This window comes from Phodopus roborovskii, unplaced genomic scaffold (genome assembly GCF_943737965.1).
Source record: "Phodopus roborovskii unplaced genomic scaffold, PHOROB, whole genome shotgun sequence".
Lineage (NCBI taxonomy): Eukaryota > Metazoa > Chordata > Mammalia > Rodentia > Cricetidae > Phodopus > Phodopus roborovskii.
The window spans coordinates 22,992,117-23,136,295 of record NW_026126541.1 but is presented as its reverse complement, the minus strand read 5'-3'; the positions used below and the strand labels follow the sequence as shown (position 1 = coordinate 23,136,295).

At 39.6% G+C, this 144,179-nt stretch overlaps 1 protein-coding gene across 3 annotated transcripts; it reads right to left on the bottom strand.

Moving 5' to 3' along the window:
* Positions 1-30,544: 30,544 nt before the first annotated feature.
* Positions 30,545-124,576, bottom strand: Htr7 (5-hydroxytryptamine receptor 7). Of its 3 annotated transcripts, XM_051199596.1 has the most exons (4): positions 123,691-124,573; positions 39,371-40,126; positions 34,489-34,585; positions 30,545-30,707 (listed from the first exon to the last, which is right to left on the bottom strand). In XM_051199596.1, the coding sequence occupies exons 1-4, from the start codon at positions 124,236-124,238 to the stop codon at positions 30,696-30,698; spliced, it is 1,413 nt and encodes a 470-aa protein (XP_051055553.1). In that variant the 5' UTR covers positions 124,239-124,573; the 3' UTR covers positions 30,545-30,695. The 3 variants fall into 3 exon arrangements, with proteins under 3 accessions (XP_051055553.1, XP_051055555.1, XP_051055554.1); XM_051199598.1 differs by lacking the exon at positions 34,489-34,585 and having other exon boundaries at positions 30,566-30,707; positions 39,366-40,126; positions 123,691-124,575; XM_051199597.1 differs by lacking the exon at positions 30,545-30,707 and having other exon boundaries at positions 39,366-40,126; positions 123,691-124,576.
* Between the last annotated feature and the right edge of the window lie 19,603 nt (positions 124,577-144,179).

Below are 144,179 nucleotides of genomic sequence, written 5' to 3'. Positions count from 1 at the left end.
ATGAGTTTGCACTCCCACCAGCAGTGGAGGAGTGTTCCTCTTTCTACACATCCTCTCCAACATAAGTCATCACTGGTGTTTCTAATTTTAGCCATTCTGGCAGGGGTAAGATGGTATCTCAAAGTTGTTTTGATTTGCATTTCCCTGATAGCTAAGGATGTGGAGCATTTTCTTAAGTGTCTTTCAGCCTTTTTGATTTCCTCCATTGAGAATTCTTTCTTCAGTTCTGTACCCCATTTTTTAATAGGGTTATTTGGTGTTTTGTTGACTAGTTTCTTGAGTTCTTTGTATATGAAAAGGATATCTTTTAAAACCACAAAACTCATCACATAAATGGTAAAACCTGAGCACAGCCAAAGGGAAAGAATTGCTCTTGTCCACAGCTACTGAACAGGGTGAGGAAACAAAGACTTTCCAGGAAGGTGCTTTTGTCAATCCATGTCAAATTATAAATGCGATTTTTTTGTTTTTAGAATCAGTTATTAATAAACCCCATTAAGTCCAACAATCTCATGTATATAGAAATTCTCTACAAAAATGCAGTTACACAGTAGGGAAGAAATATATGCAAATATAACCCACTGTTTTACTCATAAAATTGAAAAGACAAAACAAAATGTCCATCACTAAGTGGTTAGCTAAATAAGTGAGGTGGTGTGATAATAGATAGATGATAGATAGATAGATAGATAGATAGATAGATAGATAGATAGATAGGATAGATGGACAGACAGACAGATATCTGTATGAGCACTGAGCCAGTGTAGGAAAATCTCAGCTAAATCATTGTGTGTACTATATCTATAGATGCCTATGTGTACTAAAATATCTAGGAGTTTATTTCTGGCTGGTGAAATTTCAGTAATTTTATTGTCTTCTTAGTCATTTCGTTTTGTTTTGCCCTGTTTGGGGCCATTGTGGCTCTTAGTTAACTCTTGTCATTTTTAACTACAAGCTATTAAGTTTTTTCAGAGTACAGTCTTGCCAGCCTGCTCTCTAACTCGTTCGTTCTCTTTGTCTCTCCCACTGCAATTGCGGCGCCACATTTCATCAATCCTAAGCCGGATGTGTTTGTTTTCTTCATATCTATATAAGCACAGATCTTAAAATTGGCGGCACTTCCCCATGGCTGCTGCCCAGGAGGCCACTACGTACATGTCGACATGCTTATGGTTATCCATACTGTGTCACCTCAGTGAATTATATGTGTTTGGGGGACATTTCTGAACTCGAACTGGCATTTAAAATGCCTTTGGTTACTCTTGGTACATAACGAATCATCTCAAACCGCCGTGGCTTAAAATGATAGCAACCATTTCTTCTCTGTTTCTATGGGCCACAATGGAATTCCGATAAGGCAGTCTCCTAAGAGCCCATTTCCTTGCCCCACAGAGGCTGACACTAGAACAAACAAGAAGTTGGAGGGAACAGGAGAGGCTGGAAACCAGTTTCATTGTCCACGTGGTCTCGGTGCTTTTCCATATGATTCTCTGGGAGTCCATCCAGCCTGGTTCCTTCAGAGCATGGAGGTTGTTGCACTGTTTCCTCAGAATGTTACCATGGAAGCTCAGGGCTCTGACACATTTTACAGCAAGCCTGCCGCCAGCTGCGTCATCTTCTCAAATCTGCCTTCGGAAGCCGTGCAGCACCCTCCTGCTGCCTTCTTTTGCTTACAGGCAAACCTGAAGCACCTTGAGGTTTGGGGTAAGAAATCAAGCTTCCTGTCTTAATGAGGAGTATTGTTCTAGAAGCTGTGTTCTAGTCATTTTTTGCTAGCAGGAGTGTAGGAGAATCTGCTACAAAGTGTTTGATAAAAGATTATACCATCATTTAGCACTGAAATACAAAGTCATTTTTTAACCCAATAAAGTACTATCTGGTGAGAAAAATAATTGAATTCTTATCTGTTTAACAATGTTCTTTCAATTCATTCAAAATAAAAATTCTAAGTGATAAAAGAGCATTGCCTCTGGTTTCATCGGCACAATGTTGTTCCTTCTTAGTGACTATATGGGAGGTGTCTTCACTTGCCATTCCATACCCACTTCTCCTTGAGAGCCTGACCTCCACTGTGTAGGCAATCTCGGGTGCACTCTGGCTGCAGGATGAGTTGGGCTGGTGAGCAGAACTGGCAGGAGATGGAAGCAAGAAGAAGAGGAGTTCAGAGCATTAACTCCCCTCCTTGCTCTGTGTGAGTGTGCATGGCTCAGGCAACAGACAACCCTCCTCCTCCCAGGTATCTGTAACATGACTCTCCCTGAGTTCTCCTAAGGTCAGATGTTGATGGCTGCTCTAAGGTGCCCAGACCCTGGTCCCTGCATGTTTCTCTGTGGGTCTGTTCTACATTTATAAACAAACCACTGCTGTATAAGAGGCCACTTGACACTGGGGAGCAGGGAGCTATTGTAATATTTTCTATTTGTACTTGTGCTATAAACACAGCTTCAATGATCTTAGCTCAACACCACACTTGGTTTGAAGTCTCTTAGCCCAGATCTATCCTCATTATGCAGCAAAACTAGGCAGAGGGGGAAACCATTTACCACACATCAATGAGGACCTATAAAGGAAGATGATTCGGATGCATAGAGTCAGCTGAGGTGGTGACAACTGGAGTGAAACACGAATAGAAATGATTTCACCTGGGAAGGGTAGAATAAAAATAACCAGGACTTCTGCCTTCCACAGATCAGTGTCAAAAGCTAAAGGAGATCTCCTGGATATTGGGAAACGTGGGTTTCACACAACTTTATACTTACAGATGTAAATTACTTCCTTAACACATTTGTGACATTAGCCTCATTGTGCATCTTAATTTGGAGAGAAACCCAGAATATCCCAGTCATCTTACAGTCTTTTTTTTTCTTTTGTCTATTTTTTTCACTTATATTACATACCAGCCAGTTTCCCCTTCCTCCTGTCTTCCTTTTCTCTCTCCCCACCTCCCATCTACCCCTACCCCCAATCCACTCTTTTTAGAAAGGGCCAGGCCACCCATGGGAGTCAAAAACATGTCACCTTGAGACAGAACCAAGCTCTTCCCCCTTCCAGCTAAGACTCCTAGAATACTAGAGAGGGTGCCTGAATTGGCCTTCTCCTGTAATCACATTGGTGACTACCCTAATTGCCAACAGATCGCATTCATCCAGTAACTGATGGAAACAGATGCAGAGATCCCCAGCCAAATACTGGTCCCAGCTTCAGGGTCAAGATAATGCTGGGAAAACCCACAGAGACAGATGACCTGAGCTCATGGGAGCTCATGGACTCTGGACTCCCAGCTATGGAGTCTGCATACGGACTGACTTACCTAGGCCATCTGCATGTAGCTTGATCTGTTTTGGGAACCCCTGGAAATGAGATCAGGACCTATCCCTAGTGTATAAGCTGACTTTTTTGGAACCTACTCCTCAGCCAGTAATGCCTTGCCTAGTCATCTTGCTGTTAACAGTTGTAACAACTGCAACACAGCTAGCAAGACCAGAAGTTTATGGAGTTGAAAACCAAGCACAGTCTGTGCAAGCAGCAATGAATGGAAAGAAACTTTTCTTATTTTCTAAAAAAGGATTGATTTTTTTTCTTCTCTTTTTGCAAATAGCTGGAAAAGAACATGCAGATTGTGATTGGTTGTGTGAAAGAGCATTACAGAAGTTGAGTTGTCTGTTTAGAATCAAAGCATCATTTGAGGGACGACTGACAAGTTAATACCAATAAAAATCAATTATATTTGTTCCAGTGACCCTGCTTATTGGTATGTGTCCAGGAAAACCACAGACTGAAAATGATCCCTGCAACATGCACCCCTCATTCTGGGAGAGTGTTTCAGCCCTCACCAGGATCCTTCCTTTCTTCTGCTGCAAATCATAAGAAATTCCTTTAAGTGGATTCCGTGACTTGGAACAACTGTTGCTTATCTGGTTTCACATAAATATCCCCACTGCTGAAGATGTTCACCTTCTTTTATTATGAGCTTCTCTGCCATGGTGATTAGTAAAGGTACCAGATATAACATTCCAAGCAGATCTAGAGAACCCTAACAAGGGCCAGTGAAATGACTTCATGGGTAAAGGTGCTTTTTATACAAACATAACAACCTCAGTTGGATCCCTTGGAGGACAGAATCAATTCCTGATAACTGTTCTATGACCTCTACATATATGCATCTATATCTTATACACAGGTGCACCCATACACATACATGGACACACACAAACACACATACACCCGTTTTAATAATAACAATCAATAAAAGCTGTGGTAAAAGAAAATAAGAAACCCTATTTCAGCAACAACTTGGGCAAATTTCCCAGGAATTCCAATTTCCCACCTGTGCAATGTGTTATAATGCACTCTGTGTCATAATTAGAAAGTAGAGAAGTGGGAGGTGTTATACAGCATTGTTGATGAAGCAAAGTGTACACTCATAATTATGAACTTTGAAATATTAGAAACAGGAAGCCTGGGAGAGCCTTTCAAATGTTCCTTCCAATACAGGTCTCTTTAAGGCAGAATTTTCTTAGCAGCTACTCTCAGAAACCCACCTTGAGCTAACTTAAACAAACAGATGTGAAATTTACTGGAAGACAGCTGAGGGAAGCAGCCTGCAAGCTCCATGGTCGTTGTAGAGATTGGAATTCTTTCAATTCATGAATCCGCTCTCTACAAGCAGCAACAATTTCAACTTCTGCAAAAATCACCATGGAAGCTTCTCATTTCATGGTATTTATTATTCAGACATGTTAAAGAGAAACTCATTAACATCAAATTAGCAATATCAGATTGACTAATTTTGAAGACAAAAGATTTGGTGAAGGCATTAATGCATTGCTCATTGGAATATAATTGATCTATTAGGCGAGATTTTTCTAAAGCTAAATATGCGTGTTAGTTTATGGTACAGCAATCCTGCTTCTAGGAACACTTCCCCAAGAATTGATGGGTTGTGTTCACAAAAAGTCATACATAAGGAGTCAGGTGCACAAATGGAAATGATCTATTAGATGGGCTATGGTTTATCTGTGCATTGGAATACACACAATTTTGAGAAAGTCAGCCTAGTGATAGATCCCACAGCATGAGTAAATCTCAAACAGATGCTAAGTGGAAGAACCCAGATGTTAATAAAAGCCAAATGACACAATTCCACTTATGTGGGATTTTAAAGTAGGCAAACCTAACCTATGTAAATAGGGATAAGAATGTTGGTAACTTTGGTGGGAGAAAGTTATTAAGTGGTGAAAATATGACAGATCTATTGGGGTGCCAGAAGTGTTCAATAAGGGAGGGGCTGTTATCTGAGCATGCTCACATGTAAAGCTTTGGGCTTTCTGTAAGAATACAAATTGTACTCCACTAAAAAAAAATCAAAATAAAAGATACCTGAAGCAATTAATTTTTAAATATAATAAGACTGTCTTCTGACCAAGCATGTGACACTCAGAAGCATATCTGTACAAGCAGGAGAAAGGACTTCCCAAAAACATAACATTAGTGTATCTACAATATATGACTATGTATACAAGAGATGTATTTTTTATTTTATTTTATTTATTTTTTTATGCTTGGTAACCAATGTTGCATTTTATTTCCAGTGGAAATCCTAATGGGACAATTAAAAATGATCTTCAGGGACAAACTCCCATGAGTTAGCTACAAATTCATTAAATTCCCCTTTTCCTGATCTTATGGAACAATGACTTGAAAAGTAAATACTTCAGTCCTGACTCCCTTGTTATAGTCATAGAGTCATGATTGCACTGGATGTCATATGACTCCACACATATGAGGGTTAACCCAATGAATAATTGCAACAAAAATAACTGCTAAAATTTATATACCTTATCATAAGATGTTACTGCTAAAGGTCATAAAACAGATAAGTCAGAAAATGCTAATTAATTTTATGAAGTAAAACTGTAACAATAATTCTTAACAACGCAACAAAATGTAACTTTTAGCTTCTGAACACATGCATGGTGTCTCCTTTAAAGTATTTTGTAACTTAAACTTTTTGTTGTTGTTTTGTTTGGGGGACTTTCATTTTTTTTCTTTTTTTCTCTTTCTTGAAAATTTTTCTCATCTATTACATCCTGATTATGATTTCCCCTCCCTCTACTCTTGCCAGTTCTTCCCCACATCCCTTGCTATTCAGATTCAATCCCTTCAGTCTCTCATTAGAAAATAAACAGATTTCTATGGGGTAATAATAATAATAACATGTAAGAAGGTAAAACAGAAACTAACACATTAGAATAGGACAAAACAAACAGAAAGAAAAGAGCCAAAAAAAAAAAAGAAGAAGAAAGAAAACACAAAATAAACATATGTTGACATAGAGATCCTCTGGTTTTCTCACTCAGAAATCCAATAAAAACACTAAACATGAGCAATAATACATATGCAAATGACCTTTAGGATGTATACATCTTAATTATATGTGATTTTATGTATAATTATTTTATTCTTGATTTTTAAAATTTAAAAATTTCTACCATCCAAAAAGTAAAAAGCAGGGCCAGATAGTTTTAGCATAGAATTCTACCAGACTTTCAAAGAAAAGTTAATGCCAATACTCCTCAAATAATCCCACAAAATAGAAACAGAAAGAGCATTGCCCAATTTGTTTTATGAGGCCACATGATTATTTCATTAGGTGGATAAAAAGCCTTTGACAAAATTGAATATCCTTTCATGATAAAAGTCATGGATGCATTAGGGATACAATAGACATACCTCAACATAATAAAGGCAGTTTACAGCAATCCCACAACCAAAATCAAATTAAATGGTGAGAATCAATCCAATTCTACTAAATTCAGGAACAACACAAGGTTTGCCACTCTCTCCATACCAATTCAATGCAGAACTTGGAGTCTTAGCTAGAGCAGTAAGACAATTGAAGGAGATCAAGAATACAAATTGGAAAAGAAGAAGTCAAAGTATCTTCATTGACAGATGACATGATACTATACATAAGTGACACTAGAAATTCTATCTTGCACAAAAACTCAATATTCAAGGGACCAAAGACCTCAACATAAAAACAGATATACTGAACCTGATACAAGAGAAAGTCCGGAATAATCTTGAACTCACTGGCACAGCAGAAGACTTGCAGAACAGAACACTTTTAGCACAGGCATTAAGATAAATAATACATATAATCTCATGATACTGAAAAGCTTCTACATAGCAAAGGACCCATCATTTAGACAAAGCAAGAGCCTACAGAATGGGAAAAGATTTTTACCAACTACACATCCAATAAAAGACTAATATACAAAATATATAGAAAACTGAAGAAACTAGATATAAAGAAAACAAACAACCTAATTTAAAATGGAGTATAAACCTAAACTATAGGAAGTAAAAATTTGTATAGCCACTATGTAAACCACTTTGATTTTTCCTCAGTAAGATAGGATTCAATCTACCTCAAGATTCAACTATACCACTCTTGGACATATACCCAAATTATGCTTAATCCTGTCATAAAGACACCTGATCAACCATATTCATTGCTTCTCTGTTCAGAAGAGCCAGAAATAAGAAACAATCTATATGTACCTCAGTAAATGAACAGATAAAGGAAATGTGCTATGTTTACACAATGGAATATTACTCAACCATTAAAAGGTGAATTCACTACATTTATAGGTATATAGATTGAACTAGAACAAAATCTTCCAGAGTGAGGTATCCCAGATCCAGAAAAACATGTATGAATGTGCTTATATATGGATATTAGCTCCTATGTCAACAATAAGCAGGATACAATATATAGAACCACAGATGTTAGGTAGAGAGTAATGAACTAGGAGGTACACATAGATCTCCCTTAAAAGGGGAAGTAGATGGAGAGCTATGGATGTACAGAGAGGGTATCAGGAACTGGAGGATCAATTGGCAATGGAGAGGTAAAAGAGGATGAGGGAGGTAATGCAGGAGGGATAGGTAAAATTAAAGATCATTTGAGAGTAGTATGGGAAACCAACACAAGTGAAAATTTCCTAAAATATATACATATAAAGAAAGTCAAAATAGAATCACCACATAATGATATACAGCCACAACTGGACATCTCTTGTCATCAAATGAAGTTTCCAGACTGGGTTACACCATATGAGTTGTTGGCCAAAGGGATTCCATTGTAACCCTCAAACAACCCATACTATTGGCAACAATATGGGTGACCCTTCACAAACATACAGTAAGACCCCCATTGCTGAAGACAACACCAACACAACTCACTGAACATGGAGAAGTCAAGCTGCTATCTTCCTAGAGGTGTCACCCCATACCCTAGAGTTTTTGGTTCAAAAAGGTAAAGTACACCTCTAAATCAACAGGATTGACACACATAGTGATTTACAGAGACTGAGGCATCGTGCACAGGGCCTGCATGGGTCTGCACTAGTGGGATCCTAGACGTGAAGGGAGAAGTGGACATGTGTCCCCATCCTAACCCAGAAGCTATTTCTAAATGATAACCACTTGCAAATGAAAAATCTGGAGAAATAATCTATTCTTAGGGGTAGCTTACATACCCAGTAGTAGATGGCCAACAGAAAACAAACCAAACAGCATCTTTGGAGAATTTGTATCTCATAATCTTATGTCAGGGTTTTTTTGGTTTTGTTTTTTAATTTTGTATTTAAATTTGAAACAAGTTTGTTTAACATGCCAATCCCAGCTCCCCCATCCTCCAGTCCTCCCCTGTTCCCCCCACCAATCCCCATCCCATCCCCTTTCTGTTCCACAGTGAGCAGACTTCAATGGCAAGTCTTCAAAATTTATCATATCATCTGGAGCAGGGGCTAGGCCCTCCCCGATGTGTCTAGGCTGAGAGAGTACCCCTCTATGTGGAATGAGCTCCCCAAGTCCATTCATATACTAGGGATAAATACTGATCCATTACGAGAGACCCCATAGACTTCCCAGTTCTCCCAACTAACACCACGTTCAGGGAACCTGGGCCAGTCCTAAGCTGGTTTCTCAGCTATCAAACCGGGGTTCATGAGATCCCCCTTGTTCAGGTCAGCAGTTTCTGTGGGTTTCTACAGCCTGGTCTTGCCCTCTTTGCTCATCACTACTCCCTCTCTATAACTGAATTCCAGAAGTTGGGCTCAGTATCTACCTGTGGGTGTCGGCTTCTTCTTCAATCAATTACTACATGAAGGCTCTAGGATGGCATCTAAGGTAGGCATCAATCTCATTATCGGCAAAGGGCATTTAAGTAGCTTCTTCACTATTGCTTTGATTCTTAGTTGGGGGTCATCCTTGTAGATCTCTGGTCATTTCTCTAGTACCAGATTTCTCTTAAAACCTATAATGGCTCCCATTATGGCTCTATTATGGTATTGCTATTTTTCCCTGACTCAATCTTCCTGCTTCCTCTTGCCCACCTCTCTCTTCCTCTTTCTCCTAACTCCCTCTCCCCTACCCCTATGCTTCCAAATGTCTTGGGAGGTCTTGTCCCTTTCCCCTTCTCCAGGGGACTATGTATATCTCTCTTAGGGCCTTCCTTGTTTCCTAGCTTTTCTGGTGTTATGGAATGTAGGCTAGTAGTCCTTTGTTCTATGTCTAAAAGCCATATATGGGTGAGTACATATGTTTGTCTTTTTTGTGACTGAGTTACCTCACTCAGGATGGTGGCTGCTAGTTCCATCCATTTGCCTGTGAATTTCAAGATTCCATTGTTTTTCCCTGCTCCATTGTATAAATGTACCACATTTTCTCCATGCTTTCTTCAGTTGAGGGGCATTTAGGTTGCTTCCAGGTTCTGGCTATTACAAATAATGCTACTATGGATATAATTGAACAGATGCCCTTGTTGTATGAATGTGCATCTTTCTGGATCTTGAGGTAGATTGATTCCCATTTTCCTGAAGAACTGCCATACTGATTTCCAATGTGGCTGTACCAGCAGTGGAGGAGTATACCCCTTTCTCTACATCCTCTCCAGCACAAACTGCCTTTGGATATTTTTTATTTTAGCCATTTAACTTTATCATATTTATATCTTTCCTTATAGCCTAGATTAAAATTCCATTAAATTTTTGTGTTTTATTAAATTTAGCTTACAAAATAGAATGTACTTCATTTTTCCATTTCCATACACATTCATCATCACACTTTGAATTTTCCCTGTACTGACCTCCTCACTGCTATCTCTCCATGTTCTGGTCTCTTTAATACAAACAGTATCTCTTCTGCTTCTGTGTACTGTATTTTTCATTCCCCTCTCTTACTCCTCTTCCTACTTCCTACTGTAGATCTCCTCTTCCCATATCATCCAACTTTTACATCCATGGCCTACACAGACCTATGTAATATTTCTAAGACTGATTTGTTTGACTTAATAATGACCAACACTTTCCTGCAAATGTCACAATTTTATTCCTCATGGATGTATAAAATGCCATTGTGTGCACCACACTTTACTTATTCATTCATATATTGATGGATACTTTAGGCTGTTTCTATATCATGGCTATTGTAGTAAACACAGATGTGTAACTGTCTCAATGGAATGACAGTTCACAGCACTTGAGGTTATGCTATTTTTGTTAATATGGTTCCATAATATAATTTAATATCAGGTATTGCAATGCCTCCAAAATTATTCTCTCTCCTTCGAAGCTATTCGATGGTTTTGTGTATTTTAAATAATTTACTTATGTGAAAAATGTCTGAAATTTTGATGGGCATTGCATTTAACTTTTCAGATTTTGAGAGAATGTTACCATTTTTACTGTATTGAGTCTTTTACCCTATGAGCATGAAATGTCATTCTATCATCTGATTTGTCTGCTTTAATTTCTTTCTTTGATATTATCTATTTTATTAGTAAATTTTAAATTTTATTAATAAAATTCTTTCACAATTTTATACATGTACTTTACATATTCTTCTCTCTCTCCTGATCACTTTCTCCTATTTCCCTATTTCCCTTCCACCCCTACCATTCTTTTATCCTCTCTACAAATTCCTTTCTCCTATTACTAGTTTTGGTGTTTAGTGTCCCATAGAATTTAATTAGGGATGCCTGTGTGATTCTGAGACTAACCAACCATGGAGCCTGGTTGGCTCGCCAGTGGAATAGTCTTTACAGCAGCTGTCTTTCACCTTGATAACTCCTAGATGAAGCGTGTATTTGCTTTTTATGAAGCTATTGTGAATGAATTTGTTTTCTTTTTCCCCCCTAGGGAAATTCATTATCAACAATCAAGAAAGATACAGGTTTTTGTGCAGACATTTTATCCTGCTACTTTTCTGAAAGTTTTATCATATATAAAGATTTTTCTGGTGAAGTTTTTTTAAGTATAAAATAATTTCATCTGAAAAATAGGAATATTTAAATTTTTTTCCAATTTGATTCTTTATTTTTTCCCTGATGAGGTTGCACCAAGTAAGACTAAATGTAATCAGAATGAGAATTGATACCCTTTTCTCCTTCCTGATTTTAGAGGACATGCCTTCAAGTTTGTCTCATAGGGTATATAATTGTCCATAGGTTTACCCTTTACGGACTTTACTATGTGGAGATATGTTCCATCTAATCATAGTTTCTTAAGGGAATTTATCATGAATGGTTATTATTGGAATACATTGCTGGCTGGTTACAGGTCAAAGTCAGCCACAGCCTAGTAGCTTTCTTTCTAAGTTTGGCAACATGGAAACTCCCTCTCTCTCCAGCGAAGTGCCCTGCTCTCTACCTGCCCTTATCTGAAGAATATCCCTGGGCCTGAAGGACTGACCTGATATAAAAGCTACCTCTAAACCAGATGTCTGATTCACCTTTAGCTTGACCCTTGGCACAGATCCCTGCTAAGAAGACTTGTGCTAGGAGTCTGCTATAGGACCCTACTGCCACATGCTAACCACATGATGTAAATTAGGATTTGTACCCAGGTTCCCCAGTCCTATATATTCCTTATGCTCTGAGATAACATTGAGCTGATTCACCAAAATCTGTTTCCAAAAGACCTCCCTCCATCTATACTGATGGCTATGTGCAAAGCTTTCTGTCACCCCTTCTGCCCTTTTCCCCTCTGAATCGATGGCCCATAGACAGAAAGGGAAAGAGGACTCCCACAGGATAATTGTCTTTGCCAAAGCCTTCTCTGCATCATGATAATCACATGATGTATTAATTGTACTTGGGTGCTGTGTTTCATGTTCTGATTTGCATAGGGTAAAGCACTTTCATCCCCAAAATGAAACCAACATGGTTGTATGGTACAATTCTGAACTCATTATATATGAATCTTGAATTCCATTTGCAAGCATTTGTTTCTTTTTCTTTAATTTGGGGGTCTCTTTATGCTGCTATAATCTGATAAAATTAAGAAGTTATTTTGTGAAGATGTTTGTTGTAACATAACATACGGTCTAATTTGATGTCAAGGGCTTCTGTGAAGAATATGTATTTTATATCTGTTGGTTAGAATATTCTGAAGATATATCTAGGGAACCCACTTGATCTATGATACAACTGAAAAATATTGTTCAGGGTTTGTCAGTTTAGGTGGACTATGTAAAGATGAGAATTGTGTAGCCAAGTCACCATTATCATCAAGACCTGTTTGACAATTTGTGGTAATTATTTATTAGTTTTATAAAATTGGTACCCCTCATGATTCAGTACATGGACAATTATCATATATTTTTTGTTTATTTTTTTGAGACAGGGTTTCTCTGTGTAATCATCCTGCCCTCTTGAGCCCATATAGTATTAAATAACTGTCCTCTTTATTAATACATAGTGGCCTTCTTTATCTCTTCAGACTAATTTTGATTTGCCGTGTACCTGATCTAGTATCAGAACAGCTATGCTATCTTTTGTCAGTTACTGTTTGCTTGATAAACTTTCCTCCTCATTCTATGGAGACAACACACCCCTCATCATATTAATGGTGAGATGAGTCTATTAACATTTAAGGTTATAATCTGGAGAAGTTATGCATTCTGTAATTTTATTGCTTTTTATTTTCTGGCTAGTCGAGGGTTGTTTGGGTTTTTTTTTCCTATTACTCATAGAGGTTTTATGATTTTCTATATTCTGAGTGATGGATTCTTAACTACTTCTTTGTTTTCCAAGTCCTCATGATTGATTCTGTCTTGCGCTCTCATAGTTGTGAGTGCCTTTCTTCTTCCTCTGTTTACAGCGTTCATTTACATCTCTACACTCATGGCTTTATTGTCATGTGCTGGCCTGTGTTTGTTCTGAAATGCCTTTATTTCTCCGTCGGTGATGGCTACAGATAACGATGATGGATACAGCAATCTCGCCTGGCAGGTTTTTACTTACAGATTTGTACTTTGTTGTTCTGTGCTCTCCTGATGAGAAATCTGATGTTTGCCTTTTGTAGGCCAACTGAAGTTTTTAACTTATAGCTTCTGTAACTCTTTCTTTGCTTTATATGTTTGGCAATTTGACCATTATAAGTTCTCCAGTCACGACTATCCAGGCTTCTAAAGTATATCTTACACTTGGGTGTCTGATTCTTTATCTGACTTTCGGGAATTTTCTGCTATAATTTCATTGAATAGACTCTCTATGGCTTCAACTCTTATCTTGGTTCCTTCTTCTTCTCTCTGAATTCTGAGGTTTATTTTCCCTCTTGGTTGCATCCCCAAAGTTCTTCTCAATTTCTTTTCTTTATTGATATAATAAATGTCTGCCTCATCTTCCATCACTACCAATCTTCCTCTTATGTATTAACGATTCACTGTGGGTTGATGGATATATATATAGATATAGATATAGATATAGATATAGATATAGATATAGATATAGATATAGATATAGATATAGATATCCATCTACTCCATCTACTTCTGCATTTCTTTTCTGTCCTTGTACATAATTTCAACTGATTTGCTGAATTTTTCCTACAGTTCTCATTTTCTCTTCTATGTCATTTACCTTTTCATCCACTCTGTTAATTTTTTTCATCTGGGTGCTGTGCAGATTGTCTTAATTCACTCATCTGCTGCTTGAGTCTTCTGTGTGTCCTTGAGTCCTCTGTCTACTGCTTGAGGCCTCTGTGTGATCACCAATCCTTGCTAGAAGTAAGATTCAGAAATCCCTTTCCAGCATCTCAATCATTTTGCTTTCAGCTATTTGGGAATTGGAAACTTCTGGAGGCACTGTGGTGGCTTGACTTACTATACTTTATGTTCCTTACCTGTGCATTCTGTTTTCCTTTGTATTGTGCTTTTTGTGGTTTATTTTACACAATTTTTTTCTGGTGAAGTGTCGTCACTTAATCTGACAAACCCCAATACAAGAAGAGTGAAAAAAGATGACAACATACAGACAGTGTGCTTGACAATAGGCTGTTTTACGCCAGTGCAACACAAGTATGAGTTTCACTGCCACTGTCAAGATTCAGAGATGGAGAAGCTAGCACACAACGGCAAAAGAGAAACATGAATGACACCAGCTAAGTGAAGCATGCCCTTGTCCTTTCCCTCTTATCTTTCTCCTTTTTCTCTAACCCTCATCCACACTCCACTTTTCCAACCAGAAAAATAACTGGAGTGGGATGTGTAAAGCAAACAACACCACCCTTTCTTCAGAAGGTCTCTGATTTACAGCCTTCTGTTAGGACTTCACTGGGAGGAGAGAACGGTTTGGAAATGGGAAGTTTTTACCTGGGGGATTGTGATGATTCATCTAAATACTCAATTTGGTTGGATTTAGAATCACATAGTAACTCACCTTTATATATGTATTTCTATGAGAGTTCCCATAAAGGTTTCAGTGGGGGGGGGGGAAGCCCACTCTGAATGTGCTGTCATCATCATCATCTCATGGGATGTGGTGCTAGACTCAATATGGAAGAAAAGGCAAGCTGAATACAAGCATCTATTTCTCTGCTTTCAGGGTACACAATGAGATCAAACATTTCATGCTCCTATGGCCACACCTTTTCTGCCAGGATGGACTATACCTTCTCAAATTGTCAGCCAAAAGGAAAATTCTCTTCTAATTTGTCTCTTATCAAGTATATTCACAACATTGAGAATGGTAACTCATACAAAGACCTTTGACATTCTCATGATTTAAAACAAATCAGTCCGTCACAGAACAGAAATCCTCTTATCTCTGAAAGCAACTGGAATATTTGTATCTAGTTTGAGATCCAGGGACCAGAAAGGGAGACTGAATGATCAGAGTGAAAAGGACAGGAGTAAAAAATGGGATGTTTTCTGCTATGTTACACAATGTTCAATGCATTCTACAAGCCAGTCCTTCCTCAAAACGATCATCTCCCTGGTCAAGTCACTCAGAAATCTTGAGTAATTCTTCAAGAGGGTATCTTTCTAAAGGACTTCAGACTTAAAAGAAGTAAATATAATTGAATAATCAATATAACCCCAGGTTCTTAAGAGGTAGTAAGCTGATTTTATTTTACGTTTTTATTTTTTGGTGTTGACTTGCTCATATCTTGTCATGTAGATATATGTAGTTCTCATTCCTGTAGTCAGAAGTCTCTGGATGATCCCATGCCTTACAGAGAAAGTCAGCAGTTAGCCATGGCAATCAACCGTGTATAGGAAGACTTAGTCAAAGAAAATTACTTCAGTTGAGAACTAGACTGAGAATTAGAAGAAACAGCAAAGGAAATGAAAAATAGTTCCCAAAGAAGCTGCAAGTATGAACATGGTCTAAAAATTAAGGTCCTACAGTACAAACACACATCATTGTTGATCAACAGAAACCTTCACAAAACAGTGAGCAGACAATTTTCAGAAGAACAAATAAAAGTGGATAGCAAATGCACAAAGCATTCAACCTCCACAGCCACCAGGGAAGTATAAGCTTCAACTCTTCAGAAGAGCAAAATCATAAAAGCTGACAGTAGAAAGTATTTGAGAAAAATAAGAGAACACGCTTATACACTGTTGAAGAGTCACTTAGAATTGGCAAAGTCTACTTAAGGACATCCATCTCCATCCATTTCGGCATGCTATGAAACTGTTAGGCATCTAAGTTTTCTTGCACATCTTGTCCATAAAATAATTTGGAGAACTAAGAAGCTACTTATAATATTTTAAGCAAGTTATAAATGGAAACACTTGAAAACATATAATTTTGAATTGTTATAAGAACAATCGAGTCTCAGTATTCTTAGAGGACTGCTTCCAGGAACACATAGGGATATCAAAATCTGCAAATACTCAAGTTTTCTGTCTCAATGGCCTAGTGTTTGCATATAGCCTGGACACAGCTTCCCACACACTTTAAATAAAGTCTAGATCACTTGTTATAGCTAGCACAATGCAAGCGCCATGCAAATCCACACCATAGTGCCTTGTTCAGGAGGCAATGATGAGAGAATAGGCCTTATTCTCTCAACATTCACACACACACACACACACACACATACACACACACACACAAAGTCTGTATTTCTAAATGGTACCTGCTCAGTCCATATCAAGTTACTTATACATGTTTCAGGGCTATTTACCACTTATTTTTTAAAAACACACAACCATCTCTTCAGTGTTCCACTTTATGCATTTATATTTGAATGTCTTTTATTATTACTCTATTACATTTCTGTTATAAAAATATGCATGTACTAAAATTTATAAAATTTTGTTTTCTTGTAACTAAAATTAAGATTAATTTTCCTATTGAAAATGTTATAATTAATTTTTAAGCAACAAATAAAATTTCACCAATCCTGTAATATTAATTACTCCTAAATTACTATTTATTAAAGCTGAATGCATTACAAACTGTAATGAGTAATTATTAAATATATAATTTTATCAGAAATTAATTTTTTAGTAAAAATAATAGCCAGCTGGTGTTTTCATTCAGTTTATAGACTCAGTGATAATTATTGTTTATTTCTGAAATGAAACAGAGTTCACTGCAAATTAACAGCAGATAAAGGGAACGTAGCTAGTATGCAAGCCTTACCTATATGGTAGTACCCATAGGGTATTTTTAAGTAGCAAAATCTATCATTCACACCTGTTTGTATAAATAAAACAGGTAAATGGTGATCATAAACAAAGGAACACAAAAAGGGTTAGTGAATAACCACAAACACACCTGAGTCCAAATAATATATATATATATATATATGAATTTATAATATTCAATAATCTTTTCTCAATATAACATAAATGTTTCCTCTACAAACCTGAATAAATATTCAAGAAAATATAAAACATAAGCTTATTTTCAGTATATATTTCTTTTACTGAATGGCTTAATGTTGATCTGTAGGAAATATATATATGTGTGTGTGTGTGTGTGTGTGTGTGTGTGTGTGTGTGTGTGTGGACATCTCCTTTTGTTTCACTATTTAAACCTGAAAATAACACAAGAAAGGCAAGACAAGAACCCAGTGAATAAGAGTAGGCTTCTATTTTACCATGTAATATGTTGGTTCTAAAGTGGCATTTTCCATCATGCTTTCTTACAAACCTTCACTATTCTTTGATGAGCAAAGACCCAGACCGTCATGAGTTTCTTGCTTGGATGGAATATGATATCAGTGCACTCTGAAGCCCCTTCATATTTCTTAGATGCTTCTCTCTCACAGTTCTCAAGGGGGTTGTATTCTTTGGCAAATGGGAGACAAAATAGGTGAAATTACTAAACAAAACTACTTCAATCTACAAAATATTTGAATTTAAATCATTCATGGGTCAACGTGCCACTTCTAATTCCATTAGGATCAACAGACTTAATGACTCTGTGTGTGTATGTGTCTGTGTGTGTATGTGTCTGTGTGTGTGTGTGTGTGTGCGTGTGTGTGTGTGTGAGAGTGTGTACACATGTGTGCACACACACATACTGGGGACAGAGAGTAAAAACTAAATTCAATTTTCACTAAAAACACAATACATTTGTGTTACTTATTTTTGTTTTTGAAATGAAGCCTTGGTATGTAGCCCAGCTGGCCTCAAATTTGAAATACCCCAAATGTATCCCTTCAAGTTCTGGAAACACAACACTGAACAATTTTGCCTAGTAACAAATACTGTTTAACTATCAGTATAGAAGATGGTGAGGAAGTGGAGAGGTAGTGTAGGAATCTCTCTGAACTAAACACTCCAACACTAATGAGAGTGGAAGAGAGGAGAGATGCCATCAGTGAACTGAAGCCTGGATAGCTACTGAAAGGCTTTTGTCTCTTATCCAGTTTTCATCATCATTTTATAGTCTAAAACCACAGGATGGAGTGAGAAGACATGCAAATAGAACTTCCCAAAAGCTTATGTGGCTGTTAGGGTTTTGCTTTTCAAAGGCATATGATATGACAGTTGACAGGTGTAAGCTTTTGTGGTCAGGTTGCTAAGGGCAACGACCTATTGTTTTAGCAATTTCTCCAGGTCATTCTGTACCAGGTAGCAAAATGAAGTCATGCTTGGCAATGAGCAGTACAAGCAGTGCTTTAAGTAAATCATTAAATAAGCCAATAAATCAATGTCTAATAATTGGTCTTTTCTACCATATTCTACATTGAAGATACATGTGATTCTCAGGAAATCAGTCTTAGAATTTGGAAGCTGTTTTGATTACTTTAAATCTTCCACATTCAAACTCTTCATGTTTGGGTGTGTATGTGCACATGCGTAGTAGGTAAGTGTTCATGAGTGCATGTTTATGTAAATAATGCAGGGGGAGTTAATTGCATGTACTCTAATTTGAAGATCAGAGACCTTCCCAGCAGGTCTTCACAAAGTGGGTGAGTATGTTGATTTCTTCAGCCTTTGGGGCAGCCACGTCATAGGATGAGTGATATGAGGGAGATATGAAAAATCATTGTCAAGTCCTTTATGGAAGTAACTCTCACTTATATTAATATACATAAAGAGGGATATCCATAAATGCTTACAACAGTATTCTTTAGGTTACAAAAAAAATGGCAGTAAATGAAATATCCATGAGAGCAAAGGCAAAATTGCAATGTATTCAATTATGCAAATATTATAGTGGGATTAAAATGGATGAACATAACCTCTCTCTCCCAATATAAAGAGATCTCAGAAACCAAGCTATGAAATAAAAGCATATTTGGGCTAATGAGATGGCTCAGCCTACAAGATGTGCTGGGGTAACCATGGGAATGGCCAACCAATGACTGGTCCACCTAGAGGGAACCTAGAGGGAACCCACACATGGCACTGCCTAGGTGGCCAGAAACAAAAGGCTGGACAGTCCAGAGGCCCAGGATAGAACCAAACACAACTACCAAAAAAATTCAACTGAGTGATTTCTAATGATATTCTGCTATGCTCATAGACAGGAGCCTAACCTAATCCTCATCAGAGAGGCTTCATCCAGAAACTGATGTGGGCAGAGATCCAGAGTAATACATTAGGCACAGCTCAGGAATCTCATGGAAGAAGACAAGGAGAGATTATAGAAGCCAGAGGGGTCAAGGACACTACAAGAACATGGCACAGAGACTCAATTAAGCAGGGCTCATAGTGGCTCACAGATACTGAAGCAGCAAACACAAACCTTTTTTGTGTCTGAACTAGGTCTTCTACAAATACACATTGTTATGTAGCTTAGTGTTCTTACTGAACTCCTAACAGTGAGAGTGGGGATTGTCTCTGACTCTTTTGCCTGCTCTTGGAATCCTTTTCCTCTTATTCAATTGCCTCATCAGCCATGATATAAGGGTATGTTCCTAGGCTTACTATAATTTGCTGTTCTGTGTTTGATTGATATCCCTGGGAGGCCTGCTCTTTTCTGAAGGGAAATGAAGGAAGAGTGGATCTCAGGAAGAGAAGAAGTAAGGAGAAGGGACTGTGATGAATGGAGGAAGAAGAAACTGTGGTTGATATGTAATGTATGCAAGAAGAAGAAATAAATAAAAATAAAAAGGAAACATGGTAAGGCCTGTTGTGGAAAATATAAGTAATTCAAGCAACTCAATATAAACAATTAACACACCCTAAGAGAGAGAGAGAGAGAGAGAGAGAGAGAGAGAGAGGGAGATCATGCGATCATGCTGCTCTGGCTCCCCTTCCAGAGGACTTGAATTTGATTCCCAGCACCCTCATGGTGACTCACAACCACCTGTAACTCCAGTAATCTGACACCCATTTCTGGCCTTTACAGGTACCTGGAACACATATGGTGCCCAGACATACATTCAGGTGAAATACCCACCACACACATCAAATTACAAAGAAGAAAGGAAAAAGCATGTTGCAGAAGGATGCACACAATATAATATGCTTGTGTAAATTTTTAAGACACAAATATTTTATGGCAAAATCCTTTAAGTGCAAAGTACAAAAAATGTTCAGGAACATACCTGCTCCTAAGAAAAGAAAGAAGGAAAATGAGATTGAAGAGGAGAATAAGTGCACAGGGAGCATACAAGTGTCAGTGCATGAGGCTCTATACTCAGATTTTAACGTGTACACTCATGTACTCCTGTATCCACTCAGCATCCCTGTGAGGACTGTGAGGGCCGCTCAGTGTTATCTCCCTCTTACAAGTGAAGCAACTGAAGCTCAAAGGGAAGAGGCAACTTTCCCAAGCACTCATCTCTAACAAAGTAGAAAAAGGTCCTCAATTTTCAGCCTTCTTTTATTAAAAAGAAAGACATTATTGAAGCCAAATGATGCCACAATAAATGAGTGGGTTTTATTACAGTATATCTTCTTCCATTTTTTCAAAATGTCAAATTTAAAAGCTCTGCTTCACTTTTTTCAAAAGTTAAATTTTGTCTAATAACACCATTCTAAAATTCTGGTTGTTATCTCCTTTAAGAAAACCTGTTTATCCCCACTTATCTTCATCAACAATAGATAATTTACGTATAAATTTCCCATGATGAAATAGAAATAAAAGCATATCTCTATTTCTATTTAGCAATTTTTCTTAAAACTCAGGGCCCCAATAGAACTCACATTTTTTAAATGGTTACATCCAAAAAAAAAAAAAAAATCTGTGCTTTAAATGATTCAAATGGATAAATGGGAATTAGGCCAAATTTTGCTTAAACTGATTCAGTTAAGTAAATCTATTATTTTTGCCAATATTTAAAAGCTTGCCCCAAATTAATTTTTAGAAGCCAAGAGAGTGAGCAGTGTGAAGAGGAATATCTGATTAACACCTAGAAATAGTCTCAGGAGTTAATTTTACCTCAAATTCCAAAATGCAGTCAAACATTTCAAACAAAACCATTCACGAGGAAGCTGATGGAATAGTGAGATGGCTTTGAGCTTTCCTCACTAGAACTGCTGTCTTGGGCCAGCAGCACAGCCCAAGCTGCCTCACAGACTCACTGAACTCCAAAAAGATCAGGAGCCAAGGGCAGCTGGCCAAATCGCCCTGACAAATCTCCGCCATTACCTAATTATTCTCATTCATTTTTGTTCTAATAAGCTGGGGAGTTCCCTCAGTTCTCTGCACTAATAATACCAGAAAAGGGACCTGGCTGTAATCATGTGGATGGTTTGGATGAGAATACACTCTGAGCTGGCCAATCTGTGGGTAAACAACTGTAAGGTTTACAGATCCCGAGTCAACAGCCTGCTGTCATGCTATCAGAAACTTCCATCAAAGGTTTTCAGTTTCCAGTATTGATCTTGGAAATGGTTTTAGCACACTATAACTATGTGCTTTGTAAGAAGAAGGGATTGCCTAAAAGTGAAAAAAGGGGGCACAGGACAGGTCAGTTTTGATGAGGAGAATAGAGAAAGTTTATAGTGATACATTATTTATGATTTATTAAAGCTTGACTGAAGGTTCAGAAAAGCAAAGTCAGCCTCAAGCTATAGATATCAGGCAGTGGTGATACACATCTTTAATCCCAGCAGCCAGAAGCACAGAGGTGGTGGTACACGCCTTTAATCCTAGGACTCAGGATTAAGAGATATACAGATCTCTGTGAGTCCGGGGCCACCCAGAGCTATACAAGAATGAATCAGTCTAAAAGAGAATTATAGCTCACACCTTTAAACCCAGCACTAGATGGGTATAAAAGACAGGGACAAGTATTCAGTAGGAGGCATTCATTCTCCAGCCAACAGAGGCAGGAGTTTGGGATTTACTGAAGAGCTCATGGGTAGATCAGCCCTTTCAGCCTGAGCTTGAGGTGAAAGCTAGTGGCCGCCTGCTTTGCTTCCCTGATCTTCAGCTTGAACACCAATATCTGTCTCTGGGTCTTTTATTTATTTGTGTTACAAAAGTTAACACATTTTAGCAGCTGTATTTAAGGTTCTTCAAAGGAACAGAGCCAACAGGGCAGCAGATCTATGGAGAAGAATGGGAAGCAAGAGGAAAGTTAGTTGAGAGATTTAATATGAAGAATTTACCCATGTGATACAGAGATTGGGAAGTCCAGTAATCTGTCTGCAACATGCAGAGCCAGGCAAGTAAGTGTTATAGTTCAATAGGAATCTAAAGGTCTGTAGCAGAGATAAAGAATATCCTAGTTTACAAAGTCAGGAAGACGGTAAATTCCTTTTTCTTTCCTTCTTTGGTTAGTTAGTTCCTTCAGTGACTTGGCTGAAGCCCACTTCTGATGGAGGATGTCCTTCTGTATATATGTTTCTCTTATTGGTTGATGATTAAAAAAAATAAACACTGACTATCCAATAGCCAGGCAGAAAGCACAGGTGAGGCTACAAGGCCAGGATAAGGCTGGGGAGAGGAAGGCAGAAAGGAGATGCCCTGTAGCAGAGGAAGAAGTAACAGGTCTGAACCCTTCTCCAGTAAGATAAGACAACATAGAAATCCTTAGGTTAATAGAAATAGGCTAACAATTAAGAAAGAGCTAGCCAATAAGAAGCCTGCGCCATGGGTCAACAGTTTCTAGTTAATAAAAGTCTTTATGTGTTTATTTGGGGATAAATGACTGCAGAACCAGGCTGAAAAGAAACTCCAGCTACACACTCATATAGTGTACCACTCACATACTAGCCTTAAAAAGACCCACACAAATACACTCCAAAACAATGTTCAGCCAAACATCAGGATACTCTATGTCCAGACTGTCTAGACTGACACTTCAAATTAAGTATCACACAGGCTGCAATAGAAATTTAACTAAGAGATAATATTGGGGCACCAGATGCCTGAAAACAGATATCGAAGACTGGGATGAAGAAGCAACAATGATAATCTTTGCTCCTTTAGAGTGAGCAATGATTTAAAACTGAACTAAGGAGTACAGAAGCGCTTCACATGGGGATAGGTTTTTGGAGGCTCAAAAGAAAATTCTGTCAGAGTTCACCTGCAAATTTTCACACTCACAAAATCAGTGTGACTATTCATCTGGTTGGATTAAAAGAAACCTAGATCTGTGACTCTGCTTCTTCTTTGGAATCATTGGTTGCACTGGCCCACGGGGATGAAGGGAGCAAAAGTGGGAAGCAGGATTCAGTGGCTTTGGATACGATGGAACAGTCCTCTGGGAGGTAGACTTCAATGAGTCAGCTCAGCTTTATTCCAGAGTATGAAGAATATATAGAATTGGTGAACCTGGAAACAAACCCTAATTTGCATTAAGTGGCACGATCCTATCATACGGCTCCTAGCACAAGTCTTAGTTATCATGTGTGCAGTAAGGGAGGCTTCTAACAGGAATCTCTGCAAAGGGTCAAGCTAAAGATAAATCAGACATCTGGCTTAGAGACAGCTTCAGATAAGGTCAGTCCTCCAGGCCCAGGGACATTCTCCAGATAAGAGCAGGTAGCGTGCAGGAAGTTTCACTGGAAAAGGAGGGAGCCTCCATGTCTTCAAGCTTTTGGAAAAAGCTTCCAGGCCATGATAGACAGCAACCTCTAAGCAGCCATCAAGACCTTCCAATAGTGACCAATAAAGCAGAGATAAATTTTCAGGAATAGCTGCCATGAATGTAGATTTTACCACTAGGTAAAATATCCAATAGGCTAGAGGTTAAGATGGAAAAAAAGGGAATAAGGACGATGGCTGGTAATTAATTACACAGACATTGGCTGTCTTTCTGTCTGTCTCTGCCTCTCTCTTTCTGTCTCTATCTCTCTCTGACTTGTGCTCTTCCAACTGGTAGCCATAAGGAAAGCATTTATTCCTTCTTAGGTTCTTTTTACCATGCTTAGCATCACCGTGGGCTTTAAATTGTGTCACAAGTAGGCCACAAATATACCACGGTCTGTGCAACCTTGAGGCAAATACATTTTTCCTCCTATTGAGTTGTTTCTCTCAGATATTTATCACAACAATGGAAGTCTAGCAAACAGTTGGTAACCAAAAGCACTTTGTGACATGAGAAAGAAGATAAAATGAAAAGAATCTGCCAGTTGAGAGATCAGTGTTCCTAATACAAGCTAGTGACCTTGCATTCCCTTGGTCTTAGTTCCCTCATCCCTAATACACAGACAACAATAACTTCTTAGAACTCTTTTGAGGATTATTATAATAACTGATCAGCAATAGACACTTAACCCAAAGCTGCTATTAATCATTGTCAGAGAATATACAATATACATAAAACTGAAAGTACACACCTTACACAATGTCATCATTACACATTCCATGGCTAATATTCATCATGTATTTCACAAGGAACTAATCATTTCAGTGACAGGCATTGGTCAGTTGCTTTGCTATGGAAACAGAGATGTAATGCATTCATCTTTTAACTAACTCCATAACTAATACCAATATTAAGTATCTGATGCATGCAATCTCAATAATGTGGGAATTTGCCATCTCTTCCTGTTGTGAATTTGTTTAAGGAAATTGTTGCCCTAACATTCAAATATAGCCCATCACGTTAACTAAAGCTTCCATTCCCTATGTGATTCCCTTCTCTAATGTCAAATCACTTGTTATTCACCTTTCTGACCCAAAACACAGCACATCCCACATTTGCTGGCCACATAAGAGTTATCAGCCCACACTGGAGATACCTTTCTAATAATATGACCTTGTAACATCAAAATCTCCTGGTGATACACAAAATGTACTCTGTCTTCGCTTTGGGAGTAATTTAGATAATGTATTCATTCTTAAAATTAAATACTTTTCAGTGCTTTCCAGACAGCATTGTGGATTCAACTTAACTGTGGGTGAGCAAAAAAATAAAAATGAAACTGAAATAATATTAACAACAACTCAGGGAGATTACAGTTGTTGACAGGCTGACTTAATGATGTTTCCAACATGGTTGGATTATGCAGTTTCTCTGCCCATACTGCTGAGGACCTTTCCTGTTAGGATGGTCTCATCCCAGAATGCTTTGCAAACTTAGTGTTCTGTGCAAGCTATGACTACACTGCAGTAATTTCTACACAGGGGAACCTGCTCAGCTGTTCCAATCCAATCACTGCTCACTTTCAGTGAAAACATTATGGTCAATTTTTGTGATTCTTTTCTTTCCCTATATAAAATGTTTGTTCTGATCAAATCTTCTGAAATGTGTTTTTGTCCATTGAAACTAATTTTTAAAATCATATGCTTATATTGTACTTTTTAGTTCAATTTTCTTAGAATTCAGTTTTATTCTTCAACTCAAAAACTACATAATACTTCATGAAAGACAGTTTGTCAAAGTAATGGTATATGTGATTCTCCTTTAAACAAATTCAGACAAAGCATGGCTCCTGAAGAGCAATCTTTCCCCTACAACAGATTGCTGGTAGAATCAGACCAATCAGCAGAGTCTTCAGCTACGTGACTCTCTGTGGCTCTAGTAATATCTAATTTTCCTACAGGTGTATTACTAACCTTGGTGGATAATCCTAACCACACAGATCTATAGCTCATTTCCTCTCCTACTGTGAAACCGTGTGGGTTTGTGGAATAAAGAATATTTTAATAATAGCCTAATAAAGATATGATTAAGAAGGATAATTGTGCACCAAAAGTATTCCACAATATACACCGAAGATATTCCCTTACCACCTGCTATTTCCCTCCATAGTGCAGGTTTGATGCCTTTTATAGCATAACTTTGACTTCCAGACCCACTTCTGACACCTGCCAAACTCTAGCTCCTTCCAGTTTCCACCAGATATACCACACATTACATTTATATTTTTATAGATGATCACAACAATCTGTTAGCTGATGCTACACAGCCTATTTTAAAAATTGTAACCCTACTGGTACTTTATCCAAGTTTCCACATGCTATTTGTGAATTGATTCTTTTTAAAGATTTCATTATTTTTATTTTGTGTGTGTGTGTGTTTGTGTGTGTGTGTTCTTGTCTGTCTGTATGTATGTACACCATATTCATGCAGTTCCCTAAGAACTAGAAGAGGGCAACAAATCCCCTAGAACGATAGTTTTAAAATGTTCTACAAGCTGTCGTGAGTGTTATGGGAACAGAACCTGGGTCCTCCCCAAGAGCAGTGAGCTCTTTCAGACACTGAGCTATCTTGCAAGCCCTAGAAATTGTTTTAAGGGATGGATGTTCAGTGAAAGTACCATGCTTTTCTAGTACCACAAGAAAGAAAAAGTGAAAAAAATAAGGAAAGGAACAAGCAAACAAGCAAACTCTTTTCTCTTTAACACACAGACAATTTCAATTTAAAGAGCCACCAGTTAAATAAGTTCCAGTCTGTGGGAACTAGACACCCTGAGCTGGCTCTCAAAGGCTGAATATTTACACATAATATTGAACAGGGAATTTGTCACTTTAAGCTTGAAGAAAGTAACAACATCATGATATGCATTGCTGGGGTGTTTTCAAAATGTGCTGACCCACTGGAAGTTTTCAAATGGCTTCTATGTATACTGTTAAAGACCATCTGGCTAGCTGTAGATAAACAAGCTTCAACATATGCCATAGCACATACACAGCTCTGCTCCACCAGTGCAGAAAATTGAGAAAAGGTCACTCTCTTGACATGAGTAAGTCATGAAAAACAAGGGGTACTGGGCAGTGGAGGCCTGCCCTGAGATGCACACAGGAGACTTGACAGCATCTCCTTCCCTGCTCCTCAGTGGGTGGAAAGGCCACAGCACTGAAAATATCATCACTTCTTCTTATAAAAATATTAAGGCATCGCCCTACATGTGGAGTGGGGAGATGGGATGGGAGGGTGAAGGGGGTATGGAAGGGTTGAAGAGAGGGAGGGAGGGAAGGAGGGAGAGGATGCTGGAATCTATACGTAAAATAAGAAAAATGAATAAATAAATGGTTTAAAAATATTTAAAAGTGTCAAATCAACTCTAGTCTTCCCCATCTTTCTTTCCCTCTTCCTCCCCCCTCCTTCTCTTCTCCCTTCCCAGTAAGAAACATACATTACGTGCCTACCACATATATGTTCCCACCATGTTGCTCAATAAAGGGGGCATATTGGTTGTCTTAGTCAGTGTTCTGTTGCTGTGCAAAGACGCCGTGACCACAGCAACTCATAAAGAAAAACATTTCATTGAGACTGACTTACAGTTCAGATGTTTAGTACATTATCATCACGGTGGGGAACACTGCAGCACACAGGCAGAGAGGGTCCTGGAGAAGGACCTAGGAGGCAGGAGCAGCCAGCATAGGCAGAGAGACACTGAGCCTGTTTTGAGCATTTGAAACCTCAGTGGCACACTACCTCCAACAAGACCACACTTCCTCCAACAAGGACACACCTCCTAATAGTGCCACACCCTAGGAGCTTATGGGGGCCGTTTTCATTCAGACCACACATGGTTGATGAAGACACATGACAAATGAACAATGGAAAGTAAGAAGAATGTCCTGGGCAGAGGGGGAGAACATGCATAAATAAAGTTCCTGAGATGGAAAAATCATCAGCTTTTTAAAATAATTCAAGACTTGCAAACATTTCCATCCATTCCATTGAGAACTTGATTAATAATTAAAATGCTGAAAGGAAAATTTCTTCTATCTCCAGGAGGAGATTCAAACAATGATTATATTTGCACAAAATATCTGGAAAAAAATGATACAAATTCCTAACTCAGATTGGTGAACTCATGACCACAGACTAATGAAACTGTATGAAAATATGATTATCAAATACATACACAGGCATCTCATGGACAAGACACCATGTAAGTGTTTAATCCACCACTTATGTCTGAGCCAGCTTCCAATAAGCCCAGGAGGACCTAAGTACCAGGTTTGATATTTACTGAATAAAACAAAACACAGAGGCAACCGTGACTCAATGTCTCTTACAAGTATTTCACTTCCCAAGCATGGCTTCCCGATGCTCAGCCTTGCCAGAAAATGACAGCTGATCCCCCAAAGTGAGAAAAGAGATTAATCCTCACACTCATTCTTGCCGTAATAGCCATAAACTATGTGGAAAATGTTTACATCCATGATTTCTCTCAGTTCTTAGTAAAAACAAAAGATAAGTTACATCATACAGGAAATATTAATTATTAGACATGTTCTCCTTTTCAATTGCTACATGTTCCTTCCACTTGCCTACCATGCATCTAATGTGCAATGCACAGATGGGATCCAGCCCCAACCCCTGCAGCAGCAATGCGACAGAGTTCAACACTCAGGTGTTAAGATCAGGCAGGTTTGAAGAGTGAAGGCAGTGGTAATAAGAAAGTTAAATACAAAGTCTAAATTAATCCCACTAAGTAGTCACAAGGTCCTGCATGAAAGGAAACCATCCCTCTTGGAAACCTATTACAGTGCTGTGTTCTGCACTGATGACCTGATACAAGGCTGATAGGATGCTGATGAGAAATTTCTTCAAAGTAAGGACTGTGCCGTCTTCATCTTTGTCTTCTCAGCACTGCCAGTCCTGACTGTAGCAAGAGCCCAGTATTTACCAAATCAAGAATAAAACCTCTTTGATTTGAAGTTTAAAAGCTACTAAATGGATAAATTTCTACACTGGAAGGTAATTTAGTACAAAGCTGTCAATTAACTATTAGGTTTTGTTGTTGTTGTTGTTGTTATTGTCAGATAGTGTCTCTAGATGTAAACTCAGACTGTCTTCAGACAGTTCTGCCTCTGCTTCCTGTGTGTTAGGATAACAGGTGTGCACCACCACTCCAGCTACCTGTTAGGGTTTTAGCAAGCGCGAGTACAGACTATGTCCTCTACCATCCTTTGTAGAGTAACATGTATGACATCAGACCTTTTATTAAAAACAATTACTTGTGTTTCTTTATTACAGCTACAAATAACCTTTATTTGATGTAATGTAATAAAACATTTTCAAATTTAACAACATGTATCTGACATAGTTGTTATTTAAATTATGAATATAAGTATATACGATCACTCTAGCAAATCTGCGGCTCAGGAATTTGTACACACTTTGTCTGAAAGGACAGTGCCTATTTTCCCTTCACAGGAAAGGGGTCCTTCCCTGTGTCTCATACTAAACAATGTCAGTGACAGCTGGAAGAAGTCCATAATCTATGTTGGAACTCATTTTATCCTGTGAGAGGACAGTCTCCTGAATTGTAGGAAAATAATAATCTTTTTCAGTTCGTTTATCAAATAAAGGTTTGCATTCATTTCCCCCTTGTAGACATGGATGCTCTCTGATCTATACTCTTCCATCATCTTCACCCACACTACAACACAGTACCATTTAAAGGGTACCATTCACACAAGAACTGTTCTGTCTCCTTACCTGTCCTAATGTTATCCATTTTTATTGAGGGCAGGGAGTAAGAGGACAGAATTCATCAGGCACACAATTGATTTAAGATACAGAGAACACAGAGACAAATTCTCTACATGAAACAGAATGGTGTTCTAGAGTATTCACAACAGGGGTCCAGGTGACCTCCAATTCACACAGTCCAGTTGGATGAACATGTTTACACTGTCTCCAGAAGCACCACAACCGTTCATGGATATTCTACTGCCACACTCCTCCCTCAGAACACACAATTATAGACTGGCCCTGTGGGCTCCTTGCACCCTTGTAGAAGATGAGAGTAAACAACATGCCGAGAATCATGTTAATATACAATGCAGTTAGGTGACACTCTTCTCCAGCTACCGTCCTCTGTCGGGAGCCTTCAGGAGTGTGAGTGCAAGAGAAAGCTTTCTTCAGGTTTTCTGCCTCTCTCCATCCTGAGATCTGTTCCTGAGTTACACCACAATGATATGGGATTTAACAGTGGACAGACACTGGTGGGAAGTCACTGGGACCCTGCAGAAAAGCCAAAGTATTTGACAAAAGCTTTGGACAGACACTGCTCTGGGGAATCGCTTGCATTAGCTGATGACAGGTTTCTGTTTTCTAACATGGACATGCAAACACATTCAACACTATGCTTACTGCAGTTTGCTTGCAAAGACACCCTTCTGTCACACCACAGAATTGCACTCTGTCTCGTGAACGACTCCTGAAGAGTTACCACGAAGCCTAGACTGGAAGCATGGGAGTTGTGCGTTAGGATTTTCCCCCTCACATGGATGTGGACTTGTGGAAAGCACCAGAAACTGCTTCCCTCCCTCGAGGAACCCAGCTCTGTTAGTGTGCTTACTGCGGAGATGGCCGACACTGAGAGCTATTTTCATTTAAACACAATATCATTGATCCACAGGGAAAAAAGGGAGAAGTCACCATCTCCCCCAAAATACACTTTATACAACAGATCATCCCCTGCTACATTTCAGCCATGCCAAAGATGACAGAAGCCACGTTCCATTTTGAAGTCTCAGCAATGCTTTTGTTGTTTCCATCTGTTTTGCACTATTTCGTCTCTGGCGTTCCCCTCTGGATCATGTATCGTGACCTTTTTTTCTACAGTGGTCAGAATTTTGTCTATAAAAGAGAGAAAGACAAGAAAATTAGCCAGACCGTAAGTGTGAACTTATCTATTGTGGTGGGTGGATTTTTTTTTTCTTATGGCAGTAGTGATGTCAATCATTGGTGACTTATAAAGGTTCATGAGCATCTCTAATGGGGAAGAAAACATAATGTGCCTCTTTTCATCAATGCCAAAAGTTCTGTAAGTTACCAATCCATAGTCATATATTCGAGAATGAGCCTCAAATAACCCATTTAGAAATCTTTTATAATATAGATGTCTCCAAAAATGGCTTTGCTGTCAAAAGAACTTAAAACCTTTACAAAATAGTAAAACCCCCTCCCTCCTTGAAAATAATGACTGTTAAAAAGAATATTGAGTATGAAAATAGAGGTGTTATATGAAGGTTGTAAAGATTTACGCAAGGGCAAGGTGGGGCGGGGGAGAAAGGAATGTAGGGAGACTAAGCCCAAACTAAAGATGTATTTAAAAGCCATACAGAAAATCTATTTTTTAAGCTAATTTAAATGCAATTTTTAAAATGACTTTGAAGAAATGTACCCTGCAAGGGTGTAGATAGCTGCTCCAAGAAGCTGTAAGCCATTAAATGAAAATCCTAGTGCCAATGTAGGGTACCTGTCTGCAAGGTTTTGGTCAGGAAGCCTGACCAAAGCAAAACAAACTACTGCTATTTCCACAATTGCTTTCCAAAGGCAAGTGATAAGACTGTGCTGAAGACACCACATATTTTGGTTGAAATCAAATAGGAACTGGCCTGAAAAATTCCTCTCTGATGGCTAGCTTTCATACTGCCAGAAGATACTACACAGTCTGCTGGTAGAGAAAAATCATCAACAGTCTTACCTATCTATGAATCCTTCATTCTAAAGTAACTTCCTACCAAAGAAGATGCACCAACTGGTGATATAGTGGCATGATGGTTATAGAGATAACCAATCACCTTCTGGTTGGATTTGCTCAAAAGGAGGGAATTCATTCCTATAAACCTAGTCAGAGACTCATGGCTACTCTCAGTCTGGGCCAGAAAGCTTCCATTTTCAGAGAACAATAATTACAGACTCATTCAAAGTGCTGGGAATAACTGATCACAAAATGCCCATCCCTAAGTGGCACACTTATATCACTCTTTCCGAGCTCAGAAAACAGAAAAGAAGAAGAGAAAGGGTGAACAAAAAAGCAGGAAGATAGGGAAAGGGGATATAAAGCACATTCTCTGAATATGGCGTGGCTACTGCATTCATAAACTAAGACTGGGCCCATCGACATCCCATCAGGAGTTGGGAGGGACTCATGAGGTTTAATGGTTGTTGGGGGAGAAGTTGTATAGCCACTGGAAAGTAGCCCTTTCTAAAGGAAGTAACCCTACCAATGCTCAATAAAGCAACACTAAATGCAGTGTGTCTCACACACAAAAAACAAACATGAAAGTGGTGGATGAGGGCTTGAAAAGAACAATGTATTTAGCCAAAGAGGGTCAAGAAAAAATAAGGGGCAATATGATCAAAGTATAGAGTACTTCCTCTCTCTGACTGTCTGTCTCCCCCCTCTCTCTTACACACAAACACACACACACACACACACACACACACACACATTACTTCCACTGAAAATCATCACACACTTCAAACTTAGAAACATATGACCTAGTAACTAACCTACCCAGAAACCAGAATCCTACTTCTCCCAAGGCCTGTCTTCCAGACTCACGGAACTGCCTTGGACCATAGATAAGCTTAAGCAAACAGCTGAGAAAGTATCCATTCTCCTAGTAGAGAACCACATTCCCAAAATGGCATATTGTCACAGGCCTTGACTTAGCACACACACACCATGTTTAGGAGCTAGTCAAGGCAGTCACAGGCCCAGGGCCATGCTTCAGTTGAGCTGAGCCTCACTGCACCATTTACACTGAATCCATTTATCTGAAATTCCCTTCTCAGCCCAGCCCTTCGTATAAGTGTGGCGATGATGAATGTTCCTGCTGATAGAATCCACTTCTCCATAAAACACAATCTCTGCCTTCAACCCTCAACCCCACACAATAGTGCCTGAGAACAATTGCTGTGTTTCAACCAAGTCCCAGTTTCACGGGCTGGAGTGGAAACGGGAAATAAACTGTGTCCTCAACTAATGAAGCTCCAGAGACAAGTCTAGCCTGGGACCCTTGGTTCTTCCCACCAAGTAGAAGAAACACACCCAGCATCCTCTAACTCAGTTTTGCTTCCTCCAGTTCCTCAACTCTACTGAATTCCTCCAGGCTCCAGTCCAGCATCATGGCCAGAGCTCATCTGTCCTTACCACCCACCTGCTAGCCAGAGGGATGATTTAATGGTTCCAGGTCCCAGATTGCTCAGATACCATTAGCCTCTCTCCTGGTATTAATGCTATCTTCCTAGTACAGTCTCCCATAGGCAGAGACCTCACATCTTCATTAGCTTTATAACACATGCTCCTTCTGCTATTGGCAGTCTCTCCATCCACCATGCCCACTACAGCACTTTATCACTCCTGTCAAGCACCTACCCAGTTCCCTAGGATAACCCAAACCCACTCAACTTCCTGATATCACTGAACACATGTTCCAGGTCCCTTGTCCACCTCCATCCACAGCTGTCACTGGACTGGACTATCCTTTAGCACTGAGCAACCCTTATCATAAACCCCCCTGCATCTCTTCTTATCAAATCCTACCTACTATCTTGATATCAATTTTTTCATGATTTTACCATGTAAATAATCTTCCCAAGAACACCCCCAAGCCTCATTTTTATTGTGTATTTTCCTGTGTTGTTTGATTTTACAATGTGCTACTTGTGTTTATTACCAATGAAAGAAAAACAAAATCAAAAGAAAGTGTTAGAAGATGACAGAGCAAGGACTCTGTGGGTGAGTTTGTAGCATGTGTGAGGCTCCTGACTTTGGTCCTTAGCATTACATAAAACACTATGTAGACCAACACCCTCCCTACTTTGAGATAATTAACATCTGGAAAACTGTAAAGCATAGAGAAAAGACACTATTGTCATAACTAGTTGATTATTTAATAAAGGCTAAGCATTGAACTTGAACTTTGGGCATTTAATGATGAAGGAAATATCCCTGGGAGGGACATGTTATATGAAGAAAACGTCACTGTAAGGTCTATGTCCAGGGAATAGCAAACTCTTGCTTAGCTTCTTTCATCAAGGCAGAGACCCATCACAGACACCCAGGGTTGTAGGGGCCTGGATGTTTTTTCCTGGTTTCCTCTGGGATGTACTTCACTTCATTTCTTTTAAATTACCCCTTTCCACAAAGAAAGCATGCAATAAGGTTGAATTCCAAAGCTGCAGCCTAAATCCTGGAGCAGCAAATTGACAGACTTTATGGAAGAAACCCAAAGTTATTCTGCGGTGAGTCACTGCTAAGAGCCACTGCAATTGACGGGGATTAGAAGAGGTACTTTGAAGAGAAAGACAATATCATCACCAAGGAGAAGAGAAGAGATGGAAAGGAAGAGCTGCTTCAAAACAATTCCATGATATTCTTTTAGAGCAAAGTATTTTAGAAACTGTTTTTCGGTGCTACTCATAAATGTTGCCAAAGAACACAGTCCTTGTGACATGATACTTAAAAACAATTTGTGGCAGTTCAAGTCCATGAGGAGAATCATTAAGTTAAAGTGAAAGAAAAGATCCTTGCTTGTGTCACATTGTTACATTTTGTCATTGCCTTTATTTACAAACTTGTGAAATAGTGAAAAGATTAAAATTGATAGTAGTGAATTAAAATTACCAGTGCAACAGTATTCACAGCCTTTTTCCCTGTATTCACTCCTTTACCCCAAGGAAAATTCTCGAGTGCCTGCTGGACTCCTGAGGCTCTGGTTATGCTGATTAAGGAAATGGGAAGAAATGGGTAAATATGTAGAAGTGACAACATACCATCTAGATTGCTCACACACAGAAAGAAGGAAAGTTAGGTGTAGGAGAAAACATAACGGAGCCAAGAAGACCAAGCAAGAAGCCAAATCACACACACCCAACCAACCAGTCAAGAAGGAAAAGGCAGAAGTTATAGGGAGTTTCCCAGAGTCCTTAGGGTGGCCATCAGATGTGTGAGGGAGCTGGAAAAGCGGGAGTGTTCTAAGATGTCACCTTTGCTCTGAGCTGTGGACTACATGTCTTTTATCACTCTTCTAGAGACCACGGTGACTCTGAGCTGTAGACTGTATGTCTTTTGTGGCTCTTCTACAAACCACAGTGACTGATTACATTATCATTCAGACGTGTCACCCAAGCTAATAATACCAAAAAAACAAGTTAACAAAACATGGACTTAAAAGCAACATATGCCGTGTCAAATCAATTAGCATCTTTCCGGTTAGTGTTTCCTTGAATGTAACTGTGCAGTGTAGACCACACAGGTTCTAACTCGGCTTGAAGATGTCTTTTGTGATCAAGAGTCACTGACCTCAATGGCACCTAAGCCCACAGGACTGTGAATTTCCAGAGGTAAATTGCTACACAATCTTTCTACCCATGTCATGCCTGGAGCTGTATCTCATACACAGAAAGCCATGCAATATTTCTGGTAATACCAGTGAAGGGACTCTACATCAAGCCTCCACCTTCTGAGTCTTCCTACATAGTGTCACTGAACTAGCTACAGAAAAAAATGGACGAATTATTACCATCTACATCAGAGTTTCCAAACCTCTTTCCTTACAGGTTGGGTTTGTCTTTCCTGCTGGAGGCTCTTGCATGCATTGTAGGATAGCTGGCAACTTCCCTGACCTAACGGTTAACATCTAGGCTCACTATAGTAATAACGACCAAAAGTATCTCCAGACGTTGCCAACCATTCCCAGGAGAAGAGGCATTGAGAATCTATTGCCTATCTTAAAGTCCAAATTGGGGCTGGCACAGATCATTAATAACAATTACTATATCATTTCTACTCTGATCTCCAACTGTTTTCTCACTCTGGAAACTTGTCTAGATCTCAACTCTGGCTGGTCTGTCCTTTGCATTAGCTCCTGCATTGGTGGCTCTACAAAAATGTCCCTTTTATCTGGAATGCTACTCTACTCATTGCTAGTTATAAATGCTTTGACTAGTCTTGGAGATTCACCTTTCTGGAAGTCTTCTCTGACAGGATTCGTGTAAGCACTAGCTAATTCATTTTCTTCTCCATTGACTTCTGCCTGTAACTTTCATCATTATGCAACAGAGCTGAGTGTAAGTGTGCTGTGGTGGATTCTGGCCATTATAATGAAATATCATAAAGTGGTAGTTTATGAGAATGTCTCTATTTCTAGAGACTAGAAAGTCCATAACTGACAAACCAGTAAATCTGCATCTGTGAGCCTCTCTGTCTCCTTCATAAGCCAGTCCCTTCTGTTCCCTTTTATAAGGGCCCTCATGACCCAGTCTCTTCTTAGAGTCCTCACTTTTTGATACTGCTGCATTAGAGTCTTATTTCAACATATGAATTTTGGGGGAACACAAACATTCAGATCACAAAAGTATGCTTCTGTACTTCTATATGATCACAAAAGCATGTTTCTGGAATTCAATATATATATGATTTCTACAGAAATACATGAACAACAGTAAAAATGATGTCATATTTTATGTACCCACCATAGTGTGTGCCAGTCATAAAACAAGACAAAAACTGAAAATAAATATTCTCACATTGGTACCGACAGCAAAACTACCTGGTATAGAGTTCAAAAATGGCTGCTATGTGAGTGTACAATATAGTTCTAACAGTAAATACATCCTAAAGTTGATGGATATTTTTAGGCCAACCATCTTAACTGATTTGCATATCTAACATGGTTATAAATTCACACTGAGAGAGATGTAATTAGGCACAGTAATTCTCTCTTAAATCAAGGGACAACAGACTATATTGTCTGTGGGCCAAATCCAGCTGGCCATCTCTTCTGTAAATTAAGTTTTGTTGGTACATACCCATGTCCTCTTGTTTACTTAAGTGGATGACAGTAGCAAAGATGAGTAGTTTCAACAGAACCATATGGTTTTGAAAAGCTTAAAAAAAAACTATTTGGTCCCTCACCATGTAAGTCTGCTGACCATTGTCTGGGACTCACGGGAAACAATACCCAAGCCTCCACACTAGCTAAGGAGCGACAGGCAAGCATCCTTGTGCTTTATTTGAGCAAATTTATTTTTGTAAAGGGTACAGTAGGCATGAAACTAAAAGCACTTCTGAACACAAGCTTCCTGGGCTGAAATCCAACTCTATCAATCTCATCTGAAGGACCATGGGGAGATGACTTGATCTCACCAACCTCTCGTTTTATCATCTTCAAAATGGAAATGGAGAAAACTAGCTCGTCGTAAAGTTTTGAAGTTTCAGTGCTATTAGTCCTGCAGATTTCTCTGAGAAAGAATCTTCAGTCAATGTGAACTATTATTTCTAACAGGGAAACCTGCTTGTGTCAAGTTTTTAAAATTACTACAGGCAAGATTCTTGTACCTGAAATATCTGTGAGTTTATTAGATAGACTAATCAGTAAAATTATCAAGTCCTCGGAGATATCGAATAGAGATACAATTAGGACATCATCTGCACTTTCCTAGGCTGCACACTGGCTACTGAACGGGACCTCCTGTCACCAGCCTTGAACTGTTGTCTGCCCTCCACACCATTTCCAAGACTTTCCTCAAACACATTCCACATTGTGTTACTCCTAAGAAATGAAACCAACACACTGTCCTCTTTCTGGCTGAACAACTCTGGTGCCACACAAAAATAGCCTAACTACTTGTCCTAAGAAATAGCTGCTTCAGAAATACACTAACAAAAAAAAATGGGTTACTCATCAACTCCCTCACTTTCCCCTACTCCCTAATACAAAGCTATTTTATCAAGAAATCCATAGCTGTCATCAGTTCACCTCAACACCATCCAGTCCAAGCTCTAGAACTCTTGTCAATGCCCTGGCTTTATTTCCTGTATTTGAGAAATGACTAGGATTCTGTGCAGATGGGACTCTCCCACCGTACAGCATGCCTAACAAACTTAGCTCCTTTAGAGTAAGGACAGCATCCTAGCTGTCTTCTTAGCAAGCTTCCCAGCTCCAGCATTCAGTAGTTCTACTCAAACTAAACTCATCTGACAAGTAGAATTACATGGAAATTAAGGAAGGGCAAATGCACTGGAATGATTCATTCCACATCTACATTCTCATAAGTCAATTATCCTATATCAATTACTCGGAGCCATGAATTAATCCCCTGAGAACTGGGTAGCAGGATAGCTCCAACCATTGGTATTCTACAACTGTCACGCACTGGCACAGATTATGCACGCAGAAATCTGAAACATACCTCCTTCCCTAAGAATTTCACAGCTGAAGGGTGGGGCAAATACTCATTCAGTGGGGTCATCTAGATTTGAAAGGTCCTGGGGGGGTTGCTTATATTGAGTGTTCTAGAAGCTGATGTCACATGCTAATTTTTTTAAATGCTGCCTTTTGTATTGTGAATGATTTCATATGTACAACAGAGTACACACAATAGAAGTAGAAGTGAACACAATAATGCTAATCCCAGTTCAAGAACCAGAATAGCTATACTCTAACAACTTCCCATTCTAAGACAAGTGCACTCTAGTATTTGGAAGACTTGTGGTCCTAGGACTGAGATTATGTGGGATATAGAGTTAGTTGGGAGAGAAGTGTAGGATATGCCACTTGCCCAGGCAAGCTGACAGAGAAGGTCCCTCCAAGGTAAAGCCCACCTTCTCTGCTCTATTCTTTCCTATTTCCATTCCTCAATGCACAGGAACATCTCCCCCACCAGAACCTTCTTTGATTTCATCCCAAGTTTCTTTTTTCTCTCAATATTCAAATTCCCATTACATAACCATTCCTTTAAAAAAAAAAAAAGTCTTCATTTTACCTCTTCGAGGCCAAATTGGTTAATGTGTGAGTTACGTGTAAAAGTCCCAAGTCCTTATAACTATCAGCCCTTTGTAGTACATTTTCAGATATCAACTCCCATTATTCCCTGAGTGTCAGGAACATCTCCCAGACAATGTCAAAAAACTAGACAACTCTGACAGGAAGCAGTTCTTGGATACTAAGACAGGAGGCACTACTTGACAGCTCAGTGGCTGCTGGTGCCTTGTCCCAGCATGCCGTCTCCTGTATGGATGTAGATCCATACGAGAATAAACAAAAGGGGCATTTCTTCCTCAAAAGAGGCATTACTCTGAGAACTATGAGATCACCAAAAACGTTTCTCCACACAGAAGTATAAAAGCAATTAAAATGCTAATATCATAGGAATTCAGATACAGGGACAGACATCATTTAGCTGTTACTTATGATGAAAGAAATGGAGAATGTCGCCTTCCATGCCTTCAGTCATACGAACTGAAATTCATCAGAAAACCGGTCTCCCCTTCCCTTTCAAATACCTGCCTATCTTGGGTTTTATGGTTGTTTGTTTGTTTGTTTTTTTCTGTTTTTGTTTTTGTTTTTAACCTCAATGTGAGTGAATGAAGTATTCTGAATTCACACCTGATGTCTGGTAGAAAATAAGCTAGCCACTGATTCAGGGTGCTTTCCCCAACATTCAAGAAGCTGCATGAAAAGGGGTGGGGCATAAAAAAGGATGGTAGTGGTAAATGACCTTACAGCACAAACTCGACTCTCTCAGGCCTCTCAGCAAGTTTCAGGGCCTCGTGCATGCCTGCCGCAGAGAGCTTCCGATTGATATTCCTGTATTGGCACTGGAGTAGGCTGCGGTAGGTGGTCCTCAGGTCCCGGTTGAAGAAGGCATATATAAAAGGGTTAATGAGAGAGTTTGCATAGCCCAGCCACAGGCATGTCCTCTCCACCCACAGAGGAATGCAGCTGCAGGCAGTGCCACAGATAAAGGGCCTCGCTGTGGACAAGAGGAAAAACGGCAGCCAGCACACTGTGAAGGCTCCCACGATGATCCCCAAGGTGGTGGCTGCTTTCTGTTCCCTCTTGAAGATGGAGATGTTTTTCCTTTCGTGTTTGAGCAGTCTTGAAAGGTTTGCACACTCTTCCACCTCCTTCTGGAGCTTCACCACACCATTGAGGGAGATGACGCTCTCCGGCTGCACGCGCGGGAAGCCTGGGAACTTGTGTTTGGCCGCACTCTTCCTGGCGGCCTTGTAAATCTGATAGTACATGAACAGCATGACCGACATGGGGATATAAAATGCCACCGCAGTGGAGTAGATCGTGTAGCCAAAATCCTGGCTGATCAAGCACACTTTGTCATCGTTTACATTCTGAGCCCATCCGAAGAGCGGAGGTAAGGTGATGGAGGCCGAGAGAAGCCAGACCGACAGAATCATTTTGGCCATGCACCTCCCATTCTGTCTCACAGGGTACGTGAGGGGTCTCGTGATCCCAAGGTACCTAGCGGAGAGATGGAAAGATAAGAACTGAATATAATCATCACTGGCCACCCAGGATGTGCTACCAGCCAGGCCCTGGTAGCAACCCTCACAACATGGGACCATTATTTCCTTTTTGCAGAAAGGTAAAGGGGGCTCTCTTACCTTACCTGTTTTATTCCAGGCCATGCAGTCAGACAGAGGTATTGCCAAGTTTCAAATGCCCTTTGGTAAAGTTAGCCCGTGCTTTACTTACACCTTGTAGGTTTTGAACACCTATGCAGCCAAGGAGGAAAAGATGAAGTGCCTGTACTCTCCCCATCACCACCATCCAAACCAGGCACGGTTAAGGCATTACTCCCCGTGTGTGGCATCACTCCCCGTGTGCAAACGTTGCGGCACATCTTCACAGCTCGGTAAAAGTCTGTCATGTTGATACTATATGCCCCCTCATCTCCACAGTCTTAATTCTGACCAGCTCTTAATTCCTTCCAATGTCTCCTTTGCAACAGAGCACAGGTATCCCCTTAGGATGACCAATTCACCAGCCATTTGAGGACTCTTAGAATTGGGAAATGAAAGCAGGAATAGGAAGTGATTATTATTTTTATTCCCATAAAATTCTCACAAAACAGCAGCATCAGAGTAACATTCCTTGAAATTAAAAGCAGCTTGCTTTGTGCTTCAGTCCTGAGCTGGTCCAAAAGAAAGGGGCAGTTCTCACGGAAAAAAAAAAAAAAAAAAAGTAGGCTAATGCAGTGTCATCCCTCTGTTTGACTCTGTTTGCTTTTAGAGAGATAATGAATAGGTCTGCATTTCTTTTATCAGGGATTTACAATGCCAAAGGGACAAGGCAGACAGACAAAACATGCACGGTGAGATGTTTGACTAAAGGCTTAATACATGTAAATGTTTGGATTTTTCCTTATATATTTAATAGGTCTTGGAAAAGATTGTCATTCTAGTGAGGTTTTGGTCCTGCTATGCATACAGAAGACCCACTACAAAAGCATGTAAGGAAGGGTTTCCAGCTTACCGACCAACAGCTCTTTTTCTGAAATTTCTAAATTGGTAGTTTTTAAAAAAAATCTGCTAACGCCCCTGATGCTTAAGTTATCCCATAAAAGTCCAAAAGTATGCTCTTTTTGATGAAAATCGGCATTTCTACATCATTTACCAAACAGAGATACAGTAAAAATGAACAAGTCATATTTGCTTACTCACCATGAATATCTAGCTCTTCATTCCTTCCACAAGCATGAGAGTATCTGAAATTGGCTCTAAAGGCCCCAGACACCAAAGTTGTCCAGATCCCTGAAGTGATATCACATAACCTACTTACACACACACACACACACACACACACACACACACACACCTTACTCAAATCATGTCTAGATGAATTATAACACCTAGTCAGATATAAACACTGTAAATAGTTGCCATTGGGAATCCTGGCAAGAAAGCAAGTCGGTGCTCACTCAGGAAAGATACAATTATCATAGGCCTAACCATTCAGCACAAAATCTGTGGTTTTTGTGTAGTCACAATAAGTAAAAAAGGGGATTTTCTGTGCCTTCCAGGGACTCAGGCGTTCATTGCATTGTTTCTTCATTTCACAAGCTCTGCCTTCCCGGTTCATGGTAAGAGTTATCCATAACCATGGGATTATCAACTGAAGTTAGAACTATGTTTTTGCTCCCCAAAAGATTAAAAAAAAAACAAAAGATGTTTTTCCTAAGAAATCAAGAAAAACGAAAGTGTGGCTAAATCAAGCAGGTATTCATCTGAAAGCTTCATGCCTACTGGGTAACTTTCATAGCTTTGGGAGGTATTGTGCACACTAACAAAGGGGATAAATAATCATCAGTCCTGTCCATTGGTAACCTTTAAAGAACCATATTAACGACCAGCCTGGAAAAACACTTGGTGCCATGAATGCCATGGGAGTAACCAACCACCTTCTGATTATATTCAATGTCAGCTCCACAAGTTAAAACCCATACCTGGCACAATTATTAGTGCTAGAACTTGTGGCTAGTCAGGCCTTAGCAGAGAGTCTACCATTATTACTCTGATAAATGGCATAGTATTAAAGTGGCTGCTAATGATTTATTCTTATACCCATAGATTAGTGCATCTCTCAGCCCTCATTAAAGAAACTTCTTTCTGCAGAAGGTGATGACTGACACAGAGACTCACCACCAGTCGGGGTTCACAGAACAAAGAATGAATACCCAGCTATAAATGGGACATCTGTTTCATATGCTTTCCTCCCAGTAATCAGGGATCATTACAAAAGAGGAGGCAGAAAGATATGAAAAGCCATTGGTGTTCTTCTGGAATTGGAAGGATGTTGCACATATGAGTTCACAACAATTGTGATAGCATGCACAAGATCTGTGCAAACTCTGGCCAGGCAAATTCTCACTAAGGAGTTAGGGAGGTGTTCACATAGCCCTACTCCTAGCTAAAGAACTATGGACACTTGATAGCTGCTGAGAGAGGGAGTGTCGGTTTTCTAAACACCTCTACCTAGTAGATCAACCATAACCCAGAGGAAGGCCACATATACAAGAATATTTAGGCAGCACAATTTAGACTCCATGGGTTAAAAATAAAAAGGGAACACAATGTTGACTGGGTAGGAAAGGGGTAGAACTGGAAGGAGCTGGGTAAGATGGTGAGTATGACAAAATGCATTGTATGAAGTTCTTAAACAACTAATTTAAAAAGAAAAAAGTAAGTACAGTAGAGGATGGAGCTATTCCCTTCATGAGAGCCAAGAAGAACAAGGGGGAAGTGACAGGAGACTAGGTACAACCTTCAAAAGCATGGTCCCCATGATCTAGTTCCTCCAACTAGGTCCCACCTCCTGAAGTCTCAAGACCTTCTTGAAACAGTGCCACCTTCTGGGGAATAAGCACATGACACATGAGCCTGTGGGGGACATTTCATATTCAAATTGTAACAACGCCTATCTGAAATTGAACTTTAAGTGAACCTCCAGTGTGTATAGTCCCCTCTCTTCTTTGATAGTCAACCAAGGACGACAAACACACCATGTCATAATTGACTATTTCGTTGCTTCTTAAGGGCACATCCTGTCTGTTTAACACTTTAGAACTGTGGTCATCAAACAGCTCCTGGGTAGTTTTATGGGAAAGGGGTATTTTTTTTAAATCTATTTCATATATTCCTATTCCCATTGTTCTTTTGTATAGTTATATACACATGTACTTACCTTTTTGATAGCCTCTGTAGAAAATGCTTCTGTTTCTAGATTATTTCTGCATTTAGATTACAAAAACTATTTAATAATTGTAAAGAAAAATCAAGATCTGTAATAAAATACTGTACTCTTGGAGAAAAAACTAGAGGAATAAATGCAGAGAAGAGAGGAGAAAGGAAAAGGACCAAGAAGAAAGAATCAGGCAGAAAGGAAAATATAAATGAAGAGGAAATATGAAATAGGATTTATTAGTTTTATATAGAATTGTCTCAGCAGCAAGCTACAGATACAAATAACTGGGAAAAGTTTAAATAAAGGTGACCCAAAAAGTCACCTTGGCACTGATAAGAGCCTCATGATTAAACTGATCTTGCCTTAAATCTGAATGCAGTTGTACTGTCTTTGACTTAACCAGCCAGTACAATCTCTAGTTCAAGAACTAGAGAACTGAGGGTAGTTCACATGGTTCCCCAGGTGACCACCAGGTGGCACTGAGAGACCACCTTACACCTATGTATGGGGAGAGGGGTATGAGTTGGTGGATAAATCAGGTAAATTCCAAGGAGGTAATAGAATTGTTCAAGGCAACAAGTTATATTTTATTTGGATGGCTGCAAAACAAAAAATTAACAGTCCTTGAATTCATAAATTCTTAATCATCTACTTAGAGGCAATTCAAGTGAACCTCTGTTTTCTCCACATGTCCCTTGCCACCAGAACATGGGACTGTGCTTCAAGCTCAATTGAAAATTCAGCCTTTCTCCTGTCTCCACAAATAACACAGAACTCATACATATTTGTCATCAGAGATTAACCAGTGGTGTACTAAATGATATCTTGGAACACTAGACAATCTCATCAGAGAACCTGTCCATACATGTTAGCACACCTAACTAACACAGTTCAGGAGTGGCAGCCAGACCATAGTCTGTTCTTGTATACTGTTATAGAATAGTATTTTTGTACACTGTGAAAGTGTGGCACTCAGATTAGTATGATAAAAAGCTGAATGACCAATGCTAGGTAGGATTTTCAGGGCAGAGAGGATGCTGGGAAGGGGAGATGCCAGAGGACACAGAGCAAGCATCATGGCTATTACAACATAAAGGCAATCAACTCATGTAAACAAATGTAGCCTTAAAAATATGGGTTAAGTTATAAGACCTAGTTAGAAACAAGCCTAAGCCGGGCATTGGTGGCTCTCACCTTTAATCCCAGCACTCAGGAGGCAGAGGCAGGAGAGTCTCTGTGAATTTGAGGCCAGCCTGGTCAACAGAGCTAGTTCCAGGACAGGCTCCAAAACAATACAGAGAAAGCCTGACTCGAAAAACTAAAGTGTCTGCATATAAGATAAATAAGCAAAAGCCAATAGCTTTTGTTTGGATAATTTAAATATAAATGTTATGAAAGAGATTAAGTTCTTCAACAACCAAAGACTTTAAGTATTACTAAAAAGCTTTAGAAATGGTCAAGACCTACATGAAGAAATTTTAAATGTTATTGAAATGCATAAAATAACACTTAAATCCATGAAGAAACATACTACTTTTTGTCTTTAATAAGAGTATCTAGTACAATGAAAGTGCCAATTTTCCTTTAATACTTATAATCCGTATAAAAATCATCCAGCCCCAGTTTGAATAACATTCCAGGATTTCTATTAAGTTGGCCAAATGTCTTCACAGCTTGAGTTGGTGTGTAAAAATGGACACACAGCCTGGAAAGGAATAGCAAAGCAATACCTAGCTCATGGAAGCCAGGGTAAAAGTCACAGCAGTAATTGTTCTTACGCAAAGGGAGCACATGTGAGGTGCTAGGCTGTGGATAGATGGTGGAATCCTTGTTTAGCATGTGCAAGGCCCTGAATTTTATCCCCAACACCACAGAAACTAAGAACTACAACACGCAGATCCCATGAGTCACTACCTTCTTGGATTTTTGTGGCTAAGAGGAGGCGTGATGTGTCTGATAAGTTGGTTCAGCAATATGGGGGGGGGGGTGTAATATGAGCCATTTTAAATCAGTAATAAAAGGTCAAATAGACATACATTCTGTCAACTTACTAGCAATCAAGGTTAAAACAATTGCTTCTTCTCTTTCACCTAATTAAATATAGACCTCAAATGGATCAAATATTATATCAAAAAATTAAACTTTAAGTCTATAATGGAGAATGATAGAGTACTCTTACCTACAGGACAAAATATTGGACTATAAAGAATACATTTATAACTTTTTATCTTTTATTTTAAATGACTGGTGAGATGACAAAGAAATTAAGAGTACTTGTTGCTCTTACAGAGGACCCAAATTTGGTTCTTAGCACTCATGGCAGGTGGCTCACAACCACATGTAACTCATCTCCAGGGAATGTCATGCCCTCTTCTGGCATTCATGGGCACCTGCATGTACATGTACAATACACACATCAGAACACAGACATATCACACAAATACAAATAAATAAAGATAACCCTTGAAAAACTAACACATGGTATTTATTTAAATTTTAAAATCACTACAGGAACAATTAAAATCAAATAACAAACATCTCCCAGCAGCTCCAGCACTTGCTACAGACCCAGGGCACAGATGAATCCTGAACCAGAGTTAGTGAAACTCTCAGACCTCACTAGAGGAATTTCTTTGTGCAGTGCACAACAGTTAACACAGAATTGGTCAAGGTGCAGAAATAAGTGACTGTAGAATTACAGTCACAAGTGGGACATCTATATCACACCCTCCCCAAAGCTAAGAGACCACAATAAAAGAGAAGGTTGGTAGGTTGTAAGAGCCAGAAGTAAGGACAAATCAGAACAAACTAGTGTATTCTTGACATGTCAGAGCCACCATTTGTGAGGTCACAGAAGCTCTTGTTCCCCGAATAAGACCTGAACAAGATTAAGCCAATTAACATTCAAGCATGGAGTAGGAAGAGGTTTGTGACTATCCATAACTAAAGAGCTTCTCGGCAGCTGATAGCTTCTGGGGAAGGGAGAGCCAGTTTCCTTTAAGGTTCTGGTATGTTGACCATTTTCTAGTGGATGCTCCTACACTCGGAAGAATATGAACAGCACAGATTAGAAATGATGGGTTATTAAATACTTTTAAGTAGGCAGGAAGTTTGAGGATAGGGAGATGGGAATTGTCTTGGTTAGGGTTTCAGAGACACCATGACCATGACCATGACAACTCTTATAAAGAAAATATTTAATTAAAGTGGCTCCCTTACAGTTTCAGAGGTTCAGGTTATTATCATCATGGTGGGGAATATGGCAGTGTACAAGCAGACATGTGCTGGAGAGCTAGCTGAGTCTTACATCTTGTAGGCAACAGGAAGTCCTACTGACACACTCAGCAGTATCCTGAGCATAGGAAACTCAAAGCCCACTCCAACAGTGACACACTTCCTCCAAGGTCACACCTCCTCCAACAAAGCCACACCTACTAATAGTGCCACTCCCTATGAGACTATTGGGGGCCAATTACTTTCAAACTACCACAGGGATCAATATGGGAGGAGTTAAGTAGAGAAGTTGAGGGTGAATAAAATCAAAATACAGTATGAAATTCTCACAGAAATAAAAAGTTTTTAAAAATAAATAAATAAATAACAATTTTGTAAATAAATAAATAATATTTTAAAAATAAATTAATTAATTAAAAAACAGTTTTATAAATAAATAAATAATAGTCAAAATTTGGGATTCAAATGTTCAAATGGAGATATCTCACTATTCTTAGAACTCATACTGGTTAACAAAAAGATAATCACTCCAATAAAATTATTGAAGTAACTGACTAAAGAAGAAAATATCAGTGACCAATAAACACAAATATATAATGCTTTGTTAGTAATCAAAGAGAAGCAACTTTTGACATATGGCATACACTCTGACCATTCCCAAGGTGTAAGATAAAATGTATCTGGAAAAGCAGGGAAGCAGGAACTCTGTTACTCTGCTACAAGGAGGCCTAATGTGGAAGGGTAAAGAACACTTTGTCAGCTGACATGCGACATCATATACCCTTTGGCTCACAGACCAGACTGAGAATTTGTCTTGAGATAGTTGGGCAAAACCAAAATGGCTAACTTACAAATATGTTAACAAAAAGACAGAGAGGGGAATGGTGCCATTTAACACTTTGACAAGAGATTAGATAAATCACAGTGTGTCCCATACACCAGAATGTGCTGTCACCATTTATCCAAAGGCATTGGGAAAATCTGTGTTGAATGATGGGAGCACAAAAGAATGCATAGAAAACAGCATCCAGTCCTCAGAGATAAGCAACAGGTCATTATATTATGCCTTGGCTTTTCATGTACACTTAAGGATATGTTCATTTTCATGCATGTATGATAATATGTCCACACTAATGCACAGCAAAATGTCGATAGCAAATTTTATCTGAGGTACACAAATTTTAATGGTTTTTAAACTTTTCTTTACAGTGTTCACCCTTGAAGATTTCTTTAAGTGAGCATATAAACATGCTGTTTTCCACTTTAAGAACAAAATAAAATATTTAAAAGGATTCTAACATTCCTAAATTAGCTGAAGGATTCTAACAGAGACAATCGAGCACATAAAATCCTTTAAAAGTGGTTAATTAAATCTTATATTGTTTTATTTGATTAGCATGTCAAAAGTGTTTTGTTACATTCACAGATTTGCACATTGGAACTCACGAGTATTTAAAATCCTATAATTAACTATATAAAGTAATATTGCTATTCAGGGAAGTATTTATTCAAATTATACATTCATTCTCCCCAAACTGTATATAGGATAAATTTTACCTTCAACATGGAGAACGGAAAAAGAAAAAGAAAAAAAAATCATAGATTAATTCTGAATATTCTTTAATTATACACAGTATTTATCATGCTAATGTTTAATTAGAAGCCAAGGTCCTTATGAAGCCTTCAGAAATGAACTTTCAAATACATACAAATGTTAAAATACAGTACGTCTTGGAGACAAAGATGCCAAAGTAATCCATAATTGAGAAATGTAAGCAACTCACATTAGGTGTCTGACTGAAGTAGGAGCCTGGGGAAAAGAGGATTAGGATCTATAATCTGCACAGAGAGGGATTGGAAACAAGCTACCTCTGCCACTTGCCTCCTGTTCTAGCTGTATAGAAATGTAGATAATGGCCCTTAATTAAACAGCTTCTCCTGTGTTTCAATTCTGCAGAAACCATATCAAGGGTAAAAGAAATGGGTGGGATTATTCTAAAGTACAGTGGTTCTTAAGAGTGCTCAGCTGAAAGAAGAAAATTCATACACTCAGAAAGCCTCTTCCACACACTTCCTCCCTCATGGGAAGAGAGCTCCAGCCACCATACAGGTCCCCCAAACTGGTCAACATCAAGAGCAGCTTCTGAACATGGAATTCTAAAACTGCCCTCATCTTCCCTGAGGTTTGGAGGCCCAGGAGCATTTGTGGGTTGGGGCTCACTGTGTGACATCTTCGTCACAGACACTGCTGGATGACTCCATCTGTCACTTTACAGGCACTTTACCTCTATTTCCATTGTGGCCTGAGGAAACCACAGTGAATCCTGCTTCTAGTCACAGCTGCTTCTGTCCAATACTGTCCAATACTGAACTAACTGAGATAATGGTAGCTTTTCTGTCTTACTCAAGTTAGACAGGTTTGGGTATGTAAAGCACGACAAGTTTTTAGAAACCTTTCTGCCATTGTTCATATTGAGAGATAAAATAGGCGCATTTATGTATATAAATTAAAATCAGAATGTGCATATGCACATTCTGCATATGGAATTGAAATAAAATTCTCCAAAAAGTACCTACTATTATAATTACTCTCTCCTCTTTTTTGTTCCATGTTATACTATTTCATACGTTTTAGTGTGTGATTGTGTGTGTGTGTGTATGACTGTGTATATACCTGTGTGTGTGTGTGTGTGTGTGTGTGTGTGTGTGTGTGTGTGTGTGTGACTATGTGTCTGTGCGTGTACATGTGCACAAGTGCATGTGGAAGCCACAGGTTGGTTTCAGGTGTCTCTTTGATGATTCTCCTCCTTATCTTTTTGAGACAGACTTTCTCACTGAACCCGGCATTCACCGAATGGCTAGATGGGTTGGCCAACAAAATTCCCACTGCCTCCTTGCAATCATTCCTGACTTTGTTACATGAGTGCTGGAGATAAGATCCTCATGGCTACACACCAGGTCTTTATCAACTGTGGTATCTCCCCAACGCCTGTTTCAGACATTTTAAATGCTGGTTTCTCTTTCTTCTATTTACCATGCGTGGACTCAAACCCAGAATCTTGTGCATGAGAGAAAGTGCTTCACCAATGAGCTACATACATCCTCAGCTCTTAAATACTGAACTTAATGCTCAACATTGATCTCACACCCAATAACGAAAAGCACAAATTTGGAAAAGTAATAAAATATGGAAAGATGTTTACCATCACACATCAGGAGGGAAATACACATAAAACAACAATAAGGTATCTTGCCCATCAAAAGAATTAAAGATGATGGTGATCATGATTAAAATCCATAATGTTCTATTATGAAGTAGCTACAGTTCCTGGGTGAAAACCAGGAATCCTAACCGCTAGACCATGTGGGAACTGACAGCTACAGTTCCTATACACCAGGGTAGGAGGATCACTTGATGCAATGACTTTGCAAAACTGTTGGTGGTCCTGATCTGATTACATCACATATAAAACACAATATTATACATTCTGTGGTCCAGCAATCCTTCTGGATAAGTAATGACACTTATCAAAAATATCAAATGCACATATAAGGATATTTACAGAAGCACAATCGGCAACAGCCCCAAATGAAGCTGTCGTATTCTACAAGACTGAAGTGAGCACAGTCCCACCAGCACAGCCCCGACAGCGCTGTGGATGCAGCATGCTGGCAGGATGGGAGTCTCTGAGACAATGACCACGAACCATATACAGCTTGCCCATCAAGTTTTGCCTCCCACAAACAATGCTAAGCTAGAACCACCTGAAACAAAAGAAAACTCACACCTTAAAAGCAGGCAAAATCAGTCCAAGGTGACATAAAGTAAGTAGTGATTAACTGTAGCAAAGGGTTTATGAATGGGTAAGAGTTAGAGACAAAGCAGCAGTCCTATGTCTTTATCTATGACTAGCACATACATGTGCTCACTTTTTAAAAATTAAACAGGCTGTTCAGCTATGATGTGTGCAATACTCCCAATGCATGTAAATAATCTAATTTTTAATTAAAAGTGATTTTTTAAAAAATACACTAACCCTACCATGTGACATTAACCTGAATGTAGAACTGTTGTATAAAACCATTATAGAATAATATCCCATTATTCTTTAAAAAGCCATTCCACCCCTGTTTCCAAGTTGCAATTATGATTTAGAGCAATAAACACTCTAAATTTCTTCCTCAAGTACCAATATTGAGTAAGAGAAACGGGCAGAAGAAAGGAAAGAACAAAAAAAAAAAAAAACAAAAAAAACAAAAACAATAACAAAAAAAAAAAAACGGTGACAAATGCAATCAAGTATGGAAATAGAATAACAAAGCCCTCCTGTCTGAGATAATAAACTATTATAGAACAAGAAATAAGAGCCTCTCCTTATGGAGACACTCAGACTAAATTAAAACGAAGCAAATCACTCCACAAACACGTTTAAGACTTATATTTTGCATTAGCTTACTATTGCAGCATAACACATTACTACGGTTAAGCGGTTTAAACACTGCGCAATACCTGGCTGTCCCCTGGGCACGGGTGAGCCGAGTTCCCCACGCAGGGTCTCACCGGGCTCAAGCATGCTGAGTTCACACCCTTGCAGCTATAGCGCTCATGAAATGCACACCCCCAAGGCCACGTGTGAACTCTAGATCTTCCTTGAAAGGAGGCTCATCTGGTTAGATCACGTCCACCAACACGTGATCAAGTGGAAGGAACAGGACCAAGAATGTGGACTCCTGACTGTGAAAACTGGGAGCCAGCTTCAACTTTCACCCCTTATGATAATAGATGCTAAGTTTTCCATTGATGGACATAAACCAAAACCTAATGGCTACCTACTCAATAAAAGACAAGGATTCCAAATGTACTTTATGTAAGGAACGTATTTGTTTGCTGTATTTTTTTCAGTCAATTCTATATTTTTCTTTATGTATATGAAAGCTATCAAAAGATTTTTAAGGTCACTGAAGAAAGTCATGAGAATGAATAGTAGTGTAGATTAGAAGTGACCCCTGAATTATGTTAATCATGGGGTTATTGCTTACACTAAACTAAGTTTTCCCACCTCAAAAATTTTGCCTTTTATTCATCAGAGAAAACAAAATTGGAAAGTCAAAACATCTGCAACAAATAACAAAACAGATGACTAGCAGGAGCTTTGCTTAAAAGCAGAAGAGTTTAGGTAAGGAAACAATTCTGGGTTATGATAGCAAGGTACCCAACCCCACATTATAGACACAGGACTGCTAAAAGAAGGTGAGTGGATAAATTCCTTAAAATTTGGTTAATAGGGCCAGCAAGGTAGCAAGGTGGCTCAGTGGACAAAAGCACTTGCTACACAAGCCTGGTGACTTGAACTTAATCCCCAGAATCCACATGAATGCAGGAGGCTACCCACTCACTCTGCAAAGTTGTCCTCTGACCTCCACTCACACTGTGATAGTCTCATATTCTCTTCCTCTCCCATCTCTCCCTCCATCTCTGCCCTCTCTCTTTCCATATGTGTGTCTAAAAAGTCTAAAAAGTTTAAAGAGTGTCTACAGAGGATCAAACTGGGGCATGAGAAGTTTGCAAACAGAAGAGGTGACAACCAATGAAAAGCAGAAGTCCTAACATACCTCAGCAGAGTTGAGGGCGGCCACCAGCACTTGTCAACTCTCAGGAATGCACAGGGAGATTTGCCAAGTTCCAGTAGGCATACATGTCCTCTGCCTAGTGCTGTACTAGGACATTTAAGGAAAGCGTAAAATAAGGGCTTCACTTGCAGAGAACCTCACTCCCTTCTCCCAGCCCTACTAAAACTTCAGAAAGAACACATAATGAATGAACAGAAATAAATGATATTAAACAACGAAGAGTATCACTAAGCATTAAGCCACTCTATGTGGGAACAAACACTAAGTAAAAATAATCACAACATAAGGAATGAGCAAAATATCCAAAAGAATTCTTACAACAAAGACTTATGTATACGTCACAATACAATTAGGTACAATAATTACAACAATAAAAGGAACCCAGAAAGAGTATGTGTAAGATTCCAGAAGCATCAACTAAAGAAGACTTACTTTGGGACAGAAGTTCTTTTCACTGCAAGGAACCTTATCAAGCACTTGTAATCTCTAAAGCAGAGGCATAAAGATTCTGAAAAACCAGAATGAAATTGAAAAAGAAATTATTGACTCTGGGAAATAAATTGAGGCCAAAACACCACCAGCACAGGTCTAATGATGAGTTATAAAGCAGCCGAGATAGAACAGACAGAGCTAAAGGCAGACCATTTGTGTGAAATAAAGGCTTGAGGCAGTCATGAACAACATGTACAGAAGAATTTATTCAAACCATCAGAGAGAAGATGATAGCTAAGGAGAGAGCACAAAGATAACAAGGGTGAGTCCTTTTCTGACAAAAGAATGGACTTAAGAAAATGCAACAAAAAGTATGTGGGTAAACAAAAGAAAGGTGGACAGATGTATTTTCCAGTGAAAAAGCTGAATCTTAAGATCAAGGGATGCATAATACAGTCGGAAAAAAATATACAAAATAATTATCTATGATACATATCCTAATAAAGTTACTGAATTTTAAGAAATGAGAAGGACCACTAGAGATATTTGATATGGAAAAACAAATAATAAGAAATATGAAAGGTAGAAAACAATAATAATCAAGCTAGCTCTCAGCGGCATCATCTTGTACTAGAAAATGTTAGAAACTTATTTTTAAAAGATCCAAGTGTGTAAAAACAAGAAATAACATTTTGCCTTTATCTAAGACTGAAAACTCACTAAAGACCTCAAGGAATATAATAGCCATAATCTCAATGGAGGAGGAATAAAATTCATCTCCCAAATGCTGACTCAAAACAATTTAAAACCAGAGAGACCATAGCTACCATGGAATCTGCTTAATTACTGAACTAACACATAGGAATTGCATTTGCCAAAAAAAAAATGTAATGTTTACAAAAAAAAGACATTATAAGCCACAAGAATCAGGAGTTGGGGGAGTAACGCAGTGTTCGAACACTCACCTCTTCAACTTTCATGTACAGATTAATTGATTCTGCCTAAATTTCAAAGTATAAAATCTTGCCATCTTTCACCTTTTGTCCCTTCATTTTCATATAAACGTTCACAAGCAAATATTTCTTAAAATTAATACCTTTTATTTAAAGTTCTTATTTTTTTTCTTTAAAAGTGAAGCAAGGACCACTGGTACTGAGCCTATCAGTGTGCGTTCATGGCCAAGCCTCATGACCTGAGTTTTGATCCCCAGGACCCAAATGATGAAAGAAGAAAACCAACTATTGCAAGCACCCATACACAAGCACACATACACAAATAATAATAAAGTTAATCAATAAATTTATTTAAGTTAAAATTAATATAACAGAGTAAACTAATCCAGTTTTAATATTTTAATATGCAATAAATTAATGCAATACAATTGCATTTTATTATTTGTGATAATTAAAGTAATTTAATATTTGTTAAGAATATAATTATATTTTATGATTTTTTTTAAACCATGGACTTTCTGTCTGAAGATGGAGTTTGTGTTCCATCTGGTCCCACAGTCGTTTAGTCCCAAATAAATACACTGAGGCTTATGTTATTTATAAACTGTTCAGCCAATGGCTCAGGGTTCTTACTAGCTAGCTCTCTTTTAATTATTAACCCATTTCTATTAAACTATGTATTGTCATGAGGCTGTGGCATGCCAGTAATGCTCCAGTATGTTACTCCTTCGGTGGCTACATGGAGTCTCCATCTGGAGTCTATCTGTGTTCCTCTTCCCAGCATCCCTAGTCTGGTAGCCCTGCCTATACTTCCTGCCTGACTACTGAACAATCAGCATTTATTCACCAACCAATAAGAGAAACATATTCACAGCATACACAACATACAGAAAGACATCCCCCATCATCTGTCTACCTAAATTGACCAACTAGACAAAAAGTTCACCTTCTACTTGACATAAGCATAAGGAAACATCTAGAATGCTACTCACCAAATGTTAACATTCATTTTTGTCTACCTGAATAAAAAGATTTTAGATGATTTTTTTACTTCCTCTCTTGTACTTTCTATAATTTCTTCAATTTTACAATAAGAGTGTATAACCAAAAAAATTAAATCATCACTCAAATAGTGTAGAGCTATTTTTATTATTATTTTATTTATTGTTAATATATACATATACGTGTGTGTGTGTGTGTGTGTGTGTGTGTGTGTGTGTGTGTGTGTGTGTGTAGGGCTGTATGTGTGAGGATACATATGCGTGCACACAAGCAGATTCATGCCATGGTATTTCGGATGACAACTTTCAGGAGTTAATTGTTTCCTTCCATTCTGTGTTTCAGAGATCAAACTAAGGTCTTCAGGTTTCTTCAGCAAGCTCTGTTACCCTCTTCCTTAGCTTCACTTCCTATTGTGATAAGGTACCTCAACAAGAAACAACTTTAGGGAGAAGGGGTCTATTTGGGTCATAGTACCATAGAATAGTCCATCATGTCAGGACAGTGGGAACCTGAAGTAACTAGTCACATTACATCCACAGACAAGAGCAAAGAGCAATGAATTACTGTATGCATGCCAGTGCTCAGTTCACTTCACCATGCTTCCACAGTTCAGAATCCTCTTCCTAGGGAATGGCGCCATCCATGGTGGGTGGGTTTTCCCATATCAATCAATACAATCAAGATAATCCTCCACAGACACGCCCACAAGTCAACCCAACTAGAGAGTCTTTCATTGAGATCCCCTTGATTAGCAAATCTAGATTACGTCAAGCTGACAATTAAAACTAACCATCACACACTCTGAGCCATCTTGGCAGTCCTTTTTTTATTTTAATATATTTATTTATTGGGATACTTCTACTTTAATGTTATCACATTTTAAAATATAAGTATATATTGTAAAATGATTACCACAGTCCAGTGAGGTCACAGATCTATCACTTCACAGTGTGTGTGTGTGAGAGAGAAAGAGAGAGAGAGAGAGAGAGAGAGAGAGAGAGAGAGAGAGAGACTATAACATTTAACTTGTTCTTTGAGAAAAATTAAATACAGTATTGTGCTCAAAGCCTAATGACAGCCGGGAGTTTTGGACAACTCCCAGTGATTGAGACATATAGGAGAGTGACACCTGAACCAAATAAGATGTTTTAACTAAGAAGAAAAACATGCATGCTGTTGGGAGAATAGATTTTATTCCTCATTAATAGATCATATTAATATATGTATTCCTAACTTTTCCCCTTTTCGCTTGTCTCACTTACAACAACTGCATTTATTCACTTATACATGAAGAGTCTACCATGTTCTTCTGGTAATCAGTGATGACAGAAAGGTAGCAGAAACAAGTCATCATCCATGGCTGTTTCGTTGTATGGCAGGGGTAGCCGACAGAGTACCTGTGGAAATCCTGTAAAGATGTAAGGCAGGGGACTCCTTAGTGCAAAGACCAATCCCAATAGCAAGCATGGCCATGGCCAGCAGCATCAAGAGAGCCCAGTGGCTAATATAGATAAACAGCAAGGAGAAAGGTAAGTCAAGAGTAGAACAGGAGTGATGACTGAATCTTACAGGAGGCTGTCAAGAGGCCTTCAGTTCTATGACAATGAGATGAGAAGCCATTGAAGAGCTGAGCAAGAGTGACTGCCTGACTTACTTAAGTAGGCTCCCTCAGGTTGCTCTGTGGAGAAAAGCCCACCCTAGAAATTGAATCTCTCTCAGCCATTTCTGCTCCTCTCCCTCCTCCTCCTTCTCTTCTTCCTCCTCCTCTTCCTCCCCCTCCTCCTTCTTTTCTTTTTTAATTTAGAACAGTAAAACCCCCTTCATGGACTTTCAGTAGAAGCACTAGCAATCCAAGTATGAGGACTGTTCAAGAGAAATAAAATGTGAGCCACAAATGTGAACCATGTGTGCATTTTACAGATTCTAATTTTAAAAGAAAAATAAATGACAAACAAGTGAGGTCTGGGCAGGTATCTCAGGCAGGAGAGTGCTTGTCATGAGTACCTGAGTTTGGTTCCCAGAACCCACATAAAATAAATAATAAAAATAGACCAGGCACGCTGGCATGCACCTATAGCAAATGAGCTGGCAAGGTAGAAACAAGCAGACTCCTGGGCTCATTGACTAGCCAGCCTAAACTACCTGGTGAGCAGCAGGCTAAAGAGAGGTTCTGTCTCAAAAAGCAAGGTGGGTGGGTCCTGAGGAACTACACCCTGGATATCCTTAAACTACTATGTGCATGCTCACACAAGTGTACATATACATACATATATATGTATATGTATATGTATATGTATATGTATATGTATATGTATATGTATATGTATATGTATATGAGAGTTTGTTTTAATAGCATTTTATTCAACTCAATATATCCTAAACATAACTTGCACATATCATCAATATAAAAATGAGTGGGGTATTTTACTATGTTCGTTGCATGAAAACTTTGAAATCTAGTTTGCATTTTGACAGCTTTCCATCATTCTCACAAACTTCATTTGTACAGCTCTTGATTACTATAGTGGACACAGCTGTTTGAGATGACAGTTTCTAGTTGCTTCTAGTCCTTTCTAATATATTCTTAGTGCTGGTTCATGACTATGGTACTCGCTGCTTCACTTCATTAACTATTTTAATTGTTAAAGGAATAGCTAATTTTAATGGCCAGCAGAGCTCAGATCTCGTGGGTGGAGACTGTTCCATCATTATGTTACTGTTAGTGCCAGGTTAGTGTCCAGTTGTTGAGACTCTGCTGAGGCCATGAAGATCTGAGTGGCCTGGGCTGTCACCCAGGGCCATGGTGTCTTATGGGCCTGGGCTGCTGCTAGGTGCCATGTATGGATTCGTGGCCCTGATGTAGCAGCAGTCTATGTTGATGCCATAACCACAGTCTGTTGATGTCTGTGGCTGCTGTAACCACCAAATGCAGTGAAGATAAGGCTGCACAGAGTTGGTGCTGCCCTCACTGGCTGCTGCACTTGGGTCCTGCTCCTCACCAATTGCACCACTCTGGGAGCTGGCCCTACACCTCCCCAGGGCAACACAGTAGGTTTGTCCCTGTTGGCCGGGAGAGGACACCAGGGTTTCGGGTGAGCCAACCCTGAAGGTGTGGGAGTAGGTAGGAGAGCTAGCCCCATGCTTTGTCACACAATGGCGTGGGCAAGGGAGAGATGCCTGCCTTGCCCCTCATCTCTGACCACCTACTACAGGCAGGAAAAGCTGGTCCCGGGGTCACTAGCCTGGAAAAGCTGATCCTGCCCCTCTCCAGCTGCAGTACTTAGGAGTGAGTGGGCAGTGTACCTATCTAGGACAGCAGAGTAAAACTGACCCTGTTGACTGAAGCCCAGGTGATCCTGTGCAGCAGATGTGCAGGATATCAGGCCTCACCCTTCATCTGCCATATGATGAATGAGCTAGGGAGAAATGGCATCCTTCTCCCCCACCCTTCACCACCTGTGGTGGGTGGGAGAGCTGGCCCTGGGGTCTTGAGAGAGGGAGAATTGGCACTGCCCCACACCGGTAGCAGTAGTCAGGACAGCAGGCCTTGTACCTCACCTGGGCAGCACAATAGAGCTGACCTTGTTGGCGCACGGGGCGGGGGTGGGGAGTGCAGGTGAGTGGGCCCAAGGTGTCATGAGAACAGGACTGACCTCATTCTCCCTCATCTGTCATATGGTGGTATGGGTGAGGAAGAAAACGTCCTACCTCACCTCACCCCTTGCCAGCTGTGACAGGTGAGAAAGCAGGCCCCTGCGGAGATGGAGACACATCCCTTTAATCCCAGCACTCAAAAAGCAGAGGCAGGAGAATCTCTGTGAGTTCCAGGCCAGCCTGATCCACATGGAGAGTTCCAGGACAGCCAGAGCTACATAGAGAGACCCCGTCTTATTATCTATATATGTAGGCTAAATGTGATAGCACAGGCTTTTAGAGACTCAATCAGGATGATCTGGAGTTCAGGACTAGCCTGAGCTTAAAGAACTTGGGGCTGACCTGTGCTATATAGTGAGAACTTGTCTTACAAAATAAATATTTACTAACGTATCAGATGTGAAAATACTGACTAATCAGAATACTTAGAGAATAATAGTCTCATTAACCAAAATCTGAGACTATGCTTTTGTTCCGTAGTATAAAAGTATTTCTAAGCTGTATTATGCATGTTTCCACCTAAATAAGAACATTATCCTGATTATAATAGAATGTGCTTTGATGATTCCAGGAGTTGCACAGTCCCAGCAGTGCCGGTCTCTAATAACCATCCATGAACAGAGGCATAAAGGAAAGCAAATCTAATTAATTAAAAGTCTTGCTTAGCTGAGGTCAGTTAGAAATTTGTGATGACATGGGATATTAAAGCAAGTCTTTTGCAGAGTTCTTGCAGGGCATGCTATTATGGGACTGTTTGAGATGAAAACAGCCTTCCTTAGTGCTAGGAACAGCTGGCAGAGACAGGTTCCATGAATCTACAAGACCATCGGGAACTCAAGACCCTTCTAAGTCTTAAAAAGACCCAAGACTCGTATTAAACAGACATATGTGTGGCCTTAACATAGTTTCTACAAACAAAAAAGAAAAAAGAAAAAAGTCCACAGCCATGTTCCAGATAGGAAGTTAAGCCAAATAGGAAAAAAAGACAACCAAAACTAATTTTAATGAGTTTTCCAACTGTCATTTGTACCCCATTGCTCAGAACTGTGAAGTATTTAAACTGGAGATCATTGCCATCCTTAGTAAAGTCAAGATTCTGCTTTACAAAAAAGGGAAAAGGGATTTGGAAACAGTGTCCAGAAATTGAGTACCAGGCCACATACAACTCAGTTGATAGAAACAAAAGTTGAGTCCTGGGCTCCTGTGTCTTGTGAGAGATGGTGCAAAGTGAGAAATACATAGAACCAGTAAGAGAACACAATTTTTATCAGTGTCACTCCCCACTCAGCACCCGAATCACACATGCTTTCTCATTTCTTCCTCCTCAGCCAATGGGGACGATTCCTGGGTGCCTTTGTAAAGATAAATTTCCAGCAGATCTTTCCTCTTCCATTACCTCCAAAGTTCATTTCTATCAGCTGATCCATCACTCCCAAGAAACGGGACTCTCTTCACCTTGGACATTTCAGCCTAGCAGAATAGACCCTACACAGAGACTCTTGACTACCATACGACCTAGACACTACAGTAAACTGGAGGAAAATTCCCTTTGCTTTGACTGCTCAAATGCAGCTCCTTTAAATGACTAGGGTGTCCTCAGAAACATGCACTGGACACTCATCCTTTGCCTCTTCTTCCCACATACACTTACTGCTTTTCACATCAGGTTTTCCTGTCTCTTTACTATCTAAACATAGCCCTATAACCAGATACCTTTTCTCGTGTGTCTCTCTTCCACCTGCTTCTCCCACCTTAGCCTCCAATCCATTTTTCAGCTTTAATTCTATACCTTCAGACACAACTTCAAAACATTCTCCATCCAGTCTTGAGCACTATATTAGTTATCTTTCTTTTGTTGTGATAAAATAACATAACCAAGGCAACTACTAGCAGGAAGGGTTTATTTCACTCACAGTTCCAGAGGGATAATATTCTGTCATAGAAGGGAAGTATGGCAGCATGCGGACTTGGTACCTGGAGTACCAAGCCGAGAGCTCACTTCTTGAACCTCAAAGAATCTGAAGCTGGAAATGGTTCTGGTCTTCATACACTCAAGGCTCAACTATAGGCATACACTTACTTCAACAAGGCCACACCTCCCAAACCACCCATAGTGCCACCAAGTATCATTTAATAATCATAAGTATCATTTAAATAATCACAAACACCCTGACTTTTGCTATGTTCTCTGTGATCTCTGCACTTGTGTTTAATTGTCACGATGGACTGAAAAGACCAGGCACCCCCTAATTTCTGCACTGTGTGTTAGAATGGAAGAACCAACCACATTGAAGAGAGAGAATGGCTGCCCTGACTCTTGCTGGGAACACTGGGGAGGTACCCAGAGAGAGGAAAGACGTGGAACCTGCTGCTCTATGGTTCTGTTTTCCTATGCAATCCCAGAAGTACTCACTGGGGAAACAGGTATCACTCCCTGACCTTTCAAAAGAATTTTCAAATTTTTCTTCCTTTGCTAGATAAAACGATGGAGGGAATTAGGATAAACAGAAGATAAAGGAATAACATCAGGAATGACAGAATGAAACTCTGTACTTCAAAATCAGCTCAGATGTAACATCTGGAGTGAGGAATACTCAATATTTTGTCTTATAGAGGAAACAGTAATAGACAGACAAGGCCTACCCTGATCTGGTCCCTGTGTTTGCCACAGCCTCACTGCAAGACACTGCTTGCCTCTACCTGTATTTTATCTCCCAAATACTCTATCAGTTCAAAGACACTGTGCTGATCACAAACAATTACCAAACCACTGCGTAATTTTAACACATGACATCTTTCCTCTGAGCCCAGGAGACTCCCTTAGACAGTCCTCTTCTGTGACAGAGCTCTGCCATGTGTCCCTGTGTGAGGGAAAGAGTCCTTTAGAGACTCTACATCCACAGTTAAGGATCTTCCCCTAAAAGATGCCCTGTCATTTCCCCTCATATGCTGTGGAATAACCCATCCACTACAGCCTTTACTGACCAAAGGAGGCAGGGAGGCAGGGATAGGCCTACATTAAAAATTAAGAGGTAATTCATATCATGGTCTCATTTTAGATTGTCATATATGTATTAGTCATACATACTAATGACTTCTGTGGGGTGTGATAGCATGCACCAATCAAGTCAACCTCCTCTTCCAAACCTTTAGCAATCTTTATTCTACTTTCAAGTCAACTTTTACTGTTTTTAACTTCCCCAAAGCAGAGAAAACATTTATCATTCACCTTTCTGTGTTTGGATTATCTCACTCAAAATAATGCCTGCATGATTTAATTACTCATTATGGTTGAAAAATATTTCTTGTGAATATATACATTTTCTTTATCCATTCATCCATCCAGAGGAGCATCTAAGTTGATTCTCTATCTTAGCTATTGTGAATAGTGATGCAATAAACATAGATATGCAGACATCCCTTTGGTTTGCTCTGCCATCCTCTGGACACCACACTGTTGGCTCTGCTTTGCAGAAAAGGCACTGAGAAGCTTTCAGGAGCAATAAAGTATAGGAATATAAGTTTAGAAGTCAGATGAACTGGATTCGGACCTGATTTTTAATTCCTAAGCTATTGGGAATTATTTAATTTCTGTGGGGTTCTGTTGCTCCATTTTAGCATAGGGTCAATAATGGCACTTCTATAACACATTTATATAATAAATTAACTCCTCATTATGTGCTCATGGAACACTGTGTATGCATAAAAGGTGTAAAAAGGAATAATTGCTGCTATAGTTAGGATTTGGAATTGTGCCCCTGAAAACCCATGTGTCAAAGGTATGACCCTCAGCTCTTCATGCTATTGAAGGTGATAGTAAAAGGTGGGACCTACTGGGAAGTTTTAGGTTACTGACAGCAAGTCCTCAAAGATGTGGAACTGTAACCTCTTCCTCTTTCTCTTTCACATCCTGGTTATGAGATATTAACGGTAAAATTACCCAGTATTTCATGTATTTGCTCCTGGAGTGGCTTACTGTTGCCTCTCCTTGCCATCTGCTTCAGTTACTGTGGTGTCACACTTTAGAGCCCTCGCTCAAAACAATCTCCTCTACAGGGCAGTTCTCTTCTACTCCATTAGAATACGGCTCTTTACTGTAATTTGTTGTAGTCTTGTCTGTCCCGAGGAGAAAGGTTACTATTTAATCATTATTTTTATTCTGTGCCTTCAAGCAAGTGTTCTAGAAAATTTAATTCTTGACAGGTAACAAAATTATACAAAGAAAGATTAGGATTAAATATATTCTTGCTAAGACAAGTCGCACTGACTAGATACTGTGAAATAAACGTATTGTAGTCTATAAATTATCTATATTATAAAATACACAATATAAGCACACTGAAGAAGTGGCTCAGCGTCAAGAGCACTTGTTGCTCTTACAGAGGACCCAGGTTAGGTTCCCAGAGTCCACATGGTTCATAACCATCTCTAACTCCAGTTCCAAGAGGTCCAACCCTCTCTTCTGACCTCCATGAGCACCACATGATGCACAAACATACATGTAGTCAAAACACTCATATACAAAAAATAAATCAATCTAAAACATTTTAAGTATATATGTCACTATTTGATCATGATACTAGCCAACCCAATAGGTAACGTTTATTTGTCTTCATTTTATTAAAATTAACCACAAAATTAATCTGAAATGCCTTGCTAATAATTCCTTTGTTGTATGATCATTGCCTATATGTTATTCTTTCTCTGAACCCCAAACTTTTGGAAGTCTGTGACTTGACTCTGGAACAAATAGCCTGAGCATGAATCCCAACACTGCTGAAAGCTAAGAGCAGATTACTCCAACTCTCAGAGCCTCTATCTAGTCTTCACCTATACAACCACAGCACTAGAGCCTTTCTTATGAGACTGTGTCAGAACTTAAATAGCAGCATTGTTTAAATGCTTGGTATAGAGGTTGGCATGGGATTTATAAGCAATGAATGGCAAATACAATAAAGAATTCTATTAATATCAAAAAATTTTAAAGCATGTACCCAACCTCACTACAAAGGGCATCCTACATATAGTAAATGACCTACAACTAAGTCACAATAACTGGAGGATCAGGAAGCCAAGAGGTATTGGGAACAAGGATTAATGAATGTTAACCATGACCATTTTCTTTACTGAGAGATTAACTCATGGACAAGTCTGGTGAGTCTTAATCTAGAACACCAGGTGGCAGCTGCACACATGACTTGGCATTACCAGCACCAGCACTGTATCATTTCTCAGTCCATTCATCAGTATGCACTCTGCCAACCAGTCTAGAAAAAACTCTGGCTCCCACCACTGCACAGACAGCAACTCTGCCTGGAGCATTTCATGGTGCTCTTCCAGCTAAGACCTACCCTTTCAGGATCTCACCTTGAACGCTGTCTCTCTCTAGAGAGACTCTCTGTCCCAATGAGTGGCCTGTTCTTCACTCCATGAACATCTTCTCATTAAGTGTACTGTGTGTTACAGGAATCTACTTATTTATATGGACCTGAAGTAAGGTAAGATCATTAAAGTGGGAGCCATGCTTGCCTTTGCTCAGCATGAAAACCACCTCCTAGTACAATGACTCCCATGACATAAACATCAAACAAATACTAGTTCCATATATTAATTAATACACAGAACTGTAGCAAGACTTCTTTGACCCATAGACATCACTTAGAAGCAATCAGAAGCAAAATATATTTGATCACTCCCACAGATGTAAATATTGAATTTACATAATCAAAAGAGTGACAGAGAAGCCTAGTGCACCCCTGAGTACTAGAAAGTCAGGACCAGAGGGATCATAGCAAATCTGAGACCCTCCTGGTCCACAAAAGGATTTCCAGGCTAGCTAAGACACACATATAGTTACTGTTGTGTTGCTGTAATAAAAACATCATAAGCAAGATATTCATACAGATGGAAAGTTTATTTTGACTTATAGACAATAACAGACCATCATGACAGTGAAATATGACAGCAGGTAGCAGACACGGTGACTGGAATAGCTCAGAATCACATCTCTACCCCAAGCAAGAAATAGAGCAAGTAAATAGGTAATGTTACACAGCTTTTGAAACCTCAGAGTCAGTCCTCAGTAAAATACTTCTCCAGGAAGGCCACACTTTCTAAACTTACACAAACAGTGCCACCAACTGGACACCAAGTATTCAAATATCTGAGCCTATGGGGGACATCTCAGCCAAATCAACATACATAATGAGACCCTGTCTGGAAAAGAAAAAGGTGGCAATTTGACTTCTGTCTTCTCAGAAAAGGAAGTCAATGGAGTTCAGGAACTTTTAAAATCTCAGATGTACCTTCAATTGTTACTATGAAAACCCACCCCCATCTGTTAGTCTGTTGGTCCCATACCTACCCAACAAACACACACACACACACACACACACACACACACACACACACACAAGACCTCCATATAACACATGACTCAGTACCTGAGACTAAACAAGTAAATGAATGTCACCCCTGCACTTCTACCAAGGGCCATGTGACAGCATTGCAGTTAAGTACCAGCAGAACACTCATGAGGACCCTTCTCTAGCCTCCATTTTGTGATCACTTTTCTGTATATCCATGATTCATTTTTATTCTTTACATGGTCCCTTCAAACCATCATGATTTTTCCATTTCTTACTACTCCTCAGACTGCGTCATACATCTAATGAGAAGGACTGGGCCAAGAGTACACCACAAAGCAAGTCTAGCTAGAAAGCAAGTACTGAGCTGCCTGCCAAGTAGCCCAGAACAGGACATATCCACCCCTGGAGCGTGCGTGCTCCCCTAAAATCATGTGAGCATGGGGAGGTGGCCTTTCTGCACAATGCTTTCATACCACTTGGCTTCCATCTTCAACACTGCTCATTCAGGGATGTCTGCAGAGGGGACCTTCTCAACACATAAGCCCAGGATTCTCTGTGGCCCAAACAGTCTATGGACACATAATTTGGAAGAGAGGCAGATGAACACCTGGCTTTCACTTAGCCTAACCAACTCCACATACCCCCAAATCAGAATAACCAGCGGGAGCTTTTAGCATACTGTAGGTTCCAAGACACCTCAAGCAGGCCTCTGTACAGGAGGCTATGTCCACCTTTCCAACAGGTACTTGACTGTTGAGGTGGATCTGTCCATATTTCTCTACGCAGGTCAGTGACTTCAAACAAACAAACAACAACAACAAAAAAAAAAACTTAGATTCTCTTGCAAATTTGAAGGCTATGGGAAGCCAGATGTGTTGCATTAATTAACTTCTCTGTGTATATGTGTCTCAACATTGGAACACAAGAACACAGGGATGGGCTATGAAAGACTTCAACAGATGGAAAAGTGAGGAGAACTGGAAGGGATGAGCAAACTTGACAGAGTTTAACTTCTCCTATGCCTGGTGATTACCTGAACCTTTATTTTTAAACTACAAAGCCTTGAAATTCATGAATAATACAGGAAATCTATAAAACGCCACTTTTCTGGAATAAGCAGGACATTAAAATGCAAATTGCAGTGCCACACACAGCTGTACTCGATGTGACAAATTAAGCCCTTCTTATTCCTAGTCTTGACATTTGCCTCCAAGATGTTTGTTCGATGTACATAAAAAGCACCAGAGGGAGGCACACGAGAGGAGTGGAGATAGCAACCCAAGAGCCAGTCCAGGGAAGACATCCCCATGAAAGGCCTTAGTGGGCACCTACCTACCCAGCTAGCAGAATCCATAGAGAAACGGTGCCCTGCATTACTAAATTTTCTCAGGAAGACTTCTCATGAAAGGGGCAAATATATCTCTTTGGAATGACAAGGACATGTAGGAATCTGGACACAGAGAAAGCTAGAAATTTTCTGGGTACCCAATGATGCCAAACTTGCATAGTTCACAGGCTAAGATGCACAGAGAGGTCCTCTGCCCTCCCTTGATCTCCAAGAGCCCCCTCCTGGCTTATCTTTGTCACCTACAATTTGCAATCCCACAGGGTGTGGTTCATTGGTGTTCACTAAACATTTAATTGGCTGTTTTTACTGAATTGCATTTACCTGGGGCTGGAGCTGCAACGGCAATATTTAGCTGCATCTAGGGGTAGCACCTGACACAGACAAGACCCTATGCAGTGGGTAACAGCACAGCCCAAACCAGGTAGGTGGCACCATGAGATCTTTACCACCACTCTACAGATCTCTGGCTTTCACAACTGCTTCATGTTTACCCAAAGGTGCATTGTTTTTAAATCTGCATACACTATTAGTGGGGTGGTGGTACAAGTGTGCCAGACACATGTGGAAGTCAGATGACAGGACCCTCTCAGGAGTCATTCCTCTCCTTCCACCTTTATGTGGGTTCAGGGATCAAACTCAGGTTGTTAGGAGTCCTATGGCCAGTACTTGTGCCTGCTGAGATATCTCATCTGCCCAAATGAAAGGTTAACATTCCTGGGTAGGCTCTAACCAACAGCCTTTCTGTGGAGGTTAGCATCTGGTTCCTTAATATGTAAATCACATCCTAAACCCCAAACAGATCACCTGCTGAGAGTTTTAAAGCTTTCATGGAGCTCTGTGGGGAAACCCATGAGATTCCCACAGGAAAGATTCTCACATGTGACTCTGTATACTCTGTGGCTGGTTGTTTCGTTTGTTTGCTTGTTTGTTTTACTCTTTGCTGTTAGGGGGCCAGCCAAATAAATACATGGAGACTTACTGTTATTTATAAATGCCCACCCTTAGTTTGGCTTGTTTCCAGCCAGATTTTCTTAAATTATCTCCACCTACCCTTTGCATCTGGGCTTTTATCTTTCTTTAGTCTATGTACCTTTCTTTACTTCTTACTCTTAGTCTGGCTGGTAGGCTGGCCCCTGGTGTCCTCCTCTCTTTCTTTTCCTCAATCTTCCCTTTCTCTTCTTCTCCTTCTATTGATTCTCCCTGTCTGACCCAACTACTTTTCTCCTGCCTGGCTATTGGCCATTCAGCTCTTTATTAGATCAATCAAGTGTTCTGGGCAGGCAAAGTAACACAGCTTCATGGAGTTAAACAAATGTGTCATAAAAGAATGCAACACTGCAACATATCTTTGCATAGCTAAACAAATATCCCACAGCATAAATGAGTGTAGCACATTTTAAACTGACAGTCCACAACAGTATGTGGTAGCACTTAACTTGAAAAGCAAAGTGAGCAAGTCATCTGAAGACCAGGAATCTGACTGAAACCAGATACAAAAACAGAAGGGAAAGTAAAACTTCTTCATCCTTTTTTCTGCTGGGAACCAAACTCTTTTACTAAATGTTTACAGGCTGTGATTCTGACACACTAATGTAAAATTAAACAAAGCCTATATCTGTGCTCCATTCAGAAAAAAAAAAAAAAAAAAAAAAAAACCAGGGATTGCACTTGTTTTTTGTTAAGCTCTTATGGGACCTGAAGGAAGAAAATGGGGGTGGATATGACCAAGATATACTGTATTCCTGTATGAAATTTTCAAAGAACAAAAAATAAGCAATAAGAAGATATTTTATTTTAATCTTCTGATATCTTTTCTCTTTTACATAAAAATAAAGTGGAAAATACGTGAAAATGCCAGATACACATAGGCAGACCAAAGTCGGGGGAACATAAGAGTCTGCTGCTCTTTCATAATATGGAGAGCTTCTACACAACCCTCAAGACCTTGCTCAAGTGTCGCCTCTACTGTGCAGTCCTTGCAGGCTGCACCCCACCAGCAGCCAGGTCCTCCCATTATGGAGCTGTCTACAATAGCACCAAACAGTCAGCACATGTGCTGACTCGCCCTTCTCCTTTCTTGACTCTCCCAGCACATCAGTCTGCTGAGTGATTACTGAGCCAGAGGTAAATAAGTATCTCTGAAATAAATACCATTTTCTCTTTTCTAAACCACGCTTTGCATTGTTCTACAACAAAATGTAGAAAAATCTGCAAGATGCCACAAAGACCCAGCAGTGCTCCAGCCTGTGTTCTCACTCTTTTTCCATGATTTTTCCTCCTATATCCTCTTTAAACATAGTCTTCCCAAGCCACAAAATCAACAGTCATTGAAATGTAAAGCAGAAAGGAAAATAGCCTGGGCTTTGGTTTTAAATGCTATTCTCTTCTCTTTCGCCAGAGATAAAATTGTCAGGAGGGAGGCCACGTGTACATCACTGCATCTGCTTGGAATGGAAGGACAGTGGGAAAGCTCTGGCAAGATCAGATTCTACATCAATCCAAGCCCTGAGACGGGGTCTGTTTCTCCAATTCCTGATGGCAAATGTACTGCTGAAGGTTAAGAGATGATTAAGAATCGTCACATTTCCATGGAGATGAGAATTGAAACAGAAAGATCAGTCTGGCATGATTGCCTAAAACAAGACACGGCTAAACAAAAAATAAATCAGCAGAGATGACACTGTCCTGCTGAATGCATTTTGTTGGTACACTCTAGTGGTTCAAAATTTGGATCTGTGGAGGTTAAGGAGCCAGAAATGGGACTGGAGTTGATGAAATGCTTTTTCACAAGCACTGACAACCAGAGTTCCCTCCCCAGAAGCCACATAAAGAAAAGTTTAAAAGCCAGGCATGATGGCATAGACTTGTAATCCCAGCACAGGGAAGTGGAGAGAGGTGGACTAACGTACAGCCACTGGATGAACTCCAGGTCAGAGAGAGAGAGAGAGAGAGAGAGAGAGAGAGAGAGAACTCTTGCCTCAAAAACAGAAAAGTGAATTTTTTCCCTCTGCCCTTTCAGCCCATCCCCATTCCTTTATGATACCCACCAACCTGGAAAACCACTCTCTACCAGGAACACCGGTGGCCACACTAGGCTGGGCCTCATATCTGTGCCTTGTTCAGCCCTCATCATAGAAGTTTCTAGTAATAGATGGTGATTAACACAGAAATTCGCAACTGGTATTTAAATGAATTCATCAGACCCAAGATAAATGATAAATATGTGTTTTATTGGGGAACAACTTGCAGAGATAAAAGTAAATAACTGCCTTGGCCTTCCTCCTCCAGAAGATGAAGTCTCTGCCCTTCTGATGCCCTCTACAACCCAAGAGAGAACACATTCACTGTTCCTCTACCTTAAAGGGGTCACATCCGCACCTGAAACCATGCCCAAAAGGGTGTGGTCACTACACAAGTTCATTGGCAAGGCAAGATGAGACTACAATTCCCCTTTTAGCCTAAAGAAGGTTTTAAGCCTGATGGAAAAACTATATACAATGATAACAAATGTCAAGTATATTCTAGGAAAAGAAAAGGTAAAAACATACACAAATTAAGACCTACAACCAGCAAGAGCAGCACTGAGCAATAAACACATACTACAAAGGTGCAAAGGGTGAAAGGCTTGGCAGCACTCAGCCCTAACTGGGAAGTCTTCATCACACCCTGCCCAAGAGGCTCAGCCATCTATGCAGAAGAGGCAGAAAGATTTAAGAGCCAGTGGTGCTGGGTGACTTCAAGGAAACAGTGCCTTCCAAACACAGAAGGACCGATGCACATGTGACCTCAGAGAGGCTATGACACTACAACTCTTGGGACAAGCAAGGACTCAAATTTGACAAAATCCCAGAAGGGAGAATGTTTAAGAGGACACGAGGTCCCACCCCTAACCAGGATGCTATTTGCAAGTGACACCTGCTGGCAAAGAGAAAAATCAGTTTTCTCCATTGGTGCATCCCTGTCTGTATCAAGCAGGGCAGACCAATACAGAAAGGAGTTCCATGTTTTGCTTTGTTGTGTTGTGCTGTAGGCTTTCTTTCTTTTTTTTTTTTTTTTTTTTTTTTTTTTGTTTTTGTTTTTGTTTTTTGTTTTGTTTTGTTTTGTTTTTTGTTTTTTGGTTTTGGTTTTGGGTTTTTTTTGTTTGTTTGTTTGTTTTTTGCCTGTTTGTTTTTATTTCTGGCTTGCTTGTTCATTTTGTTTTGTTGTTGTTGTTGCTTCTGTTTTGAGGAAAAGAGAGAGAGAGAATATTAAGTTGGGTGGATAGGTAGTTGGGTAGGATTTGGGAATTGTTGATGGGGTGAAACAAAAATCAAAAAATATTGTCAGGAGAAAGAGAAGGGGAAAAGAGGAGGGGAGAGGAGGACATGAGGGAGCAGGAAGAAAAGAAATACCATAATAGAGGGAGCTAATTTAGGTTTAAAGAGAAATCTGTCACTAGGGAAATGTCCAGAGACCTACAAGAATAGCCCCAACTAACAATCTAAGCAATAGTGGGAAGGCTACCTTAAACGCCCTTCCCTGATTATGAGATACATGACTACCTTATATGCCATCCTAGAGCCCTCACCTAGTACCTGATGGAAACAGAAGCAGATACCCACAGCTAAACACTGAGCCGAACTCCTGGAATCCAGTTACAGAGAGGGAGGAGTGATAAGAAAAGGGGTCAAGACCAGGCTACAGAAACCCAGAGACAGCTGACCTGAACAAGGAGGAGCTCATGGACCCCAGACTGATTGCTGGGAAACTAGCATAAGACCATCCCAGACCCCCTAAATGTGGGTGTCAGCAGGACTGGGCAGTCTATGGAGCCTATGGTAGTGAATCAGTATTTATTCCTAGTACACGAATGGACTTTGGGAGCCCATCCCACATGGATGGATACTCTCTCAGCCTAGACACAAGGGGGAGGACCTAGGCCCTGCTCCAAATGATGTGACAGACTTTGAAGACTCCCCCATGGAAGGCCTCACTCTCCCTGGGGAGCAGAAAGGGGCTGGGATAGGGGGCTGGTGGGGAGCAGGGGAGGAGGCTAGAGAGAGGGAACTGGGATTGACATGTAAAACAAGCTTGTTTCTAATTTAAATAAAAAAAATTAAGCCAGAAACAATTGTTAAATAAAAAAAAAAAAATGTGGGTGCACCTGAGAAAGTTCACTCAAGGTTGTCTTCCGACCACTACACACACACACACACACACACACACACACACACACACACACATTCAAATCCAGGCTCTGATGTATTTGTATGCTGAGCAACCTTGGGCATGGACATAATCCCCAATGCCACCATTATCTTCTCCATAATACAGGAAGGGGAGAATTAAAATCCTAGTTTTGTTATGAGTTAGTACACAGGAAACACTCATTCAGTGAAGATTTGCAGTTACTATTCTTCTCTTCTAACTTATTCAACCCTTGATTTCTCAAAAACACAGACTTAGTACACACATTTTGATATTATACTGGAGACTTACACACACACACACACACACACACACACACACACTGTTACTGTTCACACCTGGAAAAAGGGAATAGTTAGACACAGTGGACCTTTCCCAGGAACCTCTGTCATGCCAGTCAGGTGGTATTTAAACCTTCTGAAATCTTTAGATTCCAACTTCATTGTTGAATTACATAACACCTTTCTTAACTAACTTAAAAATCAATATCACACTCACTGTCCTTCACCCTTATCCCTTCACACAGAGGCCCCAGGTGACTCCATCTATATTGTCTATCAACTGTGCTATTTTTCTGGGACCTTTTGACACCAACCTACCCAGGGAACCATATTTGGACATCTTGGAAAATGACACTGATTATAAAAATTGTAGGTCTTGTATTTTTTTACTTCCACTTTAAAAAATTCAGACCTGCACATGTCTATTTGAATAAAATTGTACAACCAAATCCAATCTTGTAACATTTGTGTGTTCCGCTAAATTAAGTGACAAGATACATTCCTGTGGTATTTTCTGCCAAATGGTGACAAATTAAACTAAGGAATCCATTAACTGACTCTTTCAGCTAAATACTTAACAGTAACCAAATACACCCTTCTTGCCACCACTTTAATTTTAGGCAAGCATTTCCTACTCTTTGAGCTACTGTATTAGTTATGGAACAAGCTATTAAGAATACTGTAACAGCTAAATTAAGTAAGCACATTTTCAAAGGCTGCCATTTTCAGCTATTCATCTGTGTAGCTTTCTTGATGCCAGGCAAAGATGTGGATAGATACAGCTAAGGAGAGAGTGTTGGACGATTGATTAGATGTGGCTGTAAATGTCTGATACACAGATTGCTTCTTAAGTTTAGTAAACCAGCTTGCTACTCCTCTGGATTACTATAAGAATAAAATACAAATCTTAACTAATAAATATATACTAAGAGAATAATCCCCTTAATCATTCCATGCATTTGCATTTTACCTTTCCTGTCTGATACTGCATTTAAAACAGAAGCTCAGAAGGTTTTATGCCAATCCTTCAAGCCTTTCTCTTTTGTGAGTATCTATAATATATGTACACATATAACACACACACACACACACACACACACACACACACACACACACACATACACAACACCTAAAGGAATGAAAAGGAGATAGATTTGGGGATGGCAGATTCTAACTGGATGTTAAAGGAAGGTTATATGGACAGCTTAATGTTTAAGTGGCACACTGAACATTGACTAGAACTCAGGGTACATGGAAAATACCAAGAAAAGATCCAGAGAAGACAGATGGTACTCAAGACAGAGAAGAGGTCCATATGTGTGGGAATGCTTTTGCTCATGTGAACTGAAAGGAGAAGAACCTTGTAGAGAATTCTTATAATTTTCTATTGCCCCATCAACCACTTGAAACATAGGCTGGACTTTCCGGTAACAGAAGCCAGTGGCCCTTGACTACATTCCCAGTTCCTCAATGCGGCCAATCCAGATATTATCTGCCTCATGTAACTGCCTTCCAGTAGCCACTTCCCTATGTGACAGTTACAGCCTGCCTAACAGACCCCGATGACTTCCACACTGCACAGCCTTCATAAATCCACCACAGAAGAGTCCCTATCACAGCGGGAGTTCTTTCAGCTCTGTAACATCATAAATAAAAGGCCCAGACACAGATATCAGGGTTCAAGTGAAGCAAAGCAGCCAGCCACTCAAGCCCAGACTGAAAGGGCTGATTCGTGTATGAGGTCTTCATCAAGCCTCAAACTGCTGCCTCTCCTCAGCATGGCTAGAGAATCCTAAGACGCCAATGTCTTCTTATCCTCAGTGATACTGAGCCTTCCTATCTTCATTGTGGCTGGAGAATGAATGCCTCCTACTTAAAAGTGAATACCCTGCTTTTATCTTTTATATATCTCTAGTGCTAGGATTAAAGGAGTGTGATCTGTTACTCTTTTAGACTGATTCGTGTATTCCTGGGTGGCCTTGAACTCATAGAGATCCAGCTACCTCTTAATTCTGAGTCCTAGGATTAAAGGTATGTACCACCACCTCTTAGCTTCTGGCTGCTGGGATGAAAGTTCTGTACCTAGATTTTATGGCCTTGGCTGACTTTGATTTCTGAACCCTCAGGCAAGTTTTAAATACATCATAAATAATGTATCACCACACAGCTCCATTAAAGGCATTGAGTCACATGTCTTCACATCCCTTTCTCCCTACTCCCTGGCTACCATGTGTGTTCCACAGGTGTCTATATGTTCTTGTTGGCCTTTAAGTAATAAAATATTTCCATCTTGTGTCTCTACTAATAACTTCAAGGGCGCTATCCATCTTAAAGATTCTAAATTAAGACAAAAAATACAAGAAGATGTAAGGCTGGCCTGTGGGTATGTGTGTGTGTGCGCGCGCGCGTGCACACATGCTTGTAACAGACCTCAAGTCTTAACTAAAACAAAGATGCACATTATGGTTTTTTTAGAGCTTTATTTATTATGTATACAGTGTTTTGCCTGCATGTATGCCTGCACACCAGAAGAGGGCACCATGTCTCACTCTAGATGGTTGTGAGCCACCTTGTGGTTGCTGAGAATTGAACTCAGGATCTCTGGAAAAGGGTGCTCTTGACCTCTGAACCATCTCTCCAACCCCTGCAAATTATGTTTTGATTCTATTAGCCTATGTCTAATGAGCCCAAGGAGCAATATTTTCTTCAAACTGACTCTTGGTTCTCCCATTCAACTTTTTTTCTTTCTTTCTTTCTTTTTTTTCCTCTGTGTAGCCCGGCTATCCTGGAACTCATTTTGTAAACCAGGCTGGCCTCAAACTAAGACATCCACCTGCTTCTGCCTGCCTCAAAAGTGCAGGAATTAAAAGCATGTGCCACAACACTGCCTGGCTTCTGGCTTCTTTTCATTTTCTCTTTTTTTTTTTTTTTTTTTTTTTTTTTTTTAATTTAGAAACAATCGTATTTTACATATCAATCCCAGTTCCCTCTCCTTCCCATCTTCCCATGCACTCCCCACGGATGCCTCATCCCACTCCCAACCACTCCCCAGGGTGAGGACTTCCATGGGGGATCATCAAAGGGCCTAGGCCCTCCCCTATGTATCTAGGCTGAGATAGTAGTCCTTGATGGGGAATGGGCTCCCAAAGTCCATTTGTGCACTAGGGATAAATACTGGTTCCACTGTCAGAGATCGCATGGACTGCCCAGGCCTCCTAACCGAGACCCACATTCAGAAGGCTTGGTTTGATCCAATGCTGCTTCCCCAGTTTTACCACTGAGGTCCATGTGTTCCTGCTTGGTCATGTCAGGGGGAAGAATAGAGGAGAGCAAGAAAAGAGACACCTTAATAGAGGGAGCCATTACAGGTTTAAAGAGAAATCTGGCACTAGGGAAATGTCCAGAGATCCACAAAGATGACCCCCAACTTACAATCTAAGCAATAGTGAAGAGGCTACCTTAAATGTCCTTCCCCAATAATGAGATTGATGACTACCTTAAATGCCATCCTAGAGCCTGATCCAGTAGCTGATGGAAGCAGAAGCAGACACATACAGCCAAGCACTGATACAAACTCCTTTTAATTTTTTCATTCCTTCGAGATAAACACTTCAATTTCTAATCCCCCTTTCTCCTGATCTTTCTTAGCAGTATCTCACAAATGGAAAATTTATTCCATTATCGGGAGTTTTGGTTCCTTGAACCTAAATTATCCAGTTGCAGCTGTCCCCTAGTTATTTAGTACTTACCTGGGAAATCTCCAAATCTGTTTTTGGCATACTGTTAAAGACATACAACACTAAAGAACTTTAAAAAGAGAAGTCTTGCAGCTCAGACTTCCCATTTTCAGAAGTCTCTGTCTCCCAGGGAAAAAAAAAACAGGTGACTGTTAAAAGGATGAAATTAAAGAAAAGATGAAACAAAATTCTGTCTTAGTTAGGGTTTCTACTGTTACAACAAAGCACCATGACCATAAAGCAAATGGGGGAGGAAAAGGTTTATTCAGCTTACACTTCCACATTGCTGTTCATCACTGAAGGAAGTCAGAAGAGGAACTCAATCAGGGCAGGGACCTGGAGACAGGAGCAGATGCAGAGGCCATGGATGGGGACTGCTTATTGGCTTGCTTCTCATGGATTGCTCAGTCTGCCTTCTTACAGAACCCAGGACCACCAGCCCAGGGACTGAACCACTCACAATGGGCTGGGCCCTCCCCTTTGATCACTAATTGAGAAAACGCCTTACAGCATGTCCTCAACTAGGCTCCTTCCTTTCTGATAACTCTAACTGCATCAAGTCAACACACAAAACCAGCCAGTACAGCATGAATTCATCCCATACACTCACATAAATGGCCAGAACATAATCAAATTCCATTATTCAGGACTTCAAATTTCTTGGCTTCTAGTACACTACAAGGCAGGGTGGACAATTAAAAATAGGACATCACCAAGCCTCTAGTTCTGGAGACACTGATGTCTATCTGAAAGATAAGGGGTTGTTTGTTTTTGTTTGGGGGTTGGTTTGGGGGTGTTTGTCTGTTTGCTTTATATGGGGGCTTTAGGAGCTTGGTTTCTCTGCTGTAGCACAAGAATAAATTGATCTTAATTGGTTATTTAAAGCACTATCAGCACAGGTCCACATTTTGCTTATACAATCTTATTTACTTTACATTTAAAAATAACAATACCAACACCATGAATGAATCAGCCATTCCCCAAAACAAAAATACAACTGTGTTCACCCTGGTGCATCAGCTTACCCCTACCCTTCTCTCACACAGGTGGGAAACTGCTTCTTGTAATTATAAGGCCTGAGTCAGGGCTGGAAAGATGGTTCGTTGGTTAAGAGCAAGTGCTGATCCTCCAGAGGGCCTAGGTTGAGTTCCCAGCACACACATGGCAACCAACAACTCTTGGTAATTCCAGTTTCCAGAGTCAGCTTCCCCTTCTGGCCTCCTCTAAATACTGGGTCTGTACACAATGCACGGACATGCGGTCAGCATCTTCAACACGTGAGCCCATAAGGATGTTTACATTCATATCATAGCAACAGAGAACATTGGGAGACTGCAAGTTATATTTTTCCTTGTGATTAGAAACAAGGAAAGTATGTCTTTTCTCACCACTTCTACTCAATTCAGAATGCTCCACTTGTCTTAGACAGAGAAATTAGACTAAACAATAAATACCTAGAAAAGAAAGTTCAACTCTCTCTGTCCAGAGACAACATAAACATATACCCAGAAACTCTTGAAAGTGTCCCTCTTAATAAAATCCTGTTACAGATAATAAATTCAATAGAGTTTCAGAATACAAAATCAACATGCAAAAATCATTTCCATTTTTATGTACTATTTATGAACAATCTGTGAGTAAATTTTAAAACCTGCTGTATTTACATTGACAATAAAAAAAACTAATGAAATAATTTGAAATAAATTTAGTCAAGAAGCCAAAAAAATTGAATACTTCAAACCACAAAACACTACTGCAGCAAATTAAAGATGACACAAATATATGAAAATAACATCCCATATAGCCCATATCTGTGAGCTGGAAAAACTAATACTGTTAAAATTACATATTGTAAAAGCAATAATCATGTTACTTTCAGTGTCTGTCAAAATCTCATTGATGTATTTTGCAGTTATAGAAAAATACATTCATGTCAAGTCTTAGTGTGCATATCAAATATATAAATTAACATTGAAAAGGAACAAAACAGGGTGATCCATGTTTTAAAAATAACTATAAAGCTGCCATTGTCAAAACAGTATATCACTGGCATGAAGACAAGCTCATAGCTCAGCAGAAGTGAATGTAGAGCCTAGAAACAAGTTCCCTGCACTAACAAATAGTCAAATGACTTTTTTTTTCACAACCACCAGAGACAGGAGAGTCCTGACAACAACCAACACTGAGAAAACGAAATATCTACACAAAATAGAACCAATACATGTTATATCACGTGCCAAAATCAATTCAAAATTGTCTCAAAACCTAAGACCATGAAAGTCTTAGAAAAACATGGAAGGAAAGCTTCATCACAGTGGGTTTGACAATGGCTTCCATTTATGACACCAAAAGCACAAGCACAAGCAACTAATTGACATGTTTTCAAAGAAGATACACAGCAGCCCGAGGGAGGACTCAGTTGGTAAAGTCATAGGTATGATAGAGCATGTCTGAAACTCTAGCACCTGTGGGAAGAAACACAATCCGGGGCTCTTGTGCAAGCCAGTCTAGCCAATCAGCAAACTGCAGGTTCGATGAGAAACCCTGACTCAAAAGAAAAAAATTGGACAATGATAGAGGAAGACACATGATGTCAATCTATCACCCCCACATGCATAAACATGCCCATGACATGTATACAAACACACTCTTACACACATGCAAATTAAATGCATAATAAAAGTGAGAAAATACACATACCACTGCTAATAATTAGAAAAATGAGAATTCAAACCACAATAAGATGCATATAACCTCATTCCCATTACTGTAGGCAACATGGCGAAGAGTAAATGTGGATAAAGCTCTGGAGAAATCTGAAAGTGTTTACTATTGGTGGAGATACAAATGGAACAGAAACCTATGGGAAACATTATGCACATTTTTCATGATATTTAAAGTTGTGGTGTCATGTGATCTGCCAGCCCCATATCTGGGATATAGCCAAAAGAAAGGACCTGCACACATAGGTTCCATTTCAACATTACTTAAAACAGCCAAGAGGGGAAAGCTATCCCAATGTTCGGCCCACAAATGGTTAAAGAAAGTTGAAACTTCTACAATGTAACACTTTCTTAAGCCCTAAAGGAACTAAGTCCTGTCACATTCTATGGCATAGATTACCCTTAAATATGATATAGTAAATCCTCCAATAAAAAGACAAGTAATGTACATGTTCATATTTATTAAGTACCTAAAGCAATCCAAATCAGTGAACAGTGGCTGCCAGAAGCTGGGGGGAAGGGGGGGTGAGGTAGGGTGAGGTGCCACTCAGTAAGTGCAGAGTTCCAGGTTTTCCAGTGGAAAAAGTTCTAAAGATCTCTTCCACAATTTAAATGCAGTTAACACTGCTAAGTCAGATGCTTAAAATATTCAAAATGCTAAATTTTACACTATGTGTTTTTACCACAATTAAAGTGAATTGAAAGTTTTTTCCTCAATGCATAGATTAAACAAATACATGAAAAGCTATACAATAATTTTATATTAATATAATAACCCTAATATCAAATCAAAAATAGCTCTAGACAGAGCCCAATCATCAAAATTACCTATACACCAGGCCCATTGGTGTTTACATAGAGCCTGCTGTGATCCAAGCACTATGCTAACACACAGGGAACAAGTTGCATCCTCTGCCATCATGGAATTTATATTTTAGCCATTTAAAAAGTAAATATAATAGGTATTTTTATGGTTTGCAGTTTTGTACCCAAATGACTCATGTTGGGTTCCCAGCATATGGTCATATTATGGGAAAGCAGAACCTTTCAAAGGTAGAGTCTAGTGGGAAATCTTAAGTCATTGGTGGTGTGTCCTTGAAGGGTATATGTGGGCCCCTCCCCTTTCTCTCTTTTAGTTTCCACCTGCAGGGTGAGAGCTTTCTCTGCTCTCCTTCTCCCAAAGGTGCACAAAACCAAAAGCAATGCAGTCAACAAACCATCAAGAGAAACCTCCACAACTGTTACCCAGAGTAAACCTCATCTCTTTTTAAATTGATTGTCTCAGGTATTAGACTAAAGTCAAGGAAAGTTGGCTAAGGGGTTGAAGTGTGAAAAATCTGTGACAAAACACTTACAGAACTTTAAAATAAACTAAAAGAATAGTAATGGCCATGAAGGAGATTAAGTCGAGGAAGGTAATGGCAGCTTAATATTAGAAAAGAATGCTTGCGTACAGGTGGAGAAAGACAGGGTAAGGCTATGGGAATAGAAAAGTGAACAAAACGCAAGTACTGAGAAGAAGAAGACAAATCTTCATGGAAAAGGACATCTTATTTATTTATTTTCTTTGCAGTTCATTCATTCTCTAATTCTTTGACTCAATTATTTATCTAAGACCTGTAATTCATGTATGTTTAGTGGAAACCAAGCAAAAGGCAGCTCAGTCCTTGTCCTCAAGGAACCAACAATTTGTTATCCGTGACTATAAAACCATGTAGTGTAGTGAGGTAGTCCTTCTGTAGCACTGACCACGCCCATTGGGGGGTGGAGCTATGGGCGGAGGTGACCTGAGGAAGGAGGTCGGAGGGGGCCAGGAAGGCGCTCTCTTTCTGGCGTGACTCGGACAGGAGAGGATCGGGTTGAATTTCCTGGTGTTCATCTGTCTAGGTTGTAAGTTATTTCTCCCTGAATAAACATCTATTCGGCTTATTTGTTTATCCTGATCCTTATTTACCGCAATATCTGGTGTCAGAAGTGGGATTTACCTGGGTTTTGCCCCCAGGCGGCAGAAGCCGCCCCCCCCCCCACCTTCCCCAACGGGCAGGGTTTAACCAGGTGGACTCACCACAGCTTTGGGACATTTGCCTCTTCCTTACTGCAAAGGAGATCTTTGCCGCTAAAGCAGACCTGAGAAGGCACTTACCGCTTAACATTTTTTGCCCATTTCCGCACGGGACTTTGCATTCGCGCAGAGCCTCTCGGCAGCACCCGCCCGGCGGCACCCACCCGGCGGCACCCGCCCGGCGGCACCCGCCCGGCTTGCACGCTTTTCGTCTTGTGTTACAAGTAACTCCAAAAGTCCCCTTTTAACAAAATTCTGCTTGCCATAGTTTGTTAAGAACTTTTTACAGGAACCGGGATCAGACGAGCCTGGGCGGCTAGGTGCTATTTGATGACACACCTCCAGGCGTAGCTACCACAAGCTGAGATATACAACTAAAAGCATCAAAGTTCCAGGACAGCAGAATTACACCTAAGGTAATTGTAACATCCTTTGCAATTTAAGCTGATATAAAATCTGAGATAAATTGTTCTATAACTATGGCAGATAATTTTACTATGCAGAACTTTAGGAATTATTTTACTTCATATGTAGAAGGGATTTTAGCAGAAGAAACTTATGACTGGACCAATATATACTTTTATTTTGTAATAGCAATGGGTTTCATCATTAACATGATATTCTTAAAGAAATGGTTTGAGATTACAGCAAACAATAAGGAACTTGTACAAACCATGGGAGACTTAGTAACAAAGATTCAAAACATTAAAAATGATAAAATTCAAAACATAGAGACAAAGATTCGAAACATTAAAAATGATAGAATTCAAAGCATAGAGACAAGGATTCAAAACATTGAAAATGATGAAATTCAAAACATAGAGACAAAGATTCGAAACATTAAAAATGATAGAATTCAAAGCATAGAGACAAGGATTCAAAACATTGAAAATGATGGAATTCAAAACATAGAGACAAAGATTCAAAACATTGAAAATGATAGAATTCAAAGCATAGAAAATATAGAAAAAAAGATTCAGAATATTGAAGATGGCGTTGGCGAGCTGAAAGGTATAATTTGTTTAATGTCAGATACTTCAATAACCAGAACAAAAACAATGCAATACATTAACAAACTAACAGAAACAGCCCACTCCTGGTCGGAGGAAGCTACTAATAAGTTTAAAAAACTGAAACATCAGATAAAAAGATTAGATGACAAAATCTCTTCCATGTCTGAGGATAATGGCAAGCTAGCAGATAGAACATTGTTTCTGGAAGGCAGTTTACACGCCATTCAGATAATATCTAAGGATGATAAGATTAAAAACATGGAATCATTTGTAGTTGGAGAAAGTAAGAAACTGACTGATACAATGAAGTCTCTAGAAAGTTATTTGATTCAAGAAGTTCAGACACTCAAAGAAACAATGGTGAATAGATTTCAGGCTTTAGAAGACCTTCAGTCTGATACATCAGAAGAAGAACTACAGGTAACAGGGCATGAAAAAGATTTAAAATTTTCCACACCATTTAGAGTCAGGGGAGCTTTCCCTGTATCTATTCATAAAAAGCCAGCAACGAAAAAACATCCAAAAGGTGTCGTTGCATATCAGTGGGAACCAATACGTATAAAAGATTTAAAAGGTATAAAGGAAGCAATAGTCTCTTATGGCATGCACTCACCTTATGTGAAGCAATTAGTAGAATCATGGGCATGGAATAACAAGGTAACCCCTAAGGATTGGGATCAATTAATATCAGCTGTCCTTAAAAGCGCCTCTCAAATAGAATGGAGGGCTTTATGGAGAGAGGAAGCAAAAGCTCTTGAACTTCAGGGCTTAAAGAAAGGGTATAAAGCTCCCCAAGATAAAATTCTTGGTGAGGGTCTCTATGCTGACCCAAAAACCCAAGCTGCCTATGATGAACACATCTTGTCTCTATACAGTACAGCAGCTTTGAATGCTTGGGATAAGGTTCATGAATTAGAAGAGAGGATAGAACCCTATACCAAGATAAAACAAGGACCTAGAAAACGTTTTAGTATCTTTCTAGAAAGATTATCTAGGGCAGTACAATTAGAGATAGCAGACATAGATGCTAGGCGAATACTCATAAAATCTTTAGCTTATACGAATGCGAATCCTCAATGCAAACAGGTGCTTTGGCCTTTAAAAATGCGATCAACACCCTTGGATGAATGGGTCCTATATACAGGCAACATTGAGTATAATGACAATAAGACTAAAGCATGGATAGGAGAAGCCATATCTAAAGGTCAGAGAAGATATCAAGATAACAGAGTTCCTTACTATGGTGACTTAGAAGCTTGGGTAGGAGAAGCCATCCCCAAAGGTTTGAAAAGATATCATAATGTCAGATGTTATAACTGTGATAAGATAGGACATCTAAAAAAAAATTGTAGGCAAAGCTTCCCTAGAAGTAACACCCCCAGGAATGAATCAAACAGAAGGCCTCAGCCTCCTAGGTTATGTAGAAGGTGTGGCAAAGGCAGACACTGGACAAATGAGTGTAGATCGACCAGAGACAAGCAAGGAAACCCTTTACCATCGGGAAACTCCTTGGGGGGCCTCTCGAAGGCCCCCACGTCACAGGTGGTTCGAACATTCCCAGTCACACAGGGAAGACAATCTCCCACAGGACAATTAAAAAATTCTGTGCCTATTATAAAAACTCATACTGCTCTGGATGACAAACTAGTGACGGAAGTTGAATCAAACATGACAGAAGGAAATGAAAAACGTATATTTTGGCAAACTGCTATAAATAGTCATAGGCCTAGATTGATAGTTAAGATGAATAATAGACTGTTTGAGGGTCTGGTGGACACAGGAGCTGACGTAACTATCATATCTAATAAATCTTGGCCTCAAAGATGGCCCCTGCATGAGATAAATGTTCAATTCTTAGGGATTGGAACCCTGGCTCAGGTAAAACAAAGCACGAGATGGATTGACTGTATAGGACCAGAAGGACAGAGAGGGAGGTTGAGACCATATGTGGCTGATGTAGTGATAAATTTATGGGGTCGTGATCTATTACAGCAATGGAATACACAGATTAACATTCCTCCTGTATTAGATAGAAACCATAGACGACCTCATGATTGTGGAAAGAATACTGTTAAGTACTATACAAGACAGAGACCAAATATCCAGGCAGTACAAAAACAAAATACAAATGCTGAACAAACAGAGGAACCAAAAGCCCTACCTTTAAAATGGCTAACAGAGGAACCTGTCTGGGTAGGACAATGGCCTATGACCTCTGAGAAGTTAGAAGCTTTAGAAAGCCTGGTTCAGGAACAGCTAAATGCTGGACATATTGAGGAATCAACCAGCCCTTGGAATTCTCCTGTATTTGTGATCAAAAAAAAATCTGGTAAATGGAGAATGCTTACAGACCTGAGAGCCATCAATAAAGTTATCCAGCCAATGGGCTCTCTACAGCCTGGAATGCCCTTGCCTTCTTTGATACCCAAAGAATGGCCTATTATAGTTATTGATTTAAAGGATTGCTTCTTCACTATACCTTTACAAGAACAAGACAAAGAGAAATTTGCCTTCACGGTACCTAATTATAACAATTCTCAACCGGTGAAGAGATATCAATGAAAGGTTTTGCCACAGGGAATGCTAAATAGCCCCACCCTGTGCCAATATTTCGTACAAAAACCGTTAGAAATAATTCGTAAACAGTTTCCACAATCCATAATCTATCATTACATGAATGATATATTGTTAGCTGACTCTAAAGGAAAAATATTAGAAAAAATGTTTGAGAAAGTAAAGGAAGTTTTACCTCGCTGGGGATTACAAATTGCACCTGAAAAAATACAAAAAGGAGAGTCTATCAACTACTTAGGATATAAAATAGGTCTACAGAAAATTAGACCACAAAAAGTACAGATCAAAAGAGATCGCTACCAGACTCTTAATGATCTTCAAAAATTACTAGGAGAGATTTCTCAACTACAAACCATAATTGGAGTAGAAGGACATGATTTAAAAAACTTGAAAATGGCCCTAAAAGGAGATAAGGACTTGAATAGTCCACGAATACTATCAGCTAAAGCTGAAAAGGAATTAAAATGGGTAAAAAAGAGGATACTAGAAGCACATGTGGACCGTGTGGATCCAAACCTAGACTGTATTCTGGTTATATTACCATCTAGAGAATATCCTTCAGGGATTTTGATGCAGAGAGAAGATATCATATTAGAATGGATATTCCTACCACATAAACAGAATAAAAAACTAAAAACATATATAAAAAAGATCTCTGACTTGATTATAAAAGGTAAATTAAGACTTCGTCAGCTAATAGGGAGGGACCCAGCAGAAATTATAGTACCTTTAACTAATGAGGAAATTTCTTCCTTATGGAAAGATAACGAATATTGGCAGAGAGCTTGCAGTAACTTTTTGGGTACAATTAGCAACAACTATCCCAAAACTGAGAGAATCAAATTCATAAAGAAAACGATTTGGATTCTTCCACGCATTGTAAGAAAAACACCTATTTCTGGAGTTCATACATTCTACACTGATGCAAATAAATCAGGTAAGGCAGGATATAAATCAGGAAATATTAGCAAAGTGGTTCAAAGCCCTTACAATTCTGTACAAAAGGCAGAATTGTATGCCATTCTCATGGTACTTATGGATTTTAAAGAACCCCTCAATATAGTTACTGACTCTCAATATGCAGAGAGAGTCGTTTTACACATTGAGACTGCAGAATTTATTCCTGACAATACAGAATTAACTTCATTGTTTATACAGTTACAAGATACTATCAGAAAGAGGACTCATCCTATATATATAACACACATCAGATCCCATACGGGTCTGCCAGGTCCTCTAACACAAGGCAATGATAAAATTGATCGTTTATTGATAGGAAGTGTGCTAGAAGCCTCAGAGTTTCATAAGAAACACCACGTGAACAGTAAAGGTTTAAAAAAGGATTTTTCTATCACTTGGGAACAAGCCAAGGAAATAGTAAGGAAATGTCCTACTTGCTCATTCTATAACCAAACTCCTTTACCACCAGGCAGTAACCCTAAAGGTATAAATAGGAATGAAATATGGCAAATGGATGTGTTTCATTTTACAGAATTTGGAAAATTAAAATATGTACATCACACTATAGATACATTTTCAGGGTTTCAATGGGCTACTGCTCTGAGCTCTGAAAAGGCTGATTCTGTTATAACGCACCTTTTAGAGGTAATGGCCATTATGGGCATACCTGCACAAATAAAAACTGATAATGCTCCAGCATATGTCTCCAGCAAATTGAAAGAGTTTTTTGAGTATTACAAGATAAAGCACATAACTGGTATACCACACAATCCTACAGGACAAACAGTGGTTGAGAGATCCAATCGTACTTTAAAAGAAATGCTCCATAAACAGGCAGGAGGAACCAAAACACCCAAACACAGATTACATAATGCTTTATTAACATTAAACTTTCTTAATGCTGATGAAAAAGGAAAAACAGCTGCAAAAAGACACTGGACAATAAAAAAAACTTCTAAACTAAATCAGCCAGTGTATTTCAAGGATGTACTGACCTCAAAATGGAAAGCAGGATATGTGTTACGTTGGGGTAGGGGTTTTGCATTTGTATCTACAGGAGAAGAAAAACTATGGATACCATCTAAGTTAATCAAGATCCGAGTTGAACAAGAGAAACATCTTAATGAAGAGAAATGACAAGTCATCCAACAAACTAGGTCCTATGAGGTGTGTGGAGGCCTCTCAAAGGTAGGGGAAATGTTCTGTTCTTGTTTTTACAGGAAAACAGAGAAAACCTATCATCAAACAGCCAAAAGACACTGAACATGTAGGTGCCTACAGAAGAGAAGACAGCTCTTCAGAAACAATCACTTAAGGAAGCAGAATCTGATATATGGTAAAAAAAAAAAAAAAAAAAAAAAAAAAAAAAAAATATTTAATTGTAGTAAACTATTTCTATATAGAAATCTATTTCTCTCTATTATCTAATATTCCTAAAGTCCCAAATTTTGTAAACCAATGCTGGCTTTGGAGTTGGATTTGGCTTTCCTTCTCTAAATTCAAGCATGTTGTTAAGATTAAATTCATGGTTTCTGCCTTAAATCAAGAAGCCAATTGGTGTAAGGCAGAAGAAACAAAATCTGGGGACTCATATCTTACACAATTTTCTCTCTGAAATCCTAATTTTCTCACATACTTTTAATGCTTATTGTTGTCTTTCCCTAATGCATACCTTAAAACTTAAAAATTTTACTTTAATATTGATGTGTAACTTTTCCACAAGAAATAATAACGATTCCTAACAGCAGTCTTTAAACTTTCCGGAAAGAAGATGGGGCCCCACATCATCATTTCCACTTGACTCAACCTGATGCATCGGAACTACAAACATCACCCTAAAACCGGTTTGAGACTGTTTTGCTCGAGACAACTCATGACTAGCTAGCTGTAATGGTGCACCTTTTTATTACACCCTGGCCAGTTTCAAATAGAACTACAGTCAAGAATTTTCTGCCACACAGTGACTAACTACATATGTCACAGCCAGTTCTGTTGAGAAATTTGGTTGCTAAAAATTTTCTTCCTACAGGATCCATTGGAGCAATCATCGTTCCATTTCAGCAGGAAGTAATCTTAATATGACTACGCCCCCTTTCCCTACCCTTGGAAATTTGGGATAATAGTCATCGTCTTTGGGTTGGTTTTAGTTATTTGGGATTGGGTGATGCTTACACTCGGGTTTATCTTTTAGACAGGAATAGGGAATGGTGGGTAAAGGTATGGTTTAGATGGGATATAAGTAGATTAGCCTATTTCCTTGAGAATTTGAGTATGATTGAGATAGTATTTTACAGCTTACATTGTTATGTATTCCTATGTGGTAAGCTATGTAAAATTAAGTTTATATTTTGTTATATTGTGTTAAATGTTTCCACTTATAATATTTATGCACATTATTTTTTACCATATTCTATGTATGTATACTTTTCTTGTGTTCAAGACATTTTGTATATTGATACAATTTGGGATATTTATCTTGCTGCCCTTTATAGTTCTACCTCTTGTCTTGACACTTATACTCTACCTCTATTTTAGGGATTTACATGTAGGTATATGTAAATAATTATATTGTTTAAGTATTTGTTCCTGCTTTACTCAGGAAAGTTTTAATCAGTCTTTTTAGCTAAGTTCCCGAGTATTACAGATTATCTTCACTCACATTTCCTGTACCTATGAGATTAGTCAGATATAGATGCTTAATCTTCAATCCTTCATAGACATGCAGAACATGGCATTTAAATGTTTTAATATTAGTACTCCATTGACATGAGACACTGTTGCTCCTGACAGCACCGTGCATTTTCCCGAAAATATGTTGGACACTGTTGTTGCTCCTGCTGGAGTTCATTCTCGCCTCAGCTAATGGCCTGTTGGGCATAGAATTGCCCCCACCTTGACCACTGATTTGGACATGCAGTCCTATGTGCTTGCAGGAGACAAATATAGAAGACTGCTTGACCTTGCCAAGTCAGGGTAAGACAGCCATTCTATTTCCCTGCTGTTGTTGTGGTCTGTCAAGTTCTCTTGGCCTTAGCCAAATCTGGGTGTACCAACGTCGCTGTGAGACCTAGGGTGACTGTTCAGGTGGCTTGCTGTTTCTGTCCTTGCTGCACCGTTTTGGAAGTTGTCCATCCGCATTTCCTGTCTACTCTAGTATTGTTATTTTCCTTCTCAGGTCTTGATGAGGTTGAAGATTAAACTATCACAACTATTATTCTCTCTTCCTAGTTAGATATATTAGGTACTAGACTTACGTTTTCCAGCTTAGGACAACTCTATTGTAAACTCCATTATGCCCTCACCCTAGGACTAGATATGTAGGTCATTTTGTTCTCGATTTTCCTTTTCTTAGAGCACACTTGTTATTCACTGTTTTGTATATAGTTTTGTATTAAGCCTAAATCTTTTCTTTAGACTAAAAGGGGAATTGTAGTGAGGTAGTCCTTCTGTAGCACTGACCACGCCCATTGGGGGGTGGAGCTATGGGCGGAGGTGACCTGAGGAAGGAGGTCGGAGGGGGCCAGGAAGGCGCTCTCTTTCTGGCGTGACTCGGACAGGAGAGGATCGGGTTGAATTTCCTGGTGTTCATCTGTCTAGGTTGTAAGTTATTTCTCCCTGAATAAACATCTATTCGGCTTATTTGTTTATCCTGATCCTTATTTACCGCAATAATGTAGCAAGACTATTTTAAAAGGTTGAGTTCAAGTTCAACAACATTCACATGCAGTAAGAAGAAGTAGAAATCTTATCAAAGTAGAAATTACAATCTGGGATGGCAAATGCTTTGAGTTAATATAAAGAAATACAAAGACTTATCAAAAGGAAAGAAAACAATTGTAGGGCCCAAGGTAAATGGGCTACCCTGCTGCCATGACAGGCTCAATAGAGACCAACCAAAAAGTAGGCAATACCTGACTCCAGGAAAGACCACAAACTGAGACCACCCAGGGACTACCCAGGAATGGACCAATCAGCATCCAAGAGGAAAATACCTAACATTCCAAAGGAAATACCTAACATTCCAACCATGTAGATGGGATCACCAGATGTCCCCTAGACCAACACATACCCATCCCCTTTTACCAAGACACCCTTAGACAAATGCCAAACAGTCAGGGGTCCTGAACCATAAAAATCTCTCACCCCAACCTCTGTTATGATTAAAAAAAACCCCACCCCAAATGAGCTCAAGGCTCTCTGATCTAGTACCACTGCCTTGGACACTTGGAAGGTCCAAGTTTGTGTGGTGAGATATTGTTTATGATTTATTAAAGCTTGACTGAGGATTCAGAAAGCAAAGCCAGCCACAGGCCATAGAAACCAAGTACACACCTTTAATCTCAGCAGCCAGAAGCTAGGAGGTGGCGATACATACCTTTAATCCTAGCACTCAGGATTAAGAGGTAGACAGATTTCTGTGAGTCCAAGGCCAACCAGATCTGCACAAGAGTGAATCAGTGTAAAAGAGAATTATAGCTCACACCTTTAATCCCAACATTAGGAAAGTATATAAGGCAGAAGCAAGGTCTCAGAGAGGCATTCAGTCTCCAGCTACTCTGAGGAGAGGCAGGAGTTTGAGACTTGGTAAAGAGCTTTTTTATGGATCAAACCTTTCAGCCTGAACTAGAGATGAGAACAAGTGGCTGGCTGCTTTGCTTTCCTGATATTCAGCTTGAAGCTTCAACCCCAATATACAGTCTCTGGGTCTTTTACTTTTCTTGTTACAAGTTCCAGCTTGAATAAAGTCTCTTTGCTTTTTTGCATGTGGATTCAAACTCCTTGTTGGTCTTTGGGGGACTCTGAGATATGGGCATAACAAGGACTATATCAGGGAAATAGTCTTTCAGATGATTTTTTAGAAGCAGTGGATGTTTAAACAGCACAAACTTTGGTGGTTTTAAATGCAGTCTTTCTAAAGTAACTTGTGTGCTTTCTCACCATCTGAAAGGGCATCTGTAAAACAAACCCATCTAATGACTCAGCATCATTAGCACCACAGTCAGGTACCAACCACCCTGTGCTGCCCTCAAGAGCAGCAAGGCTAGGAAAATTTCCCCCATACCAGGCCCTGATTTCTAGGTTTTTCATTCTTGAATGGTTTGCTCCAGCTTTTTATAGCTTTTTCTCTTGAACATGCTGAATATTAGAGCTGAAAGGAACCATGGAGATTACTGGCTCAGTCCACTAGCTTTTCAGAAGAAGAAGCCATTTCCCTTTCTCTACCAAGATGAGAGGGCTCCAACTCTGCTGTTTTAATATGCCTGCTGTGAGCCACTTGTCTCTCTTCTTATTTTCTGCTTCTAACCTGACAGCCGGGAAGCCAGATAAGCAACCGTGTTAGAATCATACCCAAAATAACTATATCTAAATGAGGAACTATTTGAAGAATTGCAAGTAAAAGCTTGATGTTCTCTGGGTCCATATATCATGCTGACTTGGAAGGTTCTTTTCCAATCTTCCTGTTGGGGAAAGCTCACTGTGCAACAGGAAAGCTTTCAGGCCTTGCATAGGAAGAATGCTCATTCTCTGAGAATGGGGGACTCTCCTCTTACATGTGATGGAATAAGCCTTGGTTTTCTAACTTGAAAAAAAAATGAACTCTACCTGGAAAAATAGTTGACATTAAACATGTTTAAAGGAACGATCCAAAGATGAGACTGTCTTCCTTCTACCTTTCATGAAGAAGAAACCATGTTTGCAAAAGCTAATACAATTCCTTCTTATATGCAGCTCACTCCAGACTAGGTACAATCATACTCAAAGCAACATATGCATTTGTTCTCCATTGGGTTTCTCAAAAGTTGATGTCATTAGAATCATGAGGGTAGGGTGGGGGTGGGGGTAGGGTTAGAAGACAATCTATCTACAGATCCCCTGGGGTGTGAGAAGTACATATAGGAACATTTTAAGTGATTCCCATACCATTCTCTTAAGAGATTAAGCTGCATTCAATGTCTCAGAGAAACCCTTAAATTCATGGTAATCCTCCTTACCAGTCTGCATAGATCAAAACCCCTAACAAGAGCTAGAGAGACAGTCAAATGCCTATTGCAATTGTGTGAGGACCATAGACCAGATCCCCAAAACTCACAGACAAAGCAGGGCATGACAATGCATGTCTATAACCCCAGAACTGGAGGACAAAGACAGGTGGAAAAGACATCCTGACCCCAACCACTGGCCATCACACAGGACCACATGGATAAGCACACCTGAACATTGATACATATATACCTATGCTCTGGAATAATCCTTCTGTACACTGTGTGAATATATGTCCCTATGATTGGTTTAATAAACAAGCCTATAGCTGAGCAGGAGGAAGTTAGGCTGGGAAAGCCAAACTGAGAATGCTAGGAGGAAGAAAGGCAGAGTCAGAGAGACCCCAGGAAACACAGAGAGAGCGGGATGAACGTGCCATGTTAATAAAAGTACCACCATGTGGACAAAGGGTAAATAACCAATATGGGTTAATTTAAAGTGTAAGATTTAGGTAGTAACAAGCCTGAGCTATTGGCCAAGCATTCGTAATTTATATTAATTTAAGTTTCTGAGTTATTTGGGAGCAGGTGGTTGGGACAAGAAACATCAGTTTACATGCATACATTCTTACACCACCTAAAAGCCCCCAGTGTCCACTGGGGATTCACCAGGCTGCTTCCTTTTGTTTCCACACTGACATCTTTGAGATGCCTCTTGCCTCAATCCCTGATTCTTTCAAAGTACTTGACAGTACCTAATGTAACTCTTGCACCAAGTTTACATACTAGAATAGTGGTACTAGTGGAAAAATATGATAATATTCCCATAGTTGCTGGCAAATAGCTGCCAGCTCTGTGAGGGGTCCCATGAAATCCCTTTGTGACTCAGATTGGTCATTCAGACCATTATTATTAATTGGATAACAATAATTATTAATGTTATGCCTATCCACAAAATTAGAGACTTTGCCCCATAGCACCTAAATTTAAAGGGTGAAAATAGCTTAGAACTTATTAAAAACGTACCAAGAATTATCTGAAAAAGAACTTGAATAGCCCAATAAAAAGGTGGGGATAAATTTCAAATGTTCATTTCACAAAGAAGTTACATAATTAACTAGGATTCTTAATATCACTACCAAGTAGGGGAAAACCTTAAACAATGACATCTTACTTCATATTCACTAACGTGCATAACCAAAAGTCCTAGTGCCCAGCCAGTAGTGGCTATTATCAAACAGCACTGTAAAGCCAAATGTTGGTGAGTACATTGCTTAGTTTTCTCGTTGCCATGACAAAATCAACTGAATGAATGGTTTGCTTTGGCTCACAGTTGGAGAATAAAGTCCATCATCATGGCGGCAAATTCATGATGGCAGGAGGTAGAACCCATAGTTGGGAAGGAAAAAGATGGATGGTGATGTACAATTCACTTACACATTTTTGCTTAGTCCTGAACCCCTGTGAAAAGGTGCCACCCACTGTTAGGCTGTGGTCTTCCCACCCTAATTAACCCATATAGAGTATCTCTTACAGAATTGCCCAGAGATTATTTTTAACTCCTACATGATTCTAGATCCTGTTGACAATGGTACCAACCATGACAGCTCTACGCCTTGTCAATGCCATACAAATATAATCACTTTTAAGCTATAACTTTCTACTTCTTGGTCCCATAAGTTCATGGCCATCTCAAGATGCAAAATGTGTTCAGTCCAACTTCAAATATCCCTGTAGTCTCCACACGATTTCCAAAGTATTCAAAGGTAAAAATGCAGAGTCTCTATGAGGCAACCTATTAACTGTGAGCCCCTAATAACATAAAAAGCCGTATACTTCCAATATGGAAACAGCATGGCACAGACACTCCTATTCCAAAAGGAAAGGATTATGGCATAGAAAGTAAAGATAGGGTCAAAACAAGACTGACACCCACTGAGACAAACACAAATCCTGCAGCTCCATGTCCAGAGTCTGAGGCTCATAAAGGAATCATCTTGCTCCAAAGTGTCCTGTCCCTCCCTCTCCACTCCGGCCCTGTCACACTGTTCTCCTTGCATGCAGCTTTCTTTGGCAGAAATCCTATGATCCCAGCATCTCTAACATCCTGGGATCTCCACAGAAACTTGGGCTTCATCTTTACAGCTTTGCAAACTGAATTCTGAATTCTCAGAGCTCCCTGTCACAAACTGCTTGGTTTCTGTGGCCTTCTGGAACCGTGGGACAAGCCTCCATTACTCTGTCAGTCACACATCTATCCTGTCTGTAAGACTAGCGTGACACAGATTACATTGCCAAATTCTTTCATTCACTTGATAAAATACCTGTCCCCTTAGACCACAGTTGCATCAGCCTCTATGTACCCTACAGGCTAACCATGTCCCATTAAGATCTCCTTACAGCATTCGAGGGTTTTCTAGATCCAAGTTTCAAACTCTTCCACATCTCTTTCCCGAAACAGTTCCAAAGAACCAAGAACCACATCACCAAGTTTATCACAGTGACGAATCAACTTTTTATAGAAATTTTTATTAGTTATTACCATTTCTTGTTATGTTGACCAAATATCTCCTGAAAGCAACTGAAGGAATTTATTTTGCTTCACAGTTGACAGGTAAGTTCTTCATCACAAGGAAGTCACAGTGGCAAGAAACTGAGACAGTTGGTCTCACTGCATCCATGTAAAATGGCGGAGAGATGAATAATGATTCTCAGCCCAGCCCCTCCTTTTAAACTTTTAAATTATTATTGTATGTGTTTATATATGGTGGAGGCGCACATGCCACAGCATTCACGTACTGGTCAGCAAACAACTCTATGCATTCTCTCCTTTCACCTTTAAGTGCCATAGCTAGGTGTTCTATGGTTGTGGTAAACATCACAACCAAAAGCAACTTGAGGAAGAAAGAGTTGTTTTCAGCTTGCATATCCCAAACACAGCCCATCATGAAGGCAAGACAAGGCAGGAAGCCCTAGAGGCAGGAACCAGGAGGGAGGAACAGCAGCATAGACCATGGAGGAATACTACTACTGAATCATTCTGTGGCTTTCTCAGCCTCCTGTCTTGTACAACCAAGGACACTTGCCCATGAAGGACTCCTTCCACAGGCTTGCCTACAGCTGATCTGATGGAGGAATTTTCTCCATTGACATTTCCTCTTCCAAGATGACCCTCGATTGTGTAAAGTTGACAAAAACAAAACAACCCAAAATAAAACAAAACAAACAAACAAAAAAAGAAAACCACACAAAAAGATAATAGCACACATGCATTCTGGGGATTGAACTCAGGTCCTCAGGCTTATGTGGCAAGCACCAAGTGTTCTTATCTGTTGAGCCAACTCACACTCATTCCCAAACCATGGAATCATGCCACCCACAGTTAAGTTAGGTCATCCCAGCTCCATAAACCCAGCCTAGAAACTCTTTCACAGACTTGCCTAGAGATTTGTCTCTTAGGTGACTCTAGATTCTGTTAAGCTGACAATCCATATTATCCATCATGGTGTGAATATAAAAGGCTGAAACTTCTAGGGACTGCTGTTGGAAGTACAGAATTGCCTTAGGAAAAGGTTTTTCAGGGTCTTAAAAGCTAAACATATAATAGTGATTCTACTCACAGGTCTTAACCTAGGAGAAAAAAAACCCACCACCTATTGTCTACTCAAAGGTCTATACACAAAGGTTCACAAAAGAATGACAGACTACAGTTGTTCTTAGCTGCAGAACAAGGTGAATTTGGATTTTAGATATTTCTTCTCATATTTAGCACATTTGCATACATATAATGACATGTCTTGGAGGATGGATTCAACCTTAAACAAAATTCTGTTTATGTCTGATATATATGTTACAAATATACATAGAAAGTAATTTTATAAGATATATTTACTGCAGTATTTAACTGTCATATGAGTTCACATATGGAATTTTTCATCTATCAATATATTATAACTCAAAAACTATCTGGATTTGGGAGTATTCTGAACTTTAAATTTTTGGATTAAAATAATCTACCTATATTTATAACAGCTAAAAGTAGAAGCTCTTCAAATGTCTTCCAGTCTTTGAATGAATAACCCAAATAGGGTATACTAACACAAAAGATTCTGTTCAGTAGAAAGGGAGCTATTGAGGCAATCAGCAACATTGATGAACCTAATAAATGTAATGTCAAGTGAAATTAACCTAATAAATGTAATGTCAAGTGTAAGAAAGCATATATATATATATATATATATATATATATATATATTATGTCATATTGTTCCATTTACATGAAATTTCCAGAAAAGGCAAATAAATAAAGACAGAAATCAGATGCATAGTTGAGGTCAGAGAGCAAGAATAGATATAGATATAGCCTGGGAACGTTGAGTAATGACAGAAATGTTGAACATTGTATTGATACATACAGAACACTCTCACTCAAAAGCATTAATCAATATACTTACAATACACTTACAATGGGTAAATTTTGTACCATATAGATTGTGCCTTATTAAAACTGTTAATCAACAGCAACAACAAAAAGAAAGATGAAAATTATGGTGGGAATATCAAGTTTTTATTCCCATTCCTTCTTCTGTCACTTCTCTGCCTCTTTATCTACTGTGGGCTAGAACTCAAGTCTATAGGAATCTATTGAGATTGGGCCTCCTCTCTGAACAAGCACTCCATTCTCTAACTTCTCCAAAATATCCACTAGGTTGTGATTAGTGTTAGAAGCCCAATCCCCTCCCTTGAAGACCCAATTTCCTCTTTTGGCACCAACCACTCCTACTGTCTCTTGGTTCCTTAACTTATCTTTGCCCTGCCTCTGGATCTATTTCAGACCCTCCTCAAAACATAACTCAGACCTAAAACCCCAAATATTAGTCCAGAACTCAGGCCAAAATCTTCATTCAAATTGAGACCATTTAGCTTCCTGCTAGCTTTGAGGTGGGTTAAGGTAGTGTCTCAGGAAAAATTCCCACTAAAACATTGAAAAATTTTAAACATTTTCAAATCCACACACAATAGTAATTATACTTTAATGTTAGCTGATTGAAAAAGTACAGAATGACAAAAACTTACTATGATAGCTTAAGTGTTCACTAAATTTGCCATTTTATTCATAATAACTATGTTGACATTTATCAAATATAAAAATCTGCTATTCAAAGCAGGAAGGAATATTTGAAAGATACTTCTGTGTTCTAGAAAAATACAGGATTTACTTTAAAGTACATCCTCATATTTTTGGGGATGACACAGACCCTAGACTTTGAAGTAGAGGCTCTGGTCTAGGATGATAACAAGGGATGAATTTCTGAAGAAATTCCACATAAGGAAATACTGTAATGAGAGATCTTTTAAGTTGTTCTACCATCGGAGTTTAAGAGTATAATGAATCTTTGTTTGGTTTCTACATTTTTTTCATTATCACTGAGAAAAAAAAGGAAGAGATGGATGGATGGATGGAGGGAGGGAGGGAGGGAGGGAGGGAGGGAGGCAGGAAAGGAGGGAGGCAGGGAGAGAGAGAGGAAAGGAGGGAGGGAGGAAGGACACAAGCCTGTAGAGAGATTTTGTGGGAGAAAAACCTTGATTGGGATAGTTATTAAATGTGAGCACAGACCGCCACTGCTACTTGGTACCCAGGTCTGGCAGCTGTCAGACATCCTGGCCACCATGAAGAGATAGCTGTTATAAGGAAAGATGATCTCTGATGATTTTCTTTTATTATCTACCACTGTAGAATCATAAAAACTACAAAAGCGCTTTGTGGACATTAGAAGATCCCAAGCTGCTGAACTAGGACACTTCAGCCCAATTCCCACAGGACAGTCCCACTTTGTTGCCAGTTCAAAGGCTAATTGTGAGATTTGAACACTAAAGTAAAAGCAATTACCTCTTGACAAATTACAAAACATTCTCCTTTGCTCACCTTGTTTAAAAAGTGCTATCAACTCAGCTCTACAGTGTGGATCACTGTCACATCTAATAAGGAAGTCTCACAGGAATATCTAAACTCAGGGCCCTCACAGTCCTTATCCAAGGTCCCCCCCCAAAAAAAAGAAAGAAAAAAAGAAAAGAAAACATAATCAAGGCATTGGCAACATTCTAACTTCACAAGGATTCAACAGCCAGAGAGAACACCCCAGAGGTAAAAAAAAAAAAAAAAAAAAAAAAAAAAAAAAAAAAAAAACTATTCCCCACTAACTTTAAACTACTATAGTCTTTCAACAGAATAAACATTTATTCACTCATACACCAAATAAGTATTGGCCATTGATCTTGTGTCTACCTTGAAACAGCATGCTATCACTAACCCAAGCTTGAACAGACTCACTACTGTGATGAAAGCCTCCATGGAAAGGTCTTGACTTGTGGCCATTTTGGTTTGTGGGTGTTATCAAATAGATAAATACTTTACATTTCTTAAAGAACAAAACCAGATTACCCTTCAGGGCACTAATTACACACACAAATCACCTTTTAAATGGCTTTTAAATCTGTTACCAGATACATGCAGAAGTCCCTTCCTGGCATTTGTTCATTCTAGCATATAGAGGTTAAGGCAAAGCTACAAAAGAAAGGACCCAAGTACATATGAGCTATGATTTGGCTTAAAAGTCATCATGGGAAGACTGCAGCACAAGGATGTACACACCCCACGACAGCTATGAATGTGTGCCTAACAGAACTGTGGACAAACATATTTAAAATGTGGAGGATTTGTTTCTTTTATTAAAACAAAACAAAACAAATATGCTGTGTAGTTCTCAAGGTTCAACTTTGTGGGTGACAATGTTGTCTCACAGTGTCAAAAGGTTGGGATTGCCTACAGGGACACAAAGAAGGTAGCCACCCTCACTGGTTTTCCCTTAGTGGGGTATGCAGAATATCACTGAACAAAAAGTAAAGCAGGTCTATTGGACTTCCACATCTGGCTGTACCCCTCAACAGCTGGCACAGAATGTAAAGTGGAGAGCATATAGTCCCTAACACCCTCTTCTCAACTGGAGTCTCAGTAGGAAAGAGAGAGCACACTCAGGATAATTCCAGGAGACTGTTTCAGGGGTATGTGCTGGGATAGGGAAATCACAGAGGAGACTGTGGCAACAAGAGAACAATCTCTATCCTGGGCTCACATGGAGAAGGGAAGAACCAAGCTGGGAGGGTAGTAGATATTTTGCAAGGTCCGCTTAAGAGAATGAACAGACTTCCAGTGCTAAACTCAATGCAAGGTGGGGTGGGGATGGGGTGTAGACATCATTGTCTTGTTCCTGATTTTAGTGGAAATGCTTTGACTTTTTCTTTGCTCAGCAAGATGTTGCTGTGGGCTTCCCATACTTATTATGTTGAGATATGTCCCCTGTAGTCCTATATTGTTTTTAGGACTTTTATCATGAAGGGATATTAGTTTTGTCAAAGGCTTTCTTCATCTAATGAGATGACCATGTGGTTTGTTTCCTTGAGTCTATTTACATGGTAGATTATGTTTATTGCTTTACATATGCTGAACCATCTCTGCATCTCTGAGACTATAAGACAAATGAAGGAAATAAAAGAAGGTACAAATAGGAAAGAAGTCAAAGTACCCTTATTTGCAGATAGTATAATTCTATACATAAACGATCCTAATGACTTCACCAGAAATCCCCTGCAGCTGATAAACACATTCAGCAAAATAACCAGCTAGAAAATTAACACACACAAATCAGTAGCCTTCCTATGTCAAATGACAAGCACACTGAGAAAGACACCAGGCAAGCAAGTCCATTCATAAGAGCCTCAAAAAAAAAAAATCCTTGACTAAATCTAACCAAGGAAGTGAAAGACTTGTACAATGTAAACTTTACTCTGCAAAGTTAATGGTAGAAGATACCAGAAGACAGACAGAAATATCCCCCATGTTCTTGGTTTAACATTGTAAAAATTACCATCCTATCAAAAGCAATTTACAGATTCAATGCAATCTCCTGAAAATCCCACTGCATATCTTCAGAGAAATTGAAAAATTATTATGTTTAATATGGAAATATTGGATAATAAAAACAACCCTAAATAACGAAGAATAGCTGGATATATCACCACCCCAGATTTAAAATTACACTATAACTACAGTAATAAAACTGCATGGTAATAATATAAGACAGATACATTGGTCAGTGGAATACAACTGAGAACCCACATATAAGCCCATAATCTTTCGGCCTACAGATTTCTGACCAAGAGGCCAGCAATATACTTGAGAGGAAAAAAAAATCTTCTACAAATGATGCTGATAAAACTGGGTAGTTATGTACAGAAGAATGAAACTGGATCCTTATCTCTTACTTTGCCAAAATGCAACTCCAAATGAATCAAAGATCTCAGTGTAAGAACTGATTCTTGGATGTGACTGAAGAGCAAAAGATTTTCTGAACAGGACAAAGATGGGGCAAGGATTAAGACCAACAATTAATACATGGAATCTCATGAAACTAAAAGGCATTTCTACAGCAAAAGACACCAACATTTGAGTGAAAATGACTACAGAATGGGAAAAAAATCTTTACCAGCTATATATCTGACAGAGGGTCAGTATCTAGAATATAAAAGAACTTAAAAGATTAAATATCAAGAAAACAAACAACTCTACTTAAAATGGAGCATGGAATTAAACAGAATTCGCAAAGGACAAAATACAAATGGCTGAGAAACATTTTTAAAATGTTCAACAATGCCCCTAGTAAACACCACAGACTAACAAATAAAAGGCACAATGTCAAGAGCGGGTTACCTCTTTTAGTAGCATCGTTGGCAAATGAGGTCTCATAAAAACCAAAACATTACAAGATATTGGAAATATTCTTGATTACTCACCAGAACCTGATGGTTAAGACCCTACTGATGAAGACACCACATTCTTGAAGGAATTAAGGTGATGCTCACTGGGAAGCCTCATTCCCACTGGCCTTAGGGGAGGACCAATTAAAATAAAATACTCTGCAAGATGGACATAATATCTAACAAACTCCTAAGTGCCTACTGTTTTACCCAAACATTAGTGCAGCTCTTGACAATCATTAGAAAAGCTTCTCTTTGAAGCAGATAAAGATTAACACATAGACCCACAATTGATCAAGGTGCAGACAATAAGAGACTTTAGAAGCATCGTCCTAAATGAGTCATCCATATTACACCCCCTATATCTGAGGTCCAGGGATCATGGTGAAAGAAAGAGTGAAACTTTTAGAGTCATAGGTGGTAAAGGAAGACAATGAAAAATTGCCAGACACAACAGGAAAGTTGTACATATGAGGAGCTGTGACAGTATGCACAAGACCTGCACAGGCACAGGCCAAAGAAAATTCCAGAATGGAGAAGGAAAGATGGGCTTGAAGCCCCAGCTATGGAGCTATTGGCAACTAACAGCTACTAGGGGAAGGAGAGTGAGTCTTCTTTAAGGGTGAAAAATCCTAGTGTGGAGACCACCCTCCAGTGAAGGTTATATACTGAGTTTACAAGCAGTATAAACTGTACTTACAGGTTTAAAACACAAGAGAGAGAGAGAGAGAGAGAGAGAGAGAGAGAGAATACAAATTGGATGGGTAAAGAAAGTGGGATGGACCAGGGAGGGATGGAAGCGGGGTCAATATGATCAAAATGAACTGAACGAAATTCTCAAAGGACTACCAAAAAAATGAGGGAAAATGAGAAGTAGAAAATGAAAACATCTTAAGAAGCATAACAAGTACAAGTAGGCCCTCTAGAGAAACAGGGTGGCAAACCCTCCCTTCCCCTCTGACAGGATCTCTGGGGCAGCATCCAGCAGAAGCCAGACTATGAGTCAGTTTTCAGAAGGAAAATAACTGGAGAAGGGTGGATCCTAGATGTTGAGATATGAACTAGGGCAGATCCTCTCCCATTTCACATCCTTTGATATTTAATAGTTTGTGGAGAAAACTTGACCTAAAACTTATAGGCTAGTAGGAATATCTGTGGATCCACATATACACCAAGGTCAACACCTACCCTCTCAACATCAAGATGACTCAAAAGGAGATAAATAAGATGTTTCTACAAGTCAAGGATTCATGCCCCTAAGTCTCCATGGCTAGATTAGTAATTTGATTTGCAATGTTAAGATACATGACTCATCATGAGTAGATATTTTTCATTCCCCTCTCTAAGAAACTCAAAGATTAAATTGTAGGTCTAAATTAGCCACTATTGTGTCTGAATCAAACACAACAATGTTTGATTCCAGGGCCCAAGTTATCCTGGATACCTTGATTAAACTCCCTAAACCTTTCCTAATCTATAGAATGAGAACATTAGAACCTACCATCTGGGACTGTTATAAAGATTAAATAAGATATTCATTGTGCAGCACAGGATTTGGCTAGTAAATGTTAATGTTTATGATTAATCCCACATTGGGCATTTATTTAACAAGTAATTCTTGGAGATCTGTTAATTTTGACCCGAGCTGCCTTCCTTTGCCTTCATTCTGACGTTAGAAGCCTTTTTCACTTGACTTCTGGGGTTACCCAGAATGCTATAAACCTATCAGCAATTTTATACTGAAGCAACACATTAACTGAATTTGTTTGAAGATTTATCACCTTAGACAAGATGAAATTAATAGCTTTCAGTGAGAAAATTGTCCATTTTGCAAGTACATGTCTTTTGCATTGAAAAGAAAATATCTAAATAAAATATCAATCATCACATAATTCCATTTGAGAGATGTAATTTAGAAAAAGGAAACTTTGGCTTTTATCAGAAGGCTTTATTTTGGCCAGGGTCTTATATGGCTATATAAGCCCATCTTTTTTAAACGTGAGGGACTTTGCTTTGATTTATAGGTACACTGAGACATTATGACGATGGGGGAAAAGGACCATAAATGCAAAGAGAATGTGAAAATATAAAACTTTTTTCTATCACTAAATGGGAAATGGGGAAGACATATAAAAATACTGCTGGTGACAAAAGAGCTAAGATTAAAGGTATTTAATTGATCTGCATATATTTATCCTGTTTTGTCTGTATATGCTTATCCACATTTCCAGAATGGATGTTTGTGCCTGGCAATGGGTTGGACTTATATAGATGAATTTTTTTGCTCCTGTGGGCACTGATCCTGTCAGTGGTATATCCAAGGTCTGCTAGATAAACAGACTCATATATACACTTACCCATCTAAAGAGTACAATGGGCATTGTGCCGTAATATGAACAAATCAATATGGGACCGTGAGTTCAGGAGACAGGAGAGTAAATTCATTAATTAGCTCTTTCAGAGTAACAAACCATTCTAAAATTTGTGGCTTCTGCAGCAGCCATTTATTCAGCTCACCATTTTGGTTCAGGAAGTTCTGATTCATCTCATCTGGATTTTATTACATGTCTTTGGTCAAGTGATAGATCTTCTGGTATCTGAATAATTTATGATAACGTCATTCATGTAATGAGCAACAGGCAGCCCAGGAAACGAGTTACGCACCTCTCATCCAAACTGGGCTTCTTTCCAAGGTAACTAGCATCCCAAAAGCAGCAAGTGGAGAAATGGGCATCTTTTTCAAGTAATATCATCTTTGTCAAAATTCTACTAACCAAAACAGCTTATAGGGCCAAGGCTAAATAAAGCCCACGGGGAAGTACAAGAAAGTCGTATTTTTAAAGGGCTGTACATACCTGGATGGAAAGAACATAGACCATCTTCACAGCGCATTATGAGCCTATATACAAGTGAGACATCTAAGGAGAATATCCCCATCTCCAAGAAATCTGTCAAAGTAGAAGCTGTTCTCTGAGAGAAGAATAAAGACAGGAGCTATAGATAAAAAGGTCTGAAGTTCAGTCAAGGTGTGGCAATAAACAGTGAGCGATGTGTTTAGGAAGGTTTTGGAGATAAAATCAGAGTTCACCATCTGATTTCCCATGTTGTGTAGGTATATTGGAAATATCTATGCGATAGTGGCTCCTGCCATCTTATTCCCTCTATCAAGCTGTGCCTCTGAGGCTTAGAAACTAACCCAATAAGGCTTCCAGGGATGTTCATGTACTGAGATACGCAGGCACAACCCCATTACAATGACTGTCCTTGCAGGAAGGCCTTACTGACAGAATATCCTGGGAATAAAATCAGCAGTGTCTTCATAAATCATATGAAGCAGAACTGTGCTTTCAAAGTCGCAGACAAATGCTGCTGGCAGCTATGATGAAAGGAATGAAATGGGCCCAACAAATCCAAACTGTGTCATCAATGGTGTGGCTTCTGGATCTCTTTTCTTTTACCCCTAGCTACATGTTTTATGCTCAATATTCAAGTAAATGGTCACGACCTGCTTTATTGATTTGTTTACTTATTAATTCATTCATCCATCCAGCAAATGTGTATTGAATACCTTCCAAACGCCAATAGGAGCTAGGAGAAAATAGACATGAACAAAATGCCACTAAGGGTCTTACCATTTGTTAAAGATGTAAAAACACATAAACATAAAGCAGCAATCTCCTGTGATTATGGTAGAAAAGAGAGCTTGCCATACAAACTACAGGAAAGCTTAGGAGGAACACCCAACCCAGGGAAAGTATTCCAATAATCACTATACTTCAGCTGAATTTCAAAAATCAGAAGCCACTGGGAAGGCATTCCAGGCAGAAGAAACAGTTTGTATTGAGGCATGGAAGTAAGGGAAGGCATGGTTACACCCAAGAAGTATACAGAGAATAGGCAGGAGGCAACTAAAATATGACGGTCTACCATGAACCCTCCCTTCTCCAGGAGCAGAACCCACTTAAGCCACATCTGACCTTGCCCATGGAACAGACTTTGATCCCCATTTCTGACATTAGCAAGCAGGTTGTACAGTTTGAGGGACAGGATGTAATTGTTGAAGCCTCTTCAAAAACACATGTAGGCTTTTCATGAAGATAAATCTAATTTACATATTGCTTTGGAATGAAAGGAGAGTCAACAAGGGCATCAGGGAGTTCTCCCATTCAAACAACTCTCTACTTCCAGATAACCTGACAGACTGGAGAACCTGAGTTCCCAGTGCAATGTTGAGCATTAGTGGATGCCATGTAAGAGTCAGACCTTTGGTTAATCTCCTTATTGTTATAATCTCATTAAACCACCATACCACTTTTATGGACATATATCTATAATTACAAATAATGAGGATTAAAATTAAGGGATGACATGTAAAGTTACAGTTAGGGAATCATTCACAGTTAGAAGAGCCTACAACCTACCCTGTCCTTTATGTCTCAACAGGGCTCTTTGGCCTGAGACTCCAGGCTTGGGTGGTACCCATTGCTCCAGGAACCTCAGTCTAAATATCTCCCATCTCTTAATTTCCTACATGAAGCTTCCCTGTCTATAAGAAAATTCATCAGATTCATTTATTCATTTGGGATTACATTTGCATCTCAGCTGGTGTATGTGGGACTTAAGATATGAGACATGGTCTCAAGCCTACAGTGTTTCTATTATAGTAAGGAATTCCTTAAGTCACCCATTCATTCATTCAACTAAAATGACTAAGTACCTCCTGTGTGCCCAGAACTCTGCAAGGCTTGGGATGTAGAAGCAAATAATGAACTTAAAGTTCCTTTTTATCCTAATGGAATTCAAGATATGTGCATAAGCAATTTGCATAAGATATAGGGTTGGAATTTGGATTCCTTTTTGAGTACCTGACAGCTAAATTTCTTGGAAGTGCTATTGTTACTTAAAATGTCCCACCACCATTGTTGTTCTACTTCTTTCTTCCATTCAAAATCACCTCCATCTCCTGGACTTCCACCCCACTGCTCCCCTGAGACTGTCCTTGTCATGATCACCAGGGACGTCCAGGTCAAGAAACTGACTACATTCCGTCTTCACCAAACACTCTCCCTTTAATTTCTAAAATACAACCCAGGCATTTCCCATAGCCCACTGAGCATCCCTTCCTAAACCTTGCTGGCCCATTTTCTTCTCTTAACTTTGAACCACTTTCTCTCCCAAAGGCTTGATACTATGGCCATTAGAATGCCTTTTCTTGTCCTCTCTCCAATTATTTCTTTTTAAAAAACCATTACAGTGAAACCTGTCTTAGTTAGGTTTCTATTGCTATGATAAAACAACATGACCATAAGCAACTTAAGGAAAGGGTTTATTTCATCATACAGCTTGTAATCTATCATTCAGAAAAGTCAGGTCAGGAACTCAAGGCAGGAACCTGGGAACAGGAACTAATACAGAGGCCATAGAGGAGGGTTGCTTGCTTAATTGCTCCCTATGGCTTGCTCAGACTGCCTTCTTATAGCACCCAGGATGACCAGCCCATATGTGATTCCTTAGTTAGGATTTCTATTGCTGTGAAGAGACACTATGACTACAGCAACTCTTTTAAAGGAAAACATTTAATTGGGTGACTTACAGTTTCAGAGGTTTAGTCCATTATCATCATGGTGGGACATGGTGACATGTAAGAAGACATGCAGCTAGAGAAGAGATGAGAGTAGAGAAGGGGCTACATCCAATCCCGCAGGCAACAGGAAGTGGTCTGAGTCACTGGGAGTGGCTTGAACATACATGAGACGTCAAAGCCCACCCCCACAGTGCCACACTTCCTCCAGCAAGGCTATACCTATTCCAACAAAGCCACACCTCCCAATAGTGCCATACTCTTTGGGGGGCATTTCCTTTCAAATCACTCTATATGTAGCATTACACAGTGAACTGGGCCCTCCCACATCTACATCAATCAACAAACTGAACCACAGGGTTGCCAATAGGTCAATCTGGTGGGGATCTTTTAAAATTAGCCAGCACAACACCTGAATTGGTATCTCTATCCTTGACTGCTTTGTGAAATTCTGGGTTCTTATACCCAAATGTCTGCTGATTCCAAATTTATCATTTAAAATACCACTCTTTCCTTTAGCCACTGACTCTACTACTCTCACAGCACAGTCAACAGCATCACTGTCTCTTGAATTTCTTGAGCTAAAGCACAAGAGTGATGAGCTCTCATATCCAGTCCATCAGCAAGACCTACAACCACATGTCAAAGATACATCTGGGATACCCCTACTTTTCTCCATTCTCACTACGCTAAACCCATTTCAAACTACAACTGTCTCTTTCCTGAACCATTGCAAAAGCTTTTTAGTGGACTTTTCAGTGTTCAATCTTGTTCCTCTGTTACTACTCAATAAGTAGCCACAACGAACTATTAGAAGTCAAGCCCGCTAACCTGTGTTCCAATGGCTCTACCACACTTAAAATAAAGCGCAAACTCTTTACTTGCCCTGAATCCCTAAAGTATATGACTACCTTGATACTCTCATCTCCTCCCAGGTTTTACTTTGGGCTTTCCACTCCAATCACACTGGCCCAGGGCCTTCACAACAGTTTCTCTCTTTGACTGGAATGTTCTTACTACATGAACATATCCTTCATGTCAATTATATCTCAGTGGAATTTTTGTTTTGTTTTCTGGTGTGTGGGGGAGGGGCTGTTAGAAGATAACTTGTGGGAGTGGGAGTTAGTTTTGTTTTTTTGTTTTTTGGGTTTTTTTTTTTGTTTTTTTTTTTTTTTTTTTGCTTCTACTATGTAGATCCAAGAGACTGAATTCGGGTCACCAGGCTTGGGAGAAAGTGTCCTTATCAGCTGAGCCACTTCACCACCCTTTCATCTCAGGTTTACATTACCTCCTTAGAAAGGCCTTCCATGGTCACCCACTCTAACATGCTTCTCTACTTTAATTTTTCATGTCATATATAGTCCTAATGTATTTGTATCTCTGTGTGTAAACTGTTTCTTGCCCATTTCATTGTGTTAAAATACAAGATCCCAGAGGATAGCATGTTTGTCTTGCTTAGGATATGGAAGAGTAAACAACAGATTAGGGAGTCAATAAATGTTGAAGAAGTAAATAGATGCATCCCCTTAACTCTTATAGTAATAAAGGGGTGTCTTAATGTTTCAATATATATTTTTAAAGACTTTCCACCTTTGGAATTTAGAATGGAAATCAGCAGCATCATAGGCACCTGTAGTGCCTAGAAAACTGTCAAGAATAAAATCACAATAAATACATTCATGAGCAAGAATTTTAAAGAACTTTTTCTGAGAATCGCAGAAGCATTTTAAATCTAAACATACAAGAATGCATTTGTCAAAATAAAATTCTGCAATATGTAGACAGTTGGACCATACAGACCACAGCTGGATTAGGGCATGTCCTGTAAGTCTCTCATGTTTCTGTCTAAGTATTGATGGCTTCCTTTAGTGCATGGTTCTGCCTGATGTTCCAGATAAGAAAAGCATTCAGAAATAAGACAGCTGTCTGTTGGAAAGTACAAAGTATCAGAGTGTTCAGCAATACAGAACACTCAAGAATTTGAGTCAGAACAGAGGTCATGATGAAAATGAAAATATAAATGGATGAATGGACAATAAGAATGTTCCCCCAAATAAAAGCACTATGGATGTCCCCAAAGGTCTCATCCCCTTGGGTTCTCATTCCAAGACTGGCATCCTTAACTCCAACACACATCAGAAGAGTAACACTTATCATATGTCTGAGCTAGGGGCAATCATTTTGTAACAATCCTTAAGAATTCTTCAGGCACAGAAAGCCTGTTTGAAAACAAATCACAGAGTACCTGTTTTTTATTGATAGAACAGCTAAAACATTCCAATTGTTTGCAACTAGAAGCTAAATGAGTCATAACTCCTTCAAGAAAGGTCATATTGCACAGGAATAAATGGTAATACAATATCTTTAACTGAACTTTTTCAAGCTCCAAAACCTAATATGTGAATAAAATAATCCTGATACTCTCTGCTACATAGCCCTGGAAGATGGGTCTTTGTCTTTATTCAGCTTTGCATCTTTAGTACTTACATGTCTAGTAAGCAAAGAAGAAATATTTTTTATTAAATAAATCTCTACCTTACTCATTTGATCTTTTAACTCTTTTCCCTGTCCTCTGTGTCTCTGTATCTCTGTCTCTGTCTCTGTCTCTCTCTCTCTCTCTCTCTCTCTCTCTCTCACACACACACACACACACACACACACTCCCTACTAAAGTTTATCACTTACATTATTATACCTTAAACCTGTGAAGGGGTGAGCCTGGTTTCCCACAATGATTTCATTTTAACCTTGCCTCCAAAAGCTTGCCTTGTTAGTCAAGTGAAGGATTCTCAATTTCTGGGAATAAATGGGGATCACTACTTTCTCCATAATATATGAAGAAACTTTGACATGCAAGTATGCTGAGCCCCCAAACACTACATAAGCCAGCCAGAAAAGGGAGTCCTGATGACAGAGGCACAGGTCATCTTGTTAATTTTTATCCTACAAGTTTCAACTTACTAGGACTGTTCAATATTTTCTTAGAGATCCAATTCTTCTGTGCCCAGCATAGGCTCCCTGTTAAATAGAAATGCATACTTTAACACAATAATACTAACAATAACAATGGTTAACATATCAGCACTCTGTATAGGCTCAGAGTAAATGATTATCCGAATGCCACCCTGTCCATCAAAACCTGCAAAGTAAAGCTTTAGAACTACCGGGTTTTTTTTGGGGGGGGGGTTTTGTTGTTATTGTTGTTGTTGTTTTCGAGACAGGGTTTCTCTGTATTGCTTTGGAACATGTCCCAGAACTAGCTCTTTCAGACCAGGCTGGCCTTGAACTCACAGAGATCTGCCTGCCTCCACCTCCCAAGTGCTGGGCCCAAAGGTATGCACCACCAACGCCCGGCAGAACTACCAGTTTTATAGATAACTATACTCCTCACAAAAGGGTGAGGAGTATAGTTCAGACTAGCATCCACAAAAGTCTAGATTAAAACCCTAGCATCGACACCCCCAACCCACCAAAACACCAATAGCCTCAAGTACCAGGCTTCCCTTTATTAGTCGTGTCGCCTTAGGAATGTTCACTAACCTCCTCAACTTGATTTCTCCACCTAAAGAGAGAATCAACCAAAGCACCTTTGTATGGGTCTCTAGAAAGGATTGAGTCAATGTAGCATTGCCTATTGCATGTTACAACTAATCTCAGCCCCACAGTTCTATAAGGTTTATAGAAACCTTATACCCACAACGTTCGGAAGTCAGATCTTTCTTAGGCTGGTTGTATCAGATTCCCTATGGCCACAGACTTAGCCCCTAACAACAACACGAATTTATTATTCAATAGTTATTTGAGCCATATATATATATGTATGTGTGTATATATATATATATATACACATATATATATATGTATGTGTATATATATATATATATATATATATATATATCTTCTTAGCTGTTATTAAGACTTTAGAAGGCTGCAGTCCTTTCCAAACTCATGAAGAACCCATTTCCCCCCTCATCTTTTCTGACTGTTAAAAGCTACTCCCATCTCTTGGCATGTTCATTCCATCTTCAAAGCTTAGCAGTGGTGACTTGGGTCCTCCTGGCACAGAATAGCACCACAGCTGCAACACCACTGCATCGCCTCCTTCTCTAACTCTCTTGTCCTTCTCTGCCACATTTAAAGACCTTACGATTGTATTGGGTTCAACCAGACAGTCCGAGAGAATTTCTCAACCTTAAGGTCAACTGGCTAGAAACCTTAATTCCACCTGCTACCTTTACCTCCCCTGACCCTTTTCCTATGCAAGGTCATATATTTACAGGTTCCAGGAACAGGAAATTACACTTGGAAAAGGCAAGTTTTTTTCCTACTAAGTTGACAGTAAGCTTCTGTGGCAGCAGAGCACTATGTGATTTGACATTACTAATATTCAGTCTTTAGTTTCTTTTCAAGAAGTGCAAGCAACGATTAAAAAATGTTTTCACATTTACATGGGTGTCTATTAATATAATAAAGATGACACATAATTAACTGTCATGGCTGCTACATAATATACATTCACTGAACTGCATTTCTAAACTCCAAAAAAATTCAGAACTCTGAAATACATGCAGCCCAAAGGATTTCAGATATAACATTAAGGAATTATGCTAATATTATAATTACAGTTGTTATTAATATCCTCATGCTCTTTTCTTAAAGGGAAGAGAAAATGCCCTGTGGCTGACTGGGTTAACATCATGTTCACAATGCCAATAACAACAGACCTGCAGAAGGCTCAAAGTACCTAATGTCAAAGCACATACACATACACATACAGCCCCTTGCAACTGTTTCTTTATCCCAAGGGATAAATATTTACCAAATATTTATGGTTAAATAATGTACTTCTCTTCCTCACCTTAAAGGGATTTGAGTTCAGTATAAAAATAATCAGAATCATTACAGAGACTAAATAAAATGAATCATATAAATCTGTCATGGAGCCTTGTATACAGTACACATTCTATATAGGATATGTCTTCTCCCAGCTGTTCTACTGAGGCACTGCCTTCAGACCTTACACCTATGACTTTCTTTGTGAGATTCATGAGCTTAATTGAAAATGTGTTGATTCACTAAAATGAAAAGCTTTGGAATTTTCATTTAATTTTGTTTGCATTTTTATCCTGATCCACAGCAATGATGATAAAAGCCATCTCTGGCTTTCAGCCTCTAAGGCTTTCACATTACTGGCAACTTGTTAATGTCTGTGTTCCACAGGTGCAGAGAGCCATAAGTGACTCACCAGTTTACAATGCCTTGGAGGGGACCATTTATTGGCATTATCTCTGCCTACTCCTGGCTTCTGCTCTCCCCATGCAATCTCTTTCATGCTAATTTGATTTCCCAAGTAAACTCTACCTTCACCAAGAGGAATGGTCTGTAGAAGTTGAAGAATAAGAAGTAAGGCCCAGATATGTGGATTTAGGAATCTGAGACATCATTTTTTCCTTTTTTCCCTTCCCTCCTTCCCCTTTTCCCTCCGTCAACCCACAAAGACAACTGAACACTTACTACTTTCCAAATATTCTGCTGGGAACTAAAAATGCAATTTTTAGCTAGACAAGCCCAGTTTCTGCCATGTAGACTGTACAGATGAGCCTATGAATCATAAATTCATTACAGTCAATTTCTCAAAGCTTTAATTACAAATTAGAGTGACTGCAAGAAGGAAAAAGTGCAGAGACTATTTAAGTCTGGGGATTCCAGGAATGCCTCTTAACATGTCACACAGTAGGCAATGGCTACAATGTTGTAAAGGAACCAAATGAGCTTTGGATTCAGACAGTCCTTGTAATATGCAATGTGCACAGGTTTCCTCAGCATCCTCACCTACAGAATAGTTCTTGAAAGTGGTCATACATGTCATGTTCACTTTAGATCAGAAGAGACACTGTTAGTATTCAGGCATCTATATTGGGCTGCCCTTGGGGGTTCTGACAGGATACGCCCTCAGCTGCAGCCACTAAGAGCACCACCTGTGCACATTCCCTGTGTTTTCTTTTAAAAGGGCCATGTCTACCTCCCATCTTCCTCTTTTTCTCTCTCTTCCCCCTTTCCTCTCTTTTCTCTCTCTCTTCTTGTAGTGGGATATTCACTTTGTCTCCTTCTGTGGCACTGACCACGCCCATTGGGGGTGGAGCCAGGGGCGGAAGTGACCTGTGGAAGAAAGTCTGAGGAGGAGCCGGGAATGCGCTCTTGCTGGTGGGTCGCGGAGAGGCAAGCATCTGGTGGAACTTGCTGATGTTCATCTGTCTAGGTTGTAAGTTATTTCTCCCTGAATAAACATCTATTCTATTCTCTGCCTGTCTCTCTACCTCTCTCTGTGTGTCTCTCTCTCCATCTATCTCTCTCTGTCTCTCTCTCTGCCTCTCTCTTCTCTTCTGCCCCTCCTGTCCCCTCTACTACCCTCTTTCCCAGCCACTTTCCCCCAATAAAAATCCCCTCCACATGGCATCTTTCTCTTGATAATAAATACACTTGCAAGAATGCTAATAAGATTCAATGAGATATAATCCGTTACTGGTATGTCTATAAACTTAAGTAACATAAGAAACACTCATCAAATGGTAGATTATATCGGAAATATTTACAAATGGGAAAACACAGCTACACTGAGGTTGGGGAAAATGTGGAAACATTTATAGGAAGGAGAAGTTGGGAAGAAATTGGTAGATCTAGTGGTTCATATTGAGTTGAACCATGTAATGGATAGCATAGCAGTAATTGCTAGTCAGTAAGAAGTTAAGTACTCCAGCAGTCCTTAATCTGGAAGCCAAGAGACCCTTCCTTCAGACCTCCTCTTCCTTCTGAAGCATGGTCCTTGACCAAAGTGGCCAGACATCTAGTCACCAGGTTCTTATTCTAGGCAACAAGAAGTAAGAAAGGACAAAATAAAAGGGAGCTCATACAGTTTGGAGGATACTATCAGAAAGCCAAAACAGTAAATGTTCTATTAACATCTCTTGAACAAAAGTAGGGTAACATGACCACACCTAACTGCAAGAGAAGCTAGGGAAATAGTCTTCATTATAGGAAGCCTTAGTCCGAGTGTGTGCATACTGGTTGGGGGAAGGGGGAGGGGGTATTTCTACAACAAAAAAGGAAGAACAGGATGGAGACTGGGGTGAGCCACTGCAGAATCAGCAACAAGGGGCAAAGTCTTATTGGCTTGGGTTTCTTCCTTGACATCCCTTCTATTGGAAGGTATTCCTGCTCTTCTCTCTGAACTCACTCATATGCTAAGTTGTAGCCTCCATTCATGGGTGCTTTTCCTTTTGCCTGGGATACTTCCTAGTACTTTCATCAACAATCTAATTCTACATTTCTATTGTGACCTGGGACAAGATTTACCCCCACTATTAGCCCATATCCCAACTTCTATTATATTTCACAAACATACTTTTCATGTTATTTTATGAAATATTATTTCTTTTTTATATTTATTTATAAATTACTTATAAAGTTATAAAACATATAAATATAAACATCTATATTTATATAAAACAATGTTACATATGTATATATCAAAGACATAAATAAATATTTCTGGAATTGGTCTGACCATGGTTTCATCTCTATAAACTGTATATCCTTAGACAAGCCACCTGTGCCCTCTAAACCTTCGTTCCTCTAACAGCACATGGAGATAAGAACAATCACTTCACAATGCTGCAGGAAAGGTGACAGGAGATTTGGTATGTGGAATTGGTCTATGCACAGAAAAAGCAATCCTGTTAACATAAGAGGAAAATTCAAGTTGCTTGTGGGAAGTGTTACCTACCAAAAGAACAAGGGATTCTGCTTCTTCTTCCCTTAGCAAAGCTAGAAGATTCTTAAAATGTACGTACAAGCTGCAAATTAATATAGAGTTGAGAAAGAATGACTTCCTTCGAAGAGAAAGACGATCTGGAGAGGCCAGACTGCCCCTGCACTGCTGATCACAGCAGAACTAAAGCCAACAGCCGAACTCAGATCATCGAAGGCAATGAGTCACAGAACCTGGCAGTGAAGCAAGACTCCAGCCAGACACCAGTCAGAACTAAACACTGTGGCTCTTGGAAAAGCACCAGATGACTTCCTGTAACTGTGAACAATGCAAAGATGACCCCTGCCCCCACACAGGGAGCTAAACAGCAGGGGCTGCTAAAGAAACTTAAACAATAACTCCATCTGTTCAGGTTAATCATACATCTCAAAGAGAGCCAAATGTACTTCACAAGTTGTCACCAAATGAATACCATTGTTTCTTTTGCTGCAAATAATGTTTGTGCTAGGAAATGCCTAAAATGTATATGTATGTTTTAACAATAATAATTTTAAACTACAACTCCAGTTCAGAAAGCAAGCATTACAATGATCCAGAAGCATGTCACTTGGATTACAATTTCTTTCCCATCTAGAAATGATAATTATTCTTGTCCCCCTTAGCTACATCCCATCCTTGTTTAAGTCACCAATAATACACATCCCTACACAATGTTGTCTGTTTATTACTTTCCTTATGTATAGAATCACAAATATTTATTCTTTTGTATGGTCACATTTTGTATGTGATCCTACAATATTCATTGTTAAAATGATGTGACATCTAAAATTAGATTTAATCAGTGCTGTGTGTTTTGGAAAGCTCTTTAAGTGGATCTGATTCACAGTCAAGTTATTCAACTATCTATATATACCACAATATATTTACTCATTCAATCATTGACATATATGTGTGTTATTTACCTCAAGATCAAGAATTTTAAATTGGTGAGTACTATAAACACTTTTATAGAATGCATTTAATAGACAAAAGTTACTCTTATATATACTTGTCATAAAGTAACAAAGACATAGTGTATGTATGTCCTCAATAACACATGGCAGCAGTGAAATATGTTAAATGGTTTATCAGTTTGGAGTTCCACTACTAACATATGACAGTTCTCTTTATTCCTCATTCTTGCCAACATTTAGTGTTTTTTCAGACATTTCATTTATTGCTCTGGAGGGTTGGACATTTTTTAAGCTTTCTAACTTAGGATCAAAGTTAACTACTGTGCAACATGGTAGTTTGGGCCTGTAATCTCATCTCTTGGGAGGCTGAGCTATGTAAATTACCAGTTCAATGGCAGACTAGACTACATTACAAGATCCTACCTCAAAAACAAGTAGAACAAAGAATAAACACCACCCATTAATTAGCAGAACTTCAAATATGAACTCAGCTTCACAAATACAGTCAAGCTTTGCTAGCAGCAAAGGCTGGAGATGCACTCCAAGGAGTGCATTGTCAGTCATTTTCATCATTACAGAAACACATTATTTGCTCAAATTAAAATAGCCATATGGTGGTTTCAAAGAAAATGGCCCAAAAGGGAATGGCACTATTAGGGGGTGTGGCCTTGTTAGAGGAAGTTTGTCACTGTGGAGGTAGGCCTTGAGGTCTCGTGTATGTTCAAGATACCTCCCAGTGACTCAGACCACTTCCTGTTGTCTGCTCAAGATGTAGGACTCTCAGCTCCTGCTCCAGCACATGTATTCTACACATGGTCATGTCCCACCATGACGATAATGGACTGAACCTCTGCAAATGTAAGCAAACCACCACAATGAAATGGCCACGGTGTCTTCTCAAAGCAATAGAAACCCTAAGTACCTGGTAACAGGGACTGGCATATTGCAGTGATAGGTCTGACCACGTTTTTGTCTGAATTTTGGTACTTTCGGTTAGGAAAGCAGTCAAGGCCATAGAGTCAAGGATAGAAGAAAGGCATTATGAAACCTTCCTCTGTGACTAAGGAAAGATGCTGAGGCCAGGCATGTGTCAGGGGGCGTCTCTGAATGAAGGCCTAGAGAAACCATTGCATAAAGCTGTGAAGTTGAAACCTGGATTTTTTTGGGGGGACACCAAGTTGTTGGAGATGCCAAGGTCATAGATACCTGCTGAGGAGAGCTGCTAACAGGGAGTGGAGCCAGCCCAAGAGAAAGAAGTGTGTTGCAGTTAGCAAACCTAAAAGGGGTTGGAGATCTGAAGAGAGTCTTGTTATCAGACATGGAGATGCAGAGTTTGGAGTTTGCCCAGCTGGTTTTTGTTTGTTTGTTTGTTTGTTTGTTTTGGTTTTGCTTTGGTTCAGCATGTCCTCACTATGCACTCTTCCCTATGTTTTGGGACAGTAATATATGTTCTATGCCATTATATATGGGAAATATGTGATCTGTTTTTTATTTAAATTTTATAGGGGATTACAGCTAAACAGATTACATGAAACTTTAAACTTCAGATTTTTAAATAGACTATGGGGACTTTTGAAGTTGGACTGAATGCATTTTTGCATTATGATATGGATACAGGCCTTGGGAGGCCAGGAAACAGAATGTAGTAGTTTGAAAGAAAATGGCCCCCAAGGGTGTACCCTTGTTGTAGGAAGTTTGTCACTGTGGAGGCAGGCTTTGAACTCTCATATATGCTCAAGATACCACCCAGTGATCAGACCTGTTGCCTGTATATCAACATGTAGTAAGCACCATGTGTCCTTCACACTGTCATGCCCCACCATAATGATAATGGACTAAATCTCTGAAAATGTAAGCCACCCAAAGTAAATGTTTTTCCTTTATAAGAGTTGCCATAGTCGTGGTGTCTCTTCACAGCAATAGAAACCCTAACTAAGACAGGGTATAACATCACTAGGTGATATAATTTTATGAGACTAAAATTGCATATGTAGTCCATCACTAATTGAAATGCTGTAATCAGGGGCTGGAGAGATGGTTCAAGGATTAAGGGCATTCGTTGTTCTTCCAGAAGACCTGGGTTCAATTCCAAGTACCCACATGGCAGCTCTCAATGTCTGTAACTCCAGTGTCAGGTGATCCAACACTCACATATAGTATACAGTACACATGGAGGAAGAATGCTATGCAGAATAAGAGTGAATATTATTTAATGGGTTTTTCTAAAGTAGGGCTGATACAAGAAAGCATTTTGTATCATGGGGGCAAAAAAACAAAACAAAAAAAAATCAATAGAACCAGAATGTAGAGAGAAAAACATAATATTCTACAAGATGTGAAGGAGCAAGACAGGGACAAATCAAGGTCCTTGTCCAGATGCCAAAAGGGTTTTAATTTCATCCCAAATGAAATGAAAAGCCAATGATGGGGTTTAAACAAGAAATTTACATGATGCTGTTTCTATATTTGTATGTTTAAACTATTTCAGGCACACATTCACTTCTTGCTGTAATGAGGTTTTCAGATGTTTCAGACCAATGTTTCCACTTAAAGCAACTATAAAAAGCTTGATACAACACAAAGTGCACACATACTTTCTGGTAGGTATCACAGAGCAGTTTAAACAGTAGGACTTCAGGACTAAAAGTACTACAGAAGACAGGAAGGTGGGCTAAAATCCCATTGAGTCATTAGCCAAAACTGGGTCAGGCCTAAAGGGCTGAGGATCCAGGAAACAGCCTAAATACAGAACTGCTTTTAAGAGTTAAAAACACCAGAAGAGCTTTTGGCAATCTTCTGGGACAAGAGAGACAAAAATTAGAGACTCGAGAGGCCAAGAACCCAGTGAGAAGGGAAGAAAACCAGGCAAGTGCTAATGTGGCATTCCACTGAAGACATTTGCTGAATTCTGGGACAGAGGTGAGCAGGAGGCTAAGAAGCATAAAGCTCCCATACTAAAAGTTTTCAGTGGGAGTGTTGACAGACTCACAGTTCTCAAGAGACTAAAATATAAGTAAGCCAGAGGGAGAAGTCACTGAGAACACCCAATCTCTGAGCTGAAATTCTAGGACAGCTACATCCTAGAAAGGGTACCTGCCAGTGTCTCAGCACTTCATCAGTGAATCAAGACTTAGGGGGATAGCTTGTTATGGTTCACCTTCATTTCAATTTGGTTGGATTTAAAATCACCATGGAAACATTTTCTGGTTATGTCGAACTATTTTCCCAAAAAGTTTAACTGAAAATGAAAGATCCCCTGTGTGGAGTCAGCACCATCTCATGGGCTAGGATGCTGGATTTAAATAAAATAAAATAAAATAAAAAATGGATCAGGTAAGCTAAGCAACAGCATCCATCTCTCTGTGTTTCCTGACTGAGAACACAACGTGACCAGCTATATTATGATACTGCAAGAATGACTTCATACTCCTCTCAAACTAAACCCATTTTCAGGGTTTGGGAGATGGCTCAGTCAGAAAGTGCAAGGAGCTGAGTTCTTCGGACCCTTAGCAGCCAGGAAAAGAAAGGACAGGTGTAGCAGATATATCTGTTACCTCAGTGCTCAGGAAGTACAAACCAGGAATCCCTCAAGCTGGCAGCCAGCCTAGTCAGTTGGTGAGCTGCAAGTTTAATGGAAGACCTTGTCTCAAAATAAATAATTTCTCCTTTAAAGTGCTTTTCTTTAGGTATTTGGTCACAGCAGCAAGAAATATACTTAATAAAGAAAGTTGGTAGGGGAGCTCAACTGTTAGGGTAAAACTGATGATGTTGATCCTAGGCATTGAGAACCAGTCAGCAGGAGAGAGTGGAAGAAGAGTCTGGATCTTCAAGCTAAAGAAGCCCTAGCAGTAAATAGATCAGTGGACCACTCCAGTAAGAGTCTGGAAGAAAAAAAATGCCAAGAGATGCCTCGGTTCATGAGGCTTCAGAGTGAAGCAAGAATTCTATCAGGACTTAGGCTAGAGGCCATTCATGTTGTATTCTTGCAAAGAACCATTCTGACTGTCCTGAGAATTTGAATGAGGATGAATTTTTAAATAATCCACTAATTGTTTGGTAGAGGAAATTTCGAGGAAAGATAACCAACAGACTGAGAAATGGCTACAGTTACTTTACTGCTCCTAACCAGGTCTACAGGGAGAGACCAACCAAAGCATGAAGATAAGAAAAATGCAACTTGGTGAGGAAAGGAGCGTGAGAGAGCTTAAAGCTGTGAAGAAGGAGGGTGCTGAGAAATAGGCTATAATTGTTGAAGTTGGCGTCATAAAGGGAAAACTCTCACCCTGCACTATGATAATAGAAAGACCCCCAACCATTGAAGGCTGCAGGTTATAATAATGCAAATACATTTAAAAGGTCAGAGGCTAGATAGAGAATGCTAGTAACGGGATTCTCTCTTCCAAATGACTTTCCCGGGTTAGCCTCAAAGGTGTTTGGGGGCTTCAGAAGTTATAGTCCAAGAGTCCCTGTCTTATACATGGTACTGATTTTTCAGGCATGAAAAGATACAAGAGGGAATGGGTCACAAGGGTTTTCACTCAGGTTCCAGAAAGCAAATGAGTCCAGGCAAAGTTGGATTCCCACCAAGAAAGCCTAGGAGACCATTTTATAAAGTTGGGAAGGTGAAGCTTAAGTTGAAATGTAGACTCCAGTATTTTAGAGAGATGCCAGGAACATGGGACATCCAACAAGGAAAGCTAAAATCACAGAGGGTAACCGATCCCTTCTCCCCTGAGAAATAGAAGAATCTATATGTGCTATCTGCAGCCTAATTAGAAGAGCAGAACTGCCTAAGGCTATTGGAGCCCAGGTGATTCCATTGTGAGCCCCAAATGGCAGATATGGAGTTGAAGGGTTTGGTGTTTGCCCTGAATGGTTTTGGTTTTATTCTGATCTGGCCATTCCTTACTATCCTCCCAGTCCTCCCTTTCAGCATGTAAATGTTTCTTTTGTTCCATTGTTTACTACAGTCATAGATAGTTTTGTTGTTGCTACTGATGCTGCTGCTGTTTATGAGCAATCATAGTTAAGACATTCAGAATTCTACTGAGTTCCATAATAGACTTTGGACTTCTGAAAAGTGTTAGAACTGTTAAGTCTATGAAGACATTCAGTGATTGATTAAATGTATTTTTGCATTAAGATGAAAATTAGACTTTAGGAGCAGAGTAGAATGTTATGATTTAAATGATATATGTGAATGTTAAGTTAGAAAGAGGTATTTGATGGTTATCTTCACTGTCAACTTGATTGAATTTAGTATCACCTCTGGACATGTCTGGGAGAACAATTCCAGAAAGTTTTAACTGAAAAGGGAAATCCTGCATCAATGTGGGCAACACTATATCATGAGTTGGTATCCTAGACTGAATTACAAGGAGAAAGTCATAAGATCATCATCCATCTTTCTCTACTTCCTGACTGTGAAAACCAATGTGAACTGTTGTTTTATGTCCTGCCACTATACCTTCCCCACTATGATGGACCACACCCTTAAACTATAAGCCAAAACAAACATATTCTACCTTAACTTGCTTATCAAATATTTTATCACAATCATAAGAAAAGTAACACATAGCTCATCTCTTAATTGAATTAACATAATGAACCCCTTGATGTGTCTGCTTTACACCTATTTGAATGACATGTTCCCTTAGTCTCAGGCAGTTGAATGCTTGGTTCCCAGCTGATGGCATTGTTTGGGGAGGCTAAGGTGGTGTGGCTTTGCTGGAGGAAGTGTGCCACTGGAGGTGGGCTTTGAGAATTTAAGGATTCTCATCATTTCAGGTTTGCTCTCTGCTTCCTGTTTGTGGTTCAGGATATGAGACTTCAATATTCAGAGCAGCTTTATACATAATAGCACAAACTAGAAATTGAAATTTTTATATACATATATATACATATATATATGTATATATATCAAATGATTACATCATTGTACAATGATATACAACTCATAAATAAAAATAAATGATCATGAATAGGTTAAAAACTCTGGATGAATCTTATGGACATTGTGATGAGTATGAGGATTCAAAGGACTACTAGAGCTGGACATGATAGCACATGCCTATAATCCCAGAACTAGGGAAGCTAAAGCAGGAGGACTGTGCCAGCCAGAGCTACATAATCACACACACTCTCTCTCTCTCTCTCTCTCTCTCTCTCTCTCTCTCTCTCTCTCTCTCTCTCACACACACACACACACACACACACACACACACACACACACACACAAAGAACATATACTATACAGTCCCAGTTCTACCTTTTTAAAAGTTCTAGTCAAGCAAAACTATGTTATGATGCTAAAAATCAGGACATTGGTTTCCTTATGAAAATATAAAACTATTTACTCTTCATTCATTCTCTCTTGAGTACCTATTAGAGGTTATATTGTACTTCTGAAGAATGAGGGAAGACAAAGACCTCTGAGAGGTTGATATTGTTATATTTAGTTTTTTGATACTGTTGACTATAAAGATAAGCTCTGTTAGTTACCAGGCTCTGCACTTAGAATGTAAACTTTTCTATATGTGTTTCAAAATATGTTTCAGGTATATGAAAAGCTATACAAATAATAATAAGATTGCATCTATATCTGAGACTTTTTTTTAAATTCTCAATATAGTTGATGTGTGCTGATTCCTAATGGCACTCACTTGAGATCATTTCTCTCCTAAACTGGATGTCCATCAAGCCTCTGCACTAATTTATGCTTCTATTTCTTATATACATTCCAAAAACAACAAATAATGTGTATTCTGAGTGTCTTAAAATTCTATATATTCAGCAACTTGAAGCTGAGTGTGTTGGCACATATCTAGAATCCAAGCACATGGGAAACAGAAACAGGGATCAAGAGCTCAAGGCCACTCTTGGGTCCCACAGCAAGTTTGAGGCCACCCTTGCCTATATAACTTTATAACAGGAACTAGCTAAGAAAGGCTCAAGGGGGCCTTGTAGAATGATGAAATTTTCCCTTTCCTACGTTGTTGATCACATGGGTTGGTCGAAACATTTAAGATCTATGCATTAGCCAATTGTTGTTTCATAGCTGTAATACAACAATTGGAAAAACAAGGCAGGAGAATTATGAGTTCAAGACCAGCCTGAGCTACATAGTAAGACTTTGTTTCAAAAGGAAAAAAATTGTATGCTTAATATGCTTAACTTTATCTTAACTATAATTTTTTTCAAATATTAGAATGTTCCTTCCCCAGAGTCTCTCTCACTCTCAAGAGTTCTTTAGCACTTTTCATTAGTAAATCTATGTTTACTCTGATGATGATGATAATAATAATAAGTATAGATCATTCTAGATTTTTCTTAGGAAATGGATGGGGTGAACAAAATAAAACTAGAAGTCAAGTTCGAATGTGGCAGTAGACCTGGTAATATAAAACTCACATACTGAACAGTGTAGAAGGAAATACAGTGTGGAAACAGTTCTTTTAGCTTAATCATGAAGTGATATAAAACCTAGAGAAAGAAAGAAATCCAAAAAATGAGGAATTCTTAAAGACAGAAGACTGAAGTTGACCTACTAGAGAAGAAAAGACAGACACACCAGAATATAAGTATTATGATGCAAAAAGAGCTTTCCAATCTAACAGTTGCTACTCCTTTTATTTATTCTTTAATGAACATGATTCATTCTTGGAAAGAGGTGCAGGATGGGAATGTTGAGACCTATTTTTGCATTAAAAACAACTGGGCAAATAATCCAACATGGTATGACATAGTGAAGAAAAATTTCATGTTTCATTTTGGTCAGGTTATATTACAACAGATAACCAATTTTATACAATAGCATAGTGTGCGCTAAGAAGAATAGTGTTGCTTGCCCTTGGTTGCCCAGTACAAAGTACAATGTCACCTCTTTTAGTTACTAGGAGAATGAATGAAGAGTAAATTGTTTTGGTGGTGCATTTTATGTCTTCTGGCATGTTCCACAGCAGAGCTGAAGAAAGTACTCTTTCCTAAAACAATTCACTTTAGTTGTAAGTACATTTTTTAATTCTTCCAACGTCTAGCTTTAGAAGTTCATGGGAGAAAAAAAAAATCAGTATTTCTGCCTATCTAAAAAAGTAATATGTAGATCCAAAATTCTGTTTAGATGGGAATTCACCAATGTGTCAGTTCTTGGAGGAACAAAAGATAAAATATATGCCTATATTGCCATAACTTGTAACAATCACAAGGATATAGTTAATGGAAAGTTGAGATCTTGCCAAGAAAAATTAACCAGTTCGTTGTATTCAGGATATCCTGCTGGTACTGGATTACATGTTCACATAGAGTGAAGGGTGTCTTTTAGCCCAAGAATAAGAATCACAGGGTGAGCTCAGCCGAACCTGAATGTGCCCACAGCAACAGAAGCTGGCTGACAAGTTAGCGCAATGTGCTGTTTATCATTTTCCAATTACAAGATGAAGAAAGGGCTATAAAGACATCACTTGCATCATAAATTGATATTTGTTTTATTACACTAAAGTCCATTTACAAGGACTCCAATCATGGAAGAACTGTTTTTGGTAGGCTGAGCAGTCAGTGTCTGTGTGTGTAACTCATGGAAATACTTATTATGTATATGGAGTGCGCTCTCTGAGTTCCTGTTGTCACAGCCAGACTGTAAATGCATATGTTTTTGTCATTTTTAACTACAGTAATTCAGAACTTCAGCTGCCAAGTTTGGTGCCAATATTCTCACATAGGCAGTTCATGCTCCAGTCTTAAAATAATCCCTTGTTTGCTGTTAGAAGCTCCTGTCATGACATAAAATGGCAGGATCATTTTACAAAAATCTAAATCACTACCTAAATACAACTACAATGTGTTTCTTTTTCATGACAAACATTCCCTTTCCCTTTATTTAGTAATTATAAACTCTGGTCAAGCAGCAAAATAGAAGAACATTTCAAACACAACAAACCATGCATAGCAATGTTTTCTAGGAGGAAATGGGGAGGAAATCTCAGCTACATGCCACTGCATCCTCTGAGGCACTGTCATTTTAAATGCAGAGGCATCAATTATTCTCCCCATGCTGAAAGATCTACACATTTAAAGGTTCTGCAGGTCCACTAAGAAAATAAGCAACTATTTCTCCGTATCATTAAACACAACAGGGTACACAGTTCTGTGCTGGGTTGAAATCACCAGCAAAATTCCAGTGTGGGTATTTGAGGTTTAATATTTTCAATTACAAATAAAACAGAATTGTTCTGTAGCTAATGAGTATTGAAACCATACTTCAAGTTGTCATTTGCATATGTCTAAGGCCATAGAGCAGCTCCATCTGAAGAAACTCCAAGGATTCTCCTACTCTACACCCAAAGCAGTATTTTTTTTTTTTCTTTTTTCTTTCCCCAGTATTCCTGAAAGATGGTCAACCTCTGCTTCAGTGCTCCATTGGGAGAGCTCTCGAGATTATATTCCTAGATTCCCAAGGAATATGACGAAAGACTAGAACCAACCTTTAAGACAGGAGTCAGGCTCCAGTCGGTAAGCTTGCAGGAAACCGACAGCATGGCCAAACACTGAAACCAGACTTTCATGAGAACAAAATTCAGAATTAGCATTCGTAAGAGTGCAGACTTTAAGAACCCAATGTAAGGGCCATTCAGAGGCCCTTCTTCATCCTCCAGAGTCTGGGAAGCACGGTGCTTTTTCCCTCCTGACTAATTTCTTAAAGAGAGAAATTATTTAATGGGTCATAGCAATGGTTTGTCAAGCTAGAGAGCATCAAACCCATTTCAAACAAATAAATAAAATAAAGGCAAAGGGATCCCCTGGTGGAATTGCTAGTGGAAAAAAAAAAAAAAAAAAAAAAAAAAAAAAAACCCTGGTCTTATACTCATCACGACACTAAACCAGAAACATTTCAAGGTTTCTTTTAAAGATGTGCTTAGCCCGTGCTTGAAGTTGCCTGGCTGGTGTAGGGGAATGGGTGTGGGTTTGTATTTTAAGCTCAGCCCTTCATCCCGTGGGGAAGTCTGGCTTGATCCTCCCAGGAAAGGCTGTTGTGGGCTCAGCGCCGGGCACATCCCCAACTGAGCCTGGGACAGGGCGCCTGGCCCTTACCTGTCGATGCTGATCACGCACAGGGTCATGATCGAGGCCGTGCAGCACATGACGTCCATGGCGATGAAGACATTGCAGAAGAAGTGGCCAAAGATCCACTTGCCCCCAATGAGGTCGGTGACACTAACGAAAGGCATGACCGCCACAGCCACCGAGAGGTCAGCCAGCGCCAGGGACACAATCAGGTAGTTGGAGGGCTGGCGGAGCTTCTTGACGAAGCACACCGAGATCACCACCAGGCAGTTGCCCGCGATCGTCAGCAGCGTGATGAGCGTCAGGATGGAGCCGATCACAACTTTCTCGACTCTGCCGTAGTTGATCTGCTCCCCGCAGCCAGAGACATTGTCCGGGGGCGCGTCCCAGGTGGGCGCAGGGCTGGCCGTCACCTCCGGGACGCCGCTCAGCAGGTGCGGCATCCAGGAGCTCACCACCGAGTGGGCGCCACCGTCGGGGCTCAGATCCTGCAGCCCGCGCCCCACCTCCGGCAGGATGAGCGAGCGGAGGTGGCCATAGAGGTCGGGGCGGCCGCTGCTGTTAACGTCCATCATCGTGCCGAGCGCCGCTGCCCATGGAGCCGGCGCCCCAGCCTAGCGCTCCGGCTGCGGGCCCCGGGGCTGGATTCACCTTGCCCGCTCGGCTCTGCGCGGCCCAGCCATGGGGGCCGGCTCTGACCACTGGGGGGCGCCCGGCTCGGCCTCGCGACCCCGCACGTCCCAGGGTCCCCCAGCCGCTGCGGGTGACGCGTGGGCGAGGACTCCCCGCGGGAGGCGCCAGCGGTCCCCGACGGGCGCGCGGGAGGCGCAGGGTGGTGAACCCGGCCGGGCCAGGCTGGCGGCACCGCAGCCCCGCAGCGGCGCGCGCCGGGGCCGAGAGCGCCCGGCGACCGCGGCCGAAGTTGCGGAGTGCGCCCCGCCCCTCGCGCCCGCCGCCACCGCTCCCCTGCGGCAGCCGCGCCGCGTCCCAGCCACCGCCTCCGGCCGCCGCCAGCGCCCCGCGCGCTCCGGGACGGGCCTCCCCAGCTAGGCAGCCACGCCGCGCCACACGGTGCCAATTCCCAGCCCTGGCTCGCCCTGCCGCAGACCACCCCCCCCACCCCCACCCCTGGCACTGTAGCAAATGACAAGCCGATGGGGGAGGTTTGCTTTTCAAGAAGACTCTGGGGTCAGTGCATGAACCGGTGGAGAACCTTGTTGAAGATTTTTAAAAACCCTTTAATAAAAATTAATACGTAAATAAAGAATTTGGAAGAAAAAGGAAAAATAAAAACCTTTTGAGCACCACGCCAAGCAACAAAAAGACATTCTGTTTCCCATTTTGACCACTTGTGAGAGAAAGAGAAGATGGAAAAGAAGCTGCCAGATGGGTGGGTGTAGGAGCTCTGATTAAAAGGAAGAAAGAAAAAAAGGGAGAGGGAGGGATGCCTAAGGTCCTGGCAGCTAGGCTTCTGTGGTCTTCAACTCTGACTAACCTTCCTGAGGACTAGAGATAAGCCATTCCGCTTGAAAAGAGACCCTGATTGCCTTTGTATTAGGGTTCCCAAAACCACAATAATGATGTGCAGCTTGAATTTCCCTTAACATCCTGGTAGTCTTGCACACACAAGCTAAGAATGACCGCTTATAATGTTCTGCAAAGGTAATCCTGCAGGTGTATGTTGATTTAATATCTATTAACTATTTTAATATCTATTAACTAAAACCCCCTCTAATAGTCACATGCAGTTAGGTTGGCTGGTTTTTATTATTTATATGAGAGTTTGCTTCAGTGCGTTTGTTTGAAAGTTTTATTGGAAGCCACAGTGATTTCTATAGTTTTAGGCTCCAAAATATTCAAATACGTTTTCTTTTCTAGTTAGGCCCCGATGGTTTATAAAAATGGAAGAAGACGACTCAAATATATTGATCTGGCTGCTGAATAATACTCTCGTTTTTCAAGGTAATGGCCCTATTTTGGCAGGTAAGGAAAGAGTTACTATTGCAATCCACTGGTTAAGTAATTACTGTATTTCAAACTCAGGCTTGGCTAATTCTCCTGCACACTGGAGGAAATAAAAGAGAAAAATATATGGCCTAAACGGCGGCCCGATGTTCATGGCACCTTGGTTAGAATCTACAGTCCAGGACCGTCCTCTACTGAAAAAAGCAATGAAATAATGAAATAGGACTGAAGGGTGGCATAAGATAATGCCTAGACCACAAAACACAATTATCTCACATTAAAGAAGATGGAAGAAATACATTAAAGAAGAAATACAGCTTCACTTAATGCTGTATTTACTCTCAAACAAAAAATAATAATTTGTACCTGGAAGGCAACTCTTCAACCATCAGTTCACCCACGTACAGAGGTGAAACAGGCTGGCACGTTTGTTCTCTAGTGTTGTGTGGCTACTTTGAAATGCCTGTGTTCGCCTCTGAGGCTCAGACCTGTCCTCAAGCTTGGGAAACCCCTTAAGGTGGCTCATCACACAAAACACTTTCACTTATTTGAGTTTTAACTCATTTCTACTTTTCTCTTCATTTTCTTCCTTGTTTACCACCCTCCCAACTGATTCAGCATATACATTGTGCCTTGGTGCTTTTAAATAACATTTCACAATGGTGAGTTATACAAAGATTTGGAGGTTGGCAGGTTCTACATCAAAATTTATAGTCAATGTATGTTCCAGCTACACACTTGCCTAGTTTAGTAATATTTAATAGCCACTTCTGCTTCTTGCCTCTGTTTTGTTTTAGTCCATTCAAGCTGATATAGAAAAACACCATAGACTAACTAGCTTTACAGGGGTGGAGGTCAGAGCATATAAAACAAAGGCCAACAGACTCGGTGCCTGGTGAGGCTCCAATCCTTGATTCAGCCATTTTTGCTTTGTCTTCATACTGTCGGGAGAATGAAATGGCCTGTTGGAGTCTCTTATATAAAGACACTAATCCCATGTTTTAGTGTGACTGCCAGTGTGACCTAATCACCTCCCAGAGGATACCCCTAAAGCCCCTACACTGGGCAGCAGGATTTCAACATATGAATTTAATAAGGAAAACCCTATTTCGTTCATAACAACTTTTAAATTACATGACATATGGACACTCCAAGTAATCATGAAATACGACTTTCAAAATGTCTTTCCTTTTCATTGTCAATATAGCACATGGCCCAAACTCCCCTTCTTATACAACAGTCACCTCCATTTTATTATTTCTAGTGGTGGCTGGGTTTATTTCCTAGGATTTGCTAGATTTTTAATTTATAAGCTGTCACAATGCATAAACGTGGTTATTGAGAATCTTGGCTTCCGCAGTATAACCTTGTTTGTGGTGACTTTAAGTTTCATCTATCATTGTATTATTCTGAAATTCTGGTGGACCAATCTGGAATTCTTACAGTTTCTCTCCAGCCTTCATGAACAATTTTATCCTAATGAAAATGCTAAAATTTCATGTCTGTTTCTTACAAAGGAAAATTAAAGAACAGATCATGAAATATTTACAAAATAGAGGCACTCATCTGAATTTTCTGTCCCTCCTGGTTTGTCTAACGCGTATCAAGGTGTAGCTTCCTTCATGTCTCCTCTTGCCTCTTCCCTCTGTCACTTAGACTGGAGATAAATGAAATGCTGGTATCTAAATAAAATAATATCTTCAGTTTTTATCTCTTTCATTTCGTTCATTAAGAGTAACTACAGCTTTAAAATATACCAATCTTCAACAAGTTCATTGCCTATAAAATCATCCTCATGGAATCATAAATGAGGGTCCCTGAGAATGTAGCTTTCTAAGGTTTCCAGCCACAGTCTCCTGCTCACAAAACTGCTCTGGGAGAGTGCCGAAGATCATCACTCTGCAACGTGAATGCTCATCTTTTCTCTGTGCCCTTCCTTCCTCTATGTACTCCTCTGGCTAATCCAAATGTACATCCTTCATCACAGCTGTGCAGACCCACACATGGCCGTACAGAGGACATAAGCTTAGGACAGTTTATTTTCCCATAAATCAGAACATTCTGACAATCTATCAATCTTAACATACGGGGCAAACATAGGATATAGCTTGCTATGCTAAAACGCTCATGGAAACTCACTGCTCAGTCAAGTCCAAGTCAGGTCCAAGGCAGCAGACTTCTTTGGTGCAAGGCTAGTCTTTCACTTCTCCAACTCTTTGGTCTCTCATTTTAATGCACCCTATCTAACTCAAATGAACTAATGTTATATGTGTTCTTTGACTGCAGAATTAGATGAGGAAAGACTAAATGGGTATAACATAGGTTGGGTATCTTTTATCTGAAATGGCTGAGAACCAAAAACTTTCCATTTCTCATGTTTTTCTAGATTTTGTATTTCTGTATGTATAGTAAGAATCCATTCCTGACACATCCTTTTAATCTTCTCTGGTGGTACACGCCTTTAATCCCAGCACTTGGGAGGCAGAGACAGGTGAATCTCTGTGAGTTCTAGGCTAGGCTGGTCTACAGAGTGAGTTCCAGGATAACCAGGATAACCAGGACTGTTTCACAGCAAACCCTGCCTCAAAATGAATTAATTAATTAATTAATTAATTTCAGAACAATCCTCCCTGTAGCCAGAAGCTTTTCTGTGTTCTGCCTGTTCCCTCAGCTACTTATAAAATAATTACTCAAAAGCTTAATAATAATTATAATTGTATGGCCAATGACTCAGCCTTATTATTAACTAGCTCTTACATTTAAATTAACCCATTTCTATTAAGCTGTGTGTCACCACATGGCCTATGGCTTACTTGTGATGCTCTTACATCTTTCTCCTCCAGCAGTTGCTGCTGGTGTCTCTCTCAACTCTGCCTTCCTTCTCCCTGTATTAATTTTGGCTTTTCCACCTAACTATATTCTGTCCTACCATAAGCCAAAGCAGCTTTATTCATCAACCAATAAAAGCAACCCATATTTGCTGCCTACAGAAGGTCATCCCACATCATTTCTCCTTTTCTGTCTAATTAAAAAGGAAGATTTTAACTTTAACATTGTAAAATTACATTGAAGAAAACAGGTATCAAGCAAGAATTACAGTTATAATATTTAGTCTATTTATATTTGGCAAAATTAGAGAAAATATTCTATTATCTATCCTATCTTTTTTAGTATAAAGTTTCATATCTAATTTATCTTTTATCATAATTAAGGAAAACTATAAATATAACTATTTAGTCTTCAACTCCATCAAAGACCCTTGAAAGATAATGTAAAACCTATGTAAACAGAAAGTGCATTGTAAGCATCTTCCAAAACCCTAGAAATTACAGAAATCTGGCTGCCTGGACAGTCACCCAAAGTTTTTCTATGATGTCAGGGCATCCATCTTCAGCCTACAGGCCTAGAGTGTCTTCTAGATTTCTCAGTGAAGCAGGAAATTTGAAGGACTGTCCTACCTATTTTGGCAAAATTCACCCATCAGTCACTTTCTTCTGTGTCCTGAAGAACTTCTGGCAGACTCTTTCATAAAGCAAGCTCCCTGAAAGACCATCCTGTCTCATTTTGGCAAGTTCAGCAGTCATTTTCCTGTGGCTCCTCAATGTCCACTTATGCAACATACTGTCAAGCTTTCCAAGCAAAAGCAGTTTCTTGACCAAATGGCTAGCCTTCGCACATTGAAAACAAACTCCATAAGGAGCTTTTTCGATGCCCATCATCCTCTTGAAGTATTTAATGCTGCCTGGAGCATACATGCCTCACTGTCAAAAACAAAACAAAACAAAATCTAAGTTCTTAAAACATTTTAAATGTCATATTCTGTAGTGCTTTGAAGTGTTTGAAGGTTACCTATCTATCTGAAATATATCTCTGCATATCTAGAAAACCTAACTAGCATGTCTATAAATTTGACTGTTATAGATGACTATTAATTTGTATTTAACTATACATTACATTTTTAAAATTGCTGCATAAACATAATACTTTAACCAAGAGTAGAAATATATATGTGTGTGTATGTATGTATATATATATATGTATGTATATATATATATTTACAAAATTATACTGTGTCAATAAATCAATATCCATACCATTGTGAAGTATTTTGAAATTAACAATTTTTTTAATTTAAGTAGATTAAGTAGTCCACCTTTTTTCATCATTTCTATATTATATACCTCTTCTTTCTTTACAAAGAAATTGACTATGACCATTAACTATTTATAACCAACCCCCTTTAAATGAAAACAAACATTCACAAGCAATATTTTGGGAATTTAGGAATAGTGTCTATACTACTTTTTGATGATTTGGGGTGCTGGTGATCTTATGGGGATCCTGAGAAAATTTAGAATTATGTTAAAGTCCTAACTGGGATATTCTTTGTGGTTGGTCCATCTCAGCCAGTACCCTTGAAGCTGTTGTAGATGTTGGATCACCTGGGCCATTGTTCCCATCGGAGACCTGTCAGGGGGTCTTGCTCAATCAAACCATATTAATCTGAAAGAAATCCACAGCTTCAAGTGATGTGGGATATCCTTCTGTAGGCTGCAAATAAGGGTTGATTTTATTGGTTGATGAATAAAGCTGCTTTGGCCTATAGCAGGGCTGAATATAGCTAGGTGGGAAAGTCAAACTAAATACAGGGAAAAAGAAGACAGAGTCAAGGGAGATACCAGCACCCACCATGAAAGGGGAAAAATGTAAGAACATGATGGGAGATGTCATTCTGTAAATATGTTTCTCATATTGGTTAATGAATAAAGCATTGTTGGCCAATAGGAAAGCAAGATTGGCGGGACTAGGAGACAAGGAAGAGAGAGGACGTAGTAAGAAGGAGATTAAACATGGAAGACGGAGAGAGTAGAATGCTGCCCCCTCTCTCCGGTAAGATAAGACCATGTGGAAATATTTAGATTAATAGAAATGTGTTAATATTTAAGACAGAGCTAGCCAATAAGTAATGCTAGTAACAGGCTAACAGATTTATATCTAATATGGCATCTCTGTGTGTTATTTGGGGCTGGTGCGGCGGTGGGACAGGCCGGCAGGAAAAACCAACTCATAACAAGAACATCATCAGTTAGCCACAGGCCATGTGGTGACACACAGATTAATACAAATGGGTTAATTTGAATGTTGAGCTAGTTAATAATAAGCCTGAGCCATTGGCCAAGCAATTAAAGCTATTATTAAGCCTCAGAATGATTATTTCATAACCAACTGAAGGACCAAGTGAGACACAGAAAAGCTTTCATCTATACCTCCCATAATCATGTACCAGCTCTCTATTTGTAGGCACTGTGCTAAATGCTAGAGGGACAGAATGACCTTTTGTAATTTAGATTCTTCCAGATTTTGAGAAATCTTGGGTATGGGCCCAAGTCTAAACATAAAATGTCCTCATGTTTCACATTAACTCCAGAGCCTTAAAAAAAAAACTCTATATAATAATTTTAATGCACCTTCATTTTACCTGTGCAATTTTCCTATCATACAGACAGACATTCAAAAAGTTCTAGAATTTGCAACATTTTGGGTTTCAGATTTCCATATTAGAGATGCTAAACCTGTACTAGGATTACTGTATGTAAATATCTAAATCCTACCCTGAGGTCACTAGAAGGCTATGGCAATAAGGGATAACAGAACATTCGTTCTAGAGACAGGACATAAATCTGTCACCAGAGACATTCTGAGGCCCTATGATGAAAGCAAATTAGTCTGGACTACATAAATGTCTTCTGTGACAATCCCTGTCACCATAGCCACTCTCACTTTCCCCTCTAGGTTTTTAAAGAACGTCTCCTGTATCTCGTTATAATTCTTACTATTGCATTGTATCTTATATTTTCATTTATTTCTATTTTTATGTGTATGAGTGTGTTATCTGAATGCATATCTGTGTACCACATGCATGCCTGGTGCCAATAGCGGTCAGAAGAATTTTAGCCCAGATATATGCATGTAATCATATTACTTTCATTTGCATTAAATCTTAATATACTAAAAATACACTTGCTTCCATTGGGAAATTGATCATTCTCTATACAAAATAAAGTTTACATTTGTAAACTTTTTTTTTCTTCTACTAGGCATGGTGGCTCATGCCTTTAATCCCAGCACTGAGGAGGCAGAGGCAGACAGACTTCTGATATGTCTTTGAGTTCTATGCTGTATATATTGAGTTCCAGGCTAGCTAGAGCTACATAGTGAGACCCTGCCTCAAAAAATAAATAAATAATACAATCTTCCAATCAAGATGGCTACAAAATCTGGGAGGAACTGGGCATGGTGGCACATGCCTGTAACATTAACACTCAAGATGCAGAGCTGAGTGGACCATTACACATTCAAGGGCAGTGAGTTCGAGGTCAGGCTGAACTACAGAGTGAGACCTTACCAGAAAGAAAAAATGAGACAGACAGAAGAGAGAAAGAAAGGGAAGGAACAGGGGAGAGAGAGAGAGGAAGAGAGGGAGGGAGGGAGGGAGGGAGGGAGGGAGGGAGGAAAAGAAAGAAAGTTGGAGAACAGATATATTCAAAAGCACTTACTTTAATTGTTTAATGTTTTCCCTTACTAGGCCTGGTTTTGTTGTTGTTTCAGATTTTCTTTTTTCCTGTTTTGTTTTCATATAAATGATACATGTCCGCCCTCTAGTGGGAATTCTATTCAACACTGAAAATTTTCTTTTGATAATTTTTTTACATTTAAATTTAAAACAATCTTGTTTTATATTTCAATCCCAGTTCCTGCACACTCCTGTCCTCCCCTGTTCACACCACCCCCCAACACCCATCCCATTCCATTTCTGCTCCCCAGGGAGGGTGAGGCCTTCCATGGGGGAGTCTTCAAAGTTTGTCACATCATTTGGAGCAGGGCCTAGGCCTCCCCCATGTGTCTAGGCTGAAGGAGTATCCCTCTATGTGGAATGGGCTCCCAAATCCATTCATATACTAAGAATAAATACCAATCCACTACCAAAGGCCCCATAGACTGCCCAGACCTCTGAACTAATACGGACATTCAGGGAGTCTGGGTCTGTCCAATGCTGGTTTTCCAGCTATCAAACTGGAGTACATGAGCTCCCCCTTGTTCAGGTCAGCAGTTTCTGTGGGTTTCTCCAGCCTGCATTGACCCATTTACTTATCACTCTTCCCTCTCTGCAACTGGATTCCAGGAGTTTGGCACAGTGTCTAGCTGTGGGTGTCTGCCTCTGTTTCCATCAGCTTCTAGATGAAGGCTCTAGGATGGCATTTAAGGTAGTCATCAATCACATTATTGGGGAAGGGTATTTGAGGTAGCCTCTCCACTATTGCTTAGATTGTTAGTTGGGGTCATCCTTGTAGATCTCTGAACATTTCCATAGTGCTAGATTTCTCTTAAAACCTATAATGGCTCCCTCTATTATCGTATTTCTTTTCTTGCTCTCCTCCATTCTTTCCCTGACTCAATCCCTGACTCATGTCCTCCTCTCCCCTCCCCTTCTCCCCTTTTCTTTCTCCTAACTCCCTCTCTCCTTCGCCCATGCTCCCAATTTGCTCAGGACATCTTGTCCCTTTCCCCTTCTCCAGGGGACCATGTATGTCTCTCTTAGGGTCCTCCTTGTTTCCTAGCTTTTCTGGTGGTGTGGATTGTAGGCTGGTAATTGCTCTTGTCTAAAATCCATATATGAGTGAGTACATACTGTATTGGTCTTTTTGTGATTGGGTTACCTCACTCAGGATAGTTACTTCTAGTTCCATCCATTTGCCTGCGAATTTCAAGATTCCATTGTTTGTTTGTTTGTTTTGTTTTCCACTAAGTAGTACTCCATTGTGTAAATGTACCACATTTTCTCCATCTATCATTCAGTTGCTTCACATGAGGGGCATTGAGGTTGCTTCCAGATTCTGGCTGTTACAAATGATGCTTCTATGAACATAGTTGAATAGATATCCTTGTCGTATGAATGTGCATCTTTTGGGTTTATGCCTAAGAGTGGACTTACTGGATTTTAAGGTAGACTGATTCCCATTTTCCTGATTTCCAAAGTGGCTGAACAAGTTTGCACTCCCACCAGTAGTGGAGGAGTGTACCCCTTTTTCCACATCCTCTCTAGTATAAACTGTCTTTGGTGTTTTTGATTTTAGCCATTCTAACAGGAGTTGTTTTTCTTTGCATTTCCCTGATGGCTAAGGATGTTAGACACTTTCTTAAGTGTCTTTCAGCCATTTTAGATGCCTCTATTTAGAATTCTATATTTAGTTCTGTACCCCACTTTTTAATTGGACTATTTGATATTTTCTTTTTTAATTTAAATTAGAAACAAGGTTTTTTTTTTAACATGCCAATCCCAGATCCCTCTCCCTCCCCTCCTCCCCTGCTCCCCACCAACTCCCTATCCTATTCCCTTTCTGCTCCCCAGGGAGGGTGAGGCCTTCCATGGGGAGTCTTCAAAGTCTGTCACATCATTTGGAGCAGGGCCTAGCCCTCTATGTGGAATGGGCTCCCAAAGTCCATTCATATACTAGGGATAAATACTGATCCACTACCAGAGGCCCCTTATACTTCTCAGTCCTCCTAACTGACACCTATGTTCAGGGGGTCTGTGTCAGTCCTATGCTAGTTTCTCAACAATCAGACTGGGGTCCTTGCCAGGTCATCTGTTTCTGTGGGGGGTTTCAGCCTTTGCTCATCACTTCTCCCTCTCTGCAACTGGATTCCAGGAATTCTTCTCAGTGCTTAGCTGTGGGTATCTGCTTCTGCTTCCATCAGCTCCTGGATGAAGGCGCTAGGTTGGCATATAAGGTAGTCATCAGTGTTAGCCTGTTAGTTGGGGTCACCCTTATAGGTATCTGGACAGTTCCCAAGTGCCAGATTTCTCTTTAAACCTATAATGGCTCCCTCTATTATGGTATCTTTTTTCTTGCTCTCCTCTATTCTTTTCCTGACTCAATTTTCCTGCCCCCTTATGTCCTCCTCTCCCCTCCCCTTCTCCCTTTTTCTTTCTCCTGACACCCTCTCCCCTCCCCTTCTGCTCCCCATTTGTCCCTTTCCCCTTCTCCGGGGGACCATCAACAACGGAAATTCTACAAAGACAATATCCAATGAAAGCCATGGAAGAAAAAGGAAATGCCAAAGAACAAACTGTTACCAGGTTCCATAGTCCAAATCTAATGAAAAGAGAAATTAAACTCCTAAGTTTAAAGCATAGATAAAAGGAGCCAAATGATGATGAATTTAATGTGACCTTATCTTGGATATCAAATGCAGGTGTTAAGTACGCAGGCAAAACTTAAAGGAAAATATCCCCAGAGGAAGTATAGAGAAGCAGCCTGAGGGTGCCCCAACTTCCGGAGATGAGGGAAGGGAAAAGAAGCTAAGAAAACTGCGAAGAGTCCTGTACATATGGAGAACCAGCAGAGATCGCACACCTAATAGCCAAGAAAGAACATGGTTCAAAGAAGATCATCTGACTTACTTTTGTACTGCTGGGATGAAACACTATGACCAAGGCAATGTATTAAAGAAAGCAGTGAATTTTGCTTACAGGTTCAGCATATTCAAGGCCATGGTAGCAGACCCAGGGACAGCTGAGAGCTCATATCTTTATCCACAACCTCATGTCAGAGAGAGGTGGGTGGAGAGGGAAAAGGGAGGCAGAGACAGCAAGAGACAAAGAGACAGAAATAAGGAGAGAGGGGGGAGGGAGGGAGAGGGAGAGAGAGAGAAACTGGGAATGACACCAGTGTTTTGAAAGTTCAAGCCCACTCCTAACAACATAACTACCTCCTTTAATGAGATGACACCTACCAATCTCCCTCAAAGAGTGCCACCAACTAGTCACCAAGTATTCAAATGTATGAGCCTATGGGAGCCGTACTCTCATACAAACCACCACAAAGAGGGAAAGCACTAAGAACGGCGAGACGTCTCGGGAATGGAAGAAACAAACGCAGCTTGGAATGGATTTCAGAAGAGGAAAAGTGACAGTGGCAGGTGTCATTTACAGTTTGGCTCCAAAAAGAGCTTGCACTTCAGGCAGAAGCTAGAGGAATGTGTGGTGAAGAGAAAATAAAAAGAGAGGCTTTCGCTGAAGAACTGGTGTGTGGGATACATCTAACTATATTTTCTAAAGAGTTTTAAGATGTTGGGATTCTTGTATTCTTCAAAAATCATGTCTGAAATGAAAATTGCCAAGCTGGTGTAGCGGCAAAAACCACAGCTCCCATCTTCCAGGGAATGAAAGTTTATTCTGGAGACATTTTAAGAGATCATGGCCCGGGAACACATAATCCTAACTATAACCATAACTATCTATCTTCAGCTCCATCAAAGACCACAGAAGGATAATATATAAATTCAAGAATTGACAGAGACAACTTATCTGGTCAGTCACCTGAAATTCTTCTGTAATGTTCGATCTTCAGTCTATAGGCCATAGTGTGTCTGGCAGACTTCTCAGTAAAGCAGGAAACTTTAAACTGTCCACCTGTATTGGCAGTTTGTCAGTCACTTTTCTCTGTGTCCTGTAGACTGTCTGGAAGACTCTTTAATGAAGCAGGAACCCTGTAGCACTGTCCATCTTGTATCAACAGTCACTTTCCTGTGGGTCCTGCATGTCCAGTTTATATGGAATAAAGTCAAACAGTCCAGACAAGACCAGTTTCTTGCCCAAATGGCTAGTCTTGCCATATTGGGAATAAACTCCATAACAAGTTTCTTCGATGTCCATCTTCCTTTGTGATGCAGGTGGTGTTGCCAGGAGCAGTATGTCTCACTACAAGAAAAACCCTAAACCATTTTAAATGCCATATTCTGTAGGTCTTTGAAAGGCTTGAAGAATGCCTATCCATTTGAAATATAACTCTATATATCAATAAAAACCTAACAAACCTAACTACTATAGGTAACTATATTTGTACTTAATTATACATTACATTTTTAATGAGCTATATAAACACAATACCTAAACAAGAGGAGAAATATACATATCACAAAATTGACCTTAAATTTGTATCAATAAATGAAAATCCATTCCAAAACAAAGTATTCAGTTCTATACCATAATCCCCTTTTTACCTTTAAAAAGAGATAAGTTGTGAACATTAACCATTTTTAACCACCCCATTTAAGTGAAAACAAATATTTATAGACAATATTTGGGAATTTGAGCATCGAACATTCCAAATTGTTTCCTGCTGGTTGTGGACACTATAATACCATGGGAATCCTAACAAGACACAGAAATATTGGCTGTACTCTGCAAGGCTGCCTTTTCCCAGCTGTTTTGAATGTTAGATACCTGGGACACTGTTTCAGGGGGTCTTGCTTGATCAAACCATGTTATCCTTGAAGGAATCCACAGCTTTTCATTTTCTGTGGAAACAAAAATTAAAATTCTTTTCCCCAGTAGCCTGTCCTTAAATTTTGAAGTCAAAGCATTTTTAAAATATATAAATTGGATTAGTTTAGCAACATTGATAATCAAGTATATTTTAGCAGTTGTTGTTCCTTCCTTAGCAATTGAGCAACTCAAAGGCAACACAATAGCATATAGTATCCCCACTCTCTGACTTTCCCATCTTTAGGTGCCTTTTTTATTTCTCTATTTATTTTACTTCTATCTTTACATTTTTTTTTTTTTTGAGACAGGGTTTCACTGTGTAACTTTGGCTGTCCTGGAATTCACTCTGTACACCAGGTTCGCTTTGAAATCACAGAGATTTGCTTGCCTCGGCCTCCTGAGATTAAATCCTACTGGGATAAAAGGTGTGTGCCACCACTGCCCATTCACTTTTTTCTTAACCAAATATTCTTTTTATTTTCTCTCCCAAGCTTATGTATATTTTTAAACACACTGTAAACATTTGGAGGCTTTTCTTTATCTCAATCTGTCTTTACTGTAAATCTTTATCTTTTTTCTGGCCATGAGTCTTTTATCCATTAAACAACAACATTGCTAAAATGAAAGCCACATCTCCAAGACGGCAGGGGTACGTTTACTGCCAGCACTGAGGGCTATGCTCACTGCCTTGGTCTATACTGTCATCAAGCAACATGCTGCTTGCTTGGAGATGTGGTCACTGCCACTGCCAGCTGCTCGTACATGCCATTCAATTGTTAGCAGGGCCTCTCAAAAGAGCCATGTGGGGTTTCTTTTTGTTTTGGTTTTTGTTTTTCTTTTCTTTCTTTCTTTCTTTCTTTTTTTTTTTTTTTTTTTTTTTTTTTTTTTTCCACGTATGCTGGGGTCAGGAAACCTCCCTTAAAGGAGTTGCTTGTCTCTAGAAAAACAGCCCACCTGAGAAAAATGCTGTTACCAAAGGCCTTGCTTGTCATGTTCTTTTGTTTTTAAAATCCCTTTTTGAGCTTTTGTTAAGTTTTAAGTGGAAGGTCTTAATACTCTTAATACTTGCCATTTTGTTACAAGCACTTTCCAGCCAGCACTGGTCACAGAGTCACATCAGTCCCAAAATAACACACAGAGACTCTATTAGTTATAAAGCTGCTGGCCAATGGCTAGAGATTCTTATTGGCTAGCTCTGTCTTAAATATTAACCCATTTCTATCAACCTAAGTTTTTCCATGTAGTCTTATCTTACTGGAGAAAGGGTCCGGACCTCTTCTCTCATGTACTACATTTTGACTCTACTACATCTCCCAGAATCCTCCTTGTCTCCTAGTCCCACCTATATTGCTTTCCTCCTGGCCAATAGGGCTTTATTCATTAGCCAATAATAGAAACACATTTACAGAATGACATCTCCCATCACCATAAATAATAAAAGACTTATCTATTGTCACAAGATGTAAGTTCCAATACAGTGTGGGTCAAGGAATGGCTATTCTAGAAGGCTAAAACTAGCCAAAGATAAAATAATTTGCCTCAGAACCTGCACAATCCCAATCTCTTGACACTACTGGGATTCCAGTTGGTCCATCAGTCTCTGGAAACACAGACTCCTTCCAGTTCTTCATTCACAGACAGACACAGCTTCTCTTCAGGGATTTTTATGCTTTGTCTTTTATTTTTTGTTTTGTTTGTTTGTTTGTTTGTTTGTTTGTTTGTTAGTTTTGAAACAGGGTTTCTCTGTGGCTTTAGAGGCTATCCTGGAACTAGCTCTTGTAGACCAGGCTGTTCTCAAACACACAGAGCTCCTCCTGCCTCTGCCTCCCGAGTGCTGTGACTAAGGGATTTTTATTCACAGTGGGGTGTTGTTCTTCAGAACAGCATATGCTTAGTATGTACAAGGCACTGGATTTTATCCTCAACACATCATAGGGAAAGGAGGAAGTACAGGAGAAGGAGGTGGAGGGAGAGGAAAAAGAGGAGGAGGAAGAAGAAGAGAATAAATGCTGTATCCTGACAAGTTTATGGTAAGTCCTGGGGGCAGACAAATAGGGCAAGTTCTTGGCTCTGCAGACATTCATAGCCTCATAGGAAAGCCAGTCAAATAATTACAGTGCACTATGAACAGTGTCTTAATATAGGTGTAAACCAAAAAAAAAAAAAAAATGTGCACTCGGAGGAAAGTAACATTATACTGCCTTAGAGGGATTAAAGAATCCATTGAATTAACATTTCTGCTCAGAAAGAAGCTTCTAAGACTGTCCATGTAGAAGACTGGAGGAAAGGAAAATGCAGAACCAACAACATCTGTAAACACCGCTCACATCTGCGTATGATGAAATGTGTTGGCAACTATAAGGGTAGACGGAAGACAGATCATAGAGGAACCTGTTTCCCTAAAGCCCTGAATCTCCATCCTACTTAGTTGGCATTACTCTAATTGCTCTAGACTTCAATATGCTTTCCTCTCCCAGGTTGCATGATGGATCTAGAGTCTTATGCTCAAAGAATATGCCAGAGAGCTACTTGGTTCTACACTATCATCTAAGACCATGTAGCCCCACAAAACAACGACTCGGTTCCTATGCACTTCAGAAGTGGGTAAGCCTGTCTAGACTGGATATTGGAGGTGAAGGTCCTGTCTTCTCAGGAAAATAGACCATCTCTTTCCTATAAATTTCCATACTTCCCTGAGGGCCTTACTCAGCATTTATTTCATGTAGCCAGGTGTGATTCTTTCTCCTTCCCATCTGGCTTTCTGAACTACCTCTCTAAAAACGGGGTGGGAAAAATCACCAGCACACTGGCCCCATTGTTGCTTCACACAAGGGTTAAGTGACTAGTCAAGGATTTTGTCTTCTGGTACACCTTTAGCAGTCTCTAGAAACATCTTCCATTGCCAGCACTGGAGGGATATGAGCATCTGATATATTCCATCAGAAAGAGGAGTTGCAGAATAGCACGAAAGCTCAAGACAAATACTGTAATAAGGTTAAGTGTCCCCAGATGCCTTTTGTGCAAAAACTGAAGAATCATGCTATAGATTACATTAAAATTGAAAATGCACAGAATGAGAAATAAAATAGTAGCTATTTTATGAAGGAAATTCAGTATTTCTTTGATTTAGAGTGAAAATATATTTTATCTTCGGACAAAATAAAGCATACAGGAGTTTTTGTTTTGTTTTCATTGTCCTTACCATAACTATCATTAATTAGTATTATTTTGAATTCTTGTGTACAGTACAGAATTCTGCCTTGAATTTTCTAACTGGAAATAATATTCAATTTGATTCTTGTTCTTAACCAAAAAGAATATTTTTTGTTTTGTTTTGTTTTGAGACAGGGTTTCTCTGTATTATTTTGGATCCTGTGCTGGAACTAGCTCTGTAGACCAGGTTGGCCTTGAACTCACAGAGATCTGCCTCTGCTTCCCGAGTACTAGGATTAAAGACATTCCCCACCAATGCCCGGCTAACCAAGATGGAATATATATATATATATATATATATATATATATATATATGTGTGTGTGTGTGTGTGTGTGTGTGTGTGTGTGTGTGTGTATGCGTGCGCGCGCGTGCGCGCTATATACACATATACACACATAGATGTAAATATATCTATCTGTACAGATATATTCTTATCTACTATTAGCCAAACAGCTAATATTTTAGGCTTTCCAAGTCAAAAATGCAAACTCATGCCTCCTGTTTGGCATTTAAATGGCTAGAGAGAAAACATTTCCACAAATTTTAACTGAAATTCAAAGTATAATAGTACAGAGTAATTTTTTGTAATCTAGATTTACTACTGAGAAGAATGCCATTCATTCATTCCGAGGGCTAACATTTTGCTTAACTGGTGTTCAAAATTAGTGACCTCCTACCATCAAAGCAATTAGATATGTTCACTTCTTAATGACGCTCTGTAATGAGATTTTAAATATTTCATCTTTGAAAAGGCTCTTTCACACAGGTCCTGCCGAATTCTCCCGACAGTCTACAAGCATACAATTTTTTTTTATTACATGAAATTCATATAACCTAATATCATCTAATTGAAAGTGTGCAATTCAGTGACTTTCAATATATTCATCAAGTTGTGCAACTATCACCTCTAGGTAACTCCATCATCGAGTTTAGTTTTCAACATGATAACTTAGCCCTTAACCCTAGGCCCTTTAAGTGGTCACCCTCCAGTTCCTTTGCCTAAATGCCTAGTAGTCACTATTTGGCTTTCTGTCTCTGGTTTTTTTTTTTCTATTTAGAGTATTTCATACAAATGGAATGATGTGGTTTGTGCGCTTTGATATCTAGGTTCTTTCCCACTGAAAAATGTCTCCCGGGATGGAGGGATGACTTAGTGGTTAAGAGCACTGGCTGCTCTTCCAGAGGTACTGAGTTCAATTCCCAGCAACCACATGGTGGCTCACAACCGTCCATAATGAGATCTTGAGGCATCTTCTGTCATGCAGGGGTACATGCAAACAGAACACTGTATACATAATAAATAATTAACTCTTTAAAAAAGTGTTTCCAATGTACGCCCATGTTGAGACTTGTAATATTTCTATACCTAAGTAATTTCCCAATGAATAAGTAACCCGAATTTGGCTTAGCTATTCTTCAGTTAATAACTGTTTGGAATGTTTCCACATTTTGACTGTTAAGGAAAATGCTGTTATGAAAACTTGAATATAATATTTTGAATGAACTTGTCTTTTTAGTTATCTTGCACACTTGTGAGCAGAACTCTTGGATCACATGATACCTCTTTGTGTGACTGTTTAAGATGTTTCAAAATGTTATCCAGGGCTGTTACACACCATAGTATATTCTCATAAGGAACTATGAAGCTTCTGGTTTGTTATATCTTCATAAGTTCTTGTTAATTCCTTGTCTTTTATTTGATTAATTATAGACATCCCAGTAAGTATGATATAGCATTATTGTCTTTCTATAAAGTTATTAGTGATCAATGGTCATAAGCATCCTCTCAAGTGCCTATTGACCAGTGTTTGTCCACTTGGAGAAAACTCTCAAGCTAGACCCTTGGCCTTTTCAAAACTGGGTCGTTAATGTCATGATGTTGACTTGTAAGAATTCTTTGCACATTCTGGATGAAAGACCCATCTCAGATACATAGTTTCCAAATGCTTTTTCCAATTCTTTGAGTAATGCTTTCACTTTTTCAATGGTATACTTTAAAATACAGTTTTTGCTTCTAGCCTGCCATCATGACAAACTCCTGTAATCCTAGCACTTGGGAGGCTGAAACAGAAGTCAGGAACTCCAGGCTACCCCAAAATACACAGATCCTGTTAAAATCTACAGTTTTGACCAGGATCTATTTGTTACATTTTTTCCCCTTTCGCCTTAGGATCTTGATGTCCTATTTAAGAACAGTACCAGGACAAACTGATTTCCAATGTGGCTCTACGAGTTTGCACTCCCACGCGCAGAGGAGGAGTGTTCCCCGTTCTCCACATCCTCTCCAGCATAAACTGTCCTTGGTGTTTTTGATTTTAACAATTCTGATAGGTACAAGATGGTATCATAGAACTGTTTTGATTTGCATTTCCCTGATGGCTAAGGATGTTGAGCACTTTCTTAAGTGTCTTTCAGCCATTTTAGATTCCTCTATTGAGAATTCTCTATTCAGTTCTGTACCCCACTTTTAAATTGGATTATTTGGTGTTTTGGTGACTAGCTTCTTGAGTTCTTTGTATATTTTGGAGCTGATCCCTCTGTCAGATATGGGGTTCGTGAAGATCTTTTCCAGGTCTGTGGGCTGCTGTTTTGTCTTGTTGACTGTGTCCTTTGCCTCACAGAAGCTTCTCAGTTTCAGGTGGCCCCACTTATTAATTGTTGATCTCAGTGTCTGTGCTCCTGGAGTTATGTTCAGGAAGCGGTCTCCTGTACCAGTTCATTCAAGGATGCCTCCTACTTTCTCTTCTAAGAGGTTCAGTGTGGCTGGGTTTATGTTGAGGTGATTGATCCATTTGGTCTTAAGCTTTGTGCATGGTGATGGATATGGACCTATCTGCAATCTTGTACACGTTAATATCCAGTTATGCCAGCACCATTTGTTTAAGATACTTTCTTTTTTCCAATGTATAATTTTAGCTTCTTTGTCAAAAATCAGGTGCTTGTAAGTGTGTGGGTTAATATCAGGGTTTTCAGTTTGATTCCATTGATCTACCTGTCTATTTTTGTGCCAGTACCAAGAAGCTTTTTCAGTACTATAGCTCTATATAGAGCTTGAAGTCAGGGATGGTGATGTCTCTGGAAGGTCCTTTATTGTACAGGGTTGTTTTGGCTATCCTGGGTCTTTTGTTTTTCTATATAAAGTTGAACATCATTCTTTCAAAGTCTGTGAAGAATTGTGCTGGTATTTTGATGGGGATTACATTGAATCTGTAGATTGTTATTGGCGAGATTGCCATTTTTACTATATTGATCCTACAGCCACTTGGAAATCAGTACGGCAGTTTCTCAGGAAAATGGGATTCAATCTACCTCAAGATCCAGCAATTCCATTCTTAGGCATATACGCAAAGGAGGCACATTCATACAACAAGGACATCTGTTAAACTATGTTCATAGCAAACATGGTATGCACTCACTCATATATGGATATTAGACATAGAAAAAAGAATTACCAACCTACAATCCACACTACCAGAGAAGCTGGGGGGGAAGGACCCTAAGAGAAACACACATGGTCCCCCAGAGAAGGGGAAAGGGACAAGATCTTCTGAGCAAATTGGGAGCATGGGGGGAAGGGGAGAGGGAGTTCAAAGAAAAAGAAGGGGAGAAGGGGAGGGGAGAGGACATGAAGGGTCAGGATTGAGTCAGAGGAAGAATAGAGGAGAGCAAGAAAAGAGATACCATAATAAAGGGAGCCATTATAAGTTTAAAGAGAAATCTGGCACTAGGGAAATGTTCAGAGATCTACAAGGATCTCTGCAACTAAGAATCTAAGCAATAGTGGAAAGGCTACCTTAAATGCCCTTCCCCAATAATGAGATTGATGACTACCTTATATGCCATCCTAGAGCCTTCATCCAGTAGCTGATGGAAGCAGAAGCAGACACCCACAGCTAAACACTGAGCTGAATTCCTGGAATCCAGTTGCAGAGAGGGAGAAGTGATGAGCAAAGGGATCAAGATCAGGCTGAAGAAATCCACAGAAACTGCTGACCTGAACAAGGG

Coding starts and splice junctions, on each gene's coding strand:
- Htr7 (XM_051199596.1), bottom strand. CDS start 124,238: ATGATGGACGTTAACAGCAGCGGCCGCCCCGACCTCTATGGCCACCTC. Junction 40,127..123,690: donor TGCGTGATCAGCATCGACAG/GTAAGGGCCAGG, acceptor TCTCTCCGCTAG/GTACCTTGGGATCACGAGAC. Junction 34,586..39,370: donor GAGAGAGTCGAGTTTGTGCT/GTAAGGTCATTT, acceptor TTCCTTAATCAG/CATAACCAGAGCCTCAGGAG.